The sequence below is a fragment of the Salmo salar genome, chromosome 21 (assembly GCF_965601325.2).
Source record: "Salmo salar chromosome 21, fSalSal1, whole genome shotgun sequence".
Lineage (NCBI taxonomy): Eukaryota > Metazoa > Chordata > Actinopteri > Salmoniformes > Salmonidae > Salmo > Salmo salar.
This window is the reverse complement of record NC_138311.1, coordinates 30,788,753-30,932,931: the sequence shown is the minus strand read 5'-3', so window position 1 is coordinate 30,932,931 and position 144,179 is coordinate 30,788,753. Positions and strand designations below refer to the sequence as shown.

The 144,179-nt window shown below is 43.4% G+C and overlaps 1 protein-coding gene across 2 annotated transcripts; it reads left to right on the top strand.

The window, feature by feature from the left end:
- The first annotated feature begins 54,210 nt into the window (after positions 1–54,210).
- LOC106582090 (rho GTPase-activating protein 20) lies at positions 54,211–133,009 on the top strand. Of its 2 annotated transcripts, none has more exons than XM_045704660.2 (13): positions 54,211–54,763; positions 99,633–99,718; positions 114,809–114,979; positions 115,632–115,781; positions 117,322–117,363; positions 117,518–117,602; positions 117,691–117,835; positions 119,705–119,893; positions 122,328–122,683; positions 123,478–123,587; positions 124,065–124,248; positions 129,517–129,631; positions 130,994–133,009. In XM_045704660.2, the coding sequence occupies exons 1-13, from the start codon at positions 54,653–54,655 to the stop codon at positions 132,652–132,654; spliced, it is 3,405 nt and encodes a 1,134-aa protein (XP_045560616.2). In that variant the 5' UTR covers positions 54,211–54,652; the 3' UTR covers positions 132,655–133,009. The 2 variants fall into 2 exon arrangements, with proteins under 2 accessions (XP_045560616.2, XP_082823222.1); XM_082967096.1 differs by lacking the exon at positions 54,211–54,763 and adding an exon at positions 83,667–84,082.
- The last annotated feature ends 11,170 nt before the right edge of the window (positions 133,010–144,179 follow it).

Here is a 144,179-nt window from a genome sequence, read left to right as displayed (position 1 = left end):
TAACTAGAGCCAGTAGATAGACATGGCTCCTAGGAAACATCTTCTACTCAACTGTAAAACATACATCCACAGTTCTGTTACTCACCGTGGCCTCCTCTCTTTCAGGGCGAGGCCCTCACTAACCAGCAAGTCTGCGATGCTGGCGTCTTTCCCAGCCTGGTTGGGGCAGTACAGAGACTGTCACCGGACCCTGCTCTGTGTTCTCCTAGAGAGGAGAGGAAAAGGTTAGTACAGAGAAATTAGTGTTAAATCAAAGGTTGGTGAAATATGCCACAACACTCAACAGTGAGAATACAGAGACTCAACAGTGTGGTGTGTGATGTGGCGTCACCTTTATGACCATGGCTCCTGTCAGGTATTAGGAGATGAAGTCACACGTTGTGGCTGTCCAGGTGGAGCGACCTCTCGCAGGTCTGAGAGGGCGAGACGGCGGAAGAGAGAAACTGTTGTGTATGTTGTCATGTGAAATGTGTGTTGTGTAGATCAACAGTGTCCAGACTAGACATACTTATCTCCTCTACTCTAGCTTTGCCCTGACTGACAGTTGGGAGGTCCTCCTGGATCTTCTTGTTGCTCCTCTGGGCTCTCAGTCTCTCAGTGGCCTTTGCAGCTCAGACAGGTGTGCTGGGATAACTACAACCAGGAACCAAAAAACACCATTATTATTCTCTGGATAATGGGGCGTGGTTTACCTCAACAGACATGCACTAACATGCGCTCTACACAAGGGGTGGGCAACTAGATTCAGCCGCAGGACGATTTTTCTCTGAGCGGGTGGTCGGAACATAATTTGTACACAGCAAATTGACCATAAGTAAAACCAAAAACAGATTGTATTTGAAAATGAATAATTTCATACTTTCATTACATTGAGACACAATCACGTATCTTTATTTGTAGGACTACTTGGGAAAAGCTTTCCTGAATTAATCATTTTTAGCTGAATTTGACAAAAAAATCTAATCCTAACAATATATGTACTGTATATATTATTTATTTATTTTGATCTTTGGGGAGGCTAAAATAAAACAAACACTTGCCGCCTGTTGCCGTCCTCTGCTCTAAATGTTACTGTGATATTGCCACTAACCTCCAGTTGAGAACCTAGCTGCAGTGGTTTTGGATGTGGTGAGTTGATGGCTGGATTTAAATTCCCTTTGAACAAGGAGACAATCTCCTATAATCTCCTCTATTATGACGTTGGGTCCGGAATCTGAGATGGGGTGAGGGCCAGGGTTAGGAGAGGGGTCCCGGGTAGGCCTAGTCATCCACAAGCTTTCCTGTTCCTGGAGGGGGAACAGGGTCTCTCTTGCTGGATGGGGGAGGTCTCATCATTCCTGTTGGGCCCTGCCTGCTGCTGGGCCTCTCTCGCTCTCCTCTGTCAGACTCAAAAGTCACTTAAAACATGTAAAAAAAAAAAGACAAACTCTAAAAAGAAATCTGTAAATTACAGGACTTAAATATATATACATTTTTTTAAATGTAACTAGGCAAGTCAGTTAAGAACAAATTGTTATTTACAATGATGGCCTACACCGGACGATGCTGGGCCAATTGTGCGCCGCCCTATGGGAATCCCAATCACGGCCAGTTGTGATACAGCCTGGATTCGAACCAGGGTGTCAGTGCTAGACGCGTCCCTACATAGATGCAGTGCCTTAGACCTCTGCGCCACTCGGGAGCAATCTTGGCATTCCGAATGTTGATCTTCAGACTCCTATCCAGCTCATCTTTGAACTATACAGCTGAAACACACAGGCCTTAGGTCAGATGTGAGTTCAAACTACAGTAGCAGAGTTTTGGTCAGGCCACATAGCTACAGTATGGGCGTTCAAATTGTAATTCAGGTCAACTTTGACTCACTTCTGCCCAGAGACAGACACTTCAGGTCAAAAGACTGGACGTACAAAGGAGCCTGCAGGGTCTCCAGCAACTGTTTAACACAAACAGACATTGTTTTCCTTTAAGTGCCACTACAACCAGGAGGTGCAGTTTAGTGCGTGTGTGTACCTGCTCCAGGTCACAGTAGCTCTCCAGGAAGTGGTGCTGTCCGTCCTTCTTGGCCATGTCTAGGGCCCTCATCCTCTCCTCCACCCGGTCCAGCTTCCTCCTGATGGACGGGAAGTGCTGCTCCATGTGGGTAAGCTCCGCCACCAGCACCCCCATTCCTGACGAAGGAATTACCTCGCATCATCAGAAAAATAGCCATAGTAAGGAATGGGAACATCCACTCATTATTTGATCAGCCCTGATTAAAGCCGTTATGGTCAAGCCCAATACACATTAAAGGGGTATTTTGGCAATGAGGCCCTTCATCTACTTCCCCCGAGTCAGATGAACTAGTGCAGTGGTTCCCAAACCTTTTATAGTCCTGTACCCCTTCAAACATTCAACATCGGCCTCCCGGGTGGCTCACTGCATCGCAGTGCTAGCTGTGCCACCAGAGATTCTGGGTTTGAGCCCAGGCTCTGTCGCAGCCGGCCGCGACCGGGAGGTCCATGCACAATTGGCCCAGTGTCGTCCGGGTTAGGGAGGGTTTGGCCAGCAGGGATGTCCTTGTCTCATTGCGCACTAGCGGCTCCTGTGGCGGGCCGGGTGCAGTGCATGCTGACCAGGTAGCCAGGTGTACAGTGTTTCCTCCGACACATTGGTGCGGCTGGCTTCCGGGTTGAATGGGCATTGTGTCAAGAAGCAGTGCGGCTTGGTTGGGTTGTGTTTCGGAGGATGCATGGCTCTCGACCTTCGCCTCTCCGGAGTCCGTACGGGAGTTGCAGCGATGAGACAAGACTGTAACTACCAATTGGATACCACGAAATTGGGGAGAAAAAAGGGGGTAAAAAAACCTTTAAAAATTCAACCTCCAGCTCTTGCACCAGGGTCAGCGCACTCTCAAATGTTGTTTTTTGCCATCATTGTAAGCCTGCCACACACTATACAATACATTTATTACACATAAGAATGAGTGTGAGTTGTCGTCACAACCCAGCTTGTGGGAAGTGACAAAGAGCTCTTATAGGACCAGGGCACAAATAATATAATAATTTTGCTCTTAAGGTTTTATATTTAAAATGGCTAAATTATTTTGTCATCGAAAATTGTGAATAACACACCACAGGTTAATGAAAAGGGTGTGCTTGAAAGGATGCACATAACTCTGCAATGTTGGGTTGTATTGGAGAGAGTCTGTCTTAAATCATTTTCCACACAGTCTGTGCCTGTATTTAGTTTTCATGCTAGTGAGGGACGAGAATCCACTCTCACATAGGTACGTGGTTGCAAAGGGCAGCAGTGTCTTAACAGAGCGATTTGCCAAGGCAGGATACTCTGAGCGCAGCCCAATCCAGAAATCTGGCAGTGGCTTCTGATTAAATTCAATTTTCACAGAACCGCTTGTTGCAATTTCAATGAGGCTCTCTTGTTCAGATATCGGTTACTGGACTGGAGGCAGGGCATGAAAGGGATAACAAATCCAGTTGTTTGTGTCCTCCGTTTCGGGAAAGTACCTGCGTAATTGCACACCCAGCTCACTCAGGTGCTTCGCTATATCACATTTGACATTGTCCATAATCTTGTTCATTTGCACACAATTGTTTTTCTCAAAAATCATACAATGATGAAAGGCCTGTGTGTTGTCCTTGTTAATGCAGACAGAAATGTGCTCCACCTTCTTAATCATAGCCTCAATTTTGTCCTGCACATTGAATATAGTTGCGGAAAGTCCCTGTAATCCTAGATTCAGATCATTCAGGTGAGAAAAAACATCACCCAGATAGGCCAGTCATGTGAGAAACTCATCATCATGCAAGCATTCAGACAAGTGAAAATTATGCTCAGTAAGGAAAACTTTAAGCTAGTCTCAATAAAAAAAAACGTGTCAATACTTTGCCCCTTGATAACCAGCGCACTTCTGTATGTTGTAAAAGCGTTACAAGGTCGCTGCCCATATCATTGCATAATGCAGAAAATACGAGAGTTCAGGGGCCTTGCTTTAACAAAGTTAACCATTTTCACTGTAGTGTCCAAAGCGTCTTTCAAGCTGTCAGGCATTCCCTTGGCAGCAGGAACCTCTCGGTGGATGCTGCAGTGTACTCAAGTGGCATCGGGAGCAACTGCTTGCATGGGTGTTACCACTCCACTATGTCTCCCTGTCATGGCTTTTGCACCATCAGTACTGATACCAACATGTTGACCACCAATGTCCATTTGATGTTCCAAAGCTGTCCAGTACTTTAAAAATCTCCTCTCCTGTTGTCCTGGTTTCCAGTGGTATGCAGAAGAGGATGTCTTCCTTAATTGACCCCCCATAAACATAACAGACATATAACAGGAGCTGTGCCAGGCCCGCCAAGTCTGTTGACTCATCCAGCTGTAACGCATATAATTCAATGGCTTGTATGCAAAGCAGTAATTGTTTCAAAACACCTCCTGCCATGTCACTGTCGTGAAAGTGTTGTTTGATGAAGGCATTGTCTGTATAGTGGCTTATTTGATCATGTTTAGTTTCTAAATATCTGCGCAACAGTGAAGGTTTCCCACGAGACTAACGGTTAATGTGATTGGATGTTAATTATTTGACTAGGCTACCTGTATATGACATTGTGTTATTTCGCTTAACACTAGATGGTTTCATTTTATTTTTGGCAGTGAAACGAGGCTACTCAGGCGAAAGAAGAAAAAAAACACCCAAATGTATAGCCCCGTTGGAAAATACACTGCTCAAAAAAATAAAGGGAACACTTAAACAACACAATGTAACTCCAAGTCAATCACACTTCTGTGAAATCAAACTGTCCACTTAGGAAGCAACACTGATTGACAATAAATTTCACATGCTGTTGTGCAAATGGAATAGACAACAGGTGGAAATTATAGGCAATTAGCAAGACACCCCCAATAAAGGAGTGGTTCTGCAGGTGGGGACCACAGACCACTTCTCAGTTCCTATGCTTCCTGGCTGATGTTTTGGTCACTTTGAATGCTGGTGGTGCTTTCACTCTAGTGGTAGCATGAGACGGAGTCTACAACCCACACAAGTGGCTCAGGTAGTGCAGCTCATCCAGGATGGCACATCAATGCGAGCTGTGGCAAGAAGGTTTGCTGTGTCTGTCAGCGTAGTGTCCAGAGCATGGAGGCGCTACCAGGAGACAGGCCAGCACATCAGGAGATGTGGAGGAGGCCGTAGGAGGGCAACAACCCAGCAGCAGGACCGCTACCTCCGCCTTTGTGCAAGGAGGAGCAGGAGGAGCACTGCCAGAGCACTGCCAGAGCCCTGCGAAATGACCTCCAGCAGGCCACAAATGTGCATGTGTCTGCTCAAACGTTCAGAAACAGATTCCATGAGGGTGGTATGAGGGTCCGACGTCCACAGGTGGGGGTTGTGCTTACAGCCCAACACCGTGCAGGACGTTTGGCATTTGCCAGAGAACACCAAGATTGGCAAATTCGCCTCTGGCGCCCTGTGCTCTTCACAGATGAAAGCAGGTTCACACTGAGCACGTGACAGACGTGACAGAGTCTGGAGACGCCGTGGAGAACGTTCTGCTGCCTGCAACATCCTCCAGCATGACCGGTTTGGCGGTGGGTCAGTCATGGTGTGGGGTGGCATTTCTTTGGGGGGCCGCACAGCCCTCCATGTGCTCGCCAGAGGTAGCCTGACTGCCATTAGGTACCGAGATGAGATCCTCAGACCCCTTGTGAGACCATATGCTGGTGCGGTTGGCCCTGGGTTCCTCCTAATGCAAGACAATGCTAGACCTCATGTGGCTGGAGTGTGTCAGCAGTTCCTGCAAGAGGAAGGCATTGATGCTATGGACTGGCCCACCCGTTCCCCAGAACTGAATCCAATTGAGCACATCTGGGACATCATGTCTCACTCCATCCACCAACGCCACGTTGCACCACAGACTGTCCAGGAGTTGGCGGATGCTTTAGTCCAGGTCTGGGAGGAGATCCCTCAGGAGACCATCCGCCACCTCATCAGGAGCATGCCCAGGCATTGTAGGGAGGTCATACAGGCACGTGGAGGCCACACACACTACTGAGCCTCATTTTGACTTTTTTTAAGGACATTACATCAAAGTTGGATCAGCCTGTAGTGTGGTTTTCCACTTTAATTTTGAGTGTGACTCCAAATCCAGACCGCCATGGGTTGATAAATTGGATTTCCATTGATTATTTTTGTGTGATTTTGTTGTCAGCACATTCAACTATGTAAAGAAAAAAGTATTTAATAAGATTATTTATTTCATTCAGATCTAGGATTTGTTGTTTAAGTGTTCCCTTTATTTTTTTGAGCAGTATATAAATGTACTGTTTGAAAATGTGAAGGATTTTTTTTTACATTTTATATATATTTCTTTTAAATGTGAATTTATTTGGCGTACCCCCGACGGCATTGCACGTACCCCCACCCCAGTTGGGAATACCTGAACTAGTGGATACCATGTATGTCGCTGTCCAGTGTGAAGGAAGTTAGAGGTAGTTTTGCGAGCCAATGTTAACTAGCGTTAGCGCAATGACTTGTCTGCTAGCATGCACTGTGTCCAGTTTAGTGCTCTGACCAACGCGAGGCATGCGGCCTGTTCCTGATCTGTACTGCACCTTCAGCATTCAAATGCTAAAATGGCTTGTGATATTACGCTTTATTAGTTGAGTGACAACCTATGTAATTTTCTAGGTTGATAGCTATTCGATGTTGAATAGTGTTCTACTTGTTTTAGACCCCATCATAGCACTGAGACTGCACTTGTGAAGGTGGTAAATTACCTTTTAATGACGTCAGACCGAGGCTCTGCATCTGTCCTCGTGCTCCTAGATCTTAGTACCGCTTTTGATACCATCGATCACCACATTCTTTTGGAGAGATTGGAAACCCAAATTGGTCTACATGGACAAGTTCTGGCCTGGTTTAGATCTTATCTGTCGGAAAGATATCAGTTTGTCTCTGCGAATGGTTTGTCCTCTGACAAATCAATTGTAAATTTCGGTGTTCCTCAAGGTTCCGTTTTAGGACCACTATTGTTTTCACTATATATTTTAGCTCTTGGGGATGTCATTCGAAAACATAATGTTAAATTTCACTGCTATGCGGACGACACACAGCTGTACATTTCAATGAAACATGGTGAAGCCCCAAAATTGCCCTCGCTAGAAGCCTGTGTTTCAGACATAAAGAAGTGGATGGCTGCAAACTTTCTACTTTTAAACTCGGACAAAACAGAGATGCTTGTTCTAGGTCCCAAGAAACAAAGAGATCTTCTGTTGAATCTGAGAATTAATCTGGATGGTTGTACAGTCGTCTCAAATAAAACTGTGAAGGACCTCGGCGTTACTCTGGACCCTGATCTCTCTTTTGAAGAACATATCAAGACTGTTTCAAGGACAGCTTTTTTCCATCTACGTAACATTGCAAAAATCAGAAACTTTCTGTCCAAAAATGACGCAGAAAAATTAATCCATTCTTTTGTTACTTCTAGGCTGGACTACTGCAATGCTCTACTTTCCGGCTACCCGGATAAAGCACTAAACAAACTTCAGTTAGTGCTAAATACGGCTGCTAGAATCCTGACTAGAACCAAAAAATGTGATCATATTACTCCAGTGCTAGCCTCCCTACACTGGCTTCCTGTTAAGGCAAGGGCTGATTTCAAGGTTTTACTGCTAACCTACAAAGCATTACATGGGCTTGCTCCTACCTATCTTTCCGATTTGGTCCTGCCGTACATACCTACACGTACGCTACGGTCACAAGACGCAGGCCTCCTAATTGTCCCTAGAATTTCTAAGCAAACGGCTGGAGGTAGGGCTTTCTCCTATAGAGCTCCATTTTTATGGAATGGTCTGCCTACCAATGTGAGAGACGCAGACTCAGTCTCAACCTTTAAGTCTTTACTGAAGACTTATCTCTTCAGTAGGTCCTATGATTAAGTATAGTCTGGCCCAGGAGTGTGAAGGTGAACGGAAAGGCTGGAGCAACGAACCGCCCTTGCTGTCTCTGCCTTGCCGGTTCCCCTCTTTCCACTGGGATTCTCTGCCTCTAACCCTTTTACAGGTGCTGAGTCACTGGCTTACTGGTGTTCTTCCATGCCGTCCATGGGAGGGGTGCGTCACTTGAGTGGGTTGAGTCACTGACGTGGTCTTCCTGTCTGGGTTGGCGCCCCCCCTTGGGTTGTGCCATGGCGGAGATCGTTGTGGGCTATACTCGGCCTTGTCTTAGGACGGTAAGTTGGTGGTTGGAGACATCCCTCTAGTGGTGTGGGGGCTGTGCTTTGGCAAAGTGGGTGGGGTTATATCCTGCCTGTTTGGCCCTGTCCGGGGGTATCATCGGATGGGGCCACAGTGTCTTCTGATCCCTCCTGTCTCAGCCTCCAGTATTTATGCTGCAGTAGTTTATGTGTCGGGGGGCTAGGGTCAGTCTGTTACATCTGGAGTATTTCTCTTGTCTTATCCGGTGTCCTGTGTGAATTTAAATATGCTCTCTCTAATTCTCTCTTTCTCTCTTTCTGTCTTTCTCTCGGAGGACCTGAGCCCTAGGACCATGCCTCAGGACTACCTGGTATGATGACTCCTTGCTGTCCCCAGTCCACCTGGCCGTGCTGCTGCTCCAGTTTTAACTGTTCTGCCTGCGGCTATGGAACCCTGACCTGTTCACCGGACGTGCTTGTTGCACCCTCGACAACTACTATGATTATTATTATTTGACCATGCTGGTCATTTATGAACATTTTAACATCTTGACCATGTTCTGTTATAATATCCACCCTGCACAGCCAGAAGAGGACTGGCCACCCCTCATAGCCTGGTTCCTCTCTAGGTTTCTTCCTAGGTTTTTGGCCTTTCTAGGGAGTTTTTCCTAGGGAGTTTTTCCTAGCCACCGTGCTTCTTTCACATGCATTGCTTGCTGTTTGGGGTTTTAGGCTGGGTTTCTGTACAGCACTTTGAGATATCAGCTGATGTACGAAGGGCTATATAAATAAATTTGATTTGATTTGAATAAAAGTAAGCTACCGGAAACAACTCATCTGGCTATACCTGCTGAACAGGGCTTACAAACTTTTTTTTATTGTTCAGGTTCACCATCCGCAGTAGTTTTGCTTTAAACAATCAGTGTATAAGGTCATTTTTAAATATACAGGGTAAAGTTGATAATTTTTTAATGAGCAATCACTTGCCAGGTGCACTGCATGGCTGAAGCAAGAGAAGAGGATCTGTCCGTAAAAACACTAAAACCATTGGATTTTGAGATGGCGGTGAATTCCAAAGTTGTGCTATTGTAACAGTATAGCTTCCGTCCCTCTCCGTGCGCCTGTGCGCCTACCTGGGCTCGAACCAGGGACCCTCTGCACACATCAACAACTGCCTCCCACGAAGCATCGTTACACATCGCTCCACAAATGCGATTGACGCCACCGATTGAAACGCAATTAGCGCACACCCCGCTAACTAGCTAGCCATTTCACATCGGCTACACTATATAGTCATTGGCTATGTCATAACTAATTTGTAAACAAATAGATACATTACTAGCGCAAACACTTATTAGTGGGTGATGGTGATTTCAGAACCAAAGTGGGGAGACCAAAACAGGCTACATACTTCTAAAGCAGCTCAAATAGCCAGCAGCACCAGCAGAGACCGTGAGAATGGAAGTGAACCAGGTAATTGAAAGATCTAGCTTGCTACCGCCATGCTAACGTTAGCTAGCAATAAATAGCGCATTTAGCTCATTTAAATTACATTAATAAAACATTTCTGCCAGCTGTTGGTAACTTACTACAGATGCTGTCATACTATAGATAGTACAAGCGAATAGTGAGATAATCGTTTTGGCCACGATGGAGGTCACTGTAGACTAGGAAGTCTAAGGTGTTTGTGGGGGGCAGCAGAGCACGAGCAGCATAACATTTTTTTGTGATCAATTTAGTGATACCCGAGCCCAGTCCATACCGTAGTTATTCATATAAAAAAAATAACAGGCCCTACCCGGCCATAACCAGATGTATAGTGTTAGAAGACCTTCGGGTTGGGTAGCAGAGCTCTATGTGTGAGTCATAGAAATTGCGATCTTGCGTTCTGGGCTTTCTGGGAGTCAGTGGTTTTTATAGGTGGGGAGCAGAAATTGTAAACTAACAAATAATTTTAAGTTAGAACTGATGTAATATTAGTTATTATAAACTGGCTGGTTCGAGACCCGAATATTGATTGGCAGACAGCCGTGGTATATCAGACCGTATACTAAGGGTATGACAAAGCATTTATAAAGAAATGTATATAATACTCGCAAAGAACAGCCCTTAACCGTGGCATATTGGCCATATACCACACACCCTCGTGCCTTATTGCTTAAATATACAGCACCAACTATATAAATATCTGTTAGGGTTCATTATCTGCTACCTGGACTTTGAGTGTGTGAAGTAAATCATTGTATACCTTCTCATTTTGGCAGATGATCATTCTGTCCACCTGCGTTCCTTCCACCCCTCCTTCTGGAAGAGTGGACTCAACCTGCAGGACACCACATCATATCTTACAACTACACTACACATTTACACTGCAGCCAAGTATCCTGCTGGTAAGTAGTATAAATTGGCATTGACATATGTTACTGTAAATGTAAAAATATAGGGCCCATAGATTTACAAAGATGTGTGTACATTCACCATTGCATTTCCAGCCTCTCCCCTTTTGAAATGCTATGCATGTGACCATACAATTCACATAGTGTTGTATGGCAGACATCAAGTGCCTCTACTGTACCTTGCATTCAGGGCACAGAATGACATTGTTGAACTCCAGCGAGCGCAGACAGGTAGAGCACAGAAGATGTGGGAACACAGGAGGACCTTGACAATGATTTCGTCCTCTAAAATGAAGTATGACATTTAAAATTTGCAGTGGTGGAAAAGTACTCAATTGTCATAGTAAAAGTCACCCAGTAAAATACTACTTGAGTAAAAGTATTTGGTTTTAAATATACTTAAGTATTAAAAGTAAATGGAATTTCGAAAATGTACACAAGTATCAAAAGTAAAATTATAAACCATTTAAATTCCTTATTTTAAGCAAAACAGACTGCACAATGTTATTTTTTATTGACGGATAGCCAGGGGCACACGCCAACACTCAGACATAATTTACAAATGAAGCATGTGTTTAGTGAGTCCGCCAGATCAGAGGGAGGGGATGACCAGGGATGTTCTCTTGATAAGTGTGTGAATTGGACCATTTTCCTGTCAAAATGTAACGAGTACATTTGGGTGTCAGGGAAAAGGTATGAAGAAAAAAAGTACATTATTTTTCTTCAGGAATGTAATTTAGTAAAAGATGTAAAAAATATAAATAGTAAAGTACAGATACCCCAAAAAACTACTTAAAACCTCTTAGGGCTAGGGGGCAGTATTTTCACAGCCGGATGAAAAACGTACCCAATTTAAAGAGGTTACTACGCTGTCCCAGAAACTAGAATATGCATATTATTAGTAGATTTGGATAGAAAACACTCTGAAGTTTCTAAAACTGTTTGAATGGTGTCTGTGAGTATAACAGAACTCATATGGCAGGCAAAAACCTGAGAAAAAGTCAAGCAGGAAGTGGGAAGTCTGGTGCTTGTAGTCCTTTCAAGTGATTGCCTTGACTGTATACAGTGACTTAGGGTTCATTTTGCACTTCCTAAAGCTTCCACTAGATGTCAGCAGTCTTTAGAACGGTGTTTGAAGATTCTATGGTGAATTTGAAGGGAATACCAGCTGTGGTAAACTGGTGTCCCATTATAAGGCATGGGCTCAAGTCACGCGCAATGACTTGGGAGCGAGCTGAGTTCATATTCACTCCTAAAGAGAACGGATAGGTCCGGTTGGAATTTTATTCAAGGTATATGATAAAAACAACCTAAAGATTGATTCTATACATTGTTTGACATGTTTTTACAAACTGTAGTATAACTTTTTTGACTCTTCGTCTGGACTAAGTAAGCACGCGTATAGTGGATTTGGATAGTGAACCTAACGCTCGAACAAAATGGATTATTTGGAAATAAATATGAACTTTATCGAACATTTATTGTGGAGCTGGGATTTCTGGGAGTGCCTTCTGATGAAGATAATCAAAGGTAAGTGAATATTTATAATGTAATTTCTTAGTTTTATTGACTCCAAGATGGCGGGTTTCTGTTTGCAAGTTGTTAGTGTCATCTGGGCTGTACTCAGATTATTGCAAATTGTGTTTTCACCGTGAACCTTTTTTGAAATCGGACAAGGCGATTACATTTAGGAGAAGTGTATCTATAATTCTGTGCATAACACTTCTATATTGATCAATGTTTACGATGAGAATTTACGTACTATGTGTGCTCATTGTGCTGATTCACCTGAGGTTTGGAGGGAAAACATTTCTCAACATTATGCGCCAATGTAAAATGCTGTTTTTGGATATAAATATGAACATTATCGAGCAAAACATACATGTATTGTGTAACATAATGTCCTAGGAGTGTCATCTGATGAAGATCGTCAATGGTTAGTGCTTCATTTAGCTGTGTTTGGGTTTTTGTGATGCATCTAGTTGCTTGGAAAATGGCTGTGTGGTGTTTCTTGTGAAGTTTATGTCCTAACATAATCTAATTTTATGCTTTCGCTGTAAAGCCTTTTTGAAATCGGACAATGTGGTTAGATTAACGAGAAGTTTATCTTTAAAATGGTGTAAAATAGTTGATTGTTTGAGAAAATGGAATTATGAGATTTTAGCTGTTTTAAATTTGGCGCTCTGATTTTCCACAGGCTGTTTTCAAAATCAATCCCGTTAACGGGATGAGAACGGAAGGGGTCCCATAGAGGTTAAGTTGTACTTTACACCACTGAAAATGTGTCTCTCTTATGACACTTTGTGCAGTCTGATGAGGTTGGGAGAAAGAGGTGCTTTATCCAGCAACCCCATTTTTCCTATGCCATAATGGTCCAGTACAAATGTCTTGGCAGGCCATATAGAGCCCCACAGTGGATGTGTCATAATACCCATAAAACCTAGCAGTCAAACAGGGAAATGGTATATTGGGGAAAAAGTCACCTTGTCCTAGATAGATTTTACACGATTATCAAGACGTCACACCAGGGTAAGCCTACACGAAACACAGCCCTTATTTTAAGTGTTTCAAAAATCCTCTATGGGGAAAATAAATGGTGGAAAAACGATTGGAACCATTTCCTTGTTTGACCGCTAGGTTATGGATATTATGACTCATATTATGGTACTCTGCTGTAACGTTAGCCGTGCAAGTTTGGCATGCAGGCGTAACGTGTCTGGACCAAACTCATAAGCTTAGTTCAAATCAACAAAATTTAAACTTTCTCAAACTTGTCATTTTGTGCATTACACCGTACATACAATGTGCCTGTTTACTGAAGAAAATGGACCGTAATGAACTACACTTGCTAGGTATATTGGGTAGATAGCTAGCCAACCTACCTCACTAAAACTTGGTTTCGAAATTGTAACAGGCGTGCAATGTCAGGTAGCTAACGTTACAACTCTAAACAACATGAATGACATTATGTGGACTGGGAAAGGAGAATTATAAGAATTTATCTGGTGGAGTGTAAGCAATACCGCATATTTCGGGTGTCGGCTTGATGCGATCTGTTTGACATTTTTTAGTTGACGATGTGAAATGGCTAGTTAGTTAGCATTTCAATCGGGTGATGTCACTCACTCTGAGACCTGAAGTAGTTGTTCCTCTTGCTCTGCAAGGGCTGTGGCTTTTGTGGCGCGATGGGTAACGATGCTTCGTGGGTGTCAGTTATTGATGTGTGCAGAGGGTCCCTGGTTCAAGCCCAGGTTGGGGCGAGGAGAGGGACGGAAACTATACTGTTACAGGTGCACTCCACAAATTAACGATTGAAAGAATTCTGGTAAACTCCTTTTCTGCTCCAATTATGTCACGTGCTCATACGGGCACGCACGAACAGATGGAGCGAGAGGATGGAAATGGTTGCAAAGCAAAATATCCCCACTTGGGTGCGCCATAGCATTGCAATCCTTGACCTGCCGCCTGAAACCTGCACTTTGATGCAGTCTGTGAATCCTGTGGTCCACACAGGTAGGTCACAGAACACCCTGACCATGCACAGGTAGGTTCGTGATGATGACGTCCTGCATTTTAAATATGTTTGTAGGCTAGTCTACAGATAAGACACTGTTTTGAACTCAGATCAAGCATCGTTTTTTTTTCTTCAACCTGATTGGCTTTACTAGAACTAATGTAACAGGTGGAACCTATGGGGCGATAATAAAAGGGTTAAATCAATTACTGCTATCCCTTTAAAACGCAACTGTAATCAGCCATTTTGAGAAGATTGCTATGGGAACTACACCATGTGTCCTTGTCTCTTTAGTGTCCAATACATGTTTCAGTGTTTTAAAAGTGTCCTTATTCTAAACCCTTTATTTTTAAATGATCAATATTATTAAAATTAGTTGTATGAATATGTTAATCATGTAAATGTTATTGCCTATAGGTGAAACAAGTTCTTTGGAGCAGAGAGTGAGAAAGGACAGTTTGAAAAGAGTTTTACATGTAAGTTACCCTAATTTATCTAATGTCAGTAGATTTGGTTAAATGTCATTATTGTGACCAACTGGCATTTTCATGTATTTTGTATAGACTTCATTCCAGCTGCTGTTCTTATATTATTTTAACTTGCATTTAATATAACCATTTTTAAGTAGTAGGCTTTGAGGCTTTGGCCACTAGTGGCCTAACTTCCCCACTAGTCTGCATTTGATTGCGTTTGAGAGCATTCTTGGTCAGGGTAGTATTCAGTAGTTCTTAAAGGCTAAATGTATTTATTGGGGCTACTATAGTCCAGTAGGTTACACTAACATATTTCTGAACTTACTACTAGCCTAGCTACATTTTTGGAGAAACAGCTACTGTAAGCTACTCAGTTGATTTAGTATCAGATTGATTTAGTAAATATTGGCCTACATGCATTTACAATTACATATTTTTGTTTTATTCCCACAGTATACATTCATTGATACACAGCAGTGGGGCTGAGGAGGCATCACTTTGATTTGTGCACAGCTGCAGTATTCCAAACCCGGTGCCTGAGGACAGCGCGAGCCGTGCAATAGAGCCGAATAATGGTAAGTGACAGCTTATCGGGAGCAGACAGGCCGGATGGCATAGGTAATGTGGTAAACCATACAACAACTTTGCCCTTCAGCCTGCGTCCACCAGCCTGAGGTACATTAAACCAGGTGAGGCTGGTGAGCTTTATATACACTACCGGTCAAAAGTTTTAGAACACCTACTCATTCAAGGGTTTTTCTTTATTTTACTATTTTCTACATTGTAGAATAATAGTGAAGACATCAAAACTATAAAATAACACATATGGAATCATGTAGCCACCCTTTGCCTTGATTACAGCTTTGCACAGTCTTGGCATTCTCTCAACAAGCTTCACCTGGAATGCTTTTCCAACAGTCCTGAAGGAGTTCCCACATATGCTGAGCACTTGTTGGCTGCTTTTCCTTCACTCTGTGGTCCGACTCATCCCAAACCATCTCAATTTGGTTGAGGTCGGGGGATTGTGGAGGCCAGGTCATCTGATGCAGCACTCCATCACTCTCCTTCTTGGTAAAATAGCCCTTAAACAGCCTGGAGGTGTGTTGGGTTATTGTCCTGTTGAAAAACAAATGATAGTCCCACTAAGCCCAAACCAGATGGGATGGCGTATCGCTGCAGAATGCTGTGGTAGCCATGCTGTTTAAGTGTGCCTTAAATTGTAAATAAATCACTGACAGTGTCACCAGCAGAGCACCATGACACCTCCTCCACCATGCTTCACGGTGGGAACAACACATGCAGAGATCATCCGTTCACCCACACTGTGTCTCACGAAGACATGGCGGTTGGAACCAAAGGTCTTCAATTTGTACTCCAGACCAAAGGACAAATTTCCACCGGTCTAATGTCCATTGCTCGTGTTTTTTGGCCCAAGCAAGTCTCTTCTTATTATTGATCCTTTAGCAGTGGTTTCTTTGCAGCAATTCGACCATGAAGGCCTGATTCACACAGTCTCCTCTGAACAGTTGATGTTGAGATGTGTCTGTTACTTGAACTCTGTGAAGCATTTATTTGGGTTGCAATTTCTGAGGCTGGTAACTCTAATGAACTTATCCTCTCCAGCACAGGTAACTCTGGGTCTTCCTTTCCTGTGGCAGACTTCATGAGAGCCAGTTTCATCATAGCGCTTGATGGTTTTTGCGACTGCACTTGAAGACACTTTCAAAGTTCTTGACATTTTCCTGAGTGACTGACCTTCATGTCTTAAAGTAATGATGGACTGTCGTTTCTCTATGCTTATTTTAGCTGTTCTTGCCATAATATGGACTTGGTCTTATACCAAATAGGGCTATCTTCTGTATACCTCCCCCCTACCTTGTTACAATACAACTGATTGGCTCAAAGGAAAGAAATTCCACAAATTAACTTTTAAGAAGGCATACCTGTTAATTGAAATGCGTTCCAGGTGACTACCTCCATGAAGCTGGTTGAGAGAATGCCAAGAGTGTGCAAAGCTGTCGTCAAGGCAAAGGGTGGCTACTTTGAAGAATCTTAAATATAAAATGTATTTTGATTTGTTTAACACTTTTTATGTTACTACATAATTCCATATGTGTTATTTCATAGTTTTGATGTCTTCACTATTATTATACAATGTAGAAAATAGTAAAGATAAAGAAAAACCCTTGAATGAGTAAGTGTTTAAAAACGTTTGACCGGTAGTGTATTTGGCAGGTTTTAGCCCCGAGAACAGCTTGAGATGCACACATTATAACAATACATTTCTCACCTCTGTTGCACTGTCACATGAAATATGTCTCCTGGCCACAATCCAAAGTGAAAGGAGACTACCTTTGTGATGGTGTTAAAATGCCTGCAGGTAGAAAGAGTAAACGGCCAATATTGGTTTGAATGCAAATGGGTGAATGGCAAAGGACCCTAGGCCTAGACCAGTTATGTCAAAGAAAGGAGTCCTTTGTCTCAGTCTGGTATGGCATTGTGTGTACTGTAGACCTGTGTGGCAATGCACATTTCTGCTCAATAGATCTCTAAAAAGGCAGTTCATGCCCAGAACACAATGGCCCATGGGCATGACTATGCGCTTATAAAGTGTGTTAAGGTCCCAAAAAGCTTCCCTATTATTGATTGGTTGGTTGTGGCATAGGGAGGAGGGTAGAGTAGACATGGCAAACAAAGAGGCATGGGTTTACCCTACTGACTTTAGCCTATCAGACAGATGGATAGAGTGTAGAGCGATATATGAGTCTGGGGCTGTGGAGAAATCTGGCCTATGGTATTTACCAGGGCTGGCTGCAGACACTTAACACTGGCAGGGGGAGAAGCGTGTTTACCACTGGTAATGAACCAATGAGGTGGGCTGCCCAGGGGGTTTTGGGGATTGACCCCCCCCCCCCCCCCCCCATATCTTTTCCTGAAATGTGGGTCACTACCATCCTCAGGGGATTCCCCCGCCCCCCATGTTTCATATCAACAATACCCAGTACCGACCCATACCCCCCCCCAAACAGAATCATACTACTTCCACTTAATGAGGAGGTTAATTAAGATTAATTGAGATGCATTTCATTTCTCTACGGCTGTTGTTTAACATAGACCTTAGCTGCCACTGCCTATCCCTCATTGTATCTAGCTGTTTCTGGACCACGACCACTTCTATAGGTCTATGCATATCATTTCTGATAGGAGGATGTTATGTCTGAAACCGTCACCTTTGTTTGCAGCTTCACATTTAAAAACCTTCCCCCAAACCTTTCCCCCCCAGTATGGTGTGCTAACAGCATTTGCCTCCCTGCTCAGGCCTTTGTCCCTGGAACACATGAAAAGGTCAAACAAAGACGCATGGGTTTACCCTACTGACTTTAGCCTATCAGACAGATGGATAGAGTGTAGAGCGACTTGGGGTTTGGTACTAAGTGGCCCCTCTTCTCTCTGAGCCACTCGGTCACAAGGTGAAAAGAGCAGGGGCAAGGAATGAACAATTGTCTCTTTACCCTTTTCAGCCTCTCTGTCCTCCCCTCTAAAAGCCCATTGCTATGCACACAAAAGGAAGAGCTGTTGACCTGAAAAGCACTTATTGATTCCACCATGTGCATAGGCACTCTTAATTTATCAATATGATCAAAACGACAAATAAATATTTGTATTACAATTTTGTTATGATTCTACCGCCCATTATTGTATATATGTAGATATCTCCAATGACTGTGAATTAAACATCGAGACAGATCTTCTAATTAAATCCAGGTCAGCTGGAATTAATTCTCTACAACAAAGCTTTTTGCTCTACAACAAAGCTTTCTTAGTGTCCAACAAGCTTTCTCTGCCCTTAACCTTGTTCTGAACACCTCCAAAACAAAGGTCATGTGGTTTGGTAAGAAGAATGCCCCTCTCCCCACAGGTGTGATTACTTCCTCTGAGGGTTTAGAGCTTGAGGTAGTCACCTCATACAAGTACTTGGGAGTATGGCTAGATGGTACACTGTCCTTCTCTCAGCACATATCAAAGCTGCAGGCTAAAGTTACATCTAGACTTGGTTTCCTCTATCATAATCGCTCCTCTTTCACCCCAACTGCCAAACTAACCCTAATTCAGATGACCATCCTACCCATGTTAGATTACGGAGACGCAATTTATAGATTGGTAGGTAAGGGTGCTCTCGAGCGGCTAGATGTTCTTCACCATTCGGCCATCAGGTTTGCCACCAATGCTCCTTATAGGACACATCACTGCACTTTATAGTCCTCTGTAAACTGGCCATCTCTGTATACCTGTCGCAATAAGCATCGACCCACTGGTTGATGCTTATTTATAAAACCCTCTTAGGTCTCACTCCCCCCTATCTGAAATATCATCTACTGCAGCCCTCATCGTCCACATACAACACCCGTTTTGCCAGTCACTTTCTGTTAATGGTCCCAAAAGCGCACACATCCCTGGGTCGCTCGTCTTTCCAGTACGCTGCAGCTAGCGACTGGAACGAGCTGCAACAAACACTCAAACTGGACAGTTTTATCTCAATCTCTTCATTCAAAGACTCAGTCATGGACATTCTTACTGACAGTTGTGGCTGCTTTGTGTGATGTATCACTTTCTTGCCCTTTGTGCTGTTGTCAGTGCCCAATAATGTTTGTACCATGTTGTGCTGCTACCATGTTGTCATGTTGTGTTGCTACCATGCTGTGTTGTCATGTGTTGCTGCCTTGCTATGTTGTCTTAGGTCTCTCTTTATGTAGTGTTGTGTTCTCTCGTCGTGATGTGTTTTGTCCTATTTTTTGTTTTTTAAATTTAAAATCCCAGCAGGAGGCATTTCGGTAGGCCGTCGTTGTATATAAGAATTTGTTCTTAACTGACTTGCTTAGTTAAATATATGTAAAAAAATAAATAATAAACTGACAAACAGTATTGCTCTTTTTGTGAAATGACCTTGTTACATTAAATGTAATGGGAGATATACAGAGGACCATATTGTATCCCCACAATACAGTGATCCTACTCAATGTGCTCATTGGTTCCATGTATTACTCAATAGAGGCTTTCTGTCTTCAGATGGTCTTAAGGTCCTCATATTTCAAACCCAAAGGGACTCTCAACCATCACACTCAGTCTCATCAGAGACCATCGGGGACCATTGCCTTTGAATTGGGGGCCTTTGACATGGTACTGGGCCGGAGAGTGGGGTCTTTAGAGGTGGGGGTGTATCTGAGTGGTAAGCCCTAAACCGTCTGGGTAAATCAGTGTAACAATTATTTCACTTTGCTGCACTTTCAGAATGCTTGACCTGCTTCTCAGCATTGATACACACATTCTCAGGGCGAGGCGTGGGTCACCACCGAGGGTTCCACTGTGCGTGTGCGTGTGTGTGTGTGTGTGTTAATAAAAGAGGGAGTGTGAGCGTGGGTGTGTTATGATAATCTGTCAGCTGCTCTGTGATGGGAGTCCTGGCTCTGTGGGCCCTGAGTCCTGGGTGGAAGATAGGACTAGGTGAGGAGGTATAGGAGTTGGAGATGTTTGGTGGTCAGCCAAAGCCTCCATTCACTATAAGTACCGTAAGAAACACAACCTTTACTATAGTTCATATTTTTTAAGTGCAGAGTATGGTCCTTATTAAGTTTAAGTTGGGCTTCATAATGTCCTTGGTTTAATTCTCAGGCCATGTTATGCATGAATCACTACATCAATATTATGAATATGACCACCATTTCTTTAGAAAACTTGGCAGAGACAAATGTCTCCAGAGAGTAGTGAGGTCTGCCCAACGCATCACGGGGGCAAACTACCTGCCCTCCAGGACACCTACAGCACCCAATGTCACAGGAAGGCCAAGAAGATCAAGGACAACAACCACCCGAGCCACTGCCTGTTCACCTCTTTATCATCCAGAAGACGAGGTCAGTACAGGTGTGTCAAAGCTGGGACTGAGAGACTGAAAAACGGCTTCTATCTCAAGGCCATCAGACTGTTAAATAGCCATCACTAGCACATTAGAGGCTGCTGCCTATAGGCATAGACTAGGAATCACTGGCCACGTTCATAAATGGAACACTTGTCACTTTAATGTTTACTTACCTTGCATTTCTCATATGTATATACTGTATTCTATTCTACTGTATCTTAGTCTATGCCGCTCTGACATGTATTTATATATTCTTAATTCCATTCCTTTACTTAGATTTGTGTGTATTAGGTATATGTTGTGAAATTGTTCAATGTTACTGCACTGTTGGAGCTAGAAACACAAGCATTTCGCTACACCCCACAATAACATCTGCTAAACACGTGTATGTGACCAATAAGATTTGATTTGTACCATTAATTGTGGTCCATAAATACAGTTTATGACAAGCAAATAATTTGGTTTTCACACCACAGTGTGTTATCTATGATGACTCACTACATAAACATGAGAAGGGCTTACCAAGAAAAACATCCAAAAGGACTAATTCGAGCCAGAAGTGAGTTGGAGTACTCAACAAAAAAGGAAGAGTGATTTATTTTAGCTCCCTTTAATTCATTGTACAGAAGTCTGAGGAAGACGTCGAAACGTCAGTCACCTGTTATCCTCTAGTTTTAACCATGATTTGAGGCTATACAGTGTTTGTTTACAAAAGACGAAAACAAGCTTGTACACTGAACAAAAATATAAACACAACATGCAACAATTTAAACTATTTTACTGAGTTACAGTTCATGTAAGGAAATCAGTAAATTTAAATAAATAAATTAGGCCCTAATCTATGGATTTCACATGATGACTCGGCAGGGGTGCAGCCATGGGCCCACCCACTTGGGGTCAAGGCCCAGCTAATCAGAAAGAAGGTTTTTCCCAACATTACAGACAAAAATACTCCTCAGTTTCATCAGCTGTCCTATTGGCTGGTCTCAGACGATCCTGCAGGTGAAGAGGCCTGATGTGGAGGTCCTGGGCTGGCGTGGTTACACAGTCTGTGATTGTGAGGCCGGTTGGACTTACTGCCAAATTCTCTAAAACGACTTCGGAGGTGGCTTATGGTAGAGAAATTAACATTAAATACTCTGGCAACAACTCTGGTGAACATTCCTGCAGTCGGCATACAAACTGCACGCTCCCTCAACTGGAGACATCTGTGGCATTGTGTTGTGACAAAACTGCACATTTTAGAGTGGCTTTTATTGTCCCCAGCACAAGGTGCACCTGTGAACAGATCATGTTGTTTAATCAGCTTCTTGATATGCCCGGTGGATGGATTATCTTGGCAAAGGAGAAATGCTCACTAGCAGGGATGTAAACTAATTTGTGCACACAATTGGAGAGACACAAGCTTTTTGTGCGTATAGAAGATTTCTGTGATCTTTTATTTCAGCTCATTAAATGGGACCAATGCTTTACATGTTTATATTTTTGTTCAGTATATTTTGTGTTCTGCTGGGGTACGACTGTTGAGCTAAGCTAATAAAGCATCTATAGGTTATATTCTTCAATCAACAGGTATATGTGTATATAAATAAAATTGATGTAGCAATCACAGATTGCAAATCCCCCTTTTTTTCTAGGTGAGATATACCTTCTCCCACTGTCTCTTTACTAAAGCTCCCAGCTATGCTCTGGTATAAACCAAAGTGGATTGGAGTCCTGTGTTCTCTGGCTCTCTGTTAGGCCTGTGAGGTAAGATGGTTCAGTGGGATATTGGAATAGTCTGCTCTACTGTGATCCATCATTCTCTAATTGAAGCTCCCCACTGGTTAAAAACTGGTTGTCAACGTTGCTTCCACATTTCAACCCAAAAAATCACTGTGATGACGTTGAATCAATGTGGAAAACTGATTTGGTTTGCAAAAAGCCATCAATGTAAGTGCATTTCCCCCCAAAAGATGTCACCCCATTTTTTACTAAATCCAATGATATGGTGACTTTTCTGTCGATTTCACGTTAGTTGACAACTCAACCAAATATAAATCAAAACTATACATTGAACTGATGTCTGTATCCAGTGGGTCTGGGCCTCTTCACGTGGCTCTGGGAAGATGTTCCCTTCAGGCACTGGCATTACATTGTTGCTGTTACTCAATGTATAGATCCTCATGGCATGGTTTGTCTGTCTTGACTCTTGTTCAAGCTCATGGCTTATGAGCTTTGTGTGTATCATCACTTGGACTCAGTGTTGTCAGAGTGTGAGACAGAGCTGCTGTGTGGTCCACTCCTGGGATATTATAGTGTGAATGGTTAAACTTTACTGTACACTGTGTGTCTGCCGTTATATGAAGAGAGCTGAAGTGTCTGTACGCTTTTGAGAAATGATGCAACAGACACAACAGATGTATCTCTAGGAAGAAAGTCACACACAGACGAGTACACACACACACAAACCAGATGTGTCCGCAATGCACATGAGGGTCACGCACATACACACACTATCAGAATTCTAGCTTGTCAGCCTTGTCATTTGAAAAGTCATTGGGCCCTCCGCTTTTCCTTCCATAAACAGTAGGAATGCAGTCTATGTATTATCTATGTATTCACTGAATCTGTCACTGAGAGTAGACCGACAGAACAATGACAGAGCTTCCATCTCTGCCACACATTACACACCTAAATGACAGGCGATGAGACGACACCTGCCAATCTCTCACACACAATAAATGCAGAAAACACCTGAGCTCTGTGCTGTAAAAACACCTGAGCTCTGTGCTGTAAAAACACCTGAGCTCTGTGCTGTAAAAACACCTGAGCTCTGTGCTGTAAAAACACCTGAGCACTGTGCTGTAAAAACGCCTGAGCTCTGTGCTGTAAAAACACCTGAGCACTGTGCTGTAAAAACACCTGAGCTCTGTGCTGTAAAAACGCCTGAGCTCTGTGCTGTAAAAACACCTGAGCACTGTGCTGTAAAAACACCTGAGCTCTGTGCTGTAAAAATGCCTGAGCTCTGTGCTGTAAAAACACCTGAGCACTGTGCTGTAAAAACACCTGAGCTCTGTGCTGTAAAAACGCCTGAGCACTGTGCTGTAAAAACACTTAAAGATGTGACTTAGGTGATGAAACAAACACAATACACACACACGTTGGCCAGCTGGACAAAGTGCCATGCATACACTCACAGCCGTAAAACATATTTCCACATGGAAATCCTGATGAGTCTTTTTTGACAGTCCTTGAAGTATGTCAAATTCAAGGAAGGCATTGCCATTGGTTCCATCATCATAGTCAATCTGATTTGACATTTGAAGATGGATCCCCGGCCTACTCTCTCTATAGTCATGTCTGATTTAGGATAGAGCGGAGTCTTATCTACAGGAAAAAGGTTCCATGCCCTCTCTAATGAATATCTTCCTGAGATATGGAGAGAAGTCTCTTCAGCTCTAGTTATGGAGAATGTTTGGCTCCAGCTCAGAACTCCTACTCCCGATCTTGAGCTTCAAAGGTATGCTATTGTTGTATATAAAACCCACTATAATTAGGTGTTTTGTGGAAAAATATATTAGATACTTTTTACTAAGACAAATTGAGGTTCTGTTTGATGAAAAGCTTTATCAAAGCTCAGTTTAAGACTGTAGTGGGTGTGTATTCTCATATGTCAATCTTTCTCTGTGTTCTTTTTATTCTGCCGAGGGCCTGTGCTGTTCTGACTAAGCTAGCTGCATGGCGAGCACAAGGCGAGACATAACAGTTTGGGTGCTTGATAGCCTTGTTTGCTTGTTGATTTCTAAGGAATGACATCAATATTTGGTAGAGATGTATCTCATCTAGGTCATGGGATCAACCAAGTGATAATTTGGCGGCCCACACCCTCACAACCACCATCACCCTTTTGCCCATTGTCACCCCCTCAACCTGCTGGGCTACCCATGCCCTCTGCAGGCCCTCCCTCTAGTCTCTCTCTCCCTCCCTCCCTTTTCCACCCTTCTTCACTGTTCTCTCCAGGCTTGCCCTCTCTGTCCCTATCTTGCCTCCTGTCTCTCTCATCACTCTCTCCGATTGCTCTTCCCCAGTCGCATTTCATATGGTCCCTTAAACGGCCCTTTGACTGCCTGGCATTAGCATAACCACTAACCTCGCTAACAGTCCCATGGCCGTCGCCTCATGTTAATTCACTGAGAGTTAGCTCCTATCTCCCAGCTCTAGGCACCACACTACTTCCTAATGAGAGAAGACACTGCTCTGGGTGATGCAAGGCTGCATTAGCACTCAACCAAACAGGGAGACGCGCACAGGCGTGCTCATACACACACGCACCTACACACACACTCAGACGCACTGACGCTGTTCTCTGTGTACTGTCTGATGAAGAGCTTGTCAAATCATGAGTTCTCTTGAGAGGTGGTTATGATGAAGATACCACTAAATGTGGCTATTAGCCACTTTTTGCCTCTTGTAATGTACTGGACTGTATTAGCCAGATGTAAGCATAGACCAATCAGCCTTAAACCTTATGTTTACACAATATAGGACTGTATCTCTCCATCCAACTGGGTTTGAGTCATTTATACTGAACAAAAATATAAATGCAACATACAACCGTTTCAAAGATTTTACTAAGTTACAGTTCCTATAAGGAAATCAGTCAATTCAAATAAATTCATTAGGACCTAAATCTATGGATTTCACATGACTGGGAATACAGATACCTTAAAAAGAATCAGAAAACCAGTCAGTATCTGGTGTGACCACCGTTTGCCTCATGCAGCACGACTCATCTCCTTCGCATAGAGTTGATCGGGCAGGGGATTGTGGCCTGTGGAATGTTGTCCCACTCCTCTTCAATGGCTGTGGGGAGTTGCTGGATATTGGCGGGAACTGGAACACGCTGTCGAACATGTCGATCCAGAGCATCCCAAATGTGCTCAATAAGTGACATGTCTGGTGAGTATGCAGGCCATGGAAGAAGTGGGCCATTTTCAGCTTCCAGGAATTGTGTACGGATCCTTGCGACATGGGCCCGTGCATTTTCATGCTAAAACATGAGGTGATGGCGGCAGATGAATGGCACGACGATGGGTTTCAGGATTTCATCACGGTGTCTCTGTGCATTCAAATTAAATGGAATAAAATGCAATTGTGTTTGTTGTCCGTAGCTTATGCCTGCCCATACCATAGCCCCACTGCCACCATGGGGCACTCTGTTCACAACGTTGACATCAGCAAACCGGTCGCCCACACAACGCCATAAACGTGGTCTGCGGTTGTGAAGCCGGTTGGACGTACTGACAAATTCTCTAAAACAACATTGGAGGTGGCTTATGGTAGAGAAATGAACATTCAAGTCTTTGGCAACAGCTCTTGTGGACATTCCTGCAGTCAGCATGCCAATTGCACACTCCCTCAGCTTGAGACATCTGTGGCATTGTGTTGTGACAACTGCACATTTTAGTGGCCTTTTATCGTCCCCAGCGCAAGATGCACCTGTGTAATGATCATGCTGTTTAATCAGGTTATTGATATGCCACACCTGTCAGGTGGATGGATTCTCTTGGCAAAGGAGAAATGCTCACTAACAGGGATGTAAACAAATTTGTGCACAAAATTTGAGAGAACTATTTATTCTGTGCATATGGAACATTTCTGTGACCTTTTATTTCAGCTCATGAAACATGGGACCGACACTTTACATGTTGTGTTTATATTTTTGTTCAGTGTACATGTGGAACTAATCTCCCCACTCCAATGACCTTGTCCGTTGGAACCCGCCACCATCTTGTAAAACAATTGGTTACCATGGATATATCGTGTTGAGGTATTGTCAGTTTATTGGGGAACAGGATTTAATTAGCAGTGACTGCTTACAGAAGTGAAGGGCCAGGGAGAGTTCCAGTGAGATAGGACTGAAATGACATCACGTTCAAAAAGTGTTCTTAAAAAATGATTTTATTGGTGTCGTGCAGCAGCCCAATCTGTGATGGCCATTAAGACTTTTCTGTAATGGTTTACAAGCTGTTGAAGAGTGTGCACGATATTTAGAATGAGAAAAGGTTGTCATTAACGTTTGGGTCTAGGCACAACAGCATGACTGTGAACTGGGTTTTCTGTCTGTTTTAAGACATATTTAAGATATTGCACAAGAGCCAATAGAATAGTCAACTCAGAGTGAGAGATGATGGGAATTAATATGGTTGCGTTCTATAGGCTCTTTCCTGTTAAACAGACGATGTCACACAAGTGGATCAGATTAGTATATTTAAAACGGTGGTGGAAAAAGAACTTGCCCTATTTGCAGGAGAAGCAGAGAAAGTTATATCAAATCCTATTTGCTGTTACAGCTCTTAAGCTGGAGTCAGACTAAATATTTGAGCGTTGTGCGTTTTTGTATCTTTTCTTTGTTTTACAGTGCGGAGTGTGGGCCACATGGGAATCCAGCCATACCGCCTGCGCCTGGCCCCAGCACTGTCTGGCTCTCCTCTCTGTGAATATAAGTCAATGGGGCCGGAGATTGCGCAGAAGACGTTTTCAGACCAACCATAATATAAAAACATTGCCCCATTCACTTGATTCCTGTAAGACCACATTCCAATGCTCAGAATTTCTTAATGCCCTCATTTCAACTTCAAGATTGGAATAAAACCATCTATTAATTCAGGTAGCATGCACATAAATATGTGGAATGTGCTTTCAACAAAAGAGGAAGTGGCAACGTGACTTTTCGCCCATTGACTTAAATCCTCCATTGTTCTCATGGGCTTTGTCTAGAGGTATGTATATATGTACAGTACTGTATGCTTCAGCAATGCTGAAATCAAGACCAGTTAACTTTTGAGGATATTGACACACAGAGGAGTTAGCTGTAGCTTTTTGCCTTTTGTTAAGAATGTACAGTGCCAGAAGAATAGCCCTGACTGTTGATAGCTGGGGATTACGACATACCTGATCAACACAGTAGGTATTCTAATCTTCTTACCATCACCCTAGTGGGTGTTTAATGATTAACTTTAGTTCTAAATGAAAATAAATGGATGTTTTTGAGTCTTAGGAGTGAGAGTTAGAAGTATGTGTACAGTAATGGGGAGGGACTTGGATGAGTTAGATAAGTTAGAAGTTAGATAAGGTCTTGTTAAGGTGAATTGATGGAGAAACCATAACAGGATGTAGACTTTAACCAAGGGGAGGAATTTGACATGGCTGTCTCTGTGAAGCTAAAATTCCTGGTTCAGGCCTCATGTTAGGGCCTGGTTAGTGGACCAGGACAGATTGTTTCCAAGCCTCAGTGCCAATGCCTAAACAGATGATTATTAACCAGGATGACTGGTGCTGGAATCAAGACCAGAACCAGGACCCCATCCAAAACTACAACCTTCCTTAGAACTGAACAGTCCCGGTCATTGTCAGGACAATAGCCATGAACTAACTACGATTGCCTAAGACAATAATCTTTAACTAGAACAGACAATGCTATGGGGGCTTGTCTTCCTGTGCTCCTCACATGGTACCATTTCCATAATCATGTTTTTAATAATTCTCTGGAAATTCAATCTGCATGTGGTGAAGAAAAAAACACCCCAAAACACTGTTGAACTAGCTTGACTGGTTCCAGAGTTTTATATGGTGATACTATTAACATCAAGGCTCCTCAGAATAGCATTGACAATATTTTGAGGAATGGCAACACATTGCACACATGTAATTACAATTATTATTAAATGGGGACGGTCACATAGTGATGATGCATACCTGTCTCTTTCATACTCCGGATATAGGGTGTTAATTTTTGGACTCAGTTTAATAAGGAATTAGGTTATTTGTGTAGCAGAAAGCAGGTATCCATTTAGAGAGACTCCTCGTGTGTGCAGTAAACAAACCTGGCTTCACACGGAGCTGATCTGATGCTACAACAACCAGGGTCTTTAGTATGTACTCATGCACCCCCCCTTTCACTAGTATCTTATTTGATCAGGTTACTACCCCAAACACACACACACACCACTGGCCAATAGCGTGGCTGAGCACAGGTGCAAGACATCCATGCATTGGCTCCACATTTCGCTTCCTGACTCAAACCTTCCCTCAACAGCAGATGCTGCACCCCTACTCATCCAAATAATGCCCCCCCCCCCTCCACTTCTTCTCTCCAGGCTCTCTTTGATTACAGAATGAGTCTTGTATGTGTTTAGATGAGCTCACTGGAGAATGTCTGTAATGTTTCCAGAATGTTCTATCATCCTCCCCCTCAGCGCAGGACTCTGCCAATGGAGCATCGATGCTCCTAGCTTCCACAGACCAACATGGAGGACACGTACAGTAGGCCTAGTCTCTGATAACAGGACTCGATTGATTAGTTTGGATTTTGCTTGCTTTTTTTGACCACACTCGTTTTTAGATTAAGCAAAGTTACAGTATGGTTATGGTTCCAGGCATGTCTCCCAATATAGCACATAATTTTTTTAGGACCAATGTAATCTTATCTTGTTGTTTACTAAACAAGAATATTCTGTACGGGTCTGTCTACATTTGTGATGCCAAAACACGTAAGCCTGCGGCTGAAGTATGCTTACACTATGATCAAGCTTTGGAACTGTGTAGTGAAGGACTAAAGTGTGAAAATAGGTGTGATGAGAGGTGAGAGAGGGATGAAATGTCAGCTTCACCAAGGTGGGAGTTGTGTGAAATGTGAATAAAGCGGAAATGAAAGAAGAAGAGCGAGCACGTGGGACAACACATGGGTTGGAAAGCAGCGTCGGTGATGTGTATATGAGGAAGAGTGGACGTGTGTGTGTGTTAATGAACACTGACAGCCTGTGAAAGCTCCTTAATGAAGACCTCATATATGGAGCCGCCTCAGCCTTGCCATAGCGTATGTGTGCCTTATAGGATTACTGGACTCAGCTGCTTAAAGAGAGCCATCTTTCATTCCATTACACACTGATATATATATATATATATATATATATATATATATATACACACACACACAGGTCTATTTCAGGTTTAACACAGAGTGACATGCTGTAAACCTGACACACTGATGAACGTCCACCACCCAATGATGAATGGTCCACCACCCAAAGGATACCCAGCCAACTTGACACAACTGTGGGAAGCATTGGAGTCAACATGGGCCAGCATCCCTGTGGAACGCTTTCGACACCTTGTAGAGTCCATGCCCCGAAGAATTCAGTCTATTCTGAGTGGAAAAGGGGGTGCAGCTCAATATAAGGAATGTGTTCCTAATGTTTTGTGCACTCTGTGTATAGCCCTGTGTACATAATTTCTAGATGAACTTCAAACATCTGTATTAGGGGAGATATGTACTGTATGAGAAGAATTGGGACTGTGAAATTGGTGCAGGTTGAATCGGAATGGACAGCGCAAGAGAGGGACAGAGAAAGAGATGGGATATACCATGGAAGTGCTAGGTGTTTAGAGTTACTTACAGAATTATTTGACATAATTCCTTGCTTAAGCTAGCCCTTAGTGTCACGACTCCTACCGTAGGTAGCTCCCCCTCCTGTTCGGGTGGCGCTCGGCGGTCGTCGTCGCCGGCCTACTAGCTGCCACTGATTCCATTTTCCCCCTTTTCGTTTATTGTCTGCACCTGTTTTTGGTTTGGGCTGATTAGCTGGGCTATTTTAGCCAGGAGGCCCGCCTGCTCTGTGTGCGGGATTATTTGTTTGCTGTATTGCTTCTGTATGCACGCTCATTTGTATTTTGAGGTGCGAGTGCGTATGTTGCACCGACCTGTTTTGTCCCATGTGTTTGGGCACTTTGGTTTTTGTGTGCGCTCTAGTTCGCTGTTGGGGCGGCTTGTGTTTTGCCGTTGTGTGTTGAATAAATAACACTACCCTGCATTCTCTGCCTCCAGCTCCTGACTCTGCACCCACTACGCCCTAGCGCTACACTTAGATGGTTATCAGACCATTGAACAGTGATGGAAAAAGTACTCAATTGTTATACTTGAGTAAAAGTAAAGATACCTTAATAAAAAATAACTCAAGTGAAGGTCACCCAGTAAAATACTACTTGAGTAAAAGTATAAAAGTATTTGGTTTTAAATATACTTAAGTATCAAAAGTAAAAGTATAAATCATTGCAAATTCCTTATATTAAGCAAACCAGACAGCACAATTGTCTTGTTTTTTTATTTATTTACGGATAGCCAGGGGCACACTCCAACACTCAGATATAATTAACAAACAAAGCATTTGTGTTTAGTGAGTCCGTCAGATCAGAGACAGTAATGATGACCAGGGATGTTCTCTTGATAAGTGTGTGAATTGGACCATTTTCATGTCCTGCTAAGCATTTAAAATGTAATGAGTACTTTTGGGTGTCAGGGAAATGTATGGAGTAAAAAGTACATTCTTTTCTTTAGGAATGTAGTGAAGTAAAAGTAAATGTTGTCAAAAATATAAATAGTAAAGTAAAGTACAGATACTGAAAAAAACGCCTTAAGTAGTACTTTAAAGTCATTTTTACATAAGTACTTTACACCACTGCCATTGAATGACAGTTAGTGATGAGGTGAGAGGAGGCAGGGGAGACTGTTTGTTGTGGGAAGTTGTCTACATGACTCCAGGAATTCAGTGTTCTTCTCTTGCAGTCTTAGCTACTGTAGGTGGGCGTTTATTTTTTACCCCACACATTCAACTCAATGGGTTATCAATGTGCCAAGATGCACATAGATGAGTCTGTAAATAGAACAAACCAATCTTTGTTAATTGTAAATCAACTCTAAATAAAGAGAATAGCCCAACCCTGATGTTAATGGTTCATTCATAATGACAGCCATTTCCTTAATTGTTAAAAGACGTGACCAGTGCTGTCATTTTGTACACAGGTTGTGTGTGTGTGTGTGCATGCATGCATGCTGTGTGCGATGTGTTGTGTGTGTTTACTGGCTGATATGTTATGAAATTGTTGTGGTCCGCCCTTCAGTAAAGTAGTGCCCAGGGATCGTATTGGTAAACAGTAACTTGATGCCAATGAAGACTTTGGAATCTAATTTAAATGACGGAATATCATGTCATATAACATATTGCTTGATTTTAAAAAGAGCTGTAGCATCTGCTTAATATAAAATCACTATACCAGTCAACAGTGGTTAAGTGCCCAGGCCCATGCCGTTGGCAAATTACGTGAAAATGTATTTTGTTGAAAGTGTGTTAAACATGACGTGATGGTAACATTGTTTAGTTGTGAGATTTGTTTGCGTGACTCAGGTCCCTTCCTTCAGAGCGCCAACAAGTGTTGATGAAGATGGTGGTCTTTTTTGGATTAAAGCAAGTGTGAAACATCACTGACCCAAATAGTTGCCTTATCCGCCATCTGAAAGTGACAAACAAAACTCAGAGAGAACTCAAAGCACCTCTCTTCAATGACAGAGAACTTGTCTACGAGAGAATGTGTCCCTCTATGTACAGTGCCTTCAGAAACGATTCATATCCATTGACTTATTACACATTTTATTGATGCAGCCTGAATTCAAAATGGATTCAATTGTTTGTTTTCTTCACCCATCTACACACAATACCCCATAATGACAAAGTGAAAACATTTTTTTAGAAATGTTTGCTCATTTATTGAAAAATGAAGTATATCAATATTTCATTTACATAAGTATTCACACCCCTTTGCTATGACACTCCAAATTGAGCTCAGGTGCATTAAATTTCCTTTGATCATCCTTGACATGTTTCTACAACTTGATTGGAGCCCACCTGTGGCCAATTCAATTGTTTGGACATTTAAAAAGAAACACACCTGTTTAAATAAGGTCCCACTGTTGACAGTGCATGTCAGAGCAGAAACTATACCATGAAGTCCAACAAACTGTCCGTAGATCTCTGAGGTAGAATTGTGATGAGGCATATACCTGGGGAAGGGTATAAAACAATTTATAGTGTTGAAAGTTTCCAAGAAGGACCTTGGTCAGGAAAGTGACCAAGAACCCAATGACCACTCTGACAGAACTACAGAGTTCCTTGGCTGAGATGGGAGAACCTGCCAGAAGGACAATAGTCTCTTCATCACTTCACCAATCTGGGCTTTATGGGAGAGTGACTAAACGGAAGCCACTCCTGAAAAAGAGGCACATGACAGCACACCTGAAGTTTACAAAAAGGCAGATGAAAGACTGAGAGCATAAGGCAAAAGATTCTGTGGTCTGATGAGACAAAAATGTATCTCTTTGGCCTGAATGCAAAGTGCTATGTCTGGAGAAAGTCAGCCACAGCACATCACCCATCTAACACAATGTCTACTGTGAAGCATGGGTGATGGCCGCATCATGCTATGGGGAGGCTTTTCAGCGGCAGGGACTGGGAGATTGGTAAGGATAGAGGGAGCAATGAATGGAGCCAAACATTGGCAAATCCCTGATGAGAATCTGCTTCAGAGTGCAAACGGCCTTATACTGAGGGCGAAGAGCTACGTTCCAACAGGACAATGACCCCAAGCATACAGCCAAACCAATGCTGGGATGGCTTCAGAATAAGAATGTGAAAGCCCCTGAGTGGCACAGCCAAAGCCCAGACTTGAATCCCATTGAAAATCTGTGGAAAGACTTGAGGATTGCTGTTCACCGCCGTTCCCCATTTTACTTAACAGAGCTTGAGAACCTGAGCAAACCTGAGCAAATTTCTGTATTTAAATTTCAATACATTTCCACAAATTTCTAAAAACATGTTTTCACTTTGTCATTATAGGATAGTGTGTGTGTGTGTGTGTGTGTATAGACCTACATGTCATAGATGTTTATAATGTACGTGCATCTCTGAGGACAGCTTCAGCCAGATCACGTCCATCTGTTTTTGTTTTCCTGCTTTAAGGAATTTGCTGTTTGATAAGTGTTTGTTGTTTACCAACTGCGAAGACTAGAATGAGGACAAGCATTTAACTAGTCACCATACATTGGCTCTGTTTGTGTGTGTAAACAAGGTTGTGTCTGTTCTGGTTTTACACACACATCATGGTCTATGGTTGTTTCAAATAAAGTGTTAGAAAAAATGGTTGGATCGGTCAAAATGGGAAGTCTGAGGAACACTACAGCGTAAGACCGGATTCCACCGTCTCTCCACAATGCTCTCTGGCAGCCTCTGTAGTCCAAGTATGCACCCTGTTTGCCGACCCTCAGGCCCACGTAACGGTTACATTATGGAAGAAACAAATCAAAGTCCTCTATTAAAGTAAACTCCTATCCTCTTGTTTTCCCAGGATTCAAGACAAAAATCTCCTCTGTTATGAAAGGATGTCAGTTCATGTGGTATATACTGTAATGTAATCCAGTAGTTTCTAACCTAATCCTTTTTTTTATGACCTAATCTTGTGATTGCAATTGAGGTTTGGGAAAACAATTGACCTGGCTCAGGGTAGGAGATTACTAGAATACTTTAACTTAGAAACCCTGGGTCTCTCAACTTTTGACAGAGGTTATACAAGGACAATCTGCTGTTAGATTATTCATATCTAGATAGTCTTACAGTACTTCATGAGGCACACGTTCCCTCTTGGGTGATTGTCATTCAGCAACAAGCAACATTTCTCAGCAATTCAAACCACAGAACTCCACTTTACCACCCCTTTAACACATTTCCACAATGTTCCTCTGACATTCATGCTTGACCGGAGGTTGCTTTCATGTAGCGGCAGCAACCAGGGTCCCTGAGGGGATCTTGTGGAGAGGAGACAGGTGGAGGTTAGCTCTATGTTACGCTAAGCACCGCTAACTCCTAGCCGAGGGCTAGTTTCAGCCACAGAGCCGAGGCATTTAGAATGAATTTAGTTGAGGAAGGAAACGGCCCGGCTGATCTCCTTTCTGCCTCTCGCTCTGATGACTTGTACTGGTTGTGTAATGGGTGGATATACAGCTGATTGTATTTCCCACATATTTAGCTATGAGGGGTTTGGACGGGGAGGCTTTATGTAACAGCATAGAGAGAGGGCATAGAGAGATACACTGTCCCTTAATGGCCCTTTGTTGCAGGCTACTGAATCTGGGAGAAAAATGGCAAGATTTGTTGGGTTGACCCTCTACTCTCCCAATACACATACACTAACATGCACTAATACACATGCATGCACACACACACACACACACACACACACACACACACACACACACACACACACACACACACACACACACACACACACACACACACACACACACACACACACACACACAGACACACACACACACACACACATTTGTTTTACTATCCTTATGGGGACTAAACAATTGATTCCCATTAAAAATCCTATTTTCCCTAACACCTAGCCCGAATTATAATCGTAACTGCCTAATTGTAACCCTAACCCCTAATCCTAAAATAACCTTTTTCCTTGTGGGGACCGGCGAAATGTCAGAATGTTCCTTGTTTTACTATCCTTGTGAGGACTTCAGGTCCCCACAAGGATAGTAAAACATTTTTTACATTTTTACATTTTAGTAATTTAGCAGACGCTCTTATCCAGAGCGACTTACAGTAGTGAATGCATACATTTCAATTCCCAAAAACACACACACAAACAAACCTATACATATACATTGTGGCGGTGCCAAGGCAGGGCAAAGGGTTGTGGGAGTTTGAGAGTCGAGAGGGCACACAGTAGGGGAGTCCGGTCAGTCGCCATATGTTTTTAAACTCAGGCTGGGGGATGATGGGAAAAGAACAGCATGTTTCACCGCCCTCTGTTCGTCTCCTAGTGCCACTTCCTGCTGACCCACCGTACAGTACAACAGTACATACACAAACACTGCTGTAGGGAGGAATGCTGTTTATGTCATAGAGCTTCTGCAATATTTACTTACACAGGAGGACATATACAGCATCTGAAACAAGTACCAGTTAATTAAGGGAAGGCCATGGCTCCTGTAATGTAACTGAGACAGGATGCTTTGAATAATGACAGATAAACAACATAACACCTTCATGAGAGTCGAACAACACCGTCGTAAGCAGTGAACACCTCTACATCTGTAGAAGCAGTGAATAACACTTTCTTTAGCTAAACATGAGCAGTCATCATCATGATCATGTAAGCATGTGCCATCAGCATTATGTTGGTGCCATACAGCCACCCCCTATATTGGACTCCCCTCAGTCATCAATTCTGCTGTGGCTTACCACCTTTGAATTATATGGTTGTTTGTCAGAGTATGTCATCCCCTTCCATTGCTTTCATATAGACTCAGAGGTTTGACTTACACTCTGTGTTTCTTTTAGTATTCATCTATGTATTTGCCCGTCGGTGGTGTCTTCACAACCCATTCTGTAAAACAATAACATCAGATGGCTAAGGCCATTACCATGAGGAGAAAGCATCTGTGTGTGTGTGATGTTGTTGAATGTGACTTGGATGTTACATAACAAAATGTCTTCCTTCATGCATAGGCAATGTTTTGCTTGAAACCACAGTTAAGATTGTGTTTGGTCACACCGTCACTTATCCTAATTAGGGCAGTCGTTTCTAACTTGCATCTCTGTCCTTTCTTCTCCTGCCTTCCTCTTAGCCAATCAATGGGCTGTTTTTAGCTACCCTCTCAGCCAATCAACAAGCTGTTTTTGGAGTGGCCACAAGTTGGGGTTTCCTGGAGGAGTTTGGGATTGTGGTTAACTTGATTGGTGCCTTCTGGATGTATGTGACTATATATACCCTGCAACACACCCAAAATACAGCCACATCAGAAATGCAGAGCAGAGAAGTAAAGAGAGCCCAACATACCACTGACACTTCCGAAACCCATCATACACAGAGGGAATTGCTTTATAAAAAGATCTTTGTGCCTCCTGATTTATACATATGTGTGTGGTAGTTTTATATATAATGTATAGCAACAGTAGCATACTTGCTATAACCGAGAGCTCATATGCTGATGGAGACTTGGTATTTAACAAACTATCCAGGGACCCATCTAAATGCATTTGGTACACATTCAACCGTTTATACTGAGGAGAGTGTGGGGTTAGCAGATGATCGAAAGGGGGGGGCTATACATAACCATGGACACGTAGACTCTGTCTAGAGACATCATCATCAGCCACCATAAACAACAACAACATGGGGCTGAGTCTCTCCCTCTCCTCTACTCTCCCCATCCCCCCTTCCCTCCCTCCCCCTGGGTGAATTAGATCTGCTCTATTTCACCATGATACACACAGGTCTCCAGACCTCACTACCCTCCTCTCCTGCTCAGGGCTTCCCCATCTGGGGTCTACCGTGCTGAGGGCAAGGGGACTGGATTCAGCCTGGGCTAGGTCTGGCTGGTCTGGGCTTTGCTGGACAAAAAGCTTTATAGTAGTTGAGGACTTTAAAAGTAGAGGACTGTTTCCACCAGGGAATCCCAATGATCCTACTACATTTATTCTAATGGCATCTTCAAGGACCTCCTACAGAGTGACCTCCAGAAATCAACTCAGCTACATGTTCAATGTAGTGCAAATATTTTCAAGGTCATTATGTGGATTCACTTCAGAGCGAGCGTTACGGACATAGGGATATTTTTAGAGTTGGGTAAAGCAAGGTCCTGGTGCCACACATAGCTTAGTGGTGGGTTCACTGCCAGTCCCAAAGGAATTCCTTGGCATTGCCCAACATCTGCCTTTTTCCAGATTTGTGGAGCTGTGGTTTTGATTGCCTGTGTGTTGGGTTTGGCTACTAGCGGGATAGGGTGAAGATATCCTGCCTGATCTGCTCTCTGAGTCTGAGGCTCTCCTGTTAATGGAGTGTGTGTGTGTGTGTGTGTGTGTGTGTGTGTGTGTGTGTGTGGTGTGTGTGTGTGTGTGTGTGTGTGTGTGTGTGTGTGTGTGTGTGTGTGTGTGTGTGTGGGGGGGGGGGGGGGCGTGTAAACATCCACAGACATCGTGGTTGAGAGGAGACCAGAGAGAGGCCAACAGGTGTGGAAAAGTTTCGTTCTTACCTTCATAAATCTCATTTGGGAGCATTAAAACAGGAGCACGCAATTGTTACTCTTCAAAAGGGATAACGGCAATACCCTGAACATGGATGAAGTTCATGCTGTGAGGCAGATGGGTGGTGATAGAGCTGTAATGCTAGCTAGCGCTCACCACACTGACAGACAGCGTAATGAGAGAACACTGCCACCGAGGTGATGCTTTTATGACCATATATGGCAAAAGCCTCTGCTGCCTCGTCTAATAAAACAGATAGTGTTTGGATGAGCCGTTGCATTTGGATCATCACACACACACACTTTTGCAAAAGACAGATGTCCAAGGGTGCTATAGGGAATGTTGAATGTGTATCATTATTAATAACATTATAATGAAGAAACCCAATGATGTGAGTAATGCCGTAAAATACAAATACCTCAAACTATAGTAGCTCACTGAAGAGCGATTTTCTATTAACCAGCATCCAAAGCTTTTGTATCCATCAGTTTCGGACCACAGTGGGTACCTAGTTTATTACTGATATCCACAGTGTCTTTAGTCAAAACACAACTTTTCTATGTTCTGGGTAGTAGTCTGAATAACAGATTTATGACAATAATTCAAGATGTTGCATGTTCTTTCGTAAGTGAAGAGTTCTATAAGCCTAGAATAATTTACTGTGGATGAAGTATTTATTTGACCATGAGCATGCGAGTGCCCCCTTTTCCACATCGAAATCATCAAAGAAACTGCTGGAATACATGCAGGTAAATCACATTATTCTTGAGTCTCGAGAGCAGCATGTAAATCTGTCATACAGAACAGACAGTGTTGAAGTAGGACATTACAGAATTATTATAATATATTTTCAGTTATGGCCTATATTTTTACGGTACATCAAGGTACCGTAAATGCGATGTAAGAGAGGTTAGTGTGTTGAGGTATGTGCTGGCTGTTTAATCATCCTAAACATACACTTCAACATAGTGAGTGTTCATATTGAGTTGCACCCCCTTTTGCCCTCAGAACAGCCTCAATTGGTTGGGGCATGGACTCTACAAGGTATCGAATGCGTTCCACAGGGATACTGGCACATGTTGACTCCAATGCTTTCCACAGTTGTGTCAAGTTGGCTGGATGTCCTTTGGGTGGTGGACTATTCTTGACAGACACAGGAAACTGTTGAGAGTGGAAAAACCCAGCAGCGTTGCAGTTCTTGACACACTCAAACCGGTGCGCCTGGCACCTACTACCATACCTCATTCAAAGGCAACTTAAATCTTTTGTCTTGCCCATTCACCCTCTGAACGGGGCACATACAAAATCCATGCCTCAGTTGTCTCAAGGCTTAAAAATCTGTCTCCTCCCCTTCATCTACACCAGGGATTCCCAGACTTTTTTGGCCCACGACCCCAACCATGTGAAAATAATTTTAATTGAGGCTATGGCAGTCAATTGCAAAACATTCTTATATAAAAAAGAGAATGTACCCCCTTTTTCTCCCCAATTTCTCTCCCTCATCGCTGCAACTCCCCAACGGACTCGGCAGAGACGAAGGTTGAGTCATGCGTCCTCCGAAATATGACCCGCCAAGCTGTGCTTAAGACTCACTCACTTAACCTGGAATCCAGCTGCACCAATGTGTTGGAGGAAACACTGTTCAACTGACGACTGAAGTCAGCCTGCAGGCGCCCGGCCCACCACAAGGAGTCGTTAGTATGCGATAAGCCAAGTAAAGCCCCCCCGGCCAAACCCTCCCCTAAACCGGACTACGTTGGGCCAATTGTGTGCCGCCCTATGGGACTTCCAGTCACGGCCAGTTGTGACACAGCCTGGGATCGAAAACCCAGGCTGTAGTGACGCCGCAACACTGCGATGCAGTGCCTTAGACCACGGCGCCACTCAGGAGGCCCAATTGCAAAACATTCTAACAGTATTTCTGATTGTATTCTCAACTCATCATCATATATATTTAATGTGGGGCTATGACAATAAATTGCTAATTAGTCTGACATAACTTCGGGGGTGTGGTCGACAGTGCGCACCGCATCTCTCCTGTCACATCCAACCTGGATAGATATTTGTTTTTAATGCAGTCGAGAACACTGAATCAGCATACCACGAGTTGTAATGCTCGGAGGGAGACGGCACAGTATTCCCTTTGAATAAGGAACCAAAACTCCTCAATAGTGACCCATAAATGCATTGTCTGCAGCATTCAGTCACATGACAGCTCAATCAGCTGTTCCATTTCACATACTACTTATCTGTAGATGTATTTTTTGTACTTCCCCTGCATGCTTGCGTTCAGTTTGTTTCCCAAATGTGTCTGTTACATAGAGGCAAGGAGACACGTTTTATTTTCATTACACAGACAGTCAACAAAGTCTGTTTTTTACATCCATTGCGAATGACAACAGTTTCTCTCTCAATGCGGAAAAAAGATTTCCAACACTCCCCCTCGATAACCACCAAGCTTCGGTATGAAATAGAACATTGTCATGATCTGATCCCATATCTCCACATAGTTTTGCGAACAGGCGTGTGCAATGTAGTTTACAATCAAAGTTACCTGGTGCATAGTTCTGAGTTCTGTGCTCAGCTCTTTTGTTGCCAGTTGCTCTCGGTGTATCTATTATAGCTCAGTGGGTGTATCATACAATGCGTCCACATGGCAGAGGGAGACACATTCATAACTAGACTGCAGAAGCCTGCCCCCCGTCCCGTTATAGATAGAGCCCCATCTGTGCAAAAGCCCACCATTCGATCCCATGGAATGTGTTTTTCGTCACTAAACAGTAGCCACGCAGCACACTGAACATCCCCCGTGCCGTTTCATGCTCAGGAATCGTGAGACAGAACAATATGTCCTCATGAATTGCATCCCCTGACATGTAGCCAACAAATGTCAACGCATGGACATCTCGGCTCTCACAGCTAACGTCCATTTGGAGAACATAAGCTGGGGAGTTTGAGTCGTTCAGCCAGTTTCCTCTTTATTGCTAGCTATAGCATCAATTCTTAGTTTCACAGTGTGATCTGACAAAGGTATTGATGTGAGTTTCTGTTCTTCTGCTGGCGGCCTCCTCACACATTGTTTTGACCATGTCAATTGCCGCTGGGAATATCAAAGTCTCTGCAATAATGTGTGGTTTCATAGTGTAACGGGCTCAGCCATTCACCGTGGGAATAATTCAAGTGCAACGGTCAAGTGCGGCCTTTTCCCATGATCTAAGAGCACTCTCTGGTTTGAATAATTTTCATTTCGATTTTTAAGGTTAACCACATTACAATGATTTATAGTGTTATAATAAATATTTATATTATAATATAAATATTTTTTTTACCAGGATTTTGGAAATTCTACATCAGAGAGTGAAAGTAATTTTTGGCAGTAAACCATTACTCAACTTTGACACTGTGTAAACAAACCTGTTACCTCTATTTTCAAATAACACAAAATGTCCAATGTGATGAATTTGCTGCTACACGAACGATTCAAACACATGTCTGGATTTTTAGTACAGTCATCTGAAAACTGTAAACAAGTTTATTTCCATTCATGGCAAGTTTACTTCAGCCTGCCTGACAGAGTGCTGCTCTATAGGGGGGAATGGCTGGCAGTGATGTTTTGAAATAGGCCACAGCACAAGAAACGGTATTTCCAGAGTATTTCCCTGAACCAGAGAATTGGAGTGAGGGGCCATGCGAGGTGCTGGCAGGGAGAGGAGGATTGCAGTTGACAGAGAAGGAGTGCTGGGCTGGCCCTCCAAGCAGAAATGAGTCATCATCAGCCTCGTGCCTGGCTGGTTGGGCTTATGTCCCTCTGTCATAGAGAAACCTCTACCCATACTGTACACACGCGCAATATTCCTCAAAGGGACTGGACCCCTCCTTCTCTTTTCCTTATTTAAGTTCTCTCTCTCTTTCCTCTCTCCTCTCTCCTCTCTGACTTTGCTTCAACTATTTCAGGTCAATTGGGATCAAATTATTTCCCCAGTATCAGCAAAATTGGGGTGAAAAACATATTCTGACCCATTTCTTCTGACATTTACTAGATGTTGTGAGGACAAGCCATGTGTCTCTTAACCACACTAAAGTGTACTACTACCCAACTATCAGTTTGTTTCTGCAAAAGATAACTAGCAATGTTATGTATCAGTATGTGTATGCTTAGGTCATTTCACCTATGACATTTGTGATGTTTTTAATGACCAATCACGCTGGGTTAGCCAGCTGATTTGATATTCTCCCCTACTGATTATTGATGGCTGCCCGCCTGGCTTTAGCATGCTAGGCTATTGTCTCCATTGCAGATGAATAGCCCTGATTAACGCTTCGAGCCAGCCAAGTTAGCAGATGATGCCAATTCTCCCATTAGCACTGAAGCCAGAGAGCCTCTCTCACAAAGGGGGCTAATTTGCAACATCATGATGGCTGTTATAGATAGATTAGATTAACGAGACCCTGCATCATATGTCAGCCATGGAGAGGATTGAACCCAACAGAAATGCATCTACAGCCCCAGAATTAGGTCAGCAACACGCTAGCAGCATGCAGCTTAGGGAGAATATAAACGGATAATAAAATCATGATGGTGATAACTTTAGCATGCATAAAACCCAATATGGGTCAATGGAAACTGAGTCAGAGCAGGAGCATGGAGTCAGCTTCCAAAGGCCATGCATGATTGGAGTTATTGGCTACTGGCGAGATCAGACGCTAGGGTTTATAGTCTCTCTAAGATTCTTGGTAGTACATTACATTCTGGATCGTGGAAAATGAAATGTGTTCTAATTTATAATTTTATGTGATAGATTAGTGGTGTTCCTAACGATAATTTAACATAAATTACTGCTTGGGGACATCATGTATGTATGTTCTTAATAGATGTGTGAGAGGGAGTGCTGACAACAGAAGCAGATAACTAGATTATATCAATCAGTGTGATTACTGCCAGTGCCAGCCTGCTGCGTGCCCTGTACCAAACATTAGGCACAACAGTCAGTAGTCACGACTGCTTTTGTTTTTATGCAGAACACCCCTCAAGATTACTCAGAAGACTCTTCTCTCCTCACCTGCTCTTTTACAAGGTTCCCTCAGGTCACTTGCCTGGTTAAAGAACGATTGAAGGATTGTTATGTTTCGTTCTTTTTTGACGGTCACTAGCTTTGCCAAAGCTGTATCCGTAACTTTTCTATAGACTATAGCATTAAATCATAAGGTATTGTCAACCTATCTCTGCAGAGTATACAGACAACTGTTCAGTGTACTTGTTCTTTAATCAATTCTAAAGAGACATAGGACCACTGGCCTGTAGCTACATAAACATTTCATAACCCCACTACAGTTCTATAGCATAGCCAACTGATTGACGACATACCTTACTGGATGACTGCACCCCTGACTCCCTCCTCCTCTTCTCCCCACCCAATCACAACTCAGGAATGTTAACCTGGAGCGTTGTAGATGACGAATGGCCAAGAGGTCAGGACACCTGTCAGAGGGAATAGACGGCCCCATTGTTCCAACTGACCAATGGAAAGCCAGGGATATAAACTGGTGGAGTGTGGATGTATGGTTGAAGTGTACATACATGAAGGCTTTTTGGTCACTGCATGTATACTTTCAATGCCTAGAAACAGTGGTCCTCTTCTTCCTAAAGTTTACTCTTTCTTGGCCCTGGGTTGAGTGTAATTTCGGTATATTGCCCTCACCCCCCCGCCCTCTCTAACATAATAAAGCTGTAGGTAATAAATGCATTTTCTTAAGAGCAGGTAATGACCATTATGTTGTAAAAATAGGGGTCTCTGTGGAGAGGCCATAAGGAGATACACAGGTCAGACTGTTTGCTGAGGTACGTCAGATGTGGAGGGGTAGCACCATAGGGAATATTAGCCTCTAACAGTGGGAGACAATCATTTGGAATATTTGTCTAATTTTGACGTCAGTATCAATATATTGTTGCATCGGGCGACAGACACAATAACATACCAAACACATACAGTTGAAGTCGGAAGTTTACATACACCTTAGCCAAATACTTTTAAACTCAGTTTTTCACAATTCTTGACATTTAATCCTAGTAAAATTCAGTGTCTTAGGTCAGTTAGGATCAGCACCTTATTTTAAGAATGTGAAATGTCAGAATAGTAGTAGAGAGAATGATTTATTTCAGCTTTTATTTCTTTCATCACATTCCCAGTGGGTCAGAAGTTTACATACACTCAATTAGTATTTGGTAGCATTGCCTTTAAATTGTTTAACTTGGGTCAAACGTTTCGAGTAGCCATCCACAAGCTTCCCACAATAAGTTGGGTGAATTTTGGCCCATTCTTCCTGACAGAGCTGGTGTAACTGAGTCAGGTTTGTATGCCTCCTTAATCTCACACGCTTTTTCAGTTCTTCCCACAAAGTTTCTATAGTACTGAGGTCAGGGATTTATGACGGCCACTCCAATACCTTGACTTTGTTGTCCTTAAGCCATTTTGCCACAACTTTGGAAGTATGCTTGCGGTCATTGTCCATTTGGAAGACCCATTTGCGACCAACTTCCTGACTGATGTCTTGAGATGTTGCTTCAATATATCCACATCATTTTCCTGCCTCATGATGACATATATTTTGTGAAGTACACCATTCTCTCCTGCAGCAATGCACCCCCACAACATGATGCTGCCACTCCCGTGCTTCACGGTTGGGATGGTGTTCTTCGGCTTGCAAGCGTCCCCCTTTTTCCTCCAAACATAAGGATGGTCATTATGACCAAACAGTTCTATTTTTGTATCATCAGACCAGAGGACATTTCTCCAAAAACTACAATCTTTGTCCTCATGTGCAGTTGCAAACCATAGTCTGGCTTTATTATGGCGGTTTAGGAGCAGTGGCTTCTTCCTTGCTGAGCGGCCTTCAGGTTATGTCGATATAGGACTCGTTTTACTGTGGAAATAGTTACTTTTGTATCTGTTTCCTACAGCATCTTCACAAGGTCCTTTGCTGTTGTTCTGGGATTGATTTGCACTTTTCGCACCAAAGTACGTTCATCTATAAGAGACAGAACGCGTCTCCTTCCTGAGCGGTATGATGGCTGCGTGGTCCCATGGTGTTAATACTTGCGTACTATTGTTCGTACAGATGAACGTGGTACCTTCATGTGTTTGGAAATTGCTCCCAAGGATGAACCAGACTTGTGGAGGTCTACAATTTTTTTTTCTGAGGTCTAGGCTGATTTCTTTTAATTTTCCCATGAAAATTAAGCAAAGAGGCACTGAGTTTGAAGGTATGCCTTGAAATACACCCACAGGTACACCTCCAATTGACTCAAATGATGTCAATTAGCCTATCAGAAGCTTCTAAAGCCATGACATAATTTTCTGGAATTTTCCAAGCTGTATAAAGGCACAGTCAACTTAGAGTATGTAAACTTCTGACCCACTTGAAATGTGATACAGTTTAATTATAAGTGAAATAATCTGTCTGTAAACAATTGTTGGAAAAATTACTTGTCATGCACAAAGTAGATGTCCTAACCGACTTGCCAAAACTATAGTTTGTTAACAAGAAATTTGTGGAGTGGTTGAAAAACTAGTTTTAATGACTCCAACCTAAGTGTATGTAAACTTCCGACTTCAACTGTAAGCCCATACCAACCTGTGTGTAACCCAGTAATGCACAAACACACTGCAGTGATAATATCTTGATCCCCCTGTGACTGAGTGATGAGTCCTGTCCTTTTGTCTGTCGTGTCCAGGCAGTGACTCACCTCACCTTTTTGTCTTTTATATGACTCAACCTGTCACCTGCCCTCTTCCAGTTCCTAGGCATAATAACAACCAGACACCCATGAGCAGAGACTCACAGGCTAATGGTACTTACATGTAAACCACATGTCTTTATAAACTTTCCCTCAGCAGATTAACTCTGGCATGTCAAGAATATAGGTTATGTTATATTTACTGCCTGGATAGCAGACAAAAAAGTAATTGCTGGTTCCATATTAAAAGATTTATGATTTTTCCTTTCATTTTGCGGGGCCATAAAACTTCAGTGATGGATAAACACTTTTAGGAAGGAGACAGAGGGAGAGTGAAGAGTTCATCCTACAGATGGACATAAACAAGTTAGAGAGATGGATAGGGTGAGAGGTAGACGAAGGGAGATGGAGAGGGTGAGAGGGGAGAGTGGCAGACATAGGGAGTGAGAGGAGAGCTTTATAGCTTCAGACAGTTATGGCAGAAAGCCAACACAGCCCCCTTATTAAACCCTGAGCTTATAGGGTGAAAGATGATATTCAATAAATGTTTGTCCCCAAAGGACAAGTCATTTGCAAAAATTGCAAGTTCAATGACGTACATACACACACGCACAAAGACTGACAGACATAGGGGAGGAATTTTGAGTTTGAGTTTTTCTGAGAGTGAGATGAAGCAAGAAACAATAGATGTTAGCCTAGCCAGCAGCTTAGCTTGCATGCTGTGATAAAACAATTTCCCAAGTTGGGGTTAATAAAGTAATACTCCACTCTACTCTCTATTAGCTAGCTGCTAGTTCATATCTGTAGGTTTCAACAGCAGCCAGAGACTCATTAATCCCTTGTAGCCCTGCCTGCTCCTCGCAAATCAAATCAAAGTTTATTTGTCACGTGCGCCAAATACAACAGGTGTAGACCTTACAGTGAAATGCTTACTTACAGGCTCTAACCAATAGTGCAAAAAAAAGGTGTGTGTGTGTGTGTGTGTGTGTGTGTGTGTGTGTGTGTGTGTGTGTGTGTGTGTGTGTGTGTGTGTGTGTGTGTGTGTGTGTGTGTGTGTGTGTGTGTGTGTGTGTGTGTGTGTGTGGGTGGGTGTGAGTGTGAGTAAGTAAAGAAATCAAACAACAGTAAAAAGACATTTGAAAATAAGAGTAGCAAGGCTATATACAGACACCGGTTAGTCAGGCTTATTGAGGTAGTATGTACATGTAGATATGGTTAAAGTGACTATGCATATATGATGAACAGAGAGTAGCAGTTGCGTAAAAAGAGGGGTTGGCGGGTGGTGGGACACAATGCAGATAGCCCGGTTAGCCAATGTGCGGGAGCACTGGTTGGTCGGGCCAATTGAGGTAGTATGTACATGAATGTATAGTTAAAGTGACTATGCATATAAGATAAACAGAGAGTAGCAGCAGCGTAAAAGAGGGGTTGGGGTGGGGGGGCACACAATGCAAATAGTCCGGGTAACCATTTGGTTACCTGTTCAGGAGTCTTATGGCTTGGGGGTAAAAACTGTTGAGAAGCCTTTTTGTCCTAGACTTGGCACTCCGGTACCGCTTGCCATGCGGTAGTAGAGAAAACAGTCTATGACTGGGGTGGCTGGGGTCTTTGACAATTTTTAGGGCCTTCCTCTGGCACCGCCTGGTGTAGAGGTCCTGGATGGCAGGCAGCTTTGCCCCAGTGATGTACTGGGCCATACGCACTACCCTCTGAAGTGCCTTGCGGTCGGAGGCCGAGCAATTGCCGTACCAGGCAGTGATGCAACCGGTCAGGATGCTCTCGATGTTGCAGCTGTAGAACCTTTTGAGGATCTCAGGACCCATGCCAAATCTTTTTAGTTTCCTGAGGGGGAATAGGCTTTGTCGTGCCCTCTTCACGACTGTCTTGGCGTGTTTGGACCATTCTAGTTTGTTGTTGATGTGGACACCAAGGAACTTGAAGCTCTCAACCTGCTCCACTACAGCCCCGTCGATGAGAATGGGGGCGTGCTCAGTGCTCCTTTTCCTGTAGTCCACAATCATCTGCATAGTCTTGGTTACGTTGAGGGATAGGTTGTTATTCTGGCACCACCCGGCCAGGTCTCTGACAGGAGGGGACTGAGCACGCACCCCTGGGGAGCTCCAGCGTGGCAGATGTGTTGCTACCTACCCTCACCACCTGGGGCCGGCCCGTCAGGATCCAGTTGCAGAGGGAGGTGTTTAGTCCCAGGTTCCTTAGCTTAGTAATGAGCTTTGAGGGTACTATGGTGTTGAACGCTGAGCTGTAGTCAATTAATAGCATTCTCACATAGGTGTTCCTTTTGTCCAGGTGGGAAAGGGCAGTGTGGAGTGCAATAGAGATTGCATCATCTGTGGATCTGTTTGGGCGGTATGCAAATTGGAGTGGGTCTAGGGTTTCTGGGATAATGGTGTTGATGTGAGCCATTACCAGCCTTTCAAAGCACTTCATGGCTACGGACGTGAGTGCTACGGGTCTGTAGTCATTTAGGCAGCTTGCCTTTGTGTTCTTGGGCACAGGGACTATGGTGGTCTGCTTGAAACATGTTGGTATTACAGACTCAGTCAGGGACATGGTAGGCTCGTGTCACTGGGCAGCTCGCGGCTGTGCTTCCCTTTGTAGTCTGCAATAGTTTGCAAGCCCTGCCACATCTGACGAGCGTCGGAGCCGGTGTAGTATGATTCAATCTGAGCCCTGTATTGACGCTTTGCCTGTTTGATGGTTCGTCGCAGGGCATAGTGGGATTTCTTGTAAGCTTCCGGGTTAGAGTCCCGCACCTTGAAAGCGGCAGCTCAGTGCGAATGTTGCCTGTAATCCATGGCTTCTGGTTGGGGTATGTACGTACAGTCACTGTGGGGACAACGTCCTCAATGCACTTATTGATAAAGCCAGTGACTGATGTGGTGTATTCCTCAATGTCATCGGAAGAAGAAGAATCCCGGAATCCCGGAATCCCGGAACATGATGTGCTAATCAGGTTGGCTAGCCTAGTGCTACTCAAACAATCACCGTGTTGCCTGAGGACACGCTCTGTCTAACGGCCTAGCTCTCCTGCGGGAAATAATTAGAATATATGAGTTTTAAGTAAAAACACAGTGTTGTGGTGTGGTGGGGTGACTGTGGGCCCTGGTTGGCCCAGACAAACAGATCTCTAATTGGTTGTATTCTTACCTTCTCCCTTTAAACTCATTGTTAGCATGACTTGTCAGCTGGCTGCTAGGGATTAATAAAGCTTCAGTGGGCCATGATCCCATTAGCAAAGAAGACGAGAGCAAAGGTTGTTGTTTTAAAATCTGGTGTGAGGGGCTGCTGGTGCTGCTAGATTATGAGGCTGTTTAGATTGAGTTTTGTGTGCATGTGTGTGTAAGGATATATTTTTTAACATAATTCCATGCATTTGGTGAAACTCTGTCCATACTTAAGGTAGAGAAATTCCCCATCATGATAAATGACTAGATAAACTACATAAATCTACTACATAAACAAATACATTTGCCTCTTAGCATGCTGATAGGAGTTAAACTCTTACATATACACACTCATTACTTTCATAAACTATTGAAATTGGAGGACATAAACGTATGCATGTTGTGATACGTTTGCTAACACTAATGGTACTTAATCAGCAAAGTATACATAGAACTAACACGTTTCATCAAAATATGTCCGTCTTTCCCAGAGAGACCTTTTCTCTTGCAACATCTCTCTCAGAGAAGAGGTTAACTCCTGCAAAGACTGACTGGTTAAGCCCAAGTGTTCGGTTATTTTTGACTAGTGTACTTTCAGTTAATTCAAATGTATGGTTTCTGTATTGAGAAACGTTATGAACTGTGAATATTATTCAGATACTCAGGTGGTCTTGGCAAACTTTCCCTCCATGTTCATTGTGCAGTGTTGTCAGGGGGACCTTGGCTCTAGGGTTAGAAACCTTGGCTTCATTACCATATAATTACATAGTAATGTCAGTGTGTATGTTTGCATCATGACAACACACTAACAAAAGCCTGCTATCATAAATAGCTCCATTGTGTGACAGAATTACAGTATATCTAGAGCCAGCCTCTTTCTGTCAACATATTTGACACTCAAGCTTGCATAAAGTGTGGCATGCAACTCTTTCCCCCAGCCGAAACCTTCTTACATGTTGCCCACACCAAAATAAATGTACACATACGTACATGTTATTCAATCATTGCACCCACACTGCTGACCCGCATCAATGAGCGTCTGCGTAGCCAGGCGCTAAAATAGAACTTAGTTCTATTTGTGACACTTGACACGCTGTAAGTCCCACCTCTCCCTCTTCCTCATTGGTTTTTAGGAGCGTATCCCCACGTGGGTGATTGAAAGATGAACTGAGTTCCACACTCCAGTCCAGTTGGTGGTGGTAATGCACCTTAAAGTTGGTTGCCAACCGCCATATAAAGTCCAAAGAAGAAGAAGAAGCCTGAAGGAGGAGAGATTACTAGAAACGAACTTGGTTTACCCTTTTATCTGTGGATTAATTGTCGGCGTAGAGGACCTTGTGCATTTCAGGTAAAATAAGGATCCAATGTCTATATCCCAGGACAAATTAGATAGCAACAGCAAGCTAGCTAGCTAAATTACCATACATGTTTAATGCTTTTTGACCTGTCCCCAAATGAATATAGTTGGTTAAGAGTTTGTTTTAATATTTCAACCTGCATGTCCTGATCGCGTTTGGTGTGGGTGGACAAAATGAACATGTGCGCGATGGCGCACATGCGGTCTAGTCAGCATGTTAGCCATAAAATCCAAATGAGGGTGAAACCTGACACACATTTCCTAACTCCTGCCTAGGGCTGCAACAATTATCGTATAACAGTGTAACTGACAATTATGGACAATAACCGTGAAAAAAAAAAAATAACATCAAAATAATCATGTTAGTACATTCATTTTAGGGTGCCGAGCAATGGAGGGAGAGAAGAAGGGGTAAGGATGGAGGGATAGAGAGAGAGAGAGGGGGGAGAAAAACAGGGTAAGCAGGGAGTGACAAGGGAGAGCAAATGTTTGACTGCACTCTACAGGGATGGTTTCCTATCCCTTTCTCAGTGTGTTTTGGTTTCCACACCAAACCTCCTTAATCATGGCTGTCAGTCTGTCATTTTGTTGGTGGTAGGCAGGAAGGGGTGGAATCCCCTAATCCTCTCTGCTGACAGACAGGTTTACAGACACAGGATGTGTTTTATTACCCTGTTTCTGTGCCAACAGACTGGCTGTCCGACCTGGCGCATGTTCTGTAAGACATTGCAACGTTCTGTATTGTATAGTACATGTATGTAAACACACACACATATACAGTACCTGGAGACAGACGCACACGCATACACACGCACACACTGAGTATACAAACCATTAAGAACACCTGCCCTTTCCACTACATAGACTGACCAGGTGAATCCAGGTGAAAGCTATGATCCCTTATTGATGTCACTTGTTAAATCTACTTCAATGTAGATGAAGGGGAGGAGACAGGATAAAGAAGGATTTTTAAGCCTTGAGACAACTGAGACATTGTGTATGTGTATGTGTGTGTCACGCCCTGACCTGAGAGAGACGGTTTGTTTCTCTATGTGGTTAGGTAATGGTGTGGGGTGGGCATTCTATGGTGTCTATTTCTTTGTGTTGAACCGAGTATGGTTCCTAATCAGAGGCAGCTGTCTATCGTTGTCTCTGATTAGGAATCATACTTAGGCAGCCTTTCCCCACCTGTAGTTGTGGGATCTTATTTTTGTTCTGCTTGTTAAGCCTGCAAGACGTTACGGTCGTTATCATTGTTTATTATTTTGTTTTTAGTGTTCTGATTTACAATAAATACAACGATGAACACTTACCACGCTGCACCTTGGTCTACTCTTTTGGACGATCGTGACAGAAGATCCCACCACCAAAGGACCAAGCAGCGTGGGCCGATGGACTGGACCTGGGAGGAAATCCTGGATGGGGCAGGACCCTGGACAAGGCCTCGGGAGTATCACCGCCCGCAGGAGGAAATAGAGGAAGCGAAAGCGGAACGGCGATACTGGGAGGAACAGGCAAGGAAACAGCGGAAGCCCGAGAGGCAGCGCCAAAACATTTTTTTTGGGGGGGGGGGGGCACACAGGGAGATTGGCAAAGTCGGGGTTGAGACCTGAGCCAACTCCCCGTGCTTACCGTGGGGAGCGAGTGACTGAGCAAGCACCGTATTATGCGGTGATGCGCACTGTGTCGCCAGTGTGCACTCACAGCCCGGTGCGCTCGGTGCAAGCTGCTCACCGTTGCCGTGCTAGAGTTGGCCGTCAGCCAGGAAGAAGTGCGCCGGCTCAGCGTATCTGGTCTCCAGTGCGTATCTGGTCTCCAGTGCGTCTCTACGGCCCAGGTTATCCTGCGCCTGCTCTACGCACGTTACCCCCCGTTCACCAGCACAGCCCAGTTCGTCCTGTACCAGCGCCCCGCCCTTGCTGGGCTAAGATGACCATCCAGCCAGGACGGGGTGTGCCAGCCCTAAGCTCCAGACCTCCAGTGCGCCTCCACGGCCCAGTATACCCTGTACCTGCTCTGCGCACCCAGTCTCCTGTGCGTCTCCCCAGTCCGGTAAGACTGGGGAGACGCACAGCTCTAGCTCCATGTAGGAAGCCAGTGATGATCAATGGCACGAAGCCTCCAGTGATGATCCATGGCCTGGAGCCTGTAGTGATAATCCATGGCACGAAGCCTCCAGTGATGATCCATGGCCCGGAGCCTGTAGGGATGATCCATGGCACGAAGCCTCCAGTGATGATCCATGGCCCGGAGCCTGTAGGGATGATCCATGGCACGGAGCCTGCAGCGACGGTCCCCAGTCCGGAACCTACAGAGACGCTCTCCAGTCCGGAGCCTCCAGCGACGCTCCCCAGTCCGGAGCCTCCAGCGACGCTCCTCAGTCCAGAGCCTCCAGCGACGCTCCCCAATCTGGAGCCTTCAGCGACGCTCCCCAGTCCGGAGCCTTCAGCGACGCTCCCCAGTCCGGAGCCTTCAGCGACGCTCCCCAGTCCGGAGCCTTCAGCGACGCTCCCCAGTCCGGAGCCTTCAGCGACGCTCCGCAGCCCGGAGCCTTCAGCGGCGGTCTGCAGCCCGGAGTCTTCAGCGGCGGTCTGCAGCCCGGAGTCTTCAGCGGCGGTCTGCAGCCCGGAGTCTTCAGCGGCGGCCTGCAGCCCAGAGTCTTCAGCGGCGGCCTGCAGCCCAGAGTCTTCAGCGGCGGTCGGCAGTTCAGAGCCTCCGGCGATGATCCACGGTCGGGTTCCTCCGGCGACACAGAAGTGGGGGGATCAGCGGGCGGTGTGGGGGCTACGCCCCGAACCAGAGCCGCCGCCAAGTATAGATGCCCACCCGGACCCTCCCCTATAGGTTTAGGTTTGCGGCCGGGAGTCCGCACCTTTGGGGGGGGTACTGTCACGCTCTGACCTGAGAAAGACGGTTTATTTCTCTATGTGGTTAGGTCAGGGTGTGGGGTGGGCATTCTATGGTGTCTATTTCTTTGTTTTGAGCCGAGTATGGTTCCTAATCAGAGGCAGCTGTCTATCGTTGTCTCTGATTAGGAATCATACTTAGGCAGCCTTTCCCCACCTGTAGTTGTGGGATCTTATTTTTGTTCTGCTTGTTAAGCCTGCAAGACGTTACGGTTGTTATCATTGTTTATTATTTTGTTTTTAGTGTTCTGATTTATAATAAATACAACGATGAACACTTACCACACTGCACCTTGGTCTACTCCTTTGGACGATTGTGACAGTGTGTGTATATTCAGAGGGTGAATGGGCAAGACAAAAGATTTAAGTTGCCTTTGAACGGGGTATGGTAGTAGGTGCCAGGCGCATCAGTTTGTGTCAAGAATTGCAACGCTGCTGGGTTTTTTCACGCTCAACAGTTTTCTGTGTGTTTCAAGAATGGTCCACCACCCACAGGACATCCAGCCAACTTGACACAACTGTGGGAAGCATTGGAGTCAACATTGGCCAGCATCCCTGTGGAACGCTTTCTACACCTTGTAGAGTCCATGCTCCGACGAAATGAAGCTGTTCTGAGGGCTAAAGGGGGTGGTGCAACTCAATATTAGGAAGTTGTTCCTAATGTATGGTATACTCTGTACAGTACACACAGTACCTGACTGACAGACAGACAGACAGACACAAAGTGCATACTCTCAGCCCAACACGTGTGATTGCATGAAAGAGTTGGCAGTGCCAAACCAGAAGACAAGCACTGCTTGTCTTTACTATCATGAGTTTTGTGCTTCTTGGGACAAAACAATGACATTTATTTTCATGTCAACGTAGATAGTTTAAATTTGAATGGGCATTGAATCAGTGCTTGGTGTGAAGGAGCCCATGGACAGGCAGCAGCCCTGAGTGACACTGACATACTCAGTCTACACTGTTTGTTATTCTGACCTCAGCCTTTAGCCGTCAGTCTGTCTAGGTTGCCGCAGCACTGGACTGTCTGACTGCAGTGTTTAGTCTGGACACCACAAAGAGGCTTAAGTGATCCACTCCCTCTCCTCTCTCTGTCCTCTCTCATCTACAAGCATAAACGGGAGGAGAGGTTGAGATAAGGGAATAGAGGACACAGAGAGGGGAGAAGAGCGATTGAAGAGCTGACTGGCTATAGAGGAGTTCTATGAGAATTCACCCAGAGGTGGAGAAGAGTAACATGTGGAATTTGGAGATCGAGAGTAATGTGTTAAGTGACAGCATCCAAAACAGATATCTGCAATGATAAAGCGTGTCTATTTGTGTGTGTATGCTGTGCGTGCGTAGGTTGCAAAGCAGTGACACCCCCCCCCTCACATGCACAATCATCATCCCACAACTCTGCTGACCAGATTGGGAGGGCGACAGGGCAACGAAGGGCGGGGGTGGCGAAGGGAGGGTGTGTTGGGGATTTATGATGATTTGCTCCCTGCTTCCCTCCTTTTTAAAATCTGTATGGAGGGTGCCCCAAACCCAACCCCCTACCCCCTGAGCCCCTCCCCTATCCCCTCCCCCCTGGCCTGTGTGTGTGAGCAGATCTTCCACCTGACAGAATGCTGAGCTGAGAGGGACAGACAGAGCTAGCCTGTACAGAGGAGCACAATGCCTGACTCATCCATCCACACTGGGGCTACTCTGGATGGGACAACATGCATGGAGCAGCCAGGAGAAAGCTAGGCCAGCCAAAGAGCAGAGAAGTGATTAAATTAGCCAGGCTTTCTCCATCTACAAATGAGTAAAACCGCTCAGCTTCAGATATCATCTCTCTATCTGTTTGCTACCAGGACCTGAGGCAACACACACCCATACACTTGTTGATGTGAATGTGTGGGTAGGGCACGTCTGAGACCGAGAGGGAAGGAGAGAGGTGATAGGTGAGAAAAATATAAAAAGAAGAGAGGAGGGATACAGAAGTCAAGTTAGACAGACTGAACCTCAAACTTGCTGAATCTCAACTTACCTGTGACTGAACCGGTGTCTATACACAGAAACTCAGACATATACCCAGCGGCGATGCCACTGGGACAGAAAAAGTTTGACATGGAGCTATTACTGGGAGACGGCAATCCTGAAGATCCCAAGAGGGACAGGTCTGGGAGCTGTGTAGAGTTCTACCAGGTTAAAGTGAGTCAAAAACCAGACTACCTTACCTTACCTTACCTAACTGTTATTTTCTACCCTCTGGACAAACTTGTTCATGCTTCGTAATGGGGTATAATTCAACAATGGTGGCAGGGGCCTTGACAATGTGGGCTCAGGCATGTGTTTTTAGATGACGCGTGCCGTGAATAAGAAACCTGTTGATCCAGTCTGGCTCACTAGCTGTGGAATTTGTAGTGTTTCTTTTGGGTTAACATAGTTATCATGTGAAGTACTTTGTACATTTCAGATAGATGGCTTTGGCTATCTTCTACGTCTAGACTTGATATCCATAACATCATGTCAGCCTCAATTAATATTTGGAGTGGCATATACAGTATCTTTGCCATACACTGTAATATGTGGTTTAGTGTTCCTTGTGACAATCTGTGACCTTGCGATGTACACTCAGTGGCCAGTTTATTAGGAACACCACCATGTTCACGAAAATGGTTCGCTCCTACAGACACTGAGTTACGTGGCCATGGCTTGATATATAGAGCAGGCAGACAGGCATTAAGGCATTCAGTTACTGTTCAGTTGAACGCTAGAATGGATAAAAGGAGTGACCTAAGTGACTTTGAGCATGATATGATCGTCGGTGTCAGGTGCGCATGTTCCAGTATCTCAGAAATGGCCGGCCTCCTGGGTTTTTCACGCAAGACAGTGTCTAAGGTTTACTGAGAATGGTGCGACAACTCATTGATGAGAGAGGTCGAAAGAGACTGACAAGAATCGTGCAAGCTAACAGGCAGGCCACAAACAGGCAAATAGCGGTGCAGTACAACAGTGGTGTGCAGAACGGCATAACGGAACGCACAACTCTTCGGTCCTTGTCATGGATGGGCTATTGCAGCAGACGACTACACCGGGTTCCACTCCTATCAGCTAAAAACAAGAGGAAGTTGCTCCAGGGGCATGCCATCACCAACATAGGAAAATTGAGTGGAAAAACTTTGCCTGGTCTCACGAATCCCGGTTCCAGTTGCGTCATGCTAGTGGCAGAGTCAGGATTTGGCGTAAACAACATCCTGCCTAGTGTCAATGGTACAGGCTGGTGGCGGTGTTGTAATTGTGTGGGGAATGTTTTCCTGGCACACGTTAGGTCCCTTGATGGGGTGGCAGGTAGCCTAGTGGTTAGAGCATTGGGCCAGTAACCGAAAGGTTGCTGGCTTGAATCCCTGAGCTGACAAGGTAAAAATCTATCGTTCTGCCCCTGAGCAAGGCTGTTAATCCACTGTTCCCTGGGCACCGAAGACGTGGATGTCGATTAAGGCAGCCCCCAACACCTCTCTGATTCAGAGGGTTAAATGCAGAAGACACATTTAATTTGAAGGCATTCAGTTGTAAGACGACTAGGTTTCCCCCTTTCCCTTTGATACCAATTGAGCAACCCTTGAATGCCACCACACCTTGTAGAATCAATTCCCAGGAGAATTCAGGCTGTTCTGGAGGCTACGAGGTGTCTGACATGATACTAGATGGGTGTACCTAATAAACTGTCCGCTGAGTGTATATGTACAGTATGTGACCGATTTGGTGCCGGTGCAGACATTTACCCAGAGCCCCATGACTATGGCGTCTCTCTGATGGTAGTTCACAGGGTTACAGTAAAGCGTCAGCCGCCTTCAATTGAGTTTGGTAGCAGACGGTTAGGAGTGTGTGTGTGTGTGTGTGTGTGTGTGTGTGTGTGTGTGTGTGTGTGTGTGTGTGTGTGAGAGAGAGAGAGAGTAGAACCAGGGAGAATGCTGGTAATGAAACACGAGAGACCTATAATGTCAAAACCATCCTGTGGAAGTTTTGGGTTGGATTGGATTAGCTATATATTGACACCATGTGAGTTATAACAGTATAACACTGATCAGGAGTGTTGGGGGGCATAAAACAGGAAGTGCTATAGGTCTTCCATACGTTTTACATTCCAGTAAACATTTACTATAAAGTACTATAAAGTAAATGTAAGTGTGGATTGCATGTGTTAATGCATGTGCTTGTCTCTCTATCTTGCACACACACAGCCTAATGTGTGTACATAAACAAACACACACACACTACAAGCAGAGTGTATGGGGGGGTCTAATTGTTGCCTAATCAACAGGTGGCTAACACTAATACTGTAACAAATATTTCCCATGTATGGTCATTTTGTATCTCACCGTGGATTTACATTAGATCTCACTAGACATATTTTATTATCTCTCTTCAACATCAGATTTTCTACTTTTTGCTGTTAATAAGGATCCTCCAATTATTTTACATTTTCGCCTAAAATGACATACCCAAATCTAACTGCCTGTAGCTCAGGACCTGAAGCAAGGATATGCATATTCTTGATACCAATTGAAAGGAAACACTTTGAAGTTTGTGGAAATGTGAAATTAATGTAGGAGAATATAACACATTAGATCTGGTAAAAGATAATATAAAGAAAGAACCAACAGTTTTTTATATTTTTTCTGTACCATCATCTTTCAAATGCAAGAGAGAGGCCATAATGTATTTTTCCAGGCCAGGTGAAATTTAGATTTTGGCCACTAGATGGCAAAGGGTATGTGGACAGTGTTATACTGATCCAATGAACCATTGTATTTCTGTTCAAAATGTTGTATCAAGACTGCCCAAATGTGCCTAATTGGTTTATTAACCTCTCTAGGGTAGGTGGCACCAAATTGTCCCACCTACGTAACAGCCTGTGTAATCCCGTGGCACGTTATTCAAAAACCTCAAAAATGCAAAAACTTCAATTTTTCAAACATATGACTATTTTACACCATTTTAAAGACAAGACTCTCGTTAATCTAACCACACTGTCCGATTTCAAAAAGGCTTTACAACGAAAGCAAAACATTAGATTATGTCAACAGAGTACCCAGCCAGAAATAATCAGACATCCATTTTTCAAGCTAGCATATAATGTCACATAAACCCAAACCACAGCTAAATGCAGCACTAACCTTTGATGATCTTCATCAGATGACAACCCTAGGACATTATGTTATACAATACATGCATGTTTTGTTCAATCAAGTTCATATTTATATCAAAAAACAGCTTTTTACATTAGCATGTGACTAGCATGTGACTAGCATTCCCACCGAACACTGCCGGTGAATTTACTAAATTACTCACGATAAACGTTCACAAAAAGCATAACAATTATTTTAAGAATTATAGATACAGAACTCCTCTATGCACTCGATATGTCCGATTTTAAAATAGCTTTTTGGTGAAAGCACATTTTGCAATATTCTCAGTAGATAGCCCGGCATCACAGGGCTAGCTATTTAGACACCCAGCAAATGTAGCACTCACCAAAGTCAGATTTACTATAAGAAAAATGTTATTACCTTTGCTGTCTTCGTCAGAATGCACTCCCAGGACTTCTACTTCAATAACAAATGTTGGTTTGGTTCAAAATAATCCATAGTTATATCCAAACAGCGGCGTTTTGTTCGTGCGTTCAAGACACTATCCGAAAGGGCAAATAAGGGTGACGAGCATGGCGCAATTCGTGACAAAAAAATTCTAAATATTCCATTACCGTACTTCGAAGCATGTCAACCGCTGTTTAAAATCAATTTTTATGCCATTTTTCTCATAAAAAAGCGATAATATTCTGACCGGGAATCTGCGTTTAGGTAAACAGACGAAAGAAAATAAAGCATTCGGTCGACTCGGGCACGCGCCTAAGCCCATAGTACTCTGATCGGCCACTTGCCAAAAGCGATAATGTGTTTTAGCCAGAGGCTGCCTCGATATCGTTCAGCTTTTTCCCGGGCTCTGAGAGCCTATGGGAGCCGTAGGAAGTGTCACGTTAGAGCAAAGATCCTCAGTCTTCAATAAAAAGAGCCAAGATGAAACACAACTTCTCAGACAGGCCACTTCCTGCATGGAATCTTCTCAGGTTTTGGCCTGCCATTTGAGTTCTGTTATACTCACAGACACCATTCAAACAGTTTTAGAAACTTTAGGGTGTTTTCTATCCAAAGCCAATAATTATATGCATATTCTAGTTACTGGGCAGGAGTAGTAACCAGATTAAATCGGGTACGTTTTTTATCCGGCCGTGTCAATACTGCCCCCTAGCCCTAACAGGTTAATACATTTTCAAGTTCATAACTGTGGACTCTCCTCAAACAATAGCATGGTATTCTTTCACTGTAATAGCTACTGTAAATAGGACAGTGCAGTTAGATTAACAAGAATTTAAGCTTTCTGCCAATATGAGATATGTCTATGTCCAGGGAAATATTCTTGTTACTTACAACCTCATGCTAATCGCATTACCGCACATTAGCTCAACCGTCCCACGGGTGGGACACCGATCTGTAGAGATCCTTAATTAACAGTAGGGATTCTTCAATTAAGTGTTTGTTGCCATGGCAGGGGTCCACTCCCCCCTTATTTTCTTTTTTAAAGGAACACAGTCCAGCTTTATAGTAGAATGCACAAGGTGCAATTTCTAAATTGGGTAGTGCATTATCAGTTCCTCTTGTCATGTTAGTCATTGCATACCTTAGAGAGCTTTGTATAACTTGTCAGAAATGTCCAGATCAAGTAGCCCAAGTCAGCTAAAGTTTTTGTATTTAGGTTTTTTGGCCCATAGATATTGTTGTAATTTTAAAGTCACTCAAATATCACATGAACATACATTAGACATTGCAAAATGTATAGAATTGCAAGAAAATGTGCTTTAAAACTGAAAAAATTTCTTTGCACCCATGACAAAATGTTTAGAATTGCAGAAGATAAGCTTTAAACCTGCAAAATTCTCTCCACCAACAATAGGGGTGTGAACAGTTTGTGTGGCGCGTGCACGCAGGGGGGAGCGGGATGTTCCCCAATGCCGGAAGGGGGGCCCCGAGTGGAAAAAATCTGGGAACCCCTGTTTTAAGGGAATTATGCGAGAACACTCATTCCATTCACCTAGCCGATTTTAGTCAGGCGCCAGCTGAAATGGAGTATGCGGAAGTCTTTACACTGTACCACTCAGAGGGTGGTATGTGGTTTAGATGTCTCAGTCACCCTGTGTTTTCAGTTTAAGGAGGAGGGGAACGATGGAGGTATGGGAACAATGGAGGTATGGAGGGATAATAGAGTTAATGATGAAATGGGCTCTGACAACTTTTGGACAACAACTTTGAGGTCTCTGAGGATGGAGAGCGGAGAGAGGGAGTAGAGGGAAAGAGGGGCAAGAGGCTAGAGTGGGAGAGAATGGAGGGGGGGTGTGGAGAGGACCTCCCTCTGCTGTTCAACTGCCCTCACAGATGTCCTGAAGACAACACGAGTCAACATGACTACCTGTTGTGACACAGGCCACTGGAAAAATTGATAAAGAAGTAGAACATCTGTGCTCCAGGCTGTCATATACTATTCCAGTCCAGTGATGGGTAACTTTAATTGGGGTGGGGGCCACAAAAAATCTGAATTTATCATGAGGGGCCGCAGTTGCTTGCGGGTCTGAGTACCCACATCTACCCCCCACCTCACATTTTTGTGGCCGCCCTCTTGATAGCGGAGATGAAAATAAATTAGAGTACATTTTGTGCAGTTCTACAAATTTTGAAATGAGTTGTAAAGAAAATGTTGCCATTTTAAAGCAAGTTTGCTGCAATTCTACACATTTTGCCATGGGGCGGAGAGAAGATTCTGCAATTTTATAACAAATTTCATGCAATTCTACAAATTTTGTCATGGGTTGGAGAGGAAAATTTGCTGTTTTACAGCTAATTTCCTGCAATTCTACATATTTTGCCATAGGATGGAGCGAAATGTTTACATTTTTAATATTATATCTGTGTGAGACTGACTATAAAAATCAATGGTGGCCCCTCAGCTGGTAATTCGACCGTGATAAGTTTAGATAGCTGGCCACTAAACTAACTTAGCAATCTAAAAATGTTTTGCTGACATGGGCTAACTGACTATCAGTGACTGACATAACAACAGAAAAACTGATGATGCACAACCAAATTTTGAAATTGCACCTGGTGAATTCTACTGTTCTAACTCACAACACTAAGTTGAGACCCAGAGATGGGGTCTCAACTTACTGTTACGAGCTGCCAGTTGCTCATCCCTGATCTAGTCAATTTTAGATCTTTCATTCTTTCTTTGCAACATGATCTAGAGGTCAGATTGAACAATTAGACACTGAAGAATGAGGAAGAGGGGTACGATGTTTCTCACTATGGTTTGGTTTCAATAACTCACACACAGTTGTCTTCTATATCTGTTGCTCTGGAAATATTAGTCTGCGGCCGATGTCGATGGGATTGTTTCCACATCGTAGTTGGAATGTTGTGTGCCAAGCTGCTTCAAGATGGTCAATTACATTAGCTGGTTTGAGTTGGGCTCTCTGGGTTGCTCCGCCTCCCAAGCCATCCATGAAGCAATTAGGTCATTAGGTTGGTTGGGCCACGGTGGCTTCTGCAACTGGGACTCCTGGCTGGGGAATACGGTAGTAAAAATAATAATAATTCTGTTTTAAGCATTAAACCTCCCGCTGTGTGAAACTTCCCTGGCCAGCCTAGAAGGCGGTTCATTCACAGTGTCAAATTTTTAGAAATAAAACAGATAACTGACTTTCATGTGCACTTTTGCAGAATTCAGAGAGAGAGAGCAGAGAATAAAGTTTTCCTTCATGCACTGGAGCATCTGGTTCATCCAGTTGGCTATACTGTTCCATTCTGGGATGTGGCAGATGATGGATGACAGGCAGGACAGTGGGAAGGAGAAAATAAAGAGATTTTTATTGAACACAGGAACATTTTGTGGGAGAGAGGGAAATCTTGTTTCAGAGTCTGAAGCCAACCAAAGAGAAAAGAACAACACTAGTGGTTTATAATTCCTTCAACGGTTCAATGATGAATTAATTAGCACCATATTGCTGACAGTTTTATGTTTACATGGACAGTTGCTTGCTGAGATGCTATATGACTAATTACTTTGCTGTAATTAATATTTGCTTTCATTGCATGTAAAAGCAAGTTGCTTTGTATCAGGGTGCTTTGTGTCATGATGTCAATTCAATCTCTGAAAGCTAACATAACACAGTGTCTCGATTTGACAAATAATCCCTGTACTCTGCCATGGTTTAATATTTTTTGGTTTTCCCTTCTCTTCTTAGTCATCTGATTGATACTGCAGATAAATCCTATGGTCAGTTCTTCTGCTGACAGGCAGATTTAAAATGTACAGATATTGTGACAATGGTGCTAGTACGAACTCAGACCCACGCGCAGAGAAACACAGCAGGGTAAATCCAGAATATTTACTTACGGTCTTCATAGCAAAACAACAAAGCAAGAGCATTTACATTACATTTACATTTAAGTCATTTAGCAGACGCTCTTATCCAGAGCGACTTACAAAATGGTGCATTCACCTTATGATATCCAGTGGAACAACCACTTTACAATAGTGCATCTAAATATTTTAAGGGGGGGGTTAGAAGGATTACTTTATCCTATCCTAGGTATTCCTTAAAGAGGTGGGGTTTCAGGTGTCTCCGGAAGGTGGTGATTGACTCCGCTGTCCTGGCGTCGTGAGGGAGCTTGTTCCACCATTGGGGTGCCAGAGCAGCGAACAGTTTTGACTGGGCTGAGCGGGAACTGTGCTTCCTCAGAGGTAGGAGGGCCAGCAGGCCAGTGGTGGATGAACGCAGTGCCCTTGTTTGGGTGTAGGGCCTGATCAGAGCCTGAAGGTATGGAGGTGCCGTTCCCTTCACAGCTCCGTAGGCAATCACCATGGTCTTGTAGCGGATGCGAGCTTCAACTGGAAGCCAGTGGAGAGAGCGGAGGAGCGGGGTGACGTGAGAGAACTTGGGAAGGTTGAACACCAGACGGGCTGCGGCGTTCTGGATGAGTTGTAGGGGTTTAATGGCACAGGCAGGGAGCCCAGCCAACAGCGAGTTGCAGTTATCCAGACGGGAGATGACAAGTGCCTGGATTAGGACCTGCGCCGCTTCCTGTGTGAGGCAGGGTCGTACTCTGCGAATGTTGTAGAGCATGAACCTACAGGATCGGGTCACCGCCTTGATGTTAGTGGAAAAAGCAGATGAGAACACTGAACAAAACATGAGACCTGAGCAACTGGCCCAGTCCACAGAGGAACCTAAATAGTCATCCAGCAGGTGATCCCAATAAGCCCAATCAGGGTCACCTGGATACTAAAAGGAACCCAAGGGTGCTCTCCAGTGGCAACCTCAGGTAGTACACTCAAGGGAGAAAACCTGAGCTGTGACAGGACCCCCCCTCCCTCAAGGAATGACTCCCGACGTTCCACCAGGGGTAGCTGAACGTCGATGGAAGTCCCAAATTAGTCCGGAATCCAAAATGTCCTGGGCCAGAACCCAGGAACATTCCTCAGGCCTGTAACCCTCCCAGTCCATGAGATACTGAGTCCATTGCTGGAGTTATAGACTGGAGAGGATGCGTCACACCGTGTAGGGTGGCTGTCCTTCTGTCATGCGAGGCGAAGGTGGAGGCCGACATCATAGTTCCTCTCCGCTGGAGTGAGACGCCTGGAGAAGAAGGCACAGAGATGAAGCTTTAGGTCTTTCGCCGAGCTCTGAGACAGAACTGCCCCCACACCAACGTCAGAGGCATCCACCTCTACCACGAAGGGAAGAGAAGGATCCGCATTAACGAGAATGGGTGCAGAAGAAAACCAACATTTTAGGTCCTGGAACGCCTTCTCAGCAGCAGGGGTCCAGCATACATGCCCAGCCGAGCCCTTGTTGAGTGTTGTCAATGGCGCCGCCACAGCACTAAAGTTTCTCACAAATCTCCGGTAGAAATGAGCAAAACCCCAAAAACGCTGAACTTCCTTGACCATGCTGACCACCGCTCCTACCTTTTGGGAGTCCATCAGTACACAGCCCTGAGACACGATGTACCCCAGGAAGGAGATCTGAGGAACGTGAAACTCACACTTTTCGGGCATCATGAACAAGTGATGAGCGAGGAGTCTTTAAGTCCAAATGGCATGACCCGGTACTCATAATGTCCATTAGGAGTGTTGAACGCTGTCTTCCACTCTGTCTGATGCGCACCAGATTGTACACGTTCCGTAAATCCAATTTAGAGAAAACCGTAGCTCCCTGAAAGTCTCTCAAAAGCTGATGACATAAGAGGAAGGGGGTTCTTGATGGTAATGTTATTTAAACCCTGGTTACCGATACAGGGACGTAATCCCTCATCCTTCTTCCCAACAAAGAAAAAACCCGCTCATGCAGGTGAAGTGGACGGCCAAATAAAATCAGCCGCCAGCGCCTCCTCAGAATAACTGTTCATGGCTGCAGTCTCTGCACTTGAGAGAGAATACAGCCCTCCTTTCGGAGGAGTGGTACCGGACAGGAGGTCGTTGGCACAATCGTAGGGCCTGCGAGGAGGTAGTTTGCTGGCCCTTTGATTGCTGAAGACCTGACCCAAATCCCAGTAATTCCGAGTCATGCAGGAAATGTCAGGCTTGTCATTCCCAGCCAGAGGAACAGGAGGATCGGAAGTCTCCAGACGAGCAGGACCGGAAAGGTGTGGAGAGAGTTGCTGGCAGGTGAACTGGCATGAAGGATTCCATCCCAGAACTCTTCCCGAAGGCTAGTCAATTTGAGGATTATGGGTGGAAAGCCATGGATGTTCAAGAACCAGGAGAAGCTCAGGACAGTCCACCAGATGTACCTGGATAAGATCCACATGGTCATCCAGAACTCATAGTTGGATAGGCATGGTAAGTTGCTTCACCTTCCCAGACCCTAGGGGTTGACCATCCAGCGCAGTGACCGACAACGGAGTGTCCAGCTTAGTGAGTGGCAGCCCTAGAGTCTATGAAAGCAGGAATGTCCAACTGTCCATTGTCCCACCGCAGGTTGGCCGGAAGGGGCGTAGGAGACTACATCTGTATCTGTATCTGCTTAGGAGACCGCAGGAGACTGTATCTGACTCTTAGGAGCGGAAAGTCTGCTGCCTCCCAATTGCATCGGCTCCTCTGAAGGATATGAAGGAGAACCATAGCCGAATTGAGAACCCTGACGGGGTAGAGGACAAGCAGGCCCAGCATACAGCAGTGGAACAAATGAAGAATCGACTCCCTCAGCGGGGCCGGAAACACTGGAACCAACTAGGAACCTCTCCATCCTCATGACGACGTTCACGAAGCCGGGTGTCAATCTGGATGGCCAGAACGATAAGCTCCTCCAGAGTGTCAGGGTTGTCCCGGGAAGCCAGTTCGTCCTTGAGAACCTTGCTAAGTCCATTCAGAAAGGCTGAGTGAAGTGCCTCTATATTCCAACCGCTCTCAGCGGTGAGCGTCCGAAAGTCAATGGCGTAATCAGCTACGCTCCGGCTGCCCTGCCGAATCGCAATGAGTCTTTGAGCGGCGTTCCTGCCACTGATGGGGTGATCAAAAACCCTCCACATCTCCTGGGTGAAGCTTTGCCAATTGAAACAAATGTCTGATTGCTGCTCCCAGATAGCCGTGGCCCAGGCCAGAGCCCGTCCTGAGAGCAAGGAGATGACATATGGCACTCTGGAACGCTCGGTGGGAAACGTTGATGCCTGCAGCTTGAAGACCAATTAACATTGGAGCAGAACCTCATAGTGCTCCGGTGCTGGGAGATGAGGCTCCCGAGGGGAGGAAGATGATGAGCTGGTAGGAAGTGGAGGGTTAGAAACCGCCACAGGTGCAGCAGCAGTTGCTCCCGTCTCTCCGGTCTGCAGAGTGAACACAAGAGTTCCTAAATCCTCCGACAATGTCTTCAGCCGCGCCTCATGGTGACCAATCACTGTTCCATGGTGAGTGAGAGCCGACCGTAAGTGGTGGAGCTCGGAGTGTCCCTCGGACGACCGAGAAATCTCTGCTCGGTCCATTTTGTGGCTCAGGTCTACTGTGACAATGGTGCTAGTACGAACTTGGACCCAGGTGCAGAGAAACACAGCAGGCACGGGTAAATCCAGAATATTTACTTGAGGTCTTCATAGCAAAACAACAAAGCAAGGGCACATGAGAACACTGAACAAAACATGAGACCTGAGCAACTGGCCCAGTCCACAGAGGAACCTAAATAGTCATCCAGCAGGTGATCCCAATAAGCCCAATCAGGGTCACCTGGATACTAGAAGTAACTCTAGGGTGCCCTCCAGTGGCAACCTCAGGTAGTACACTCAAGGGAGAAAACCTGACCTGTGACAGATATCATGTGTCGTCAGGGCAGCAGCACAGTCCCTTCGCGTCTTTCTCTGGAGAGAAGTGGCAGAATGCAAACCCTCGTCTCACATTCATCAGACACAAGATAACATACACACCATCACACCAAAGAAAGAGAGAATGACATTTATTTGGTTAATACCTCCTCTCTCATCTCCCTCTCTCTTCTGTCTTTTCATTTCTTCCATGTTATGAAAGGTAGGTGGTGTAAATAACTTAATGGAAAAAGTCTTACCAGACTTACATACAATCAAACAGGGTTAATTAAAAATAGAAGCTTTCAAAAAAATACAAGAACATTTTCAGTATAATACAATATGCAAAAAAACTAGATGTAGATTTATCAATAATTGCCGTTGATGCCGAAACAGCTTTTAATCGTCTTGAATGGCCTTTTCTATTCAAAACGTTGAAAGCCTTCAACTTTTCAGCTGAAATAATAGATACTATATAAATATCCTTAAGCAAAAATACACAAATAATATGTTATCTGATGAATTTGCTTTAGAAAGGGGCACAAGACAGGGATGTCCTAGTTTCAGAATACTCTAAAATCGCAGGATATAAAATGTACATGGAAAAATGTTAAATAATGGCAACACAAAAAATAAATAGAATAACTCACGATCTACAGCTATTATTTAAGTGGACCACAAAAATATTAAACACTTAGAATGCTTAATAAGTGACAACAAACAACATGCATAAAGATAACTTTATCCCATTACACAACAACATGAAAGCAGATCTAATTAAATGGAACAATCTTCCCATAAATCTTACAGGTAGAATGGACCTAAGCACAGGCTAGATTTCTAAAAACATGTTTTCATTGTCATTATGGGTTATTGTGTGTAGATAGGAGATTTTTTTTAAATTTTATAAGTCGAGGAGAATGAGTACTTTCTGAAGGCACTGTATGTGTCTCTTGTCTCCTATATGTGACATGGATTTCTGTCATTACTTTTATCTGATAGGCTTCACAGTGCTCAAATTCCTATCTACCAACTGCATTTTCACTTTATCATTACTACATGATAACAGAGAGCACATAGTCTTTCTACAAGTCTGTCTCATCTGTTGAGGAGGGAGGCAGAGATAGACTGAGGGGAGGGAGGGAAAGAAGCCCTGCTTCTCTTTTGAAAGAGAATATGGAGAGAAACATTAGGGGCCTCCCCCTGATTATTAGAGCTATTTTTAGCATGTGAAGGTTAGTTATGTGGCTCCATTATTTCATCTCAGGACCAGTTTTCCTGCTATGGCAACAAAAGATTTCATTAAATGTGGATGTTTAAAACTTCTCGTGTGTGTGTGTGTATGTGTGTGTGTGTGTCTGTGTGTGTGTGCATGCACGCAAGCATTAGGGTGCGTGTTTTTGGCATGAGTCCCACTAATAAATATAACTGTCCATTAGTCTCCCTTGTGACCATCTTCAAAGAGTCCCACTGTTAGATTTCACCAGCCCACACATAGAAGCAGAGAGAGGTTGGACTCACTCTGTGGAGTTGAACTAATACTACCTGACTCCTACAAGAATCAAACGTGACATACAGTACCAGTCAAAAGTTTGGACACAGCTACTCATTCAAGGGTTTTTCTATTTTCTACATTGAAGAATAATAATGAAGACATCAAAACTATGAAATAACATATGCAATCATGTTGTAACCAAATAAGTGTTAAACAAATCAAAATAAATGTTATATTTGAGATTCTTCAAAGTAGCCACCCTTTGCCTTGATGATAGCTTTGCACACTCTTGGCATTCTCTCAACCAGCTTCATGAGGTAGTCACCTGGAATGCATTTCAATTAACAGGTGTGCTTTGTTAAAAGTTAATTTGTGGAATTTCTTTCCTTCTTAATGCGTTTGAGCCAATCAGTTGTGTTGTGACAAGGTAGGGGTGGTATACAGAAGATAGCCCTATTTGGTAAAAGATCAAGTCTATATTATGGCAAGAACAGCTCAAATAAGCAAAGAGAAATGACAGTCCATCATTACCTTAAGACATGAAGTTCAGTCAATCAGGAAAATTTCAAGAACTGAAAGTTTCTTCAAGTGCAGTCGCAAAAACCATCAAGCTCTATAATGAAACCGACTCTCATGAGGACCGTCACAGGAAAGGAAGACCCAGAGTTACCTCTGCTGCAGAGGATAAGTTAATTAGAGTTACCAGCCTCAGAAATTGCAGCCCAAATAAATGCTTCACAGAGTTCAAGTAACTGACACATCTCAATATCAACTGTTCAGAGGAGACTGCGTGAATCAGGATTTCATGGTTGAATTGCTCCAAAGAACCACTACTGAAGGACACCAATAATAAGAAGAGACTTGCTTGGACCAAGAAACACGAGTAATTGACATTAGACCGGTGGAAATCTGTAATTTGGACTGATGAGTCCAAATGTAAGATTTTTGGTTCCAACCGCCGTGTCTTTGTGAGACGCAGAGTAGGTGAATGGATAATCTCTCTTAACCAAATTAACCCAACCTCAACCCATTTGAGATGGTTTGGGATCAATTGGACCGCAGAGTGAAGGAAAAGCAGCCAACAAGTGCTCAGCATATGTGGGAACTCCTTCAAAACGGTTGGAAAAGCACTCCAGATGAAGCTGGTTGAGAGGATGCTAAGAGTGTGCAAAGCTGTCATCAAGGCAAAGGCAGGGTACTTCTAAACTATATTTAGATTTTCTTATTAACACTTTTTTTTGGTTACTACATGATTCCATATGTGTAATTTCATAGTTTTGATGTCTTCACTATTATTCTACGATGTAGAAAATTGTAAAAATTAAGAAAAACCCTTGAACATTATATATACATCTGTGTAGGCTTTTAGGTGCTACAGTCTCTTCTGCTCACACCCCCATAAAGCTCATCTGCTCACCAAAGGTAACACACTCAAACATTCTAAACGCAAAGAAAGACACATCTTCTATTCACATTCCAAGGTGCTCTGAGTGAATCCATCTCAAATTCCCACTCTATCTTTTCTTAACTGATTAACAAGGGATATTATCACCTCCTAAGTCTTCCCAGAAGCTGTAGCAGGTTGCTCTTTGGAAGCAGAAGCTCCTTTTCTGAAACCAAACCTTTTGATCCATCCATCAAGAGCATTACTAATCTTTGACCCTACTGATAGACACATTGATTACAGCGCTAGCTGTAACAAACGCAACACAGTCAATGTACAATCAAATAAAGAATAATTAATTATAAAAAATAAAAAAAACGTAAATAACGTCTGGCAAACTCCTGTCATTGTGGTTTTTCTTATCTCTCGTGGACACACTATGTAAACACACTGTATACATGTCATGATACATGTGAGCTAACGAGTAGCATTAGTTCTAGTGCTTTGGACAAATCATGATTTCGCAGGTGTGTTAGCATCTTTCGAATTTTGGAAGGGGAGGGGACATTTGGCCCATAGACTTGCCCGCAACTTGCAAAAAGAGGGGATGGAGCTATTTGTTCCGGTTCCGATCCTCGTTCTCTCTCTTCTCTTAAAACCTGTTTGGGATGGGGGCGGTATTTTCACGTCCGGATGAAAAGTGTGCCCAAAGTAAACTGCCTGCTACTCAGGCCCAGAAGCTAGGATATGCATATAGTTGGTAGATTTGGATAGAAAACACTCTAAAGTTTCTAAAACTGTTAAAAAAGTATGTCTGTGAGTATAACATAACTTGTTTGGCAGTCAAAACCCAGAGGACAAACCATCCAGGAATTTTTGTTGTTGTTGAGGTGACAGTGTTTTCAATGGGGTTCTATGTGGATCTAGATTTCTAAGGCGCTTGCTTGCAGTTCCTATCGCTTCCACTGGATGTCAACAGTCTTTAGAAATTGGTTGATGCTTTTCTTTTGAGTAATGAAGAAGTATGGCTGTTCAGAACGAGGGTTGAATCTAGTGTACTGTTGTGGTTGGGGCGCGCAACCTGAAAGCTCGCTCCACTTTGTTTTCGTCCTGTATTGAACACAGTTTATCCCGTCTTAAATTTTATTGATTATTTACGTTTAAAAAATACCTAAAGTTGTATTAGGAAAGTTGTTTGAAATGTTTGGATCAAGATTACAGGTAACTTATTAGATATTTTGTAGTCATGTTGCGCAAGTTGGAACTGGTGTTTTTCTGAATAAAACGCGCCAAATAAATTGACATTTTGGAGATATAACGATGGAATTTATCGAACAAAAGGACCATTTATGATGTTTATGGGACATTTCGGAGTGCCAACAGAAGAAGATCTTCAAAGGTAAGGCATGAATTATATCGTTATTTCTGAGTTTTGTGTCGTGCCTGGCGGGTCGAATTATGATTGTCATGTGTTTGTTTGATGAGGTGCTGTCCTCAGATAATAGCATGGTTTGCTTTCGCCGTAAAACCTTTTTGAAATCTGACACGGTGGCTAGATTAACAAGTTAGGCTTTAATTTGATGTATTGCACTTGTGAATGTATGAAAGTTAAATATTTGTAATAATTTTTTTTGAATTTCATGCTCTGCAGTTTCACCGGATGTTGTCGAAACATTCCGCTAGTGGAACCCCTATCCCAAACAGGTTTTAACACATATGGACCCAGAACTTAATCGAGCATCTGACCAATTACACAAGACTTCAGTTCTGGGTTAACCGAGATTAGGGATTTTCTAACCTAACGTAGCAGTCTTGACGAGAAGATAAAAAACAGTCGGGAGGTTCTCTTCTGCACTCTTCAACCAATTCAGTAAATGTGGAGGAGGAGTTAAGGTGGAGTGTCGCCTTGTTAATGCGGAAATCAATTCACAGGCGCTCTATTAATTTCCCCTGAAAACTGGAACATCCGGTTGTTCTGGACATGGCAGAGGCTAGGGTTTTTCTAAATCTAAACACTGTTGAAGTGTGAATCACACATGTTATTGTTTCGACTGCCACCATGCAGCGTGTAACCACATTACTTGAGAAAGAAAACCATGAGTCATTTTCAGGGAAGTGATGATGTTTTGAACCACATTCAAGACTATAAGGAAGATGATGATGGTGAAGCGATGGAGGAGGTAAAGCAATGACATTACTATACAAACCTCTTAGATGTCTAGATTGCACTCTCAGCAGATTTTCTGAGAAATCTGCTCTACACACACACACACACACACACACACACACACACACACACACACATAGGAGTTTATTGTGTCTGACCTCTCATTCATCCCTCCCAGCTCTTCCTGAAAAGCCTGACTCACATAAGCCAGTCACAATGGCCGTGTCCGAAACCTGTCTTTCCTACTGCTTACTAAAACTGCACTCAGTGTACTAATCATACTACACACTATTTAGAACATACTGTTTAGTAAAAATGTATGTACTAAGCAACAAATATCAGCATACTAGACTCACCCATACGGAGAATGCGCAATTACGTTGTTTCCCGCCGTTCATTCATTTTGGTGCAGTGTCCCCATCTCATTATCATGTGGATCTGAAAAGACGACCCTCTTCCTCAATAGTGTGCAGCGAATTCTACTACATGAAAAGATTATGACGTCCTGACATTTAAAGCATACAACATTTTTGAAAATGTCACATACTATAAAACATTCTGTTTTTGCATACGCCACAAAAGCATACTCAATTTTCTATATTTCACATACCAAAAAACATTCTGTTTTCGCATACCCAAAATGCCAACTATTTAGAACGCATGTACAGGTATTCGGGCATGGCCACTCTTCTCCCCCCACACAATCATGTCTGTTTCAAACACTCATGTGGCCTACATCCCTTTTTTGAACCTCTGTCCAATGGCGGCCGCTGATTGGTTGGTTGGAGTTGTCAACAAAGCAGCATGACAGAAATATGATGCCAAGTTTTCGAACTTGTTATCTATAGTTTCTTTATATAAAGCGATCTGTTCATTTGAACAACTGCATAAATACATATATTTCACTTTTGCATGTCAAAAACCCGAATGAACACTGCTGCACATGCTGCCATTGTTGTGAACAGATTAGATTATACTATTTAGAATGAGCAGCCAGCTCACAAACAAACGAATGAGTGCCAAAGGGAGAGTTCAGCAAGCATGTAGATGCAATAAGTGAAAACACATTATCTAACTGGGGATAGCTAGCTAACAATGTCACAAAGCATAATGCGCTAGCCAAGTAACTTTCCTTCTGAAACTATTTCCGAGTTAGTCAGATATTAGTTTAGAAAGACTTGAAATTGGCATGGGAGCTAACTAGCTAGCAAGCTATCAAAGGTACACTACTGTTCAAAAGTTTGGGGTCACTTAGAAATGTCCATGTTTTTGAAAGAAAGCACATTTTTGGTCCATTAAAATAACATCAAATTAATCAGAAATACAGTATAGACATTGTTAATGTTGTAAATGACTTGTAACTGGAAATGTCAGATTTTTAATGGAATATCTACATAGGCGTACAGAGGCCTATTATCAGCAACCACCACTCCTGTGTTCCAATGGCACGTTGTGTTAGCTAATCCAAGTTTATCATTTTAAAAGGATAATTGATCATTAGAAAACCCTTTTGCAATTATGTTAGCACAGTTGAAAACTGTTGTCCTGATTAAAGAAGCAATAAAATTGGTCTTCTTTAGACTAGTTGAGTATCTGGAGCATCAGCATTTGATTACAGGCTCAAAATGGCCAAAGACTTTTCTTCTGAAACTTGTCAGCCTATTCTTGTTCTGAGAAATGAAGGTTATTCCATGCGAGAAATTGCCAAGAAACCGAAGATCTCGTTCAACACTGTGTACTACTCCCTTCACAGAACAGCGCAAACTGGCTCTAACCAGAATAGAAAGAGGAGTGTGAGGCCCCGGTGCACAACTGAGCAAGAGGACAAGTAAATTAGAGTGTCTAGTTTGAGAAACAGAAGCCTCACAAGTCCTCAACTGGCAGCTTCCTTAAATAGTACCCGCAAAACACCAGTCTCAACGTCAACAGTGAGGAGGCGACTCCGGGATGCTGACCTTCTAGGCAGAGTTGCAAAGAAAAAGCTATATCTCAGACTGGCCAATAAAAATAAAAGATTAAGATGGACAAAAGAACACAGACACTGGACAGATGAAGATTTGAAAAAAGGGTTATGGACAGACCAATCTAAGTTTGAGGTGTTCGGATCACAAAGAAAAACATTCGTGAGACGCAGAAAACATGAAAAGATGCTGGAGGAGTGCTTGACGCCATCTGTCAAGCATGGTGGAAGCAATGTGATGGTCTGTGGGTGCTTTGCTGGTGGTAAAGTGGGAGATTTGTACAGGGTAAAAGGGATCTTGAAGAAAGAAGGCCATACCCTGTGGATGGCGCTTATTTGGAGCCAATTTCCTCCTACAACAGGACAATGACCCAAAGCACAGCTCCAAACTATGCAATAACTATTTAGGGAAGAAGCAGTCAGCTGGTATTCTGTCTATAATGTGTGTGTCCAGCAGTCACCGGATTTCAACCCTATTGAGCTGTTGTGGGAGCAGCTGGACCGTATGGTACGTAAGAAGTGCCCATCAATCCAATCAAACTTGTGGGAGGTGCTTCAGGAAGCATGGGGCGAAATCTCTTCAGATTACCTCAACAAATTGACAACTAGAATGCTGCAAGTGGAAGATTCTTTGACGAAAGAAAGCAAAGTTTGAAGGACACAATTATTATTTCAATTAAAAATCATTATTTATAACCTTGTCAACGTCTTGACTATATTTCCTATTCATTTTGCAACTCATTTCATGTATGTTTTTATGGAAAACAAGGACATTTCTAAGTGACCCCAAACTTTTAAACCGTAGTGTAGATAACTGGTTAATTTGACCCCAAAATTGACCAACCTATTTCTCAATGTTTAAAAAAATGACTGTACCTGGCTAACTAATTTGATCATGTTTTATGCTGTTTAAGTGTGTGTGTGTGTGTGTGTGTGTGTGTGTGTGTGTGTGTGTGTGTGTGTGTGATTACATTGGAGAGGGTTGGTTCTAGGATGTAAGATGGAAAAACTTCAACGCTGTAATTCTGCTTTTATTTCTGTCCCTACACAGTAAATGGGCAAGGCTAGCAGTGCACTCTCATTAAAACACACACACACCATGCCTTTTAATACCATCCAAACCACGCCTTTCTGCTCCTCTTGCTGGTTAACAAACCCACAACGGAACAGAATGCCGTAAAATTACAACTCTTCAGAACCGCTCCCTCACCATTGAACGTGATTCTTTCTGCTCCTGTCCTGTACACAGTGCCACAGCTTAGACATACTGTATCCACTTAGATATACTGTATCCACTTAGATATACTGTATCCATATTATGTGAAGTTTTTTTCCAGACCAGCACTAACACAACTGATTTAAAATAATCAACTATTCATGGTTCATCCTTCAGTTAGAAGAAGGTGTGTTAGTTGTCCAACCCTGGCGTACATTTACCAGAGAGTATGGATACGTTTAGCCAACCACTCACCCTGACCAGCTCACCAAACCTTCCACCGTCTATCCTCTGAGTGAAGTCAGGGATGACCTTTGTCTAATGATCCTGATCCCTGCTGGAATGCAGGGCTTGACCCTTCACCCCTGAGAGGATGATAAGAGGTCCCTGGCGCTGATGGCAGCTCACACACACATAGTGCTCAAACGTTAGCGCTGACATACAAAGCCATCCCCAGTGATAAGCCAGCCTGCCATAGATAAACACTCTCCTCCACTATCCTCCCTCTTCTAAATGGTCAAGATTAGTCTGACTTTGTTGGCTACTTGTCTTTACCGTCCTAACAGAGAGCAAGTGCGGTCATGCATACCTGGCTGGATGAAAACCTCTGTGGTCACTCTGCTGTCAGTGACATGCCAGGATAGATAGGGCTACGGCTTTGTTGGTGTTTGGTGTAGCAATAGCAATATAGAGGACATTTCCTGAACTTTCCCCTCCCCCCAGCCCCCATTTTAATTTCTACCTTGCTTCCCAAAACCAATGATTGCATTACCTCATTAACTGGTTAATTCCACTCTGTGGCTCAGAGGCTGCTCCCTTACAGTAAACATAGGACCTCCGGGCTTACATTCAGTCAACTAAATCATCACACCTACAACAGGTCCTGGGTTATCCCCTGTTCCGTTTATCCGTCTCCTCTAACACCGGGTTGACCCCTCTGTGAAACCAAAACTGGTCTGTGCAGTGTACACACGCACACAGATGCTCTCTACCATCGAGCACAGTCAGTAATTAGAATAGCCAGCTCTCTAGGTAGTGTAGTTAATCAGATTAGCTGGGGGAGGGCCAGAGTGTGTGTGTCCACAGGAGAGCAGATGTGACAGGCAGACAGGCTAAGACTGTCTGACTCTCCCTGTCCCTGTGTTTCTGACTGACTGTGTCTCTGTCTATGACTGTCGGCCAGACTGCCTGTGTCCCTCTGTCTCTCTCTGTAATTATGCCTGTCTGTCTCCTGTATTTCTACAGTGCATTTGGAAAGTATTCAGACCCCTTGACTTTTTCTACATTTTGTTATGTTACAGCATTATACTAAAATTGATTAATAACAAAAAAAATGTATCATCGATCTACACACAATACATTTTTACATTTTTTTTGTCATTTAGCAGATGCTCTTATCCAGAGCGACTTACAGTAGTGAATGCAAATATTTCATACATTTTTTTTTCTTCGTACTGGCCCCCCGAGGGAATCGAACCCACAACCCTGGCGTTGCAAGCACCATGTGTTGCCAACACCATGCTCTACCAACTGAGCTACAGGGAAGGTAGCTCAGACAAAGCAAAAACAGGTTTTTAGAAATAGAAAACGGAAATATCACATTTACATAAATATTCAGATCCTTTACTCAGTACTTTTTTGAAGCACCTTTGTCAGCGATTACAGCCTTGAGTCTTCTTGGGTATGATGCTAAAAGCTTGGCACACCTGTATTTGGGGAGTTTCTCTCATTCTTCTCTGCAGATCATCTCAAGCTCTGAAGGGTGGATGGGGCGCGTCGCTGCACAACTATTTTCAGGTCTCTCCAGAGATGTTCTATCGGGTTCAAGTCCGGGCCCTGGCTGGGCCACTCAAGGACATTTAGAGACTCGTCCCGAAGCCACTCCTGAATTGTTTTGGCTGTGTTCTTAGGGTCCTTGTCCTGTTGGAAGGTGAACCTTTGCACCCACTCTGAGGTCCTGAGCACTCTGGAGCAGGTTGTCATCATTGAACTCTTTGGCCTGAATGCCAAGCATCACGTCTGGAGGAAACCTGGCACCATCCCTAAGGGGAAGCATGGTGGTTGCAGCACAGAGTACTTTGCTCTGTTCATCTTTCCCTCGATCCTAACTAGTCTCCCAGTCCCTGCCGTTGAAAAACATCCTCACAGTATGATGCTGCCACCACTAATGCTGCAGACATGTTTTGGTACCCTTCCCCAGATCTGTGCCTCGACACAATCCTGTCTCGGAGCTCTACGAACAATTCCTTTGACCTCATGTCTTGGTTTTTGCTCTGACATTCACTGTCAGCTGTGGGACCTTATATAGACAGGTGTGTGCCTTTCCAAATCATGTCCAATCAATTGAATTTACCACAGGTGGACTCCAATCAAGTTGTAGAAATATCTCAAGGATGACCAATGGAAACAGGATGCACCGGAGCTCAATTTCGAGTATCATGGCAAAGGGTCTGAATACTTATGTAAAAAGGGTATTTCAGTTTTTATTTTTTCTTAAAATGCAAAAATAAAAATACAACTGTTTTCACTTAGTCATTATGGGGTATTGTGTGTAGATTGATGAAAAAAATAAAATATTTAATACATTTTAGAATAAGGCCATAACGTAACAAAATGTGGAAAAAGTCAAGGGGTCTGAATATTTTTTCAAATGCACTCTCTGTCTGTAAGAGGCTAACCCATGGTAAACCTACAGACCCTTTCTCCCAGAGTATTGTTTTTGACCAACAGACTCATAAACCCACAGTCTCTGTCTTGTTCTGTTTGTCTTTGTGTGTATCTCTGCCTTCTCTATGGTCACTTCAACCACAAGCCCTGTCTTTCCCTCAGTCTCCATTCTCCTTCTCAGTCTGTCTCTACATCTCTCTCCTCCAAATCTCCCATGACTAACTCTTATCCTGGCTTCTCGGCCACAATGTTTAAAGAAGCATTAAGAGGCCGAGAGAGAAATAGAGATTGCGGCAGGGTGATGTTGACATTTCTGCCTTTCATTTTCTTCCCGGTGTTTGTCACTGGGGATTCAGACTAGGAATGATTGAGGGGAAAATGTCCCTATTTTTGGGACTGAGATGGGGATTCGGAGCTTTCCAAAGTGGAGAGTTCCCATTCCCAAAGCGGATGCTGTCTGTCTGTCTGTCTGTCTGTCTGTCTGTCTGTCGGGTCCCAGCATCTGCTCTCTGCCGAAACCCTAAAAAACAACCTCTGAACCTTTCATCCTCTCCTGTATGTCAGCCAGGCCAACCTTTCCTCTCCTTTCTCCCCTCTCTGAGAAGTGTGTGTGTGTATGTATGTCATCAGGTCTAGTGTCAACATTCTGATCCAATTCTGTAACATCAACCTACATGATAGTAAGGGTGTGGGTGTCGAGGGAAGTATTTGATAAGATAAAATTACATATTTTTATGTGGCAGGTATTTAAGAAACATGCTGTCTTGTTTTAATCATTGCTTATAAACGATAAGATGAGATAAGATCATATGCCAGCAGTTGGTTTATATAGAAAGAATGTCAGGCTTGTAAAAAATACCAGGTCAATAGTAATTTTCCCTCACTGAAATAGATAATTGTTCAACTCCATACCTTCCCCAGGTTTGGTTTCCAAACACTCGCCAGACCTTGTCGGAGAATGGTCTTTGTCGCTCTTCAAAGCAAATGTCAGATGACATTCAAGAAGACACATATTGATTCTTGTTTCTAGGGAGAATCTCTGATGCAATTAAACTCCCTTTCCCCTTGACCTGACAATGACCGAGGGAGGCACAGACCATGAGGTGTATATCACATTGTTGCTGTGCCAACTAGGGAACTAGACTAGACACTATGATAAATAGTCAGCCGCAACACTTGCAAATGTGGTATCTTCAAAAAGGCTTCATTTTGGGGCGATATCAAGGCCTAATAGTCATAGGCTATTCTGTGACTCAAGTGACTAGCCTATACCAGCGCCATAGGACTACTGCTTCATTAGTCTTTCAAAAGAACTGTCACGACTCATGAGTGAGTCGAAAATATGGGGAAACACATTGCCTATGCCACCCCAAAGCATGGTCCGCCACTGGAAACTCAAACCACATTTCTGACACACCCAAACTTGTGTAGTTTTGGTTTATCCATTGAGACATGCTTTTCATGGGAAGTCTGAGAAACAGTAAATTCACCCATAAACAAGGAAATGAAAGTGTAGTTTGGAAGCAAGAACAAAAATGAGTTGGCCACTCTTTTGTGACAAGAAATTGATAATTTACTCAACAAATGAATGTGGCATTTTTGTGAATCTGTCTGTCAAGGTGGGTGCCAGGGAAAGTCCATCTGCTCACCTGACATCCACATGAGCGCCATTGTAGACCACCAGACTGATGATCAAAGGGACTGAGTGCGTGCTATCTCTGGTCTGACAGTGCATTTACACATATTAAGGTGGGAGTGATGAAACAACAGAGTGCCATTAATTTTCAATGGAGGGAAGTGAAGTGATCGGGTGGACCATTGGGCGACGCAAGCATGGACGAAGGAGCGGTTCATGGCTAGAAGGGATCCAGCTTTTGTCAAATTAATGTCAGATTTGACTTTTAATAGCAGGTTAGGAGAACTTACACAGCAGGTTAGGAGAATAAACATAGCAGGTTAGGAGAATTAGGACCTGTTAAACTCTGAGTGGTTGTGTTGGGCCCTGTACAGGGTCCGGTGAGTTTGGGGGGGCACCTCCACACCAAAAAACAAATACATCAGAAAATAGAAAGTGACATATCATTTGAAAGCTACAGGCCTTGTCTTTTTGGAAATCGAACTCAAATCTTACTTCTGGCAATGTCATTGAAAGCCCTGATTGCTAAGGTCCTTTTAAGATGTCAGGCTTGAAAATCTGTTTGGCACAGTGACTCACTACCCAAACCAGATGCAACTGGTTTCAAGTGGCCAAGAGATGTCATGTGATCTCCTACTGCTATCTAGTGGACAAACTGGTAATCAGACAGAGGATATATTTACCTCAATGGATACGAGACTTCAGCTATCTCCTCATATGTGACTCACCACCTGGATTCGGTCTTATGTAGCAAAATTTGAAATTGTGTTTTTTACATTGGATTAAAGTAAAGACTCAGAGCTACAAAATGGTATATCATACAATGTATTTTTGAGGAACAATGGAAAAGTAATTCTGCTTTGAAAATTGATAAACTTGTAAACTCACTTTTGAGAAAATGGCCTAGTGAAGAGCTCTTCTTTGTCTACACCCATTCAGCATCGTTCACACCCTCTTAAGCTTTAGCCCCACACATCTTGTTTTCCTCTCAGAGCATTCAGAGCGCAAACTTGACCCTCTGGCCGATGATTTGTTTACCTATGGATAACATGAAAACAGCCTAACCAGCTCTGCTGGCAACAATTTCATTACACTTTTTTGCAGGCGCTTACTGACACCGGCCATATTCAACAGGTGTTGTACACTTTAGCTTAAGACATGTAGCTAGCTAGCTAGGTAAACAATGAACCTAGCTATGTAAACAACGTGTAAGATCACACACGTCACATAACGTTAGCTAACGAGCCAGCCAGCTAACATTATCTAGTTAACCTGTCTGGGCAAGGTGGGACGTTTGTGTCCCACCCTAGTCAACAGCCAGTGGAATCGCGTCGCGCGAAATACAAATACCTCATAAATGCTATAACTTCAATTTCTCAAACATATGACTATTTTACAGCATTTTATAGATACACCTCTCCTGAATCGAACCACGTTGTCCGATTTCAAAAAGGCTTTACAGCAAAAGCAAAACATTAGATTATGTTAGGAGAGTACCCTGCCAAAAATAATCACACTGCCATTTCAAAGCAACTAGCATGCATCACAAATACCCAAAACACAGCTAAATGCAGCACCAACCTTTGACAATCTTCATCAGATGACACTCCTAGGACATCATGTTACACAATACATGCATTTTTTGTTTGATAAAGTTCATATTTATATATAAAAACAGCATTTTACATCGGCGCGTGACGTTCAGAAAATATTTTCCCTCAAATGCTTCCGGTGGATCAGCACTACAATTTACAAAATTACTATTCGAAAACATTGTTAAAATGTAATATTGTCATTCAAAGAATTATAGATTAACATCTCGTGAATGCAATCGCATTGCCAGATTTAAAAATAACTTTACTGGGAAATCACACTTTGCAATAAACAAGGTGCTATACTCAGAAAAATAGGCTAGGCGATACAGGTTAGCACCATCTTGGAACCATCTAAAATCAAATATACTATTGTAAATATTCCCTTACCTTTGATTATCTTCATCAGAAGGCACTTCCAGGAATCCCAGGTCCACAACAAATGTAGTTTTGTTCGAAAAAGTTAATAATTTATGTCCCAATAGCTCCTTCTTGTTAGCGCGTTCCGAAGGCTACTCATAATGTACGAGGTTTTGGCCTGCCATATGAGTTCTGTTATACTCACAGACACCATTCAAACAGTTTTAGAATCTTTAGAGTGTTTTCTATCCAAATCTACTAATTATATGCATATTCTAGTTACTGGGCAGGAGTAGTAACCAGATTAAATCGGGTACGGTTTTTATCCGGCCATGCAAATACTGCCCCCTAGCCCCAACAGGTTTAAACAACAATGAGCATAGTGCCAAATCATGTCGTTACTACTGTGGCAGACCAGGGGGTTTGGTCAAGACGTTTACACAGATCAGACATGGACAGAGTATAATTAGCTTGGTTTCAAGGGTGTTTATTAAATAAATCAAAAAGAAAAGGATAGGTCTCCCCCATGAGACCCTCTCCGGGATACCGTCTTCTGGGCTCCGGGTCTTGCTGTATCCTGTCGGGCACACAAACTCAACTCTTTCGTCTTAGCTCTGGTAACCGTCTCCAACTACATGGAAGTCACCTCACTTCCCCCAGTATTTTTCCTGTGTGCTGCCCTTCTGGCAGCTTTATGGGGCTTGTACAGCTGGTGAGCAATCAGCCCTTGATTACTCACCAACTCCCCAATCAGCCCCAATTAGTCCTGGGTGGAGAGCCCGTCGAGACCTGGCACGTCCAGCAGATGGAGCCATCGCCTCGTGATGTATACTCCGTCTGTCACCAGGCCTCGACAAGTCTCCCCCTGGTGGCTGACCTGCTGTACGCCACACTACCCTGCATGAAAATGCTGGGACCTAACCAACCAGGTTCAATGTTAGCTAGCTAATATTTGGCTCTAACTAGCAAAGCAAACAACTCTGGGATACGAATAATAATGTCAGCTAGGGAGCAAGCCAGCTAACTTTAGCTAGTTAACAGTACACTTTAGCTTAAGACATGTAGCTAGCTAGCTAGGTAAACAATTAACCTATCTTGGTAGACAATGTGTAAGATCACACATGTCACGTAATGTAAGCTAATGAGCCAGCCAGCTAACGTTAGCTAGTTAAACAACAATGAACATAGTGCCAAATCATGTCATTACTACACTGCATGAATATGCTGGGAGCTAACCAACCAAGTTCAATGTTAGCTAGCTAAAATTAGGCTCTAACTATCAAAGCAAACAGCTCTGGGATACAAATAATAATGTCAGCTAGGGAGCCAGCCAGCCAACGTTAGCTAGCTAGCTAACAGTACACTTTAGCTTGAAATGAAACCATTTTGTCAAAATTAGAAACGTGTAATATCTGTAAATGTAGCTAGCTAACGCTGCACTATCTTACTTGTATACATCATCATGCATGATGGACGCGTCTCCCTGTCATGGATGCTTTGCTACGGTTGCCCTTATTTTTTAAAAAGCTGCATTCGACAGGATTACCAACACAGACTGACCAGCTCAAATACATAGAAGCCTTCTATATTGCAGACCAATCCGAACTCCTCTCTCGGCATGTCCAGCCCACTCATTATCTCTGCCAAGCATGGCTAGTGTGAAGGTTGCTGACTTTTTCTGTGGCTTAACCAACAAGGCTCGTAATTTAACAATTGTATTCATATTTACAGATGGCATACACATTTGTTATTAAGACACATGAAAGTTCACATGTTCCAGAAGGCATTTCTGTTAAAAATGCAATTTGAAAAAAACATTTAAAACGTTCAAATGGCTCTCCTGTGAAGCTGTGACTTGCGACATACGCCTAGTTTCCTGAAACGGGTCATGTGTATATGCTTCCTGTAAGATGAAATATTAAGGTATGGCACGTGGGAATTTGGAATTTGCGTATGTTTATAGTGCCACCATTAGGTAAAAGATCAGAATTATTTTTTTTAATTACTTTTGGAACAGTAATTGGTAACATATAATATTTAATCTCAAACCTAGGCTTTCAAATCTCTCATTCCTTAGCATGGGGATAATTGGGGGGACCTCCACCCCCACAAAAAAAACTACAGTTTTTTGGGGGTCTGCTGTATCTCAGGCTCTAGTAGTCACATTGCTGACACCTTTATCAGTACTAACAGTACTAAGCATGTGTTTGTAGGACTTATATTTTTTAAATCAAAATGTACTTTATGAGGGTAGTATACAATATTATGTGTTGTTTAGAAAATGCCACAAGAGGGGGTCAGAGTTTAACAGGTTATGTTGTTAACTGTAATTTCAAAAGTAATGTTCCAACACTCCCACCTTGTGCCAATATCAGTCATTTTTAGGTCATGGTCGAAATAGTTTGTATTTTTTTCTAAGATATTGTCAGTTGGATAGGCTCTCTGCAAGGTTTTGTATGTCTTCCCTATCATATGATTATCCTTTTCTGACTTTAAAAAGCCATTCATTTCCAATAGAAGAGAAGCGAAGCGGCAGGGGGACCATTGGGCAACGGAAGGGAACAGGGCGGGACCAAAGTTGTGGAAAACTGAACTTTATGCAAATACATCACAGCACGCTTGACCAATCAAAGCTCACTATAGCCCCTACTGGATTGGCTGTTGATACCTAGCACCACCTAACATGCTGAGGGTGAAACAGAATACAAGTTCCAGTTAAAACGTACTGTAAAAATCAGCCGCCTGCCAACGTTTTGGTTAAAGCTAAATAGTGGCAATCCTCACTAGTGTGTCATATCTCACACATTGTATTAAATGGCACAGAAGGTTTAGTATTGTTTTACAAGTTTGTCTTAATTGAGCAGTTATAAATTAATGTATCAACTTATTGTAGGGCTGTGACTATATTTTTCCTCTTCCACGCGGTTTTTCATAGTAAAATGAGATGTATACAGGCTGTTTGAAGGCAAACAGACCAACTCTATTGGGTGTGCATACAGAGAGTGGGGTGGACTGTGTCATGTATATACAGTAGAAAATTCATACTTCGTAAATTATTTTGCATTAGTCATGTTATTCTTGGCATGCAGAGCGCATTCCTTCACCTGGTCTGCAAACGGTTTGCATGTGATTTATGAGCTAGAACAGTTACCTCTCTATTAGAGCAAATGTTCATGTTTAGGCACCCAGCGGCGCTAGGACCGCCCTCAGTTCAGACTGTAGAGGCAAACCTACGCATGGGTTTGAGCCGAAACGACTACACTGCTTCAGACGGAAAGACGTGTGGATCTCGTTGACAGCGACTGGAAATGATAATTTGTCAGTGTGTTTTTTGAGCTTTCAGTGATGAACTCATTCCAGGTTTATTTAACGCGTCTTGTCTCGTTTTTATCCATTATATTGCCGTGAATTATGAATTTCTCACCGGTTTACCTCTTTATTCGCTTGGTCCTGTCGCTGGATAACTTTGCATGCAATGGGAATATGAATACGTGCGCTGTGGTCTGAAGCAGCAGCAGACTCCGTGTCGATCTACTGTAGTAGCCTTGATGGAAACCATGTCGCCACAGCAGGGAACTATCGGACAGAATAGGTCTGGCTCTTTGACAGGGGGCAGCAAACTCTGCGCGCTGCCAGACAGCAAAAAGGTAATGTGGATTTTGGATTGTACGGCATGGATGGTACTGAATTACTGATCTTCTTTTGGGTTTGCCACATGCTGAACTCTATATGATCTAATTCCTGGTAGCATGCCATGCATGTTTGCTGTAGTAGGCTATTGTTGCCACAGTATAGGTTCAATGGGATTTGACATGATCATTAAACTTCCAGCCTAATATGGGTTGTGTGCATTATTCACATATGCTATTGAGAGTTACTGGTCATGTTTTGAGGGTATGTTGTCATCTATGATTCCATCTGGTTCAATCTGGGTCTTCTCTTTGTGTCACTTGGTTTCAGGGATGGATTCCTCCGCTTTAACTTTAAATAGTATTTCACAAGGTTAATTATTAGTGTTTATTTTTGGTTTATTTCATAATTTCAGACAACTTCTCCATAATTATATTATCGTTTTATAATGCGTTACAAGAAAATGATAAGACCCATTTTTGTAGCCTAATGCAGGCTAATTTGAAATTCATTAGTTATTAAATTTGTGTAAATTACGCATACGTAAAAATACAAATGCCACCCAATGCAAATTTCGGCAAACAATTAGATAATCAATAGACCAAGATAAAAATAAAGAGAGCATATTCAGAAAAAAATGTAACATTCCATTTCATCTATATTTACATTCCTCTGAGTCATTCTCCTCAAAGTTTGATGAGCTAAAGATTGGTTACAGTTTACAGACATGTGCAGTATACCTATTCGACTTAAAAATGTAAAAATATGGAAGAAAATGAACAATGCGTCGCTGTAGTCAAAAATCTGCTCTAGATCACAAATCAATTGGGAATGATAGTCACCAGACAGACAAGAGTGGCGCTGTGTTTGAGGGGCTCTGCACTCACTGGGAGTCAATAGTTGGACCTGCTGTCTGGCCTTTCGCCCCGCTCAGCATAATCCCATCTAGTTTTAGTTGAGTTAATGTTAATTCACAGAATTCATGGTATAAATATGATTGCTTTAGACTTGCAAATAGCTTCAGTTTCAGTGCAAATATCACGATGTTTCCTTCAACGCAGCTACTCTTCACCATTAGAAGTATCTGTATTGCCCTACAAACCTAACACATAATATGTATTTGTAGTATACAGTGCTTACAGAAAGCATTCCTATCCCTTGATTTAGTCCACATTTTGTTGTGTTACAGCCTGAATTCAAAATGGATTAAATATTTTTTTTTTCACCCATCTACACACACTATCTCATAATGAAAAAGTGAAAACATGTTTTTAGAAATGATTGCACATTTATTGAGAATGAAATACAGAAATATCTAATTGACATAAATATTTACACCCCTGAGTCAATACTTTGTAGAAGCACCTTTGGCAGCGATTACAGCTGTGAGTCTTTCTGGGTAAATCTCTAAAAGCTTTCCATACCTGGATTTTGCATCATTTGCCCATCATTTTCAGGTCCTGCCATCGGTTTTCAGGTAGATTTCAATCAAAACTGTAACTCGGCCACTCAGGAACATTCACTGTCTACTTGGTAAGCAATTCCAGTGTACAGTAGATTCCGGCTTGTGTTTTAGGTTATTGTCCTGCTTAAAGGTAAATTAATTTCCCAGTGTCTGATGGATTGCAGAGTGAACTAGGTTTTCCTCAAGGATTTTGCCTGTGCTTACTGTAGCTCATTACGTTTATTTTTTAACCTGAAAATCTCCCCAGTACTTAACGATTATAAGCATACCCATAACATGATGCAGCCACCACTATACTTGAAAATATGGAGAGTGGTACTCAGTAATGTGTTGTATTGGATTTGACACAAAAATAAAACTTTGTATTCAGGACTAAAAGTTAATTGCTTTACTACATTTTTGGCAGTATTGCTTTAATGACTTGTTGCAAACAGGTTGCATGTTTTGGAATATTTTTTATTCTGTACAGTATAGTAGAGTAACTACAATGTTGTTGATCCATCCTCAGTTTTCTTCTATCACAGCCACTAAACTCTGTAATCGTTTTAAAGTCACCATTGGCCTCATGGTGAAATCACTGATTGGTTTCCTTCCTCTCTGGCAACTGAGTTATGGTTGCCTGTATTTTTGTAGTGACTCAGTGTATTGATACACCATCCAAAACGTAATGAATAACTTCACCATGCTCAAAGGGATATTCAATGTATTTTTTTCTCCTTTTTTTTTTTTACCGATCTAACAATAGGTGCCCTTCTTTGCGAGGCACTGGAAACCTCCCTGGTCGTTGTGGTTGACTCTGTGTTTGAAATTCACTGCTCGACTGAGGGACCTTACAATTATCTGTATGTGTGGGGTACAGAGATGAGGTAGTCATTCTAATTTTTACTCAACTTATTTAGGCTTGCCATAACAAAGGGGTTGAATACTTATTCACTCAATACATTTCAGCTTGTCATGTTTTATGAATTTGTAAAAAATGTAAAAACATCATTCAATTTTGACATTATGGGCTATTGTGTGTAGGCCAGTGACCAAAAACATCTACATTTAATCAATTTTAAATTCAAGCTGTAACATCAAAATGTGGAAAACGTAAAGGTGTGTGAATACTTTCTGAAGGCACTGTAGTATGCAATTAATGTGTTGGTGATTACTGCTGATAATAATACATTCTGAGCCAACAATAATTCATCAATGAAATTAAGTTCTATCCCCCATTCTACCCCTGTTTGGAATATGTAACTGCACTCTGAAAATATGAGGTCAGTGGAAAGCTTGGCTTTACAGCAGTTTTGCTGGAGTGGAAGGAAACAATTAATTAATTGGTAGTGGCAGGGCCATTCCTGCATAAATAATATCAATATGCCTCGTCCATTACTGTCCTGGTTGGTGATTACTGTCTTATTTCACTGTAGAGCCTCTAGCCCTGCTCAATATGCCTTAACCAACCATGTTGTTCCACCTCCTACATATGCGATGACATCACCTGGTTTAAACGTCTCTAGAGACTATATCTCTCTCATCATTACTCAATGCCTAGGTTTACCTCCAATGTACTCACATCCTACCTTACCTTTGTCTGTACACTATGCCTTGAATCTATGCTATCGTGCCCAGAAACCTGCTCCTTTTACTCTCTGTTCCAAACGTGCTAGACGGCCAGTTCGTATAGCCTTTAGCCGTACCCTTATCCTACTTCTCCTATGTTTCTCTGGCGATGTGGAGGTTAATCCAGGTCCTGCAGTGCCTAGCTCCACTCCCACTCCCCAGGTGCTCTCATTTGTTGACTTCTGTAACCGTAAAAGCCTTGGTTTCATGCACGTTAACGTTAGAAGCCTACTCCCTAAGTTTGTTTTACTCACTGCTTTAGCACACTCTGCCAACCCGGATGTCTTAGCCGTGTCTGAATCCTGGCTTAGGAAAACCACCAAAAACCCTGAAATCTCCATCATTAACTATAACATTTTCCGCCAAGATAGAACTACCAAAGGGGGCGGTGTTGCAATCTACTGCAAAGATAGCCTGCAAAGTTCTGTATTACTATCCAAGTCTGTACCCAAACAATTCGAGCTTCTACTTCTAAAAATTCACCTTTCCAGAAACAAGTCTCTCACTGTTGCCACTTGCTATAGACCTCCCTCTGCCCCCAGCTGTGCCCTCGATACCATATGTGAATTGATTGCCCCCCATCTATCTTCTGAGCTCGTGCTACTAGGTGACCTAAACTGGGACATGCTTAACACCCCGGCCATCCTACAATCTAAGCTTGATGCCCTCAATCTCACACAAATGATCAATGAACCTACCAGGTACAACCCCAAATCCGTAAACACGGGCACCCTCATAGATGTCATCCTAACTAACTCGCCCTCCAAATACACCTCTGCTGTTTTCAATCAAGATCTCAGCGATCACTGCCTCATTGCCTGCATCCCTAATGGGTCTGCGAACAAACGACCACCCCTCATCACTGTCAAACGCTGCCTAAAACACTTCTGCGAGCAGGCCTTTCTAATCGACCTGGCCGGGGTATCCTGGAATGACATTGACCTCATCCCGTCAGTAGATGTTGCCTTGCTATTCTTTAAAAGTGCCTTCCTCACCATCTTAAATAAGCATGCCCCACTCAAAAAAATGTAGAACTAGGAATAGATATAGTCCTGGGTTCACTCCAGACCTGTCTGCCCTTGACCAGCACAAAAACATCCTGTGGCGTTCTGCATTAGCATCGAATAGCCCCCATGATATGCAACTTTTCAGGGAAGTTAGGAACAAATATACACAGGCAGTTAGAAAAGCTAAGGCTATCTTTTTCAAACAGAAATTTGCATCCTGTAGTACTAACTCAAAAAAGTTCTGGGACACTGTAAAGTCCATGGAGAATAAGAGCACCTCCTCCCAGCTGCCCACTGCTATGAGGCTAGGTAACACTGTTACCACTGATAAATCCACTATAATTGAGCATTTCAATAAGCATTTCTCTACGGCTGGCCATGCTTTCCACCTGGCTACCCCTACCCTGGTCAACTGCACGGCACCCTCCACAGCAACCCGCCAAAGCCCCCACTATTTCTCCTTCACCCAAATCCAGACAGCTGATGTTCTGAAAGAGCTGCACAATCTGGACCCTCTCTTTCTAAAATTATCTGCTGAAATTGTTGCAACCCCTATTACTAGCCTGTTCAACCTCTCTTTCGTATTGTCTGAGATTCCCAAAGATTGGAAAGCTGCCGCGGGCATCCCCCTCTTCAAAGGGGCTGACACTCTAGACCCAAACTGCTACAGACCTATATCTATCCTACCCTGTCTTTCTAAGGTCTTCGAAAGCCAAGTTAACAAACAGATTACCGACCATTTTGAATCCCACCGTACCTTCTCCGCTATGCAATCTGGTTTCAGAGCTGGTCATGGGTGCACCTCAGCCACGCTCAAGGTCCTAAACGACATCATAACCGCCATCGATAAGAGACAATACTGTGCAGCCGTGTTCATCGACCTGGCCAAGGCTTTCGACTGTCAATCACCACATTCTTATTGGCAGACTCGACAGCCTTGGTTTCTCAAATGATTGCCTCGCCTGGTTTACCAACTACTTCTCTGATAGAGTTCAGTGTGTCAAATCGGAGGGCCTGTTGTCCGGACCTCTGGCAGTCTCTATGGGTGTGCCACAGGGTTCAAATCTCGGTCCGACTCTCTTCTCTGTATACATCAATGATGTTGCTCTTGCTGCTGGTGATTCTCTGATCCACCTCTATGCAGACGACACCATTCTATATACTTCTGGCCCTTCTTTGGACACTGTGTTAACTAACCTCCAGACGAGCTTCAATGCCATACAACTCTCCTTCCGTGGCCTCCAACTGCTCTTAAACGCAGGTAAAACTAAATGCATGCTATTCAATCGATCACTGCCCGCACCTGCTCGCCCGTCCAGCATCACTACTCTGGACGGCTCTGACTTAGAATACGTGGACAACTACAAATACCTGGGTGTCTGGTTAGACTGTAAACTCTCCTTCCAGACTTACATTAAGCATCTCCAATCCAAAATTAAATCTAGAATCGGCTTCCTATATCGCAACAATGCATCCTTCACTCATGCTGCCAAACACACCCTCGTAAAACTGACCATCCTACCGATCCTCGACTTCGGTGATGTCATCTATAAAATAGCCTCCAGCATTCTACTCAACAAATTGCATGCAGTCTATCACAGTGCCATCCGTTTTGTCACCAAAGCCCCATACACTACCCACCATTGCGACCTGTACGCTCTCGTTGGTTGGCCCTCGCTTCATACTCGTCGCCAAACCCACTGGCTACAGGTTATCTGCAAGTCTCTGCTAGGTAAAGCCCCGCCTTATCTCAGCTCACTGGTCACCATAGCAGCACCCACTCGTAGCATGCGCTCTAGCAGGTATATCTCACTGGTCACCCCCAAAACCAATTCCTCCTTTGGCTGGCTTTCCTTCCAGTTCTCTGCTGCCAATGACTGGAACGAACGGCAAAAATCTCTGAAGCTGGAGACTCATATTTCCCTCACTGGCTTTAAGCACCAGCTGTCAGAGCAGCTCACAGATCACTGCACCTGTACGTAGTCCATCTGTAAACAGCCAATCTATCTATCTACCTACCTCATCCCCATACTGTATTTATTTATTTATCTTGCTCCTTTGCACCCCAGTATCTCTACTTGCACATTCATCTTCTGCACATCTACCATTCCAGTGTTTAATTGCTATATTGTAATTACTTCGCCACCATGGCCTTTTTATTGCCTTAACCTACCTCATTTGCACTCACTGTGTATAGACTTTTTGTTTTCTTTTGTTCTACTGTATTATTGACTGTATGTTTTTTTTATTCCACGTGTAACTGTGTTGTTGTATGTGTCGAATTGCTACGCTTTATCTTGGCCAGGTCGCAGTTGCAAATGAGAACTTGTTCTCAACTAGCCTACCTGGTTAAATAAAGGTGAAAGAAAAAAAAGAAATTATAATAATTATACAGTACCAGTCAAAAGTTTGGGCACATCTACTCATTCAAGAGTTTTTCTTTATTTTTACTATTTTCTACATTGTAGAATAATAGTGAAGATATCAAAACTATGAAATAATACATATGGAATCATGTTGTATCGAACAAAGTGTTAAACAAATCAAAATATACGTTATATTTTAGATTCTTCAAATTAGCCACCCTTTGCCTTGATGACAGCTTTGCACACTCTTGGCATTCTCTCAACCAGCTTGACCTTGAATGCTTTTCCAACAGTCTTTAAAGAGTTCCCACATACATGCTGAGCACTTGTTGACTGCTTTTCCTTCACTCTGCGGTCCGACTCGTCCCAAACCATCTCAATTTGGTTGAGGTCGGGGGATTGTGGAGGCCAGGTCATCTGATGCAGCTCTCCGTCACTTTCCTTCTTGGTAAAATAGCCCTTGCACAGCCTGGAGGTGTGTAGGGTCCTGTTGAAAAACAAATGATAGTCCTACTAAGCGCAAACCAGATGCGATGGCGTATCGCTGCAGAATGCTGTGGTTGCCATGCTGGTTAAGTGTGCCTTGAATTCTAAGTAAATCACTGACAGTGTCATCAGCAAAGCACCCCCATACCATCACACCTCTTCCATGCTTCACGGTGGGAACCACACATGCGGAGATCATTGGTTCACCTACTCTCACAAAGACACTGCGGTTGAAACCAAAAATCTCAAATTTGTACTCATCAGATCAAAGGACAGATTTCCACCGGTCTAATGTCCATTGCTCGTGTTTCTTGGTCCAAGCAAGTCTCTTCTTCTTATTGGTGTCCTTTAGTAGTGGTTTCTTTGCAGCAATTCAACCATGAAGGCCTGATTCACGCAGTCTCGTCTGAACAGTGAATGTTGAGATGTTACTTGAACTCTGTGAAGCATTTATTTGGGCTGCATTTTCTGAGGCTGGTAACGCTAATGAACTTATCCTCTGCAGGAGAGGTAACTCTGGGTCCTCCTTTCCTGTGGCGATTCTCATGAGAGTAAGTTCATCATAGCGTTTGATTGTTTTTGCGACTGCACTTGAAGAAACATTTACTTTAATTGACTGACCTTCATGTCTTAAGGTAATGATGGACTGTCGTTTCTCTTTGCTTATTTGAGCTGTTCTTGACATAATATGGACTTGGTATTTTGCCAAATAGGGCTATCTTTTGTATAACACCCCTACCTTGTCACAACACAACTGTTTAGCTCAAACACATTAATTTTAAGAAGCAAATAAAGTCCACAAATTAACTTTTAACAAAGCACACCTGTCAATTGAAATGCATTCCAGGGAACTACCACATGAAGCTGGTTGAGTGAATGCCAAGAGTGTGCAAAGCTGTCATGAAGGCAAAGGGTGGTGTCACGCCTGCCCACCTTTACCATTACGCGCTTCTGCCACCATCATTTCGCACACCTGCTTCCCTCGTCACGCGCATCAGCGATTCATTGCACTCACCTGGACTCAATCACTTGTGTTATTTCCTCCCCTAAATCTGTCTGTTCCCCAGCGCTGTTCCCCGCTTCAGCATTAATTGTTGTTTGTCTTTATATTACCTGGTTCTGACGCTGTTCCATGTCTGTGCTAAATTAAATGTTCAACTCTTCGTGTCTGCTTCTCATCTCCAGCGTCGGTTCTTACAGGTGGCTACTTTGAAGAATCTCAAATATAAAATATATTTTGATTGAACACTTTTTTGGTTACTACATGATTCTATGTGTGTTATTTCATAGTTTTTATGTCTTCACTATCATTCTACAATGTAGTGAAGAGTACAAATAAAGACCCTGTAATGAGTAGGTGTGTGTATATGTGTGTGTGTTATTTTCTAGGGAACTCAGTCAGGGTCTAAACTTCCTGTTGAGTTAGAATAGTAGGATTCACAAGGTGCAATTTTGAAACTTAGTTGTGCATCAGCAGTTTTCCTCTTGTTATATGTGAATCACTGACAGGCACTCAATTAGCCCATGTAAGTTCATGTTTTTTAGATTGGTAAATTAGTCTAGTTAGTCTAGCCAGCTTTCCAAACTTGTAGTAATCGTGTCTGAATTACACATGCCCAGAGGCCCTAAACTTCATGTGGCCCCCCATTTGATTGTGTTAGTCAATCTCACTCGGATATATTAACATGACATAAGTCATGGCAGTATTTGTAGAATTGACAGAAATTAGCTTTAAAACTGCAACAACAACCAAAATCTGTGAAGCAAACTCATTTGTTTACTTTTTGTTAATAAAATACTTTTCCTGCTGAGTTAATGTGAGTTAGTATGTAGCTGCTAATTTTATAGCTAATAGGCTATGTCAGCATTTCCCAAACTTGGTCCTGGGGACCCCAAGCATTGCATATTTAGTTGTTTGCCCTAGCACTACACAGCTGATTCAAATAATGAACTCATCACCAAGCTTTGATGATTTAAATCAGCTGTATAGTCCTAGGGTAAAAAAACAAAACATGCACCCTTTGAGGTCCCCAGGACCGAGTTTGGGAAATGCTGGATCAAGAAAGGTGAATGAAGATACAGCAGTACTAAATTGTATAGAAATGCAGTAAATGAGCTTTAACTTTCGGACCTCACTAAAACGCAGACCCTGGTTACGGCCCTGGGGAGTGGTGCTCCACGGCAGCTGACCTTGAGCTGCTTCGTGTGTGTGTGTGTGTGTGTGTGTGTGTGTGTGTATCTGGGGGTGTTGGGAAAGGCAGAAGACACATTTCCATTCTAACAATTCTATTATTCTAAACTGTTCTCTCATAACAGTTATGTTTATGAGAGAAGTTCTCAGATATGGTTATGAGAGAAGTTCTCTTTTCATTGGTTGCCCTTTAAATGCGTGCAACCAATGACAAAAGGATCCTTTGGAAAGGTCCATACAGGTTGTCCTCATGATTGAGTTCACTGGGTAAATCTATCAAAATGTTTAATATACTGTATGAGTAGTGAGTCACCAACAAAATATGTGTTTTGAAAATACAGAATGCAACCTTTAAATAAAAATCATAGTCTGTAAATATGCCAATTGAGTTTCACAAACATATGTCATGGTCCAAAAGCAAATAAGTCATAATTAACAAAAACAAATTACGATTAGCAAATAATGCAAGACAAGTCTTTTTGTAACACAGCACATTTCTGAAACATTTTCTTGCTTTGAAAACACAACAGGGGTAAAATATGTGACTTGCATTACATTTGTGAGTTGCTCCACATATTTGTGAGTGGCCTCACATATTTGCCAGTTGTGCAGATTTAAAATACGGCATCCAGAATAGGACATCCTAAATTATCATAAAAATAAGATAAAAATGAATATATCAAATAATTACTTAAAGGATACAAAACCGATGCATTTCTAACTTAATTTCCTCCTTTTATAGCTTATTTTCCTTGATCCCTTCCTTTCCTCCACTCCTCTGCTTTCCTAGCTCCCTTTCATCCTATCCTTTTCTAGCTCCCTTTCCTTCTTTCCTTGGTCTTTCCTGTCTTCCATTCCTCCTTTCCTAGCTGCCTTTCCTTGATCCCTTCCTTTACGCCCGTCCTTTGCTTTTCTAGCTCTCTTTCCTCCTATACTTAACCAACTCTCTTTCCTTTCTTCTTACCTAGCTTCCTTTCTTCTTTTTGTTGGTCCTTCCCTAATTTCCTTTACTTTCTTCCTTTCCTAGCTTTATTTAATAATTTCCTAGTTCCCTTTCCGCCTTTCTGTTCCCAGGACCCTTTCCTCTTTTCCTTTCCTAGCTCCTATCCTCTTATCCTTTCTGAGCTTCATTTCCTAGCCCCCTTTCTTCCTTTCCTTTTCTAGCACCCTTTCCTCCTTTCCTAGATCCACTTCCTCCTTTCCAAGGAAAGGTATTTAGGAAAAGAGGAAAGGGATCTAGGAAAGGAGCTGAACGGTGCTAGGGAAGAATGGAAGCAATGAAAGCAGGAAAGGGAGCTAGGAAAGTAAGAAAGTTATTAGAAAGGAGGAGAAGAAAGGAAGGAAGGGAAGCATAGGATAGGAGGAAAGGAAGCTAGGAAAGTAGAAGACGAAAATAAACTAGGACATAAAGGGAGCAAGGAATGGAGGAAATAACGCTAGGAAAGGAGGAAAGGAAGAAATTAAAGGAGGAATGAAAGATGGGGAAAGCAAAGCAGGGGAGGAAAAGAAGGAAAGGAAGAAAGAAAGGGAATCTAGGAAAGGAGGAAATGGATACAGGAAAGGAGGAGATGGAAGAAAAGGGAGCAAGAAAAGAAGGAAAGAGCGCTAGGAAAGCAAAGGAGGGGAGGAAAGGAATCACGGAACTGAAGCTAGGAAAGTAGGAATGGAAGATAGGAAATGAGGAAAGGAAAGGGAGTTCGGTAAGGAGGATAGAGAGCAAGGAAAGCAAAGGAGGGGAGGAAAGGAAGGGATGGGATCACTGAAAGGAAACTAGTTAAGTACAAAATGAAGATAGGAAAGGAAGCTAGGATACCAAACAGATGCATTTCTAAAAGTAATTGTGATATATTCATTTCTATCTTATTTTTATGAGAACTGAGGATGTCCTAATCTGAATACCGTATATTAATTGTGCACAAACTGATCCAGAAAATGCAACTCACAAATAGGTAGCAACTGTCATGTGTGCTCCCTCTCCGGCTTCTAGGTCACCAGGCTGCTCGTTATGGCGCACACCTGTCACCATCCTCTTCAGACTCCATCACCTTCCTGATTACCTTCCCTATATATGTCACTCCCTTTGACTCCTTCCCCAGGCGTTATCGTTTCTGTTTCATGTCTGTGCGTTGTTTGTGTTAATTGTTTTGTATTTAGTTGCATTTTATTTATTAAAACACTCACTCCCTGACCTTGCTTCCTGACTCTCAGCGCATCGTTACAGAATAACACCTCACCTAAGGGAAGCATCAGGGAGTGTTTTTTTGTGTCAGGTGGAATGACGTCGGATTCGGAAGCCGCTACAGGCTTTCATGCCTCAGCTGGATGGTCAGGCTCTCACGCCTCAGCCGGATGGTCAGGCTCTCACGCCTCAGCCGGATGGTCAGGCTCTCACGCCTCAGCCGGATAGTCAAATTCTTTTTTGTCTTGCATATTTATTAGGTAATCATCATTTGTTTTTGATAATGATGACTCATTTGCTTTCGGATCATGACATATGTTTGTGAAACTGTATTGGCATATTTACAGCCTGTGATTTTTATTTAAAGATCCACTATGCAGAAATCGCTCCACCTTTTCCTGGTTGCTAAAATTAGAATCATTCTCCTAATTTCAGTTGATGTGACAAAACAAGCAACTATAGTGTGAAGATCATTGTACCATCTAAACTGCTGTGAAATATATTTTCTATAACCATAAGCATAGTATTTTCAGCTGTTTGAAACCAGTGTACACAACCAAAAGTATACTAAAATATAATATCCCCAAATTGTTTCATACACACAATAAGCTTATTTCTCGCAAATGTGCTCAAATTTGTTTACATCCCTGTTAGTAAGCATTTCTCCTTTGCCAAGATAATCCATCCACCTGACAGGTGTGGCTTATCAAGAAGCTGATTAAACAGCATGATCGTTACACAGGTGCACCTTGTGCTGGGGACAATAAAAGGCCACTCTAAAATGTGCATTTTTGTCACACAACACAATACCACAGATGTCTAAAGTTTTGAGGGAGCGTGTAATTGGCATGCTGACTGCAGAAATGTCCACCAGAGCTGTTGCCAGAGGATTGAATGTTAATTTTTATACCATAAGCCTCCTCCAACGTCGTTTTAGAGAATTTGGCAGAACCGGCATCCCAACCGCAGCCCACGTGTAACCACTTCAGCCCAGGACCTCCACATCCGGCTTCTTCACCTGCGGGATCGTCTGAGACCAGTCATCCGGACAGCTGATGAAACTGTGGGTTTGCACAATCAAAGAATTTCTGCACAAACTGTTAGAAACCGTCTCACGGAAGCTCATCTGTGTGCTCGTCATCCTCAACAGAGGCTTGCCTTGACTGCAGTTTAGTAGGCAAATGCTCACCTTCGATGGCCACTGGCACACTGGAGAAGTGTGCTCTTTACAGATGAATCTCGGTTTCAACTGTACCGGGCAGATGGCAGACAGTGTGTATGGCGTCATGTTGGCAAGTTGTTTGCTAAAGTCAGCGTTAACAGAGTGCCCCATGGTGGCGGTGGGGTTATGGTATAGGCAGGCATAAGCTAAGGATAACAATTGCATTTTATCTATGCACAGAGATACCGTGACGAAATCCTGAGGCCCATTGTTGTGTCATTCATCCGATGCCATCACCTCATGTTTCAGCATGATAATGCACAGCTCCATGTCGCAAGGATCTGTACATAATTTCTAGAAGCTTAAAATGTCCCAGTTCTTCCATGGCCTGCATACTCACCAGACATGTCACCCGATTGAGCATGTTTGGGATGCTCTGGATCGACGTGTACGACAGCCTATTCCAGTTCCTGCCAAAATCCAGCAACTTCACACAGCCACTGAAGAGGAGTGGGACAACCTTCTACAGGCCACAATTAACAGCCTGATCAACTCTATGCGAAGGAGATGTGTCATGCTGCACAAGCTAATTTGGAGGTCACACCAGATACTGACTGGTTTTCTGACCCACATCCATAATATATATATATATATTTTTTAAAGGTATCTGTGACCAACAGATGCATATCTGTGTTCTCACTCATGTGAAATCCATAGATTAGGGCCTAATGAATTTATTTAAATTGACTGATTTCCTTTATATGAACTGTAGCTCAGTAAAATATTTGACATTTTTGCATGGTGCGTTTTGTTCAGTGTAAAAGATGCAAAAACCAAACTTAAGAACGGGAAGTCTATAAATAGTGGAAATAGAACAGATCTAGTGCGTCTTATTTTTTTAACATTTATTTTATTTCACCTTTATTTAACCAGGTAGGCTAGCTGAGAACAAGTTCTCAACAAGTTCTCATTCTTAGACTTGAGAATTACAGATCTATAACACACATTTCTATGATCATTTGGTCATGTCACACAAAAAGTTACAGATTGCAGCTTTAAAGGTTGCATTCTGTTCATAACACATATTGTGTCTGTGTCTCACTACTCACATACACGGAGTATACCAAACATTAGGAACACCTTCCTAATACTGAGCTGCACCCCCGTCTCCCTCAGAACAGCCTCAATTTGTCAGGGGACGGACTCTACAGGCTACTGAACGCATTCCACAGGGATGCTGGCCCATGTTGACTCCAACGCTTCCCACTGCTGTGTCAAGTTGGCTGGATGTCCTTTGGGTGGTGGACCATTCTTGGTACGCATGGGAAACTGTTGAGTGTCAAAAACCCAGCAGCATTGCAGTTCTTGACACAAACCGGTGCGCCTGGCACCTATTGCCATATCCCGCTCAAAGGCACCTAAATCTTTTGTCTTGCCCATTCACCATCTGAATGGCGTACATACGGTACACAATCCATGTTTCAATTGTCTGAAGGCTTAAAAATCCTTCTTTAACTTGTCTCTTCCCATTCATCTACACTGACTTGAAGTAGATTTAGCAAGTGACATCAATAAGGGATCATAGCTTTCACCTGGTCAGTTTATGTCAAGGAAAGAGTTCTTAATGTTTTGTATACTCAGTGTATATTAAACATTTTGATGGAAATATATCTCCATACGAATCAGTCAAATCTTATTCTGCAGGACAGGTGATAGGTGAATTGAATATCATTTCATTGAATTTGGCTACTGCACTTCAATGGCATCTTCTAAGACTTCTAAAACCAAACCCTTTAGTTGTAGTCAGTGGTGGGAAAAGTACCCAGTTGTCGTAATTGAGTAAAAGTAAAGATACCTTAATAGAAAATGACTCAAGTAAAAGTGAAAGTCATCCAGTAAAATACTACTTGAGTAAAAGTCTAAAGGTATTTGGTTTTAAATATACTTAAGTTTCAAAAGTAAATGTAATTGCTAAAATATACTGAAGTATCAAGTAAATAATTTCAAATTCTTTATATTAAGCAACCCAGATGGCACCATTTTCTTTTTTCCTTTTTTATTTTTTTACAAATAGCCAGGGACACACTTCAACACTCAGACATCATTTACAAACAAAGCATTTGTGTTTAGTGAGTCCATCAGATCAGAGGCAGTAGAGCTGCCAGGGATGTTCTCTTGATAAGTGCATGAATTGGACCTGTCCTGCTAAGCATTCAAAATGTAACTAGTACTTGTGGGTGTCAGGGAAAATGTATGGAGTAAAAAGTACATTATTTGCTTTAGGAATGTAGTGAAGTAAAAGTTGTCAAAAATATAAATAGTAAAGTACAGATACCCCAAAAAACTACATAAGTAGTATTTTTAAGTATTTTTACTTAAGTACTTTACACCACTGGTTGCAGTTCATTATGTAACATCATGTAAAATGTATGTAATGTTATAATATGGCCACCATCGTGACCAAGCTATTTTGAGAGTGAAACCTTTTTCCATAGTCATTAGATTTGCCATATTAAATGATGTGGTGAGAAATCAAAGGGGATAACAGGTAGGAATTTGCTGACTTAAAGGGCAAGTTGAAAAGAGTTTGTTAAGCCAACCTTATTTGATTTTTGTCTGTGACTTTTCTCACAGACATTTGTCTGTTGAATGTATGTATGCATGTAACCCAAGACACTGGCGGAGACAGTTTTACGATTCACGTTTTTTGGGAAATGTAAATGTAAAAAAATTTGACAATTTAATTCCTGTGGTGGCCTACTAAATTCCTGACATTGAGAGAGATTATGATTTATTTAGAAACATTGACAGTACAGAGAGAAGACAAACCAAACACTGCATACTTCTCTCTCTCTTTTTGTTCTTTTTTCGGTTTCTCTTTCTCTCTCTCTTTCATTCTTTCTTTCTTTCTTTCTTTCTTTCTTTCTTTTTTTAAACATTTTTTCTCCTCCCTTCCTTAATACCATTTAGAGATGTGGTATATGACTATCAGGATGTGTTACAGTATGACCTCTGTACATTTTACAACAGTAAATAACATTAGACTATGTAAATAATGACCAGTTGACCCAGTATTCTCTCCCTCCCTTTTTTCTCTCCATAGAAGATGAAGACCCTGGCCCATCGACGACAGTCTGCCCCTTCCCTGGTCATCAGCAAAGCACTTACCAAATCACGAAGCATGTCCAGGTACAGTAACAGCCTATCAGATACCTCTATTCAACTAAACTGCTACCTATCACTATGTGTAGTCCCTAATAGAGGTTTTCACATGTCCAACAGACACGAAATTCTGAGAACCGACCTGGGACCCGAGTGGGTCTGAGTCCTAAATTCAGACTTTTGTCTCTGATCTGGGTTGAGCCTGATGTAATTGCCACGGATCTCAGGTATGTGTAGGGCTGTGGCGGTCATGACATTTTCACAAAATGTATCCTCTATTATTTCTTACAACCTATAAGAACTCTAGAACATCAGAATGGCAGTTACTTACCCCAATTCCATGTTCTGCTTAGACTAATCTGCACTGGGCTCTCTCTGTAATTCCAACACAATTTTCGGGCTACCCAAGAGGAAACACCGGCGTTACAGAGGCAAGAGAGGGGGGATCCTGGTGAGATTAAGGTGAAGGGAAAACCGGCCACCTCTTCCCACCATTCTACTGGCTAATATACAGTCACTTGATAATAAAATGGATTACCTCCGATTGCGGATTTTCTACCAACGGGACTCTCGGAACTGCAATATCCTTTGCTTTTCAGAAGCATGGCTCTCGGACACGATACACTCCAACTCAATGGATTCTCCATTCACTGGGCGGACAGGATAGTGGAGTCAGGGAAATCAGGGGGGAGGGGTTTGCTTCTTCATCAACTCCAACTGGTTTGCTAATTCCAGCGCGGTGGAGGTTTCGACACACTGTTCACCAGTCTTGGAATACCTGATGGTCAAATGCCGACCCTTCTACCTTCTGAGGGAGTTTTCAGCTGTTATTGTGACTGCTGTATACATTCCACCACAGGACAATAAAAATAACAAGCTGGCTCTTAACGAACTATACAAAGCTATAAACAAGCAGGAAAACCTACACCAAGAGGCTGCCTTTCTGGTTGCCGGAGATTTTAATTCGGTGTCACTAAGGCACCTGATGCCCAACTTCCATCAGCACATCTCCAACGCCACCAGGGGAATTAAAGTCCTAGACCACTGCTATTCTACCCACAAGCAAACATACAAGCAAACCCTCTGCTATTCGGCAAATCTGATCATGACTCCGTACTCTTGCTTCCTGTTTACAAGCAGAAGCTGTAAATACCCACTGAATATAACCAATGTCAGTAAACGTAGGCACAAAAAGTAATAGTTAGGCAAGAACGCTTTAGATAACATGTAAACAGCCTAACCAGCACTGCTACGATGAGTAAAATGGTCAGATTGAGGTGTTCTCTCATTTATGTCTGGAAGTAGCTAGCTAGCAAGCTAGCCAACTTTAGCCAGTTAGCTTGGGTGCTTGGTTGGGACAAGCATGCATTGGCAGGCAAGCTGCAGAAGGACGAGGAGGCTACAATTCCCCATTGTTTATCAGTGCAATTTTGATGGCCAACTAGCTGAAAAAGTTTGACAGGGTTTATCTAATGTTCCTTTGTTATATTTGAGCTCATCTTGCTCTGGCTAGCATTAGTGTTGAACTTGTTGTTGATGTGCATAACTGAGGGAGAGACAGCCTACCTTTTCATAGTTGTTTGATTAATAGGACTGTAAAGTTCCCAAATGTAAGAGGACTACCGTGGCGTTTACATATAGTATTTGCAGAAATTCATTCAGGTGTATTTTGTGGCTTTTGGCGAATGCGTTGTAATGATCTAAAGTTGCGCTGTTGCAACTTCCTGTAAACACACAGTCCAGTTCAAAGTGAATGATGGCAGGGCCTACTGCCTGGAAACACACAGTCCAGTTCAAAGTGAATGAAGGCAGGCCCGTGTGGCAAACGACTTGTTTGTATAAAGGCTTACTGCAGCTCTGATTGGCTATAGCTCACCGGTCTGTGTAGACTCTAGTCCAGGACAAGACAGCTGTTTTTATTCTGTTTTACTTACAGCAGTGTCTATTAATTGTCCAAACCCACGGCCATTTTCTCCACTCTATATTACTATAGAATTTTCACAAATGCCTTAATATACATAATTCCCAATCATTCTATGAATTTATGAAAACGTGAAAATGACCATATCTAGGTGGTCGCTTGTCAGGAAATGTTTTAAAAAGAGTCATATTCTTCCTGGGGGTGTATATGAACAGATTTGAATAAGATTTAATGTTGCTAAAATGCTTTCAGTTCCACTTTAAATGCAGCAATGTTTCACACACCAGTTATTTTCAAAGAGATGGCTAATAACAGCAAGCGCGCTGCAATAAAAAACACAGTTCCACTCACCAGATGATGATCATTTAAAACTGAACTTCTTATTGAAAGTTATTCTTGTAAAGGGAGAAGCTAACAAATTATCAACAACATCCTCTTTGATAACACCTGATGCAGCCACTAGCCCACAACAAAAGCTAGATTAAATCAGAAGATCACTGAAAACAACATTCTAATTATCATTATTATTATAATCATTATTTTATAAATCCTTAGCCCTTCTCTGAAGTCATAGAAGGCCCATCGTTCCCAACTGTGTTGGGGTTAGTAATAACTTGTATAATGGCTCCATTTTCCCTCAGAATGCATTTTTTCACTATTCTGAATGTCAAAAGAAACCATATGTTGTTCTAACAAAATTACAATTATGGTCTTGAATTTGACTCCCCCCTTCCCGGTCTTGGTCTGTACTCGGACTCGATTTGCTCCTGTCTTGGTCTTGAATCGGTCTCGCTTTTAATTGTCTGGAACACAACACTGGATACATGACTGCTTTGATTGGAATATCTTTCGAGACTCCGCCGATAATATTGATGAGCTAACCACCTCAGTCACTGGCTTCATCAGCGACGTTGTACCCACAGTGAGGGTTCGTGAGAAGGGCCTTTAATGCGGTCCACACCCTCAAGGCTGCGGGCCCCGCCGGTATTCCAGGGCATGCACAGTACAGCTGGCAGGCATTTTCACAGTAATTTTCAACCCCTCCTTATCCCAGTCTGTAATCCCCACATGTTTTAAGATGACCACAATCATTCCTGTTCCCAAGAACTCTAATGTTTCATACCACAATGACTACCGCCCTGTAGCACTCACTTCTGTAATCACAAAGTGCTTTGAGAGGCTGGTTATGGCGCACATTAACACTGAACTTATCCAAGAGGCTGTTCTAAGACGCTGCCGACGGAGAAGAAGTTTTCGGACTGGACTTCTAGTACACCATCCACCGATTATATTACTCGCTAATGTTCAGTCTCTGGACAATAAAGTAGACAAGCTCAGGGCAAGGATCTCCTTCCAGAGATACGTCACAACGATATCATAACCTCCATCGATAAGAGACATTACTGTGCAGCCGCATTCATCGACCTGGCCAAGGCTTTCGACTCTGTCAATCACCACATTCTTATTGGCAGACTTGACAACCTTGGTTTCTGAAATGATTGCCTCGCCTGGTTTACCAACTACTTCTTTGATAGAGTTCAGTGTGTCAAATCGGAGGGCCTGTTGTCCGGACCTCTGGCAGTCTCTATGGGGGTGCCACAGGGTTCAATTCTCGGGCCGACTCTCTTCTCTGTATAAATCAATGATGTTGCTCTTGCTGCTGGTGATTCTCTGATACACCTCTACGCAGACGACACCATTCTGTATACTTCTGGCCCCTCTTTGGACACTGTGTTAACTAACCTCCAGACGAGCTTCAATGCCATACAACTCTCCTTCCGTGGCCTCCAACTGCTCTTAAATGCAAGTAAAACTAAATGCATAAGTCTCTCACTGTTGCCGCTTGTTATAGACCCCCCTCAGCCCCCAGCAGTGCCCTGGACACCATATGTGAATTGGTTACCTCCAATCTATCTTCAGAGTTCGTACTGTTATGTTACCTAAACTGGGATATGCTTAACTTCTACGGGCTAGGGGGCAGTATTCGGAAGTTTGGATGAATGAGGTGCCCAAAGTAAACTGCCTAGTTACTCAGGCCCAGAAGCTAGGATTTGCATATAATTGGGAGTATTGGATAGAAAACACTGTCCTCAGATAATCACATGGTGTGCTTTCGCCATAAAGCCTTTTTGAAATCTAACAAAGCATCTGGATTAACAAGAAGTTAAGCTTTTAACTGATGTATAACACTTGTATTTTCATGAATGTTTAATATTACGTTTTTTGTCATTTGAATTTCGCGCTCTGCAATTTCACCGGATGTTGGCCAGGTGGGACGGTAGCGTCCCAATGATCCGCAAAAAGTTAACACCCCGGCCGTCCTACAATCTAAGCTAGATGCCCTCAATCTCACACAAATTATCAAGGTACCTACCAGGTACAACCCTAAATCCATAAACATGGGCACCCTCATAGATATCATTCTGACCAACTTGCCCTCCAAATACACCTCTGCTGTCTTCAACCAGGATCTCAGTGATCACTACCTCATTGCCTGCATCCATAATGGGTCCGCGGTCAAACGACCACCCATCATCACTGTCAAACGCTCCCTAAAATACTTAATCGAGCAGGCCTTTCTAATGGACCTGGCCCGGGTATCCTGGAAGGATATTGACCTCATTCCGTCAGTAGAGGATGCCTGGTTGTTCTTTAAAAGTGCTTTCCTCACCATCTTAAATAAGCATGCCCAATTCAAAACATTTAGAACCAGGAACAGATGACCAGCACAATAACATCCTGTGGCGTACTGCATTAGCATCGAATAGCCCCCGCGATATGCAACTTTTCAGGGAAGTCAGGAACCAATATACACAGTCAGTTAGGAAAGCTAAGGCTAGCTTTTTCAAACAGAAATGTGCATCCTGTAGCAGTAATCCCACTGTGAAGTCCATGGAGAATAAGAGCACCTCCTCCCAGCTGCCCACTGCACTGAGGCTAGGAAACACTTTCACCACCGAGAAATCTACTATAATCGAGAATTTCAATAAGCATTTTTCTACGGCCGGCCATGCTTTCCACCTGGCTACCCCTACCCTGGCCAACAGCTCTGCACCCCCCTGCAGCAACTTTCGTATCGTCTGAGATCCCTAAAGATTAGGGGAAACACTCTAGACCCAAACTGTTACAGACCTATATCCATCGTGCCCTGCCTTTCTAAAGTCTTCGAAAGCCAAGTTAACAAACAGATCACTGACCATTTCGAATCACACCGTAACTTCTCCGCCATGCAATCTGGTTTCAGAGCTGGTCATGGGTGCACCTCAGCCACGCTCAAGGTTCTAAATGATATTATAACCGCCATCAATAAAAGACAGTACTGTGCAGCCGTCTTCATCGACCTGGCCAAGGCTTTCGACCCTGTCAATCACCGCATTCTTATCGACAGCCTCAAAAGCCTTGGTTTCTCAAATGCTTGCCTCACCTGGTTCACCAACTACTTCTCAGATAGAGTTCAATGTGTCAAATCGGAGGGCCTGTTGTCTGGACCTCTGTCAGTCTCTATGGGGGTGCCACAGGGTTCAATTCTCGGGCCGACTCTTTTCTCTGTATATGTCAATGATGTCGCTCTTGCTGCTGGTGATTCTCTGATCCACCTCTACACAGACGACACCATTTTGTATAGATCTGGTCCTTCTTCGGACTCTGTATTAACAATCCTCCAAACGAGCTTCAATGCCATACAACACTCCTTCTGTGGCCTCCAACTGCTCTTAAATGCTTGTAAAACTAAATGCATGCTCTTCAACCGATTGCTGCCCGCATCCGCTCGCCCGACAAACATCAATACCCTGGACGGTTTTGACTTAGAATATGTGGACAACTACAAATACCTAGGTGTCTGATTAGACTGTAAACTCTCCTTCCAGACTCACATTAAGCATCTCCAATCCAAATTGAAATCTAGAATCGGCTTCCTATTTCACAACAAAGCCTCCTTCACTCATGCTGCCAAACATACCCTCGTAAAACTGACTATCCTACCGATCCTTGACTTTGGCAATGTCATTTACAAAATAGCCTCCAACACTCTACTCAGAAAATTGGATGTAGTCTATCACAGTGCCATCCGTTTTGTCACTAAAGCCCCATATATTCTACCCACCACTGCGACCTGTATGCTCTTGTTGGCTGGCCATCACTACATATCCGTTGCCATACCCACTGGCTCCAGGTCATCTATAAGTCTTTGCCAGGTAAAGCCCTGCCTTCTCAGCTCACTGGTCACGATAGCAACTCCCACCCGTAGCACGCGCTCCAGCAGGTATATTTCACTGGTCATCCCCAAAGCCAACACCTCCTTTGGCTGCCTTTCCTTCCAGTACTCTGCTGCCAATGACTGGAACGAATTGCAAATGTCACTGAAGCTGGAGACTTATATCTCCCTCACTAACTATAAGCATCAGCTGTCAGAGCAGCTTACCGATCACTGCACCTGTACACAGCCCATCTGTAAATAGCCCACCAAACTACCTCCTCCCCATATTGTTATTCTTTTGCTATTTTGCACCCCAGTATTTCTACTTGCACATCATCATCTAACCATCTATAAATAGCCCAAACAACTACCTCTTCCCCTATTGTATTTATTTATTTATTTTGCTCCTTTGCACCCCAGTATTTCTACTTTACACACTCATCTACTGTCAAATCTACCATTCCAGTGTTTTAATTGCTATATTGTATTTACTTTGCCACCATGGCCTATTTATTGCCTTTTCCTCCCTTATCTCACCTCATTTGCTCACATTGTGTCACGTCCTGACCAGTAAAAGGGGTTGTTTGTTATTATAGTTCGGTCAGGGCGTGGCAGGGATGTTTGTTTTATGTGTTTCGGGGTTTTTTGGTTAATGTTCTATGTTAGTATATTTCTATGTTCCTTCTAGTTTTTCTATTTCTATGTTTAGTTTATTGGGTTGACCTTCAATTGGAGGCAGCTGTTCCTCATTGCCTCTAATTGAAGGTCCTATTTAGTAGGGGTGTTTTTTCATGGCTTTTTGTGGGTAGTTGTTCCGTGTGTAGCTGTGTGCCTCACAGGACTGTTTTTTCGTTGTTGTTTTGTATTAAGTGTTTATTTTCTTCGTAATAAAGAAGATGAGTATACACATTCCCGCTGCACTTTGGTCCCATCCTTACGATGAACGTGACACATTGTATATAGACTTATTTTTCTACTGTATTATTGACTGTATGTTTGTTTTACCCCATGTGCAAGTCTGTGTTGTTATATGTGTCGAACTGCTTTGCTTTATCTTGGCCAGGTTGCCGTTGTAAATGAGAACTTGTTCTCAACTTGCCTACCTGGTTAAATAAAAGTGAAATAAAATAAAAAATAAAAAATCATCTGCACATCTATTACTCCAGTGTTAATGCTAAATTGTAATTATTTCGCCACTATGGCCTATTTATTGCCTTACCTCCCTAATCTTACTACATTTGCACACGATGTATATAGACTTTTCTATTGTGTTATTGACTGTACGTTTGTTTATCCCATGTGTAACTCTGTGTTGTTGTTTTTGTCACACTGCTTTGCTTTATCTTGGCCAGGTCGCAGTTGTAAATGAGAACTTGTTCTCAACTAGCTTACCTGGTTAAATAAACGGTGAAATAAAAAATAAATACATAAATAAAAAATATGGTACTGGAACTGACCCTGTATAATATGGTATGCTTACTTACCTTATCATGTTCTTCTTATTTTTATTTCTTGTGTGTTTTTGTTCTACCTTGTTATTTTTAGTATTACATTGTCATTGATTACTGCATTGTTGGGGTTAGAGCTTGCAAGAAAGGCATTTCACTGTGCTTATGTATGTGACATTAAAACTTGAAAATGTCATCTCTTACACGTCAAACTAACATTACTGCAGAGTTAGAGAGACTAGAGTGGAGAAACCTTGTCCCGTCCTGGTGTTGTTGGACATATTTATGTAATTTCTACTGCTAACTGTTTACTCAGTTAGTGTAGGCTGAGCTGGAGCGTGTTGTGTGAAACTGGACCACATGGGAGTGTTGAGCTGAACGCTGTTGACGCTTTAATGGTTCATTGCTCTCGTGGCTGGAGGTATTGTGTGTCTGAGTGTAGAGAGAAAGAGTGAGTGTGAGAGAGAGAGAGAGAGAGAGAGAGAGCGAGAGAGAGAGAACAAGCGAATGGTAGACACTTAGTGAGAGTGTCTGTGGTGGAGACATTCTCAGGAGCGAAAGAGACTGGGTTAATGCTCTAAGCCTTGACCTCTAACTCCTCGTCAGGAGGTGCAGAGAACGACGGGGGTCACCAGGGTCAAGGGGGTTCTCCAGGGAAGGGCTTGTCCAGAGAGCGTGGCATGGTGCTAGAGGTGGCATGGTGCTATCATGTGATTCACAGTGGGGAGAAGTTAAAGGTCAGGGAAGTGAGGCGTGTTGGATGAGATGAAGACATCTCTACCTCTCTCTCTGTTTCTCTTCAACTCACTAATCTACGCATTCCCTCTCTCTTTCTTTGTCTGTCTCTCTCTCTGTCTATCACTCTTTCTCTCGGCCTCTCTATTTTTCTCTGTCTCTCTCTCCAAATGATTTACTTTTCCTCAGGGAAACACACACTACTCTGCTATAAATTCTTTGCTGGCCCAGGTGATTCCTGCCTGCTTTTATCATCAGGCCTAGAGTTGCTGTGTGGTGACTCTGTCCTTTCGCTCAGGAACTTACGCCACCCCTCCCCCTTTCACCTCATCTAGAAGTCGCCTCACTCTGCTCCAGCTTTACCACTCCAGGGCTACAGTCAGTCCCTACTGAGGCACAGTACAATATGCAGCAGTGAAATGGATATGGGAGGAGGGGAATATTACAAACTAAACGTAGTTTTAGCAATAATGACCCTGTTTTTAATGGCCACCAGCCACCGTGCCACCACATTTCCTAATATGGAGAGTTTTATAAGACTGGGCTTCATTTCTCTTATTATTCCCAATAACGTGGAGTTGTTTACTACCTTCTACCGCTGGAGTTATATGAAATCTATACATATTCACTATGGTCATTGTCCACACTAGAACTTATGCATGTACAGTACATGCCTCCATTTGTCCTTCCATATGCTACCTCTTCATTCTCAACAACCATGACACCCTCCAGAACTCATTCTACCCTATGTATGAGAGACAAGGTCTGTTGCCCTTGCTTTCCATTAAAACCATGATGTGAGTTTTGGAAACAACACACTGATGTTCTTTTTATAAGACCCCCATCTCCCCTGCTACGGGGGTCCACTCTGAGTCACTGGATACACTAGATGACTCATATTAGATAAGGAAAGATTGTGAACAGAAGAGGTGTGTGTGGTGTGTGTGTGTGTGTGTGTGTGTGTGTGGTGTGTGTGTGTGTGTGTGTGTGTGTGTGTGTGTGTTTGAGAAAGATTGGGTACATGGGAAGAGAGAAAGTGAGTGTCGTCCCCTCGGTCAGATAAAGTGTGGATTATAAATCCATATCAGTAATGATGTCTTCATTCAAGGTGTAACCATGATGAATTGGCAGCAGTGTATTGGTGCCGTGTGCACTTCGACTTCACCATGGGTTGACAGGACGGCTAACACAAACACACTGCGCCGTCTATCACACCACTTCGCAGAGTGACACTGGCGTTGGTCTGGACAGTGTTTGACTGTAGGAGAAGTCAAGCTATTGCTAATACTTGTTGCTGAGACACGCAACACACATACCATCAGGTCCAAACACACTGTTTGATTTTATCACCCAGTCAAAGTTCAAACATTACATAAGTCAATGAGATTTGTATAAAGTTCCCCCTTCCTGTCTCTTGACAAGGGGTTGCAATTTATTTGCTTTTCCCTTAGATTGTTGTCATAAAATACAAAACCTTTTGTGCCCCTGAGAGAAGTCAAGCACTACTTGGGGTTGGACAGGTGCAGACAAATTAAATGAAAAGATATTGGTCGCTGGGCCTCAATAATAAATTAGTTGAAATATGCAGGAGAGCTGTTGGCCATTCATTGTTGGAGTGGAGACGACAGGCAGACAGCAGTACACACACAAACACACAGAGATATATATGTTAACTAGAGCAAAGCAAAAGGACAGTGTTATATATGGATGTATAATGTCTGCCTAGGGGATGCAGTGCACGAGCGTCATTCTAGAGCTTTTCGCTGAGCTACAGAAAATCTTCGTCCCATCAAAACACAAGGGGAGTTAAAATGGGGAGTTAAAATGGGGAGTTAAGATGGGGAGTTAAGATGGGGAGTTAAGATGGGGAGTTAAGATGGGGAGTTAAGATGTTGTTAGAACAGGGGGGTGGGTGTGTCATCTGAGGGACATGTCCTCTTGGTCTGCTTACAACACACATCTGGACCAGGGTGACCTCATCTCCTGGCAGCAGCCTCCAGTAACCTTGACACACCCCACCTCTGTGTGTGTGTGAGAAAGCCAGTGTGACCATAATCAGGATAAGTAGTAATGGAGGTGAATTGGGATATTTACATATCCTGATATTATTTTGGACAATATTATATAGATACTTTTACTCCAAGTATCGATTTGTAGTTGTTGATTTTTCTAGATAGCGCTAGCTTGAGATAGTCGGCTGTACCTGCGCCAAAACGCCAGTATTTTTCATCCTATAGCTTGTTCTCCATCTTCTTTTTAAATAGTGAGCCAACATGACTGAGCCCCCCCAAAAGTATCATGCTCCCTCTTGTCTCTCTGCAGCAGTCATATAGTGAGCAATATGTATGGGACATCAAATCACAATAAAATCGCAGGATTGAATCTCAATGCATACAGAATCATGTCAATCGTGAGAATCTATTGATAATATCGTATTGTGACGTCCCTGGCAATTACCAGCCCTAGATTAGAGGATGGTGCCACTCGTTAGGCGTTCTGTTTGGCTAGTAGGCCTGATATAGTGACGGAGGGCTCATCAATATTCACCATTCTCTCCCTAAAGGCATGCCAGGGATGGGTTTAGAGACCTTATCCCACAGCAGCGCCCCGAGAATAAACAACAAGCATTGTGTCTGAAAAGTCAACATCTCGCTCCACAGGACTGTTCCCTAACAAAGATGGCCGTGTATATGTGGTGTGTAGATGCAAACGGCCTCTATGCCCAATTTATCAACATCACATGACACAATGGGATCGTTAGTCAGTCATCCATCAGCTTCAGTGGACCAGGAGCTCAGCTGCCAATCAACCATTCAGGGGGAGGGGGGCTGAATATGGAAGTCTGGTGTCTTTATAGAGGGAGAGAGCGAGGGAGAGATATTACAGTAAGGTGTTCTGTGTGTGGGGGGACTCCATGACATAGGCATTTCCCAGATATATTAAGAAAGCATGTAGAGAAGGTGATGAGGTCTTCTATATGGTCCTATGTTTATATATGTATATATATATATATATTTTTTTTTTATCCCAGCCCCCGTCCCAGCAGGAGGCCTTTTGCCTTTTGGTAGGCCGTCATTGTAAATAAGAGTTTGTTATTAACTGACTTGCCTAGTTAAATAAAGGTTAAATAAAAAATGTATTAAAATCAAATTATAATCTCGCGTTGAAGCTCATCTTTTGTCTGTTATGGTGTTAATTACGGTTATATTCCAGAATTTTTAGGGGGGTACAAGGATATGAACCTCCCCAATTTTCCCTCCTACAAATTCCACCCTGGTTTTGAATCATGGTTTCTGAGTCATCCAGAAGCAATGAATCAATAGCAAACTGAAGACCTTAGTCTGTGATTTAATTGGTTTTCTAGTTCCCTTGTTCTTTTTGGAATAAGAAGAGTTGTAAAAAGACCAAGGTACTTCAGAGCCAGTCAGTCTTCCATTAGTTAATTACTTACAGTACATAACTGATTAATTACATGAGTCAATGGGAAAGGTATGTGTTTTTGAATGACTATGGAATATGCATGTGGAGGGATATTCCATGGCAAGCTTTTGGTGCTTCCCAGTGTTGGGAGGGAACGGTTTGAATGGAATTCTCTGGGGTTGGGGGTCAAGATGATGGGTGTGTGTGTGTGTGTGTGTGCGTGTGTGTGTACAGGGTCATTATCTCTTGAATGCGAGCTGAGAATCGGATCTCACAGCCTGATGTAAACAGGAAAGGACAGAGCCCTGCAACGATTTCCTTTGTTCCCCGTAAAAATGCAAACTTTTTCCATCTGCTGTACTTGCCCATGGCAGATATTGACATAATTCAGGAAGATGTATCTTTCTCTAGAACCTGATACAGTGGTTATATCTGTGTGTTTCTCTGTGTTTTTCATGATCGGATGACTATCATTGTTCTCTTCCCGCTCTTGGACAAGTTGTCCCTTCCAAAGTTAACACACACATCTTCTTGATATTCTAATAATAATAATATCCAGGAAAAGTTATTCTCTTGTTCAAGTGGATATACACTACATGACCAAAAGTATGTGGACAGCTGCTCATCTCATTCTAAAATCATGGGCATTAGTATGGAGTTGGTACCCCCTTTGCTGCTATAACAGCTTCCACTCTTCTGGGAAGGCTTTCCACTAGATGTTGGAACATTGCTGCCTGGGACTTGCTTCCATTCAGCCACAAGAACATTAGTAAGGTCGGGCACTGATGTTGGGCGAATAGGCCTGGCTCGCAGTCGGCCTTCCAATTCATCCCAAAGGTGTTCGATGGGATTGAGGTCAGGGCTCTGTGCAGGCCAGTCAAGTTCTTCCACACTGATCTCGACAAGCCATTTCTGAATGGACCTCGCTTTGTGCACGGGGGCATCCAACTGTTGCCACGAAGTTGGACGCACAGAATCGTCTAGAATGTCATTGTATGCTGTACCGTTAAGATTTCCCTTTACTGGAACTAAGAGGTTCTAGCCTGAACCATGAAAAACAGCCCTAGACCATTATTTCTCCTGTTTGTCTATGAAGATTGCATGGCTGTGTGCTTGAGGAACGGGTGTGGCTCAAATAGTCGAATCAGCTAATTTGAAGGGGTGTCATCATACGTTTGTAGATAGAGTGTATTTTCGAATAGTGTGTTTGATAAACCCTATCTACTGATCTGTGGCTAACTCACACGCACATGTATATACACAACATGGCCAAAAGTATGTAGACACCCCTTCAAATGAGTGGATTTGGCTATTTTAGCCACACCCGTTGCTAACAGGTGTATAAAATCGAGCACACAGCCGTGCAATCTCCATAGACAAACATTGGCAGTAGAATGGCCCGTACTGAAGAACTCAGTGACTTTCAATGTGGCACCGTCATAGGATGCCACCTTTCCAACAAGTCAGTTCTTCCAAATTCTGCCTGGCTAGAGCTGCCCCGGATAACTGTAAGTGCTGTTATTGTGAAGTGGAAACATCTAGGAGCAATAACTGCTCAGCCGCGAAGTGGTTGAGAATGGGACCGCCGAGTGCTGAAGCGGGTAAAAATCATCTTTCCTCGTTTGCACCACTCACTACCAAATTCCAAACTGCCTCTGGAAGCAACGTCAGCACGAGAACTGTTTGTCGGGAGCTTCATAAAATGGGTTTCCATGGCCCGAGCAGCCGCACACAAGCCTAAGATCACCAAGTGTCGGCTGGAGTGGTGTAAAGCTTGTCGCCATTGGACTCTGGAACAGTGGAAACACATTCTCTGGAGTGATGAATCACGCGTCACCATCTGGTATTCCGGAAGACAAATCTGGGTTTGGCGGATGCCAGAATGCTACCTGCACCAATGCATCGTGGCAACTGTAAAGTTTAGTGGAGGAGGAATAATGGTCTGTCGCTGTTTTTCGTGGTTCGGGCTAGGTTTTTTTAGATCGGTGTTTAAGAACTTGACTGGCCTGCACAGAGCCCTGACCTCAACCCCATCGAACACCTTTGGGATGAAATGGAACACCGACTTCAAGCCAGGCCTAATCGCCCAACATCAGTGCCCGACCTCACTAATGATCTTGTGGCTGAATGCTAGCAAGTCTCCGCAGCAATCTTCCAACATCTATTGGAAAGCCTTCCTGAGAAGAGTGGAGGTTGTCATACCAGCAAAGGTGGAACAAACTACATATTAATACCATGATTTTAGAATGAGATATTCAACGAGCAGGAAATGTAGTGTACCTTAACAGTAGTCCTGTATTTAGCCATGCAAAGTGTTTTGTGTTTAATAAAGACTGAAGGAGATGATTGACTCCCTCCTCTTTGCCAGCATTACAATTACATTGTAGGTATTTAGCAGACAATCTCATCCAGAGCGAATTACATAGTGAATGGATACATTTTCATACTTTTTGGTACTGGTCCCCTGTGGGAATCGAACCCACAACCCTGACGTTGCAAGCACCATGCTCTACCAACTGAGCAAATCGGGCACACGCATGTACACACAAACGGGTGCACACACACCCATCATCACCCATTAGGGGCGGCAGGTAGCCTAGTGGTTAGAGCGTTGGACTAGTAACCGAAAGGTTGCAAGATTGAATCCCCGAGCTGACAAGGTAAAAATCTGTCGTTCTGCCCCTGAACAAGGCAGTTAACCCACTGTTCCTAGGCCGTCATTGAAAATAAGAATTTGTTCTTAACTGACTTGCCTAGTTAAATAAAGGTATTTTTTTTTAATCTTAGTCCCCAACCCCAGAGAATTCTCTTCAAACAGTTCCCTCCCAACACTGGGAAGCACCAAAAGCTTGCCATGGAATATCCCTCCACATGCATATTCCATAGTCATTCAAAAACACAGATACTGTACCTTTCCCATTGATTTGTGTAATTAATCAGTTATGTACTGTAAGGAATTAACTAATGGAAGACTGACTGGCTGAAGTGCCTTGGTCTTTTTACAACTCCTCTTATTCCAAAAATAATTACATCCCAGCCACACGAGGATAACACCATCCGGCTAATGTCACAGCTCAGCTCGCCACTCTATACATACACCAGGGCTGTAAGGCTATGTAAGCCCCTAGCTGAGGAAGTGGATAACCTTGTTAAAATGAGACTAGGAGGTCATTGGGAATGCCTATAGGGAGCACTGGGTTCATTCATTAACACAACCAAAGGGACCCACACTTCCTCTCCCTCTGACCCCAAACAGTAATCCTCTTGACCCGTTGGCCCGTTGGGAGCCAACCTGAAATGACCCCTCTACTGTATGTTGAACTGGTTGTTCTAACACCATGTGATGTGTTTACCTGGTTATTCTAACAGTGTGTGATGTGTATGTGTGTTGACAGGGAGAACTGTCTGTCTCCGGTCAGTCCAGAGACGTGTCCCCTGGTGCAGGCGTTCCTCTCCCCAGGCAGGGTGTTCCTGGCCCACGCCCACACCCAGCTGAAGACTGGCCTGCAGACGCAGGAGAGACACCTCTTCCTCTTCACTGACACACTCCTCATCGCCAAGGCCAAGTGAGTCTGTGTGTGTCTGTGAGAGAGAGAGGGGGGGGGGGGGGAGCAAAAGAGCGGAAGGCAACTTCTAAAAACTGCATTCCATCCCTCTCTTCCCTACTCAAGTCTAAAAACCCTGTCTCCCGGGACTGTGAGCCCTATACTTCCCTCCCTCCCTCCCTCATCCCTCCCTCCCTCGTTCCTATCCGGCCTATAATTACCTCTCAGCCAATTAAATCCATCTGAGGCCGTGCCCAGATCAGAGACCACTCATCAGGGCCAGAGGGGCTCCCCACCCAGAACACAACCTTCAGGCAATGCTCCAGATACTTTCAGGGTGTTGATGCAACATTGCTGTGATGTTGTGGCAGCAAAACAGGGCCTCTCTCGCCAACCAACTGTATATTCAACATCATGTGCCTCTGGGTGGAGCTGACCCATACATAGTGGAGACAGCTATAATTGGCTTTATTACATTCTGGGTTAAAAAGAGTATGATAGGAAGGTGTGTGTGTATCAGGGGTGTTCACAGACATAGACACGTATACATACAGCAGGTTTGCAGTAGGAATGTTGAGAATTCCACCATGGCTATTAATAAATGTATGTGCTCAGAAACGTGATTCAGCGCGTGTGTGTTAAACTGTGTGTGACCCTCTCGTGTTTGCTGCAGGTCATCCACACACTTCAAACTGAAGGCTCAGGTGCGTGTGTGTGAGATGTGGACAGCAGGCTGTATGGAGGAGGTGTGTGAGGGCAGCACCAGTCTAGACAGGAGCTTTGTCATGGGCTGGCCTACCTTCAACTGTGTCACCACATTCAGGTACACACACACACACACACACACACACACACACACACACACACACACACACACACACACACACACACACACACACACACACACACACACACACACACACACACACACACACACACACACACACACACACACACACACACACAGTAGAATGTGTAGAATGTCCCTTTAATAAATCCTCATTGAGTATGTAGTATGTACGCTAAATTTCCTTCCGTAGGAAGATGGGCAAGGACATGAATATTCATGCTAGCGGCCGGCATGAGCAGTTAGCACTGACCGAACGACTTGGGAAATGCAGCGTCAGCCTCACCAGCTAGTGACCAACCTATTTTAGTTTCACTGTCCGATCATTCAAAAAACAAGCCCACAAATTGTTATTTTTACCTTTCCACAAACGGTCTGGTATGTGTTGCTTGATATGAGCAAGTTAACCCAAATGTATCAAAGAATAGGTAATGCGTCCACAATTAGTTACTGCCTGGCCAGTGATATAGCTAGCTACATTTCAGTAATTAGCTATCCTCCGAAATGCGGTTCTCAGTGTGTAAACTAACAATGAGTTGAAATTATTTGTCTGAATACAAACTAGTCGCCAGTTATTGTTGCCCATGGTGTAATCATGTCTAACCAGTTGGCTAATGTAGCTTATGTGCCCATAAGCTCCCAAGTCTAGATAGCTGTGTCTTGGCATCCATGATTAGTGAGCTACCTAGCTAGTTGGCTACAGCATGGCCAGTGTGAGCTAGCATGCTAGCTAGCCAGTAAGCTAGCTACATTTCAGTCAATAGCTAGCTATCCTTCTAAATGTGCTGGTCACTGGATGAGTTCTACATATTTGTCTGAAAACAAGCTAGTAGCCAGTTTTTGTTGCCCATGGTGAAATAATATCTAACCCACTGGCTCCTGAAGCCTATGTCCCCATGAGGTCCCGAGTCTAGCTAACTTTAGGTAGCCCGCGCTGCACATTAGCATTTTGCAATCTAAGCTGTTTTATAAGAAAACGGCTGATAGCAAGCCCTCCTCTGCGACAATGTTATTGGGCCAATTTCAGATTCATATGTAATTGTTACGTTAATTGTCATTTAATGTTGTGGTTACTACTGGTTTCAGATCTGAGGTGAAAGAAATAGTTTGCCATGTTTTGGTAAGGGGTCAGAGTGACGTCACTCAGTCAAGAATCCTCAACCAATCACCCGACGGATATTAATGACTTTGCCTCCGGGTACCGTACGAAAGGAAATTTAGCGTACAGTACAGGACTTGTTATTCTGTCTCAGAAAAAGGAACAACCACTAGAACAGTAAATTATCATCCCAACACCGCACCACAACCAGAGTCATATTCCTAGTCGTAAAAACCCCCTTACTCTGACCACAGAGAGCCAGTGGTTATAAAATATCACACACACACTATATGCCTTGACACCAGGAATTTATAGAAAAAATGCAGTTTTACAGGGACACGTTATGTAAGAGAAAATGAGACAAATGATATTGGTTATCCGACTTAATTTTCTATCTCTCTCTCTGTCTGTCTGCAGTTCTGTGGAGCACAAGGAGAAGTGGCTTTTTCTCATCAAAAGGTAACCAGAAATGACGGATGACGATATTGTTCATTACTTCCTCTGATACTAATAGTCTATGGCTTGACTTCAGTAGCTTCAATAATGTGTTTAGTCTTGCTTGTGTTAAAGAAAGTATTGTTTTTTACGCTAACTTCCTCCTTCGTTCCTCTAGTCGAATAAACGAAGAGAAAGAGAAGGATGACCCCAAGACCATTCCTCTGAAGATATTTGCAAAGGACATTGGGAATTGTGCTTATGTAAGTACTGTTTATGTATGGGTGCTGGTGTGTGTGTGTGTTCCGTCATATGTGTGTGCATTTTTCTAATGTTTTTGTCTTCCCCCAGGCTAAGACTCTAGCTGTAAGTAATTCAGACAGCACCACTGATGTCATCCAAATGGCACTACAGCAGTTTGGCATTTTGGGCTGTGTGAAAGACCACCAGTTGTGGGTGAGCTCCATTAAAGATGACTCCCCCTACCCGCTCATTGGTGAGTTCAACTCCTTTACCCCACAGCCCTATTATGCTCACCTTAAACCCAGCCATATAGCTCTTGTTTAGTTTATGGCACAAGTTGACCCTAGTCAGTGGTCAAAGGAAACTTCTACAATACATACTCAGTACCTACTCAACCTACACTACCATTGAAAAGTTTGGGGTCACTTAGAAATGTCCTTGTTTTTGAAGAAAAAAAGCAATTTTTTTGTCCATTAAAATAACATCAAATTGATCAGAAATACAATGTAGACATTGTTAATGTTGTAAATGACTATTGTAGCTGGAAACTGCAGATTTTTAATGGAATATCTACATAGGCGTACAGAGGCCCATTATCAGCAACCACCACTTCTGTGTTGCAATGACACGTTGTGTTAGCTAATCCAAGTTTATCATTTTAAAAAGGCTAATTGATCATTAGAAAACCCCTTTGCAGTTATGTTAGCACAGCTGAAAACTGTTGTTCTAATTAAAGAAGCAATAAAACTGGCCTTCTTTAGACTAGTTGAGTATCTGGAGCATCAGCATTTGTGGGTTCGATTACAGGCTCAAAATGGCCAGAAACAAAGAACTTTCTTCTGAAACTCATCAGTCTATTCTTGTTCTGAGAAATGAAGACTGTTCCATGCGAGAAATTGCCAAGAAACTGAAGATCTGGTACAACGCTGTGTACTACTCCCTTCACAGAACAGCGCAAACTGGCTCTAACCGGAATAGAAAGAGGAGTGGGAGGCCCCAGTGCACAACTGAGCAAGAGGACAAGTACATCAGAGTGTCTAGTTTGAGAAACAGACACCTCACAAGTCCTCAACTGTCAGCTTCATTAAATAGTACCCGCAAAACACCAATGCCATTTTGTCTTTCATGTTGAAGAAACGGTCTATCACTCTGTCATACAGTACACGCCTTTATTTTTTGTTGTCGTAGTCTACCTGGCTGAAATGCTTTCTCGCTAGTCTAACTTCTATTCATGGGCAACGTTAGCTAGTTAACATTAGCCTTCTATATCTAGCTACATATTGAACTTCCATCCTCTCAGGCCAGGGGCACAACAATGTATGAATTAATGGTTGGATCAGAATCGGCGTTATAATCATTGGCCATTACGGAGAATTAAGTAAAACCACATTCCAAATCCCTATCTCCATCCATGGCTAATTTAGGAAAGGATCAATTTTAGCTAGCCACCGGAGGACAACAACACAACGAGATGAAACAATTCACATTTTTTGTCACTGACATATGCTCTCAATGGGATTTGATAGGAGTAATGCCAATCCAAGCTGGCTTCCCTTGACACTTTTTTTGGTGCGCCAGGACCATTCACAGTTGAGCTTGCTCAGTTTAGCTCAACGCTTATTGGCAACAAAAAAAAAGGCCAGATGCTCATAAGCCTCCCTTGCCTTCAACGCTATGATAGGTGGCAACAATGTCATACTCGTTTGGACCAGACAGCATCAGATAGATGGCCTACACGTAGAGAGACAGAAGGATGCTGTTTCGCTTGCTCTGATGCTTTCTCCTGTGAGAGATACATTCAGCCTCTTGCAAACAGAAGGACAATTATGAAACGAAATAATGAAATATAAAACATTATTTATATTTTTTTCTGGAAGCCTGGCCTCCCTTGGCATCCATGAATACATGCCACTGTACCTTCTCCAACCTTTTACTCTGGAGTCAAAAGTTGCTCTGTTTTATTTTGTTACTCAAAGAGGTATGTTCCTTCCGGTATTGACTTAACGATGAGGTAGATAAGAGACTAGCTGGGCGTACTGTAAACCTGGCCTAGTCACACCTCCAGTGAGACTCATGAACCCTGACCTCTAACATCTTGACCCTCTCCTCTATAACCCCACAGGGCACGAGTTTCCCTTCAGTATCAAGATGAGTCACATTCGGGATGGAGGAGGTGGTGGAGGGAAGGATGCAGTTCCTTCTCCAGAGGGCCAGGGGGCGATGCTGCTGGACCAGTGTCTCCCTCCAGACACCCAGTGCCAGTTCATCCTCAAGTCCCGCCGGGTGGGTCCCAAACAGGCTCTGCTCATAGGTAAGTGCCCCTTTACACACTGTGACCGACTCAACAGAAAGAAAGGGTTGCGTTTCCTTCAAAAAATGTGTCCCCTCCCCTTTGCCCTTGTTTACTTCATACCTCCTTTTTTTGTTGTTGCCTCAAATGTCTTTTATTCCATACTTTCAGAGAGAGTGAGAGAAAGAGCGAGAGAGGGAACATAGAGAGTGAACATAGAGAGTGTTTGTGAGAGAGTTTTCCACGAGGATCATTGAAGAGGCTCCACTGAATCAACCACAAGCCTTCCTTTAGATTCCTGTCTGTCACTGTCAAGTTCTTACATAAGCCTCCATTTAAAATCAATACCCTCCCCTACCCGCTACATCAGCCTAATTATTTCAATATAACAAGTGCTTTTTGAGGTTGGTTCCATTTCGGGTTTGATTATAAATAACATTATGATGTAAATTGAATGCTGTAACAACCCAGAATAAAAAAATGCATAAAAGTTCCATGATGGTAGTGACTGCCCATTCTTCACATTACTTTTCTTTAAGAAAATATTTCAGTTGTTTACATGTTTGATTTTGATGACTTTATTTCATTTCAGGTCATCTCATCTCTATAGAGCTGCTGTCTGACAAAATCACTATTTTAGTAGTTCTTTAAAGTAAATAAAGCATACTTTTATGACTGCTGAATACCAACTATTAATCACTTAGATCATGTATTTTCAGGTAGAGGTACCTTGCGAAACAACTGCTCTCTTTCCCTCTCCATCACACATTCTTCTGTCTCTTCTCCATCTTCATGTCTGCCCCATTTTAACATAACATAGCAGGCATAAACGAAACACACAGACCGGACAAGTAGGCGCGCAATGGATTATGGTCATTGTATTTAATTACCACGTTTTCTGCGCTAAACTATGTAGAATATTGGCCTGTTGGAAACTACAACTCCCTACTACATCGCACAGTTCGGTCTTGATCTGATTTATCTCTGGAGAAACTGTGCAATGTGTGCATTGAGCTCACAGAAAAAACACAAACAAAATGGAATTCAAATAATTGAACCGACTTTGGACAATTAGTTGTTTAATAATTTATATATTTTTATGATATTTTGGTTAATTGCTTAGCACTAGTTTTATAAGTGTGCACGTGTGTGTGTGTATGCTAATAGGGTGTGTCAGAGGGTGTCCAACTGGACTGAGGGTGTCACGGATAGATTTGGGGGTCAATTCTGTCATAACACAATCATTGTTTACTGATACATCTAGAAACCAGAGGTTTTTATTGGCTAGGAGAGAAATATGGCATCTGTTTAGCAACAACCCAACATGGATCCATTCAACTCCATAAAAGGATCAAAACATTGCTCACACAACCAGCCCTCTCTCTCTCTCTCTCTCTCTCTTGATCTCTCTCGATCTCTTGCTCTCTCTGTCTCTCTCCCTCCCTCGTTCCCTTTCTCTCTTCAAAATATCCCCCCTCCAAGATTTCTCACACTGGCATATAATGATGCAATGTGTGTTTTACAACTTTATCAACTTGGGCCAGTTAAATAACGTTGGAGCGGCTCTGTAACAATGTTGTTTTGGATTTGGCTTCCAAAATGTAATTGAGTGTAAAGCTACAGTGGATTGTTAATATTCAGTTTTGATCGGACAGGGCCCTGGGCAGCTAGGGGTGTTGTGCCACTAATGTGGAAGGGCTTTTTATTGACCCCCCACCCACACAAACACAGCATAAGCTGTGCTTCACACACATTGAATGTTTTTTTTACAGAAAGGCCAAGTAGACAGACACACAGTGACACACTGGTACAAACAGATACACACACACACCACACACACACACACAAGCAACGTAAGAACAGACATCATGTCTCCACCGTAACTCAAACAAACACACAGACAGAGGGTTCTTAGTCTTTTAGACACACACACACACACACACACACACACACACACACACACACACACACACACACACCACACACACACACACACACACACACACACACACACACACACACACACACACAGAGTGCATAACATATGAACACTCACAGACCCACAGCTTCTTAACATGATCTACCCAGTCTCAGAAACATGGTTTTACTAAACACACACACACTCTCTCTCTCTCCAGACAGACCTCCCCACCCCCACCCTTCAGACCCCTCTCTAGTCATGTCTCTTTCTGAATCAATGCCTCTTTCTCTCTCTCTCTCTCTCTCTCTCTCTCTCTCTCTCTCTCTCTCTCTCTCTCTTTCTCTCGCTCTCTCGCTCTCACTCTCTCTCCTTCTCTATCTTTTCCCCTTCCTCTGCTCTTTCCAAACAACTTCCACTCTTCAACTATTTCCCCCTCTCTTCCTCTCGTTGTGTTTTATTGAGCAGTAGGCCCTACTTAATGTTGAAATAATGTCTTAAATGTTGGAATAACCCCCCCCCCCTCTCTCTCTGCAGAGCCAGGCCAGAAATCCTTTAAGAGGAAGAGGTCGTTGATTAACTGGGCCTTCTGGAGGGGTTCCAGTAGCCAGCTGGACAGTGTCCCCCTGTCCCCCACCTCCCTGTCCCCTACCCTGGGATGCCTGTTCGGACGGTCTCTCAGTTCCATCTGCCCTCCTGACCACACCCTGCCCAAACCTGTCATGGACATGCTGGTCTTTCTGTACCAGGAGGGTCCCTATACCAGGGGTATATTCCGTCGCTCTGCAGGAGCCAAAGCCTGCAGAGAGCTGAGAGACAGACTGGACAATGGGACAGAGGACACACACACACTTACACATGAGTCTGTGTTTGTTACTGCTGCAGTCTTCAAGGTAGGACAGTACACACACACACACACACACACACACACACACACACACACACACACACACACACACACACACACACACACACACACACACACACACACACACCAGGGTCCGTGTGGATTAATCAGAGTTGAAAGGTTCTAGCCAGACTTGTCAGTAGCCAGACTTGTCAGATCAGATATATTGACACATCAGAGAGAGGTTTGAAGGATCGGTTTCATCCTGCTTCAACGATACACATCAGAATAATTCACTGCACAGAGCTAACACAGCTGCACCCTCACATACACATATTCACCACAGTACCTAGTGTGTGTGTGTGTGTGTGTGTGTGTTGAAATCCCCATAGAAAGTCTTAGACAGACAGAAAGAAATGAAGTGATTGGAGCGAAGAGAAAGCTCAGGTAGAAAAACACTCAATTCAATGCACATGTTGGAAGGTTGGTGCCAATGGCTTTACTGGAAACTTGTAGCTGTATTAGATCAGGTAGAACAGAACACAGAGAGAGAGAGCGAGAGAGAGAACACATGCTGCTGTTCAGTTAGCTATATTACTATACCCACTCCAACCAACAAACTAATAACAAGTGAGCTGACAAACAAACGAGTGAAAAGGGCTAGATTGCTTCTGTAAAAACACATTGAATTACACAGCCTCTTTCATGGCATTCCATTCTATTTTACATGCCATGTTTTCAGGATCCGTATTAACTCCACTGAAGAGAAGCATATGTGGTGATGGTAAAGGTAAAGGGTGTTCTAACATATAATGTGTCCCTGTGGTTGTGACCCAACAGGACTTCCTGCGGAACGTTCCGGGCAGTCTGCTGTGTGTGAATCTGTATGAGCAGTGGGTTGCAGTGATGGAGCAAGAGGAGGAAGAGCAGAGGATGCAAGCCATCCACAGGTACTGGCATTCCCTGTAACGCACCTTTACAAACACTTACACACAGTGAAAACAAAGCTGCTGTGTAGGGGTGGCACAGGGAGAGAGAAGGAAAGAAAATGGGCGGGAAAAGCTGTTTTGATCCAGAGGCATGAAAATAAAGTCCTTCTCAGGCCAAGAGGAAAAAAAGAACATAAAAGAAACAATGAAAATCTGAAGAATTATTTTCCAGAAGACTCTTAGCCAAACAATAACACAACACAACTCATCTGATGTCTTCTCTGGGAAGAAACTGTTCCCAGGAATGTGACAAACTCTACAATCTGCTGGATTCCCAGAGGATGTAGCAATGTATTTGTGTGTGTAGAATATGAAAATGTATGCGCGTACTACTGTAAATGGCTAAAATGTAAATGTTTGTGAGGGGGGGGGATGTGTCTGATGTTGTGTATTCATCACTGATTATTTTGTCTGTTCTCACCCCACCCCCCACCTCAGGTTGGTCCATCTTCTGCCCAGTGAGAACCTGTTGCTACTCAGACATGTGGTTGCCGTGCTCCACTGTATCCAAGGCAACGCAGACGACAACCAGATGAATGCCTTCAACCTGTCGGTGTGCATCGCTCCCAGCATGCTGTGGACCCCGGCCCCCTGTAGCCCAGAGGGGGAGGCCACCAAGAAGGTGAGACTGGACCTAAAAACTATTTTTAAGGTTTCCCTCTCTGTTAAGTTACTCTTTATATTTCTTCATTTTATTTTAATGTCTTCTTTCGAACACATAATTGTACCATACTTTCAAAGTGTATCAAATCAAATCAAATGTATTTATATAGCCCTTCGTACATCAGCTGATATCTCAAAGTGCTGTACAGAAACCCAGCCTAAAACCCCAAACAGCAAGCAATGCATGTGAAAGAAGCACTGTGGCTAGGAAAAACTCCCTAGGAAAAACTCCCTAGAAAGCCCAAAAACCTAGGAAGAAACCTAGAGAGGAACCAGGCTATGAGGGGTGGCCAGTCCTCTTCTGGCTGTGCCAGGTGGATATTATAACAGAACATGGTCAAGATGTTAAAATGTTCATAAATGACCAGCATGGTCAAATAATAATAATCATAGTAGTTGTCGAGGGTGCAACAAGCACGTCCGGTGAACAGGTCAGGGTTCCATAGCCGCAGGCAGAACAGTTGAAACTGGAGCAGCAGCACGGCCAGGTGGACTGGGGACAGCAAGGAGTCATCATGCCAGGTAGTACTGAGGCATGGTCCTAGGGCTCAGGTCCTCCGAGAGAAAGAAAGAAAGAGAGAAAGAGAGAATTAGAGAGAGTATATTTAAATTCACACAGGACACCGGATAAGACAAGAGAAATACTCCAGATGTAACAGACTGACCCTAGCCCCCCAACACATAAACTACTGCAGCATAAATACTGGAGGCTGAGACAGGAGGGATCAGAAGACACTGTGGCCCCATCCGTATGTGTATTACTACATAATATTGATGTCAATAGGAGATTTGGGTGAAAGTGAGTTGCTCACGTGTACTTCCAGTTACATTTCCAGTTAAGGACAAGGGCCACATACATTACATACATACATACATACATACATACATACATACATACATACATACATACATACATACATACATACATACATACATACATACATACATACATACATACATACATACAAACAAACAAACAAACAAACAAACAATGTTCCCTCAAATCTTTTCCAGCACTGAGCAAATTTCACGTCTGCTGAGTGCAAACTGAGGCTGTACCCCCTTTAAATTACAGTTTTAACAGTAGCAATATAGGCTACTGTGGCTATTTGATCACAATCTAGGCCTACCAGAGTGGCCAATCATCAAAAACAATGGAGAAAATGCATCCCATAACATTTTAACACGTAAATAGCTGTTCTGTCATTCAGTTTACAGTAGCAGCCAATGTGTTCAATGTAGGCCTACATTCCATGAGACTTTTGAAAATAAATATGCAGGGCTTGACATTAACCTGTTTATCCACTTGTCCTTCAGACAAGAAGGTGACTGAAAATGCTGTTGTGTTGTTTGATGCAAGAAACCACTTTACAAAATAAAATGCATTATTATTATCAAACCATTATTACAGAGAATCAGCCAAATTATTCTACTCTCTGCCTATTGGCTACTCAGCTCTCAAAAGACAACACTGCCCCTTTAAGACAAAAAAAGCTCTTTACCTGACTCCCTTTTCAATGTCTAGAAATGTACATGTTTTGTGCTCTTGTAGGATGCAATTACTCCCTAATTGTTGACTATAAATGATCTATAACTGGGCTAATAACTCACTAACTAGTAAAGCATATTAACAAATGTGCACACGTGGTTACATGCAGCTCTTGCTTTGATCTCAAAACAAGCACATCTACTCATGACCGCTCATGCTGTAAACACAGTCCAGTTCAAAGTGAATAGCACAAATTCATATATGGTAATTATCTATTTCCATATAGGCCTACTGCAGCTCTGATTGTTTATGCCGCACTGGTCTGTATATATTAGGGGCTGAGTAGTGTGTGTCAATGCAATAGTATCCTACTCGGATGCGTTCTGCCTACAACAAAATCTCTTGCATAGTTCGTTTTGTTTTGTTTGAAAGTGACTAATATTGTGTTGATTCGATCACAATTGCCACAGTAAAGGGAAATGTTGATAGTGTTAACAGGGAAAACTCTAGAGCAGTGCTTAGCAAACTTTTCGGAGTCAAGATCACTTTCTGAGTCAAAAGGCAAGCCGAGATTTTTTTCTATTACATGACTTAAAAAACGTAGGTCTATGCAACATTAACCAATTAAAAACAGTACTGTAGCAATGAGGTTTGTGCAGTAAGCTATAGGCCTAATATATATCACCGCATATTAGCTTTGCTTGAATTCAGCATACATCTAAATAATGAGATTTTTATTTTACTGGGCTGATGGTGCCTGCATCTGATGGTCAGTCTCAGTGGAGGGAGAGAGCAGCAGATTGAGGTTCCGCCTCTCAATGTCCGTCCACTCTCCCTTTCCGCCGCTGACACTGACCAAAAAGGGACACCATCTTCCAGTTGATGGAAAAACTCGAGTCTCACAGCATTATTTCTGCCTCATGCACAAATTCATGTTGTTACTCCTATGAGAAAAGTGAAATATTCCTTGATATTAAAAAGACCCAAGCCGCTAACAATGCAAGCCTACAGGTACACTTTCCTACTCATTCATTACTGTTGCAGTGCTTGTTGTAGTGGAAATAGGAAGAATGCAAATTCTATGGCTCATAAAAGTGTTGAATACAGTGTTGACAGTGCTGAGTAAGGACTTAAACATGAACTCACTCATAAAAACAGCATCTGCTGTATTTGTTGACAGTCTCTCTCTAGTCATGGTTTTAAACTTTTTGAAATCTCACAGTATCAACTTTGCTGTAGCTTTCTTTCATGCCGCTATGTTACAGAAGACACGGTCATCTGAGCCATCTGATTGGCCAGCGGTAGGCCTATAGTGCACTTGATTTGCTCTCTGGGCCTGCCAGGAAGGCAGAGTTTGTACCTTCAAACACATGAAATGGTTCAAAATAGCAACAGTTCACCACCCGCCGCGCAGGGCAGCTGAATTTGATGCACCTACCCACAACAGCCCGAGACTAATAAAAAAATAATAGGAACATGTGACCACTGGTCTAGAAAGTTTAGTGAAATTCAATCTCGTTCTCCTCTCTATGGGCTGATATTTCTGCTTGGCAGTCCCAGGGCTACTGCGCGGCCGCACAAGTGTGCAGTTTAGAGGGAACGTTACATACATACTCACATACTCACACACATACACACATACATACATACACACATACATACTGTACACCTAAGGGTCTGGCGGGCTGAGGCTAGGGACCAGGACAGGGTGTAAAGGAAAGATATACTGTTGCCACCTAGCTGTCTGACGAAGCAAGATGTCCAATGGAAGAACAACCAGCAGTGAGGAGTTAGAGAGTAGAGAGTGTTTCAATCTCCTGCTTCAGTAGGAGCCGCATGCTGGGCTATACTATATACGTTTCCTCTTTAAACCTGGACTGACCTACTCCTTTTACATTTCTCTAGTCACAGGTTTTCAATCTCTGTACTGACACACACACACTTGAGATCACGGTGACACATAACAAATGTGAAATTCGTACCCTGACAGAAAAGCTTGACATTTTATGATAACTTACTCACAAGGAGACTGTAAATATCTGAATTGACACAGCAGTTCACAGTCCTAACCCTACCACAAGACTACAAGACTGTAGCCAACCATGCAAGCCCTGAAATGATTGAGTTCACCACCAGTGGCCCCAGATGTATTGTAAGTTAATAATAAGCAAGAATAAGTCATAATGTCTTTAATAGTCTCTAATTTTATGGTCGATTTGGACACATTGTTGTTGAAACACAATCAATCTGGGTGTTTCCAGATCTTTCTCTCTCCTTGTCAAATGTGTGTTTGTTTCTGGTGAGGCTAGGGCCTGTTGAGGTTCACTGGGAAAAAATCCAAAGCATTTCCTACAGATTCCTGAGGGCGAGTGTGTTTTCACAAACCCGCCACGCTAAAACACTCCTTTCTGTCTTCACACACTCACACACACACACACACACACACACACACACACACACACACACACACACACACACACACACACACACACACACACACACACACACACACACACACACACTTTATTTCTGTTTGTTTGTATGTGTGGCCCCAGCGCCTCTGAAGGGGAAAAATGTGATATTTCGACATTCCCCTGGTTGGTCACGGTCTCACAAGGAGCCAAGTCAAACTGGGCTGGCGTGGGTCTGGTCTCTAACGGCACTGGGCGGTCTGGAACACTGCTCTCCTTCCACTTGACACGCAAACCCTTATTTTCCTCCACTTCCGCTCCCTTTTCCACCACAGTTCTAATTTAGATGTTTGTGGCTCCTACAGACATGTTAGTCTCTGAGTGGCCTGAGTAAATATTGTGTGCTGTGTTTGTCAGAAAAGGTGGCGGAGATACACATACTAATTTAGCTTTTGAACGATTGAGAAAAGCTTACCCCAGAAAAAGTCCCCCTACACCTTCACAGATGTTGATAGGTTCTGGATGAATGAGTGAGTTTCTAGATGTTTCCTCAGTGGGTTGAATAGGCAGCCCCTCTGATGGACAGATCCAGGCTAAATACAGGGAGAGACGCAAGGAAGGAAGGAGGGAGCGAGAGAAGCCTTTTTCCCTAGCTGGAGTTCTGTTGTGTTGGACTAGCTTGTGAAATTCTTAGCCAAGCTCATGCAGTCCATTCACTCCCATAGCCCTCTGAACACAGGCGTGTAACACAGGCTGACAGACATATGGTGAAAACCATGACATACACATCTGGCCCAACAACACACAGATAGGCCCCATGTTTGTCTCCTTCATATTTCCATAACCTCATTCTGCCTGTAGACTCTCCATAAGGGAAGCTAACAAAAACAACACATTTATAAACACTGTTTTTTTAAACAGTCAGCTTTGCCCTAGGGAAACGTTCAAATCCCAGACTGGAACTGACTGTTTGGGAGTATGGCTGACATTTTGTGTTTCAGATTTGGAGGTTTATACTGTGTAACTTGGGTTTAATTAATGTTTGATATGTTTGTAAACATCTGGGAACAGACAAGATTCTTTCTCAGATTTTTTTTTCTGAAGTCTACTTAAATTGTGATTCTCATTTTAGAAAAAGGAGTTCAGACGATTTACATTATGTCAATTTTGATCAGCTATATGTGGCCAGTAAGAAAGTTGTCAAGACTTTACATCTCTTATACCAGGGAAACTACCTGTGAAATAACCTTTAACTTGCAGTCTTAATCTAGGACCAGTCATTGACTTGTGTGACTGGGGTGTAACCAGGTCTATGATCTGTTCCTAGGTCTGTGAGCTTGTCCGGTTCCTGATTGAGAACTGCAGGAAGGTCCTGGGAGATGACGTCCCCTCTCTGTTTAGTGGATTCCCTCAGAAGAGCAATAGCAGCGACCATGGATCAGGTAAACAAAGTCTTAATGTATTCACTGAAGAAATAACATCTAATTGCAAATTATATTGTACAGTGCTCTAAATAAATGCTGTTAGTTTTGGTTGGAGAAAACGTCATAAGATAAAGTTGGATAGGGACAGAGGGAGAGGGAGGAAGAGAGGTCCCAAACCAAGCAGAACTGAAATGACACAGAGGTGGTGTCATTTGCCACGGGACTTCACAAGGGTTTAGAAAGTTCATGAGTGTGTGTGTGTTTATGGCAAGACAGTGGTTCTGTGTATTGTAGATATTATCATCATTATAGAGTAGATTAACCCTGACTAGCTTGTGTGTGTGTGTGTGTGTGTGTGTGTGTGTGTGTGTGTGTGTGTGTGTGTGTGTGTGTGTGTGTGTGTGTGTGTGTGTGTGTGTGTGTGTGTGTGTGTGTGTGTGTGTGTGTGTGTGTGTGTGTGTGTGTGTGTGTGTGTGTGCGTGCGTGCGTGCAGTGTTCTCTCAGACCTCTCTATAGGTCATTGTCTCTGTGAGGTCTGCTGATTGGGGTCACTATATTGACCTCATTCATTAAAGTGATTAGTACACTCTCAGACACTCATTAACACACCAGTCAATTTCCTCTTCTCCCCTAAACCAGGGGTAGGCAACTAGATTCAGCCGCGGGACAATTTTTGTTGGAGCGGCTGGTCGGTGGCGGAGCATAATTATAATAATTTGTACACTGCAAATTGACCACAACTAAGCACAAAAATGAGATCACACGATCATTTATCTAAATTGACCACAACTAACCCCAAAAAGAGATCACACGATCATTTATCTAAATTGACCACAACTAACCCAAAAAGAGATTACACGATAATGTATTTTTTTCTATTTGTGAGAATACTTGCAAACATATTTCCTAAATTAAACCCATTTTTTGCAAAATTCCTGGTGATTTTAAAGTATTTTTATTACCAAAAACTCACCCCAGGTTGAAAATGGTGAAAGCCCTCAATGGCACCCATGCTATAACAGCCTTTTGGCCACTAGAGGACTCTATCATTCTTTATGACCTAAACCAACCTCTATGAATGGCAACTGTATGCTAGGGACTACGACAGCACTTTGCGCTTGTTTTCAAACCCTGTGTCTATCTAATGAAATGGAGGTTTGTTCAAACTCTCTCTTTCTCCATTTCCCTCCACCCCAGCTTTATTGGCATGATAGTCAGTCAGTGCAACATTTCCAAAGCAAGGACATAGGAACATATGAAATCCATAACAGGGAAGGAATAATATAATCAAAATGGATTGCATGTCAAAACAATAATTTTAGCATATTAACTCTCTCCCTCTCTCCGCTTCTCTCTTTTCCTCTCTCCTTTCCTCTGAAGATGTGTCCTCTTTCCAGATGAATGACTCGTCCTATGACAGTCTGGAGAACGAGTTAAACGAGGACCCAGAGTCGCCCTTCCAGGAGTCCCACCCTCTGAGAGACAAGGCCAAGCCTGACAGCTGCAGCAGAGACTCTGTCATCACCCTGAGTGACTGTGACCCCGACCCTGACCCTGAGGCTGAGGCTGACCTCCTACATATTCCCCCACTTGCCAGACCAAGAAAGTTCACCCCCGCCCTACGGCAACCACGCCCACGCCAGTGCTATGTCCAATCACAGGGCCCTCGGAGGTTACGACGCAGCTCAGAGCCTGCCATCGGACACACCCCCGGAGCACTGATCATCCAATCGGATAAGCACCATTTGGCGTCTCGTAAAGCGAGCTATGACGCGGCGATGGAGGGAGAGGAAGAGGAGGAGGAGGAGGATGAAGTGTTTCAGGGGCTCAGGGCTCTGCAGCTGAAAGACAAAGTGATCGCAGGTGGAGAAAGAGGAGGGGTTGGAACTCTCGGGCAGAGGAAGCTGAAACACACCCCACCCTCTCCTTTACGATTGGATGCCAGCTGCTCTAGCCTGTCCTCCCCAGCAACCTCCCCCACAGGCTCCTCCCTCAGCTCCTTAGACTCCGCCTTCTCCCAGTATTCCACAGACTATGTCACCAGCGCCGGCTTCCTGTTGGCTGAGTCTTCCCCCCGCTCCCCCCTTTCACCCCGCTCCCCCCAGTGCTCACCCCCAAAGAGAGACACAGTGGACTGGAGTGAAAGCCAGCCCCCTCATTCCTCCCGGACACCCTGTACCCACCACGGACTGCACCCCAACACCTGGCTCAAGAGGAACCTCCGACTGTCACTACGGCAACCCGACAATGGACACCTGGAGGAGGAAGTGGGGAAGGGGAAAGGGGTTAGCCTCCCAAAAGCCTCCGAGGGTAAAGGTGTAGAGGTGACCACCAAGAGGAGGTCCATCAGCCCTCCATCCTACCAGCAGGCTATCCTGCAGCTGCAGAAGAGTAGGTCTCCCTTCTACAGAGGCACAGAGAAACCCCTTACTGTCAGAGAGCTACAGCTGCTGCATGACCAGGCCTGCAATGCCACCCACAGACCCCCCACAGGACGTGACGTCACCCAGCGGCCCACTGGAACAGGAAGTGAGGTCATCCAGCCTCCTCAGGATGTGTTCTATGGACAGAGTGGCTCAACACTAACCCTCCAGAGGCAGAAGTCTCACTCCCTCACCCTGGCCATGGAGGCTGGCCGCAAGGTCCTCACCCTGCCTCGCAGAGCCTCTGAGCCCTCCATGGTGACAGACGCAGCCTCCAGCCTCACCCTGGAAAGGCCCTGGGTCAAGTCACAGACTCACGGGGTCAAAGGTCAGCAGCTCCCTGAGAGCAGACTTAGAGTGTCTGACATTGAGCCGCAGCGCAACGGAGCAGGCCCAAACTCAGAGCAACGCTTCTGCCTCTCTCCCTCCGCCACGCGGGCAGTGAGGGACTACTTTTCCTCACAGGGGCGGGCGGATTCAGGCGAGTGCCTGCAGAGGAGTCAGGAGGTCGCTCTGGCCCTTGTCCAGGGGAAGAGGGAGTGGCAAAGCAGGAAGTGTAGCGACCCTTGCGTGGACGACTTTGACCAAATGTTCTTTGCAGAGGAGTCTTACGTTTAAAAGGACTTTTAAGAGACTCTGGGCTTGTTTTATATGGCTGGTCAATGTTTGTAGCATATCGTTTTTATGTTGTCATATATGTACAGTTATTTTCCCTTGGCCATGGTAGATGCAGTTGTTTGGTTGTGCTGGAGCTTTTCTTCCATATCTCTGGGAATCAACGACAGGTATAGGTCTATATTTATGTTCATATGCTTTGATATAGTGTTGTGCGAGCTGTAAGAAATCAAATGTGTATTTTTGTACATGATGCCAATACTGCTGCTGTCCTATAGAGTATATTTGCTACAGAATGCACCATTTGTATATTATGTACGTACATGTAACTGCCAAATAAAGGAAACACTTGATGAAATGAGAGATGCAAAGTATATTGAAAGCAGGTGCTTTCACACAGGTGTGGTTCCTGGGTTAATTAAGCAATTACCATCCCATCATGCTTAGGGGGATGTATAAAAATGCCCAGTTGCCCATTATTTTGGCTACCATGGCTAGAAGAAGAGATCTCAGTGACTTTGAAATAGGGGTCTCAAAGGAGCTTAGTGTGTGTCTCAAGTCACCAGATCTCAACCCAGTTGAACACTTATGGGAGATTCTGGAGCGGTGGCCATCAAAAACAAAACACCAAATGATGGAATATCTCATGGAAAAATGGTGTCACATCCCTCCAATATAGTTCCAGACACTTGTAGAATCTATGCCAAGGTGCAATGAAAGTTTTCTGACAGCTTGTGGCGCCCCAACGCCCTATAAAGACACTTTATGTTGGTATTTTGGCAGTCACCGGTATATCTGATGTCTAATGCTTATGAAAATTAATGATCAGGATTATAATAAAACATTTCTCTTGTGAAAGTATCTTTATGTACCAACAAGATTTTTCATTTTTCTTTATATCAAATAATCAAAATCAAATTTTATTCGTCACACGCTTCGTAAACAACAGTTGTAGACAAACAATGAAATGTTTACTTACAGGCCCTTCCCAACAATGCAGAGAGAAAGACATTTTTGAAATAATAGAAAAGTAAAACATGTAATAATAAAAGTAATAAAGTCGATGTGCTGGAGTATTAGATAATTGAGGTAGATATGTACATATAACTAGCAATAAAGAGTAGCAGCATCGTATGTGATGAGTCAAAAAAGTTAGTGCAAAAAGGGTCAATGCAGATAGTTCACGTAGCTGTTAGGTTAAAGGTGCAATATGCAGAAATCGCTCTGCCATTTCCTGGTTGCTGAAGTTCTAATAGTTCACCTAATTTCAGTTTATGTGACAAAACAAGCAAGTATACCGTAGAGAATCAATGTACCACCACTGTGAAATATATTTTCCATGGCCAAAAATATTGTATTTTCAGCTGTTTGAAGCTGGTGTACAAAACCAAAAGATGCAAAAACAAAACTTAAGAACGGGAAGCATAGAAATAGCGCACATAGAACAGATCTACAGCTTCTTAGACTTGATTTCAATGGGAATGACAGATGTATAACACACATGTCTATGTGAATTTGGTCTTTAAAGGTTGCATTCTGTTCAAAACACATATTGTGTCTGTGTCTCACTACTCACATACACTGAGTATACCAAACATTAGGAACACCTTCCTAATACTGAGCTGCACCCCCGTCTCCTTCAGAACAGCCTCAATTTGTCAGGGGACGGACTCTACAGGCTACTGAACGCATTCCACAGGGATGCTGGCCCATGTTGACTCCAACGCTTCCCACAGCTGTGTCAAGTTGGCTGGATGTCCTTTGGGTGGTGGACCATTCTTGGTACGCATGGGAAACTGTTGAGTGTCAAAAACCCAGCAGCATTGCAGTTCTTGACAAGTTACATATTGCAGCTTTAACTATTTAGCAGTCTTATGGCTTGGGGGTAGAAGCTGTTCAATGTCCTGTTGGTTCCAGACCTGGTGCATCGGTACCGCTTGCCGTGCGGTAGCACAGAGAACAGTCTATGCCTTGGGTGGCTGGAGTTTTTCTTAATAAAAAAAAGGCAAAAATTCAGAATTTCTGGTTCTCAATTTTTTTGTGCCTTCTTTGGTGATGTTCTGAAAGACGACACTGCAGAACTGATAAAGTTGGACACTGTATTATACTAAAAGCACAGTACTGTATTAGTGTTAAAATGTAAACTCTTTACACCTGTTTAGCATTAATCATCAAACATCACATTTCCCATCAATAACTCATCTGTAATGGTCTCTGGTGTCGGAGTCATGTAGGTCTGGGTCTAAGAGGATAGACTGGTAGATTTAGTCAGCCAGACAGGGAGAGAGTGTCCACACACACATGCACACACTCACACTGAGGTGCTGCTTCTCAGAGGACAGACAGGTCTGTTTGAGTTAGTCAGCCAGACAGGGAGACAGTGTCCACACACACATGCACACACTCACACTGAGGTGCTGCTTCTCAGAGGACAGACAGGTCTGTTAGAGTTAGTCAGCCAGGCAGGGAGACAGAGTCCAAACAAAGCTAATTATGTAATGGAAGTAGAGCCATGAACCCCACGGGTTTGGCCCACCTTCCTGGACCTGTCTCAAAAGGTGTGTGTGAGAGAGAGACTGCACATGTGCACGTGTTGTGTAGGGCTGGATGCTGATTGTTAACATAAATATTCAGATTTTTTTATATTATTGTTATGGTGATTGAGAGACTTATAAACACTACAAGCTGTGATATCATAAAACGTGCCACCCATCTTCACTAGTCTGTGGTAGAATTTTGGTAAATATTTTTCTCTCCAATTATAGAAGGACAAAATAAAAAGGCTTTTGTAACATGATCAGCAGTTGCTGTGAATAGGAAATATGTCAAATCTAACAGCTACTTTGACTCTCAGGATTATACCAATTTCTGTATTTGCAGGTCCTGCTCTCTCACACTCACACACTTTATTTATCACCAGTGGTGTCCCCTATTTGATGACCCTACTTTAGCATGACTCCACCAGTATTAAGTGTTAAGTCTCTAATCTAAAAGGTACTATATGCTGGCCCACATGACCCAGGTTGACCAAAGTTAACACCAGAGAGGAAGAGGCGAAGCGAGAGGGGTCCACAAAAATAAGACCATAAAGTGAGGAATATTTGTATGGAGGTCAGTGAGAGTGTCCAATTTGGTCAGCAAAAAATGTAATTGCTAATTTGATGCTTATTTGATCGAATAGAAGTTTCGTAATGTTTAGGTTGTTACAAATGCACTGATATAAGTGGATGCACGTGGCATTTTGGAAACTTTGAAAAAAAACAACTTCATATCAGAGTTGTGCCTGTTGTTCACACGCGTATCTGTCCACTCATTGGCGAAACCATCTTGTCAATATAATAGATGATCTTTGACACAAGCTCTGTGAAGTTCTCAGGTCAGGAGTCAGGTACAGCCTACTAGATGGATTTTGAAGTCAACTGATTCTGCCTGCTTGTCTGTTTCTAACACCTCTGCAGAGGTGCTAAACTAGGTGGGGAAGTAGTACAAGCAGGAATGGTTGGTTTAGTAATCCAATTTTTTTGTGAGGGAGCTTGATGGAGTTATTAGTAGTTATAACTAGAGGGGTTAAGAAAAACTCATGGCCCTCGTTATCTAGAACACACCGCATTAGAATTCACTGCTTGTATAAGAGCATGTTCTTTGGAAACGCAAAATCTAAAGTTCAACCCTTGAAGCTATGTTACATTTACATTTAAGTCATTTAGCAGACGCTCTTATCCAGAGCGACTTACAAATTGGTGGATTCACCTTATGATATCCAGTGGAACAACCACTTTACAATAGTGCATCTAAATCTTTTAGGGGGGGGGGGTTAGAAGGATTACTTTATCCTATCCTAGGTATTCCTTAAAGAGGTGGGGTTTCAGGTGTCTCCGGAAGGTGGTGATTGACTCCGCTGTCCTGGCGTCGTGAGGGAGCTTGTTCCACCATTGGGGTGCCAGAGCAGCGAACAGTTTTGACTGGGCTGAGCGGGAACTGTGCTTCCTCAGAGGTAGGGAGGCGAGCAGGCCAGAGGTGGATGAACGCAGTGCCCTTGTTTGGGTGTAGGGCCTGATCAGAGCCTGAAGGTACGGAGGTGCCGTTCCCCTCACAGCTCCGTAGGCAAGCACCATGGTCTTGTAGCGGATGCGAGCTTCAACAGGAAGCCAGTGGAGAGAGCGGAGGAGCGGGGTGACGTGAGAGAACTTGGGAAGGTTGAACACCAGACGGGCTGTGGCGTTCTGGATGAGTTGTAGGGGTTTAATGGCACAGGCAGTGAGCCCAGCCAACAGCGAGTTGCAGTAATCCAGACGGGAGATGACAAGTGCCTGGATTAGGACCTGCGCCGCTTCCTGTGTGAGGCAGGGTCGTACTCTGCGAATGTTGTAGAGCATGAGGTTCTGCTTGAGGTGGTGATCCATCATCCACACTGATATGTCTGCCAGACATGCAGAGATGCGATTCGCCACCTGGTTATCAGAAGGGGGAAAGGAGAAGATTAATTGTGTGTCGTCTGCATAGCAATGATAGGAGAGACCATGTGAGGATATGACAGAGCCAAGTAACTTGGTGTATAGCGAGAATAGGAGAGGGCCTAGAACAGAGCCCTGGGGGACACCAGTGGTGAGAGCACGTGGTGCGGAGACAGATTCTCGCCACGCCACCTGGTAGGAGCGACCTGTCAGGTAGGACGCAATCCAAGCATGGGCCACGCCGGAGATGCCCAACTCGGAGAGGGTGGAGAGGAGGATCTGATGGTTCACCGTATCAAAGGCAGCAGATAGGTCTAGGAGGATGAGAGCAGAGGAGAGAGAGTTAGCTTTAGCAGTGTGGAGAGCCTCCGTGACACAGAGAAGAGCAGTCTCAGTTGAATGACCGGTCTTGAAACCTGACTGATTTGGATCAAGAAGGTCATTCTGAGAGAGATAGCAAGAGAGCTGGCCAAGGACGGCACGTTCAAGAGTTTTGGAAAGAAAAGAAAGAAGGGATACTGGTCTGTAGTTGTTGACTTCGGAGGGATCGAGTGTAGGTTTTTTCAGAAGGGGTGCAACTCTCGCTCTCTTGAAGATGGAAGGGTGGTAGCCAGCGGTCAAGGATGAGTTGATGAGCGAGGTGAGGTAAGGGAGAAGGTCTCCGGAAATGGTCTGGAGAAGAGAGGAGGGGATAGGGTCAAGCGGGCAGGTTGTTGGGCGGCCGGCCGTCACAAGACGCGAGATTTCATCTGGAGAGAGAGGGGAGAAAGAGGTCAAAGCACAGGGTAGGGCAGTGTGAGCAGGACCAGCGGTGTCGTTTGACTTAGCAAACGAGGATCGGATGTCGTCGACCTTCTTTTCAAAATGGTTGACGAAGTCATCCGCAGAGAGGGAGGAGGGGGGAGGGGGAGGAGGATTCAGGAGGGAGGAGAAGGTGGCAAAGAGCTTCCTAGGGTTAGAGGCAGATGCTTGGAATTTAGAGTGGTAGAAAGTGGCTTTAGCAGCAGAGACAGAAGAGGAAAATGTAGAGAGGAGGGAGTGAAAGGATGCCAGGTCCGCAGGGAGGCGAGTTTTCCTCCATTTCCGCTCGGCTGCCCGGAGCCCTGTTCTGTGAGCTCGCAATGAGTCGTCGAGCCACGGAGCAGGAGGGGAGGACCGAGCCGGCCTGGAGGATAGGGGACATAGAGAATCAAAGGATGCAGAAAGGGAGGAGAGGAGGGTTGAGGAGGCAGAATCAGGGGATAGGTTGGAGAAGGTTTGAGCAGAGGGAAGAGATGATAGGATGGAAGAGGAGAGAGTAGAGGCAGAGAGAGAGCGAAGGTTGGGACGGCGCAATACCATCCGAGTAGGGGCAGAGTGAGAAGTGTTGGATGAGAGCGAGAGGGAAAAGGATACAAGGTAGTGGTCAGAGACTTGGAGGGGAGTTGCAATGAGATTAGTGGACGAACAGCATCTAGTGAAGATGAGGTCAAGCGTATTGCCTGCCTTGTGAGTAGGGGGGGAAGGTGAGAGGGTGAGGTCAAAAGAGGAGAGGAGTGGAAAGAAGGAGGCAGAGAGGAATGAGTCAAAGGTAGACGTGGGGAGGTTAAAGTCACCCAGAACTGTGAGAGGTGAGCCATCCTCAGGAAAGGAACTTATCAAGACATCAAGCTCATTGATGAACTCTCCAAGGGAACCTGGAGGGCAATAAATGATAAGGATGTTAAGCTTGAAAGGGCTGGTAACTGTGACAGCATGGAATTCAAATGAGGAGATAGACAGATGGGTCAGGGGAGAAAGAGAGAATGTCCACTTGGGAGAGATGAGGATTCCAGTGCCACCACCCCGCTGGCCAGATGCTCTCGGGGTATGCGAGAACACGTGGGCAGACGAGGAGAGAGCAGTAGGAGTAGCAGTGTTATCTGTGGTAACGCATGTTGTTGATGCGTTGGAGTCTGTTAAGTTAAACCGGCCTCAGAAGTCACATTTTGGAGAGGAGAGGCTCTAACAATCTGCAATAAACGTGAGTGATCTACTGTCCCTGACACTGTGAGCCCTTGGAGAGGACAGAATGTGCCAGAGTCATGACAGGGCTTCTGACAAGGTCCCTGTGCAGCTTTATGTTACCACCTGGGCCTAAACTCTTGCACGTCATAAGACTGTGTTGGCCAGCTGGGCTAAAGCCTACATTAGCTTGGGGACTGGAGAGCTAACGAAAGTTGTCAGGTCTCTGGCAATGTTTCTCATCATGCAAGAGTGGCTACCCCACCCATACAGACACACTTATTAACAACATCCTCTGATTGGCACCATTGTTGAATTCCAAGGCAATATAATGAGCTGTTGAACTCTCCACCCTGTAACGATACACTGAGGCACTGAGCATCTGTGCGGTTGTATTTTGACAGCAACTCTCGCCTGTCTACACTCTTTCCACTCTGGGTTTGTGGATTCTTATGGGGGACGTTGCTGGTAGTGCAGGTGCAGCCAACACGCCCGGTTCCTCTCTGTTTTCCTTGGAGAGAGTGAATTTGCTTTTTGTTTTGATTGGGTCCAGTTAAGAAGATGGTGGTGGGGGTGCGGGGTGGGGAGCTGCTCAGTGAGGTGTCTTGGCTGGCTCACGGCCCTCTCTGATGAAGTCACAGTTGATACTATCTGGCTCTCTTACAAATCCCAGTCAAAACAGCCATTAACAGTATTTTTCCCTCGTTTTGCACTCTTCACCCACGCGGAATAACATGTTACCTCCCTGCACAGAAATTCGGATAAATCTCCCAGCTATTGTTTGTCTGACACACATACTGGTGTTGTTACACTGTTACAATGAGAAGCAGGCATGAGTCACCCACTACTTAATGTGCTGTGGGACCCAGCATATGATGTTAATTTAGGGGAGAGATAATATGACAATGTGTCATATTATATCATTCTAAATATGTTAAGATTAATAATATTTATTATTGCAGTCATTGAGTATAAACTGGACTAGTTATCACTTTTACATTTTAGTCATTTAGCAGACGCTCTTATCCAGAGCGACTTACAGTAGTGAATACATACATGTCATACATTTCATTTTCATTTCATGCATTATATATTTTTTTTGTACTGGCCCCCCGTGGGAATCGAACCCACAACCCTGGCGTTGCACACACCATGCTCTACCAACTGAGCCACAGGAAAGGCTTTTACAATCATACTGTTGTCAAAAAAGGAGATAGAACTAATATTTCTCATAGTTTTCAGACCAAGTTAAATGCCATAGAGGCGATTCTTACAGGCTGGTCAATTTAGGTCTTAAAACAAAAATGTAGGGCAATACCATATTATTAATAGATAAACTTGTCATTTTCTGAAGGGGTTTTGAGATCTTTGTGTCCAAATACCACAAAATTACAGGCCTTGGAAAAATGTGTCGGGACACCAAATCCCCAGGAGTTGAATCTGAGGTGGACACAAGGCTTCGCGAGGCAGAGATGGTTATGGGCAGATGAGAGCGGTAGACACCTGTCAGAAAGAGAGAAGAAGAGAGGGAGGGGAAGACAGGACTAGCCACATAGTCTCAGAAGAGCAGCCAAGCAGTGATGGAAATCTGAGTTGATCCAATGTTTCTGGAACGCTCAGTGACACTGATGTCACTACTCAGTGGGGTACATTCTTGGCACCTGACCTCTGCTGTGTTCTGAACAGGTCCCCGGAAACCCTGTCTGATCTTGCTGTGTTCTGAACAGGTCCCCGGAAACCCTGTCTGATCTTGCTGTGTTCTGAACAGGTCCCCGGAAACCCTGTCTGATCTTGCTGTGTTCTGAACAGGTCCCCGGAAACCCTGTCTGATCTTGCTGTGTTCTGAACAGGTCCCCGGAAACCCTGTCTGATCTTGCTGTGTTCTGAACAGGGCCCCGGAAACCCATCTGATCTTGCTGTGTTCTGAACATGTCCTGGAAACTTCAAAGACTTGTGTGCTCACATACCCCTGGACCCTGTCCGTCTGCGAGCACACACACACACACAAATCTTTATAACACTATTCATGGTTAGTCGTTCCAAGAGCACAAGACAACCCTAACTTTTGACACCGCCTCCTCCCTCTTCCTGTGTTCACCTGTGTGTGTGATTTATAACTCAGAATGGACGGTTCTTCCAATTACCTACTAAACCTTTTATGACCTGCACTTTTATGACCTGCACTGTGCACACACTTATGTAACTTCAAGACCATAACAAAGACCTAACCAGTTTCCAGGGAACCCTGTGACCACTAGATGCAGACAATGGGTCTTGCGAGGGAGAGATGGAACGGAGGGGTGTGTGTGTGTGTCAGATATGTGATGGAGGTGAGTGTGTCCAGACTCCACAGGAGTGGGTGGCTATTATTATGCTGACCTTTGAACCCTAACTCAGGGGGAACTCTTCAGTTACACAAGGTTCTGTGTTTACTGTACATTTGTGTCAAGGCATCCACTTACAGGTGTAGGATCTTAATTTGATCACTTTTAGTGTATTCAAGGTTTAAAATGCTTCTAAAGTTTGTAATTTCCACTTTACAATTTTAGACTTGATTTGCCCCAACAAAATGTTTTACCAACCTCTACAAAAATGTAAATTAATTACAATCCACACAAGAATGAACATTTCCTGTTGCTGCATGATTATTTTCCTGCAGGGAGAAACTGGTCAAATTAAGATCCTAAATCTGTAGCTACAGTACAATATAATGATAACAGTGCTGCACAGCCTCCAATAATCCTTTACTTCTGGCAGAGAGGAATCTGCACTCCAACCTTTCGTACAGTTCAGGATGGAAAGGGATCTACAGAAGAACAGTGTTGTTGTGACTAAACAGTCATTTGTTACTAAACAGAGTCATTTGTTACAATGTACAGACCAGTCCATATTGTAAAGGATTATTCTGTTCCAGGAATGGCAACGAGATGTCTTTATTAAAGTACCTCAAAGACTCTATGACTCATGTCCTTCCCTCCTTAGCACCTGTAACGATGTGCGCTGAGAGTCGAGAAGCAAGTTCAGGGAGTGAATGTTGTAATAAAATAAAAAGGAACACAATACAAAACAAGAACCTCGAACAACGCACAGACATGAAACAGAAACAATGATGCCTGGGGAAGGAACCAAAGGGAGTGACACATATAGGGCAGGTAATCAAGGAAGTGATGGAGTCCAGGTGAGTCTGACGATGCGCAGGCACGCGTAACGATGGTGACAGGTCTGCACCATAAGGAGCAGCCTGGTGACCTAGAGGCTGAAGAGGGAGCACACGTGACAGTACCAAATACATTTTCTAATATAATATACACACACACACACACACACACACACACACACACACACACACACACACACACACACACACACACACACACACACACACGTCTGAAGTTTACATACACTTAGGTTGGAGTCATTAAAACTCGTTTTTCAACCACGCCACAAATTTCTTGTTAACAAACTATAGTTTTGGCAAGTCGGTTTGGACATCTACTTTGTGCATGACACAATAAATTTTTCCAACAATTGTTTACAGACAGAATATTTCACTTATAATTCACTGTATCACAATTCCAGTGGGTCAGAAGTTTACATACACTAAGTCGACTGTGCCTTTAAACAGCTTGGGAAATTATGTCACGGCTTTAGAAGCTTCTGATAGGCTAATTGACATAATTTGAGTCAATTGGAGGTGTACCTGTGGATATATTTCAAGGCCTACCTTCAAACTCAGTGCCTCTTCGCTTGACATCATGGGAAAATCAAAAAAAATCAGCCAAGACCTCAGAAAAAATATTGTAGACCTCCACAAGTCTGGTTCATTCTTGGGAGCAATTTCCAAATGCCTGAAGGTACCACGTTCATCTGTACAAATAATAGTACGCAAGTATTAACACCATGGGACCACGCAGCCATCATACCGCTCAGGAAGGAGACGCGTTCTGTCTCTTAGAGATGAATGTACTTTGGTGCAAAAAGTGCAAATCAATCCCAGAACAACAGCAAAAGGACCTCGAAGATGCTGGAGGAAACGGATACAAAAGTATCTATATCCACAGTAAAACGAGTCCTATATCGACATAACCTGAAAGACCGCTCAGCAAGGAAGAAGCCATTGCTCCAAAACCGTCATAAAAAAGCCAGACTACGGTTTGCAACTGCACATGGGGACAAAGATTGTACTTTTTGGAGAAATGTCCTCTGGTCTGGTGAAACAAAAATAGAACTGTTTGGCAATAATGGCCATCGTTATGTTTGGAGGAAAAAGGGGGAGGCTTGCAAGCCGAAGAACACCACTCCAACCGTGAAGCACGGGGGTGGCAGCATCATGTGGGGGTGCTTTGCTGCAGGAGGGACTGGTGCACTTCACAAAATAGATGGCATCATGAGGTAGGAAAATTATGTGGATATATTGAAGCACATCTCAAGACATCAGACAGGAAGTTAAAGCTTGGTCGCAAATGGGTCTTCCAAATGGACAATGACCCCAAGCATACTTCCAAAGTTGTGGCAAAATGGCTTAAGGACAACAAAGTCAAGGTATTGGAGTGGCCATCACAAAGCCCTGACCTCAATCCTATAGAAAATGTGTAGGCAGAACTGAAAAAGCGTGTGCGATCAAGGAGGCCTAATAACCTGACTCAATTACACCAGCTCTGTCAGGAGGAATGGGCCAAAATTCACCCAACTTATTGTGGGAAGCTTGTGGAAGGCTACCTGTAACATTTAACCCAAGTTAAACAATTTAAAGGCAATGCTACCAAATACTAACCAGTGCTCCCGCACATCGGCTAACTGGGCTATCTGCATTGTGTCCCGCCACCCGCCAACCCCTCTTTTACGCTACTGCTACTCTGTTCATCATATATGCAGTCACTTTAACCATATCTACATGTACATACTACCTCAATCAGCCTGACTAACAGGTGTCTGTATGTAGCTTCGCTACTTTTATAGCCTCGCTACTGTATATAGCCTGTCTTTTTACTGTTGTTCTATTTCTTTACTTACCTATTGTTCACCTAATACCTTTTTTGCACAATTGGTTAGAGCCTGTAAGTAAGCATTTCACTGTAAGGTCTACTACAC

Coding starts and splice junctions, on each gene's coding strand:
- LOC106582090 (XM_082967096.1), top strand. CDS start 83,906: ATGCAATGGGAATATGAATACGTGCGCTGTGGTCTGAAGCAGCAGCAG. Junction 99,719..114,808: donor AAATCACGAAGCATGTCCAG/GTACAGTAACAG, acceptor GTGTGTTGACAG/GGAGAACTGTCTGTCTCCGG. Junction 129,632..130,993: donor TAGCAGCGACCATGGATCAG/GTAAACAAAGTC, acceptor TTTCCTCTGAAG/ATGTGTCCTCTTTCCAGATG.